The sequence below is a fragment of the Prionailurus bengalensis genome, chromosome X (genome assembly GCF_016509475.1).
Source record: "Prionailurus bengalensis isolate Pbe53 chromosome X, Fcat_Pben_1.1_paternal_pri, whole genome shotgun sequence".
NCBI classification, from domain to species: domain Eukaryota; kingdom Metazoa; phylum Chordata; class Mammalia; order Carnivora; family Felidae; genus Prionailurus; species Prionailurus bengalensis.
Genome location: NC_057361.1, coordinates 52,490,767 through 52,634,945, shown reverse-complemented (window position 1 = coordinate 52,634,945; position 144,179 = coordinate 52,490,767). Strand labels below are relative to the sequence as shown.

Here is a 144,179-nt window from a genome sequence, read left to right as displayed (position 1 = left end):
CACATCACTTCATTCAGCCTCATTGGTACCAGGTAAGGATAGAGGCCAGGATCTGCACTGGGCCCCTATTGCTTTTAAATTTAAAGTATTTCCTCATGGAGTTTCAATAAATATTCATCTACATTTTCTTCTAAATTGCATATTTTCATCTGAAACATTTAATGCCATAATCCACCTAGTTTGATGTAAGAAGTAGGGTTTAACATTAATTTCCTGTAAATAACTAATTAAACTAACACTATTTGTTGAAAACCCCTTGTTTTTCACAATATTTTGTCACAATAATTTGTGAAACATTTTCTTACAAACTTTTCACAAATCAAATACACATTTACTTAATTCATATAGTAAACATATATTTATTTTATATATCAAAGAAAAATGTATTTATGAATAACATATATGATACTAGAATGTAGGTTCAATGAGAGCGGGGATTTTGTTTTCCTCACTTCTGGGTCTCTAGTGTTTTAAATATTGGTTGCACTGAATAAATTTTTGGTGAATTGGTATACTACAATTTCTCCCTGGGCTAAATATCTTATCCATTGACAAGTCTGTAGGTTTTTACTATAGTATTGCATTATTTTTAGTAGTCTAGCTTTAAAAACCATTTCAATACCTGATAAGGAAAGCTCCCCTCATTACTCCTCTGTTCCAAATGTTCTTGGCTAATCATACATATTTACCCTTTCAAATATAATATTAGAACAATTTTTATCAAGTTTCAAAAATAATTTTAAGTACATCTTTAATTATTTATAGTTAAGGTATGTTAGGTATTTCAAAATAAGCATGGCCCTATCTATTAGGAGGTCATGTTTCAGGCAAGTGTAATCAAAGAGTAAAGAGAAAATAAGCTTCTAAGTCCCTAAAATAGCAACCTGACTAACAGAGCTTTGAAACAAAATCAAGTAATATGGTACAACAGTGAAAAGCTTAGACGTGTTCAATATTTATTAATCAGACATCTGTGATCACTATTAGAATTCATATTAGGGAACTCCTATAAATCAGCCATAAAATGAGGAACTGATAGAATAACTGGCAAATATGAATAGGTATTTCACAAAAGAAAAACTCACCCACACTAAAAGCATTTGAAAAGATGCCCAAACACATAAGCAATCTGAGGAATATTCCATAAAACAAAGATATCACTTTATAGTAATATGATTGGTAAAAATTGGAAAGATGATAGTGATAAATATTTCAGGGGAATTTGGGGAGATAGGGGCCCTAATTCACTGCTGGTGAAGTCATAGTGGAGAGAAATCTGGCACAACTTACTCAAATCAAATTAATATGTACCCTATGGACCCAGTAGTCCCATTCTGAGTTAGAGAAATTCTCACATAGTAGGGAGATATATATAAGGATGTTCATTGCAAAAGTGCTTGTGGTACAAAAAAATTCACAAGAACTCATACATAAAAATTAAAGAAGGATGTTAGAATGATATCCAATAGGAATTAGAGAATGCAGTAAAGAATGGACATGAAAGGGAAAAAGTAAACTTTTTTTTAAAGTAGCAGGAGTGACATCACCAAGACAGTGACATAAGTTGTTCCTGACTTACTTCACCCTCATAAAAACAACTACTAAAGAATAAGACACCACTAAGAGAGAATCCTAGAATACAGTGGTTAGGGTAAAGCACCCCCATGCAGAACAGAAACCATACAAGAATGTATTAAAACAGCAGAAGAAGCATCTACATGTTGATCACATTGCATCAACCCTAGGCCAGTGCAGCACCATGTAAAGAGACATCCTTGAGCCTCCTGTTTCTCCAGTGGGAAGAAGAAACCCAGTGGGGGACAACCAGCTTCCCCCAGCATGTGGATTGCTTTGCAAGAGATCCTGCTCTGATCTCAAGCAACAGGAATTTCAGGGGAATCTGAGGAGCTCAACCACTAAGAATGTGATGGTTAAAGAGAACATGAGAGGGACTTGCAACAACCAGCACATGCATCTTGGCAGACTGAGTTCATACCTGCAGTGCCCAAGTAGTAACCCAAACCAGCAGTTTTACTCATCTACAGAACAGAGTCACAGGCACACTCTGGCAAGGGAGTTATGCAGGGTACAGATGTGCCTGATTCAGATCCTCAAATGAATTTTGAAGGGGTCTAGAGCCCAGTTTGCACATACCCAGGCAAGAAGATGAATCACATCCCACCCAGTATGGACACTATCTTCCAGCACCATTTTACCAGAAAGGCTGGCAACAATGCCTGGAAGCAGTGCTTCCCAGTGGAGCTGAAGCCTAGAGGCAGGCAGAAAGAGGTGACTGTACCCACAGCAAAGCAAGTATTAGGTATGAAGCATTTCTTAATACACACAGGCAGAGGTATGAATTCGTAGCCAAGGTAGATGGTAACTCCCAGTTTCCCTCCACCAGAGAACCACTTTGGGAGATTGAGAGTAGCCTGGTGCAGCCGTACCCACTTTCACCCAGGCAAGGAGCTTAATCATAGCCCTGCCAGCTGTAGAAAATGTCATTTTGTTCCATTTGACCAAAAGGGCTAGAGAAAACTCTTGTAAGCCATGTAGCCCAGCAGTACTCAATCCAAAAAGTGGGCTTCTAGAGCTGATTTTTTTTTTTTCAGAACAAAGCTAGTTGGCCATCTTATGTCAGGAAACGTGGGGTGCAGGTCATCCTCAGTTAAGACAATGAAAATTTTACCAGCTTTAGAGAAGCTTCTCCCACTGCACCCAGACAGAGAATCTAATTTGTAGCCCTGCTTATTGCCAAATAAAGTCTTCAGCATATCAAACCAGGGAATCTAACCAGAGCAAACAGGAAGCTGCATAGCCCATTAAGTAGCCCTATGTATAATAGTACTTATCAGAAAGCACAACTCATGGTTTCTCATCTGGAGAGTAAAAAATATAGAGAGAGTTTTAAAAAACTGAGCAGAAAATTTAGTACAAACTTTGACCTTATTTTGGTCACCATTAAATGAGCTCTACAGTCCCTGGACTCCATGCTGCTGCCTTTCCAGGGTGAGGAAGCTAATTTATAGCCCCACCAGCTACTGAGTGTAGCACCCAGTCCCAACTATCCGATAAGTCTGACCAGAGAATCCAGACAACCATAGAGCCTACAGACTCACATAGGTAAAGAACCAAGCCAACAGTCTTATACAACAGTTCTCAGCTAGTGGCACACCACCTTGCCTGTCCTCAGAGGATAAACACTCACCCTGTCCCCAAATAGAAAATAATAGCAGGCGCCACCTGCTCAAAAACATTACCAGCAGACATGCCAAAAATCCCCAAATGAACAGAATAGATAATAACTATCTTGGCCTAAGGAAACCTATAAAGGCAATAAGTGGAGACTAATCATTAAAATGTGTATATACCAATGTAAGGAATCAATGTTCATGATAAATCAGGTAAATATGAAATCAAAGGAAACTAATAAAGCTCCATTAAGTGAATCTAAGGAAATGGAAAACTATGAACTGTGAGACAAAGTACTCAAAATAATCCTGTTAAAGTTTAGTGTACTACTAGAAATGCAGACAATTTAGTGAAATTAGGAAACCAAGGCCTGAATAAAACAAAAGTTTCAATAAGAAAATGGCATACATAAAAAAAAAACTAGAAAATTCTAGAGTTGAAGAATTCAATAACTTATCTGAAGAATTCAATAGAGAAAATCGAAAGTGGACTTGGACTTGAAGACAAAACAATCAACACCTCGAGGTTACAAGTTAACTAATTAACCGTTACAAGTTAACTAGTCAAAAAGGAAAAATGAAAAATAAATTAATAAAAAGAGTAAAGAAAGCCTATGAGAATTATGGAACACAAAGAAAAACCAATATTAATTTTTTTACATTTATTTAGTTTTGAGAGACATAGAGAAACAGAGCACAAGTGGGGGGAGGGGCAGAGAGAGAAGGAGACAGAGAATCCGAAGCAGGCTCCAGGCTCCGAGCTGACAGCACAGAGCCTGACACGGGACTCGAACTCACAAACCATGAGATCATGACCTAAGCCAAAGTCAGACGCTCAACTGACTGAGCCACCCAGGTGCCCCGAAAAACCAATATTTACATTATGGGAATTCCAGAAGGAGAAGGAAAAGGGACAAAATGTATATTAAAAGCAATAATGGCTGAAAATTTACTGATATAGAAGATAAAATGATGTCAAATAATGAAACTGAAAAGAAGAGGGAAAAGAAACTTAGAGCACTAGAGAGGAGACTTAGAGAATTTAGTGATACCATAAAACAAAACAATATCTGTATCATAGGAGTCACAGGTGAGTAAGAGCAGGAAAAAGGGCCATAAGTTTTGTTTGAACAAATTGTAACAGAGAACTTCCCTATTCTGGGAATCTCCCAAAAAACAAGAGTCCTGGTCCAGATGGCTTCCCAGGGGAATTCTACCAGAATTTAAAGAAGAGTTAAAAGTTATTCTACTAAAAATGTTCAACAAATGGAAAGAAGGCTTACAAACTCATTTTATGAAGTCAGCATTACCTTGATTCCAAAACCAGGCAAAGGCCCCACTAAAAAGGAGGATTATAGGGTAATATCCCTGATGAACCTGGATGCAAAAGTGCTCAACAATATACTGGCATATCAAAGTAAACATTACATTAAAAGAATTATTCATCATGATCAAGTGGGATTTATTCCTGAGCTAGAGAGCTGGTTCAATATTTGAAAATAAATCATTGTGACACATGACATTAATAAAAGAAAGGATAAGAGCCAGATAATACTGTCAATAGATGCATAAAAAACATTTGACAAAATACATCATCCTTTCTTGATAAACACCCTCAACAAACTAAGGATAGATGGAACATACATCAACATCATAAAGGCTGTATAGGAATAACCCACAGCTAATATCATCCTCAATTGTGAAGGGCTGAGAACATTTCCCCTGTGGTCAGGAAAAAAAAAAAACAAGGATGCCCATTCTCACCATTACTATTTAACATAGTACTGTAAGTCTTAACCTCAGCTATCAGAGAACAAAAAGAAAGGAAGGGCATACTGATTGGCAAGGAAGAAGTCAAACTTTTACTATTTGCAGATGACATGGTACTCTAAATTAGAAAATCTGAAAGACTTCATCAAAAAATGTGTAGAACCAATATGTGAATTCAGCAGTCACAGAACATAAAATCAATGTGCAGAAATCTGTTCCATTTCTATACACCAATAATGAAGCAGAAGAGAAAAAAAAGAAAAGAATTAATCCCACTTACAACTGCACCAAAAACAATAAGACATCTAAAAATAAACCTAAAAAAAGAGGCAAAAGATCTGTACTCTGGGAAATTGTATAACACTTATGAATGAGATTGAAAAGGATACAAGGAAATGGAAAAGCATTCCACACTCATGGATTGGAAGAACAAACATTGTTGAAATGTCTGTACTACCCAAAGTAATCTACACACTTAATGCAATCCCTATAAGATTGCCTCTCGCATTATTTGTACAGCTAGATAAAACAATCCCAACATTTGTATGGAGCCAGAAAAGACACTGAAAGGCCAAGGCAATCCTGAAAAAATAAAAACAAAACTGGACGTATCACGATTTAATATTTCAAGCTATATTACAAAGCTGTAGGCAATAACACAGGAAGGTGCTGGCACAAAAACAGACATATAGATCAATGGAACAGAATAGAAAATTCAGAAATGGACCCATAACTATATTGTAAAGTAATCTTTGACAAAGCAGGAAAGAATATCCAATGGCGGAAGGGGGACAATATCTTCAACAAATTGTGCTGGGAAAATTAGACAGCGACATGCAGGAGAATAAAACTGGGCCACTTTATTACACCATACACAAAAATAAATTCTAAATAGATTAAAGACCTAAAGGTGAGACAGAAAACCATCAAAATCCTACAGGAGAACACAGGCAGTAACCTCTACCTCAGCCGGAACAACTTTTTACTAGACATCTCAACAAAGGCAATGGAAATAAAACCAAACATGAACTCTTAGTACTTCATCCAGATAGAAAACATATGCACAGTGAAGGAAACAATCAATAAAATTACAAGGCAGCCTACATAATGGGAGAATATATTTTCAAATGACATATCAAATAAAGGGTTAGTATCCAAACTCTATTAAGAACTTATCAAACTCAACACCCAACAAACAAACCCAGTTAATAAATGGACGGAAGACATGAACAAACACTTTACCAAAGAAGACATCCAGATGGCTTACAGACAAATGAAAAAATTCTCAACATCACTCATCATCAGGGAAATATAAATCAAAACCACAATGAGATACAACTTCACACATATCAGAATGGCTAAAATTAACAACAAAAGAAATGACAGGTGTTAGGATGTAGGGAAAAGGGAACCCTCTTGCATTGCTGGTGGGAAAGAAAACTTGTAAAGCTACTCTGGAGAACAGTATGGAGATTCCTCAAAAAAAAACCCACTAAAAATAGATATACCCTATGATCTAGCAATTGTACTATTAGGTATTTACCCACAGGCTACAAAAATGCATATTTGAGGCGGTATATGCACCCAAATGTTTATAGCAGCATTATCAACAATAGCCAAACTATGGAGAGAGAACAAAAGTCAATTGACTGATGAATGGATAAAGAATGTGATACACACACACACACACACACACACACACACACACTGGAATATTACTCAGCCATCAAAAAGTATGAAATCTTGCCACTTGCAATAACACTGATGGAGGTAGGATATAAGCGAAATAAATCAGTCAGTGGATGATAAATATATGATTCCATTCATATGTGGAATTTAAGGAATAAAACAGATAAGGTGCACCTGGGTGGCTCAGTCACTAGGTGACCAACTTTGGGCTTAGGTCATGGCCTCATGGTTTGTGAGTTTGAGTCCCACATCGGGCTCTCTACTGACAGTTCAGGCCTACTTCAGATTCTGTGACTCCCTCTTTCTCTGACCCTCCCCCACTCGCACTCTGTCTCTCTCAAAAATAAATAAAAATTTAAAAATATAAAAAAAAATTAAAATAAGAAATAAAACAGATGAATGTATCGAAAGGGGGAGCAGAAGAAAGGGAAACAACCCACAAGACACTCTTAGTGATAGAGAACAAACTGAGGGTTGATGGAAGGAGGTGTGTGGGTGATGGGCTATACGGGTGATAAGTAATAAGGAGGGCACTTGTGATGACCACTAGGTGTTTTATGTAAGTGATAAATCATTGAATTCTACTCCTGAAAACAATATTACTGTGTGCTGGCTAAGTAAAATTTAAATAAAGAAAATGAGAACTATGGGCCAATGTCCCTGATGAACATGGATGCAAAACTTCTCAACATGACAATAGCAAATACAATATAACAGTACATTAAGATTAGCATTCACCATGATCAATTAGGATTTATTCCTGGGTTGAAAGGGTGGTTCAATATTCGCAAATCAATCAACATGATAAAACAAATTAATAAAAAAAGAGAACCATATGATCCTTTCAATAGATGCAGAAAAAGCATTTTACAAAGTGTATCTATTCATGATTAAAACCCTCCACAGATTGATAGAGAAGATAGTGGTGAAGGAGGACGCTGGGCTCACCTTGTCCTGCTGATGACTTAGACTCCACCCATATCTGCCTAAAGAACCCAGAAAACCACCAGAAGACTAGCAGAATGGACTCTCTGGGGCCAAGCTTAGACAAGACGCCCACAGAAGAGGGTAGGAAGGGCGGAGAGGCAGTGCATGCTATGTAGACTGGCAGGAGGGAGCAGGCGCGGTGGTGGGGCAACAAAGCAAGGCAGAGCCCCTGAAGTCTGGCTTCAAAAAGCAGAGGGGCCAGAAGCCATGAGTTCTGGAAGCCAGCGGGACTTAACATCTGGAATGTTAAAAGTCAACAGCTTTGCTCAGAAAGTGGGAGAGTGAGAGAACACCGGGAGGGAGAGTTGTTGAGCCCCAGAAGACAGACCTCAGCTAAGTGGGGAACAAAGGTGTTGGCAAGCACCATCTCCCTCTCCCATCCACCAGCTGAAATCCCAAAGAGAACCAGTGCCTATCACTGAACTTGCTTGCACCAAGCAAACACCCACTGCTGTGCTTCTGTGGATCCATCCTTCCACCTGGCCTAACTCCCTCCCTGTGTTGCAGGGCCCTCCCACAGGGGACCAGCTATGGCAAGACGAACTAAGCCTGCCCCTCCTGCCCCTGTGCACCTTGCAGATCCACCCCAGCTAATAAGCCAGATGCCATTGAAGCAGCACCACAAGCCTAGCAGTGTGCAAGTAGCCCAGACAGGGGACAAACCATTCCACAGTGAGTCCTAGACCTGGGAGAGGGGAAGATAAGGTACACACCAGTCGGACTGTGGCCCCAGCGGTGGGCTGGGGACAGATATCGGTCTGACAGCAGCCCTGCTCACCAACATAAGTTACTCCAGACAGCACAGGGGAAGTGCCCCGCAGTTTGGAGCCACCCCAGGGGCTACCCAAAATGACTAAATGGAAGAACTCTCCTCAAAAGAAACTGCAGGAAGTAGCAACAGATAACGAATTGATAAAAAATAATGTAAGCAATATAAAGGAACAAGAATTTAGAATACTAGTCATAAAGTTAATCGCTGGGGTGAAAAAAGCATAGAGGACAACAGAGAATCTATTGCTACAGAGATTAAGGGACTAAGAAATAGTCATAAGGAAATAAAAATGCTATAAATGAGGTGCAAAATAAAATGGAGGCAGCCATAGCATGGATTGAAGAGGCAGAGGAGAGAAAAGATGAATTAGAAGATAAAATTACAGAAAAAGAGGAAGCTGAGAAAAAGAGACATAAAAAAGTATAGAAGTATGAGGGGAGACTTAGAAAACTAAGTGATGCAATCAAACGGAACAATATCCATATAATAGGAATTACAGGAGAGGAAGAGAGAGAGAAAGGGGCTGAAGGTGTACTTGAACAAATCATAACTGAGAACTTCCCTGGTCTGGGGAAGGAAAAGGCACTGAAATCCAAGAGGCACAGAGAACTCCCATCAGATGTAACTTGAGTCGATCTTCTGCAGACATATCATACTGAAACTGGCAAAATACAAGGATACAGAGAAAATTCTGGAAGGAGCTAGGGATAAACAGGCTCTAACTTATAAAGGGAGGCCCATAAGACTAGTGGCAGAATTAGCTACTGAAACGTGGTAGGCCAGAAAGGAATGGCAGGAATCTTCAATGTGATGAACAGAAAAAATATGCAGCCAAGAATCCTTTATCCAGCATGTCTGTCATTCAGAATAGAAGGAGAGATAAAGGTCATCCCAAACAAACAAAAATTGAAGGAACACATCACCACTAAACCACTACAAGAGATCCTAAGGGGGATTCTGTGAGTGAAATGTTGCAAGGACCACCAAGTACCAGAGACATCAGTACAAGCATGATAGCTACAGACACCACAATGACTTCTAAACCCATATCTTTCAATAAAAACACTGAATGTAAATGGACAAAATGGGCCAACCAAAAGACATAGGGTATCAGAATGGATAAAAAAAAAAAAAGAGAGACCCATCTATTTGCTGTCTACAAGAGACTCACTTTAGACCTGAGGACACCTTCAGATTGAAAGGGAGGGGATGGAGAACCATCTATCATGCTACTGGGAGTCAAAAGAAATCTGGAGTAGCCATACTTATATCAGACAAACTAGACTTTAAATTAAAGGCTGTAACAAGAGATGAAGAAGGGCATTATATAATAATCACAGGGTCTATCCTTCAAGAAGAGCTAACAATTATAAATGTCTATGCGCTGAACATGTGAGCCCCCAAATATATAAAACAATTAATCCAAAAATAAGCAACCTTATTGATAAGAATATGGTAATCGCAGGGGACTTTAATACTCCACTTACAACAATGGACAGAACATCTAGACACAGGATCAATAAAGAAACAAGGGCCCTGAATGATACATTGGATCAGATGGACTTGACAGATATTTAGAACTCTGCAACCCAAAGCAGTAGAATATACTTTCTTCTCAAGTGAACATGGAACATTCTCCAAGATAGATCACATACTGGGTCACAAAACAGCCTTTCATAAGTATACAAGAATTGAGATCATACCATGCATACTTTCAGACCACAATGCTACGAAACTTGAAATCAACTGCAGGAAAAAGACTGGAAAACCTCCAAAAGCAGGGAGGTTAAAGAATACCCTACTAAAGAATGAGTGGGTCAACCAGGAAATTAGAGAAGAAATTAAAAAAAATATATGGAAACATATGAAAATGCAAATACAACAATCCAAATGCTTTGGGATGTAGCGAAGGCAGTCCTGAGAGGAAAATACATTGCAAACCAGGCCTATCTCAAGAAACAAGAAAAATCCCAAATACAAAATCTAACAGCACACATAAAGTAAATAGAGGCAGAACAGCAAAGACACCCCAAACCCATCAGAAGAAGAGAAATAATAAAGATCAGAGCAGAAATAAACAATACAGAATCTAAAAAAAAACTGTAGAGCAGATCAATGAAATCAAGAGTTGGTTTTTTGAAAAAAAAAATTGATAAACCTCTAGCCAGGCTTCTCAAAAAGAAAAGGTAGATGAACCAAATAGATAAAATCATGAATGAAAATGGAGCTATTACAACCAATTCCTCATAAACACAAGCAATTATTAGGAATACTAGGAAAAATTATATGCCAACAAACTGGACAACCTGGAAGAAATGGAAAACTTCCTAAGCACCCACAGACTTCAAACAATCAAACAGGAAGAAATAGAAAACTTGAACAGATCCATAACCAGTGAAGAAATTGAATCAGTTATCAAAAAGCTCCCAACAAATAAGAGTCCAGGACCATATGACTTCCCAGGGGAATTCTACCAGACATTTAAAGCAGAGATAATACCTATCCTTCTCAAGCTATTCCAAGAAATAGAAAGGGAAGGAAAACTTCCAGACTCACTCTATGAAGCCAGCATTACTTTGATTTCCAAAGCAGACAGAGACCCAGCAAAAAAAGAGAACTACAGGCCAATATCCCTGATGAATATGGATGCAAAAATTCTCAATAAGATACTAACAAATGGAATTCAACAGCATATAAAAAGAATTATTCACCATTTTCAAGTGGGATTCATTCCTGAAATGCAGGGCTGGTTAAACATCTGCAAAGCAATCAATGTGATACATTACATTAATAAAAGAAAAAGATAAGAACCACATGATCCTGTCAATCGATGCAGAAGAAGCATTTGATAAAATTCAGCATCTTTTCTTACTAAAAGCCCTCAAGAAAGTCAGGATCGAAGGAACATACTTAAACATCATAAAAGCCATTTATGAAAAGCCCACAGCTAATATCATCCTCAATGGGGAAAAACTGAGAGCTTTCTCCCTGAGATCAGGAACATGACACGGATGTCCACTCTCACCGTTGTTGTTTAACGTAGTGTTGGAGTTCTAGCATCAGCAATCAGACAACAAAAGGAAATCAAAGGCATCAAAATTGGCAAAGATGAAGTCAAGCTCTCACTTTTTGCAGATAACATGATACTATACATGGAAAACCCAAAAGACTCCACCAAAAGTCTGCTAGAACTGATACATGAATTCAGCAAAGTCGCAGGATACAAAATCAATGTACAGAAATCAGTTGCATTCTTATAATGAAGCAACAGAAAGACAAACAAAGAAACTGATCCCATTCATAATTGCACCAAGAAGCATAAAATACCTAGGAATAAACCTAACCAAAGATGTAAAAGATCTGTATGCTGAAAACTATAGAAAGCTGATGGAGGAAATTGAAGAAGATACAAAGAAATGGAAAAACATCTGTGCTCATGGATTGGAAGAATAAATATTGTTAAAATGTCAATACTGCCCAAAGCTATCTACACATTCAATGCAGTCCCAATCAAAATTACACCAGCATTCTTCTCGAAACTAGAACAAGCAATCCTCAAGTTCATATGGAACCACAAAAGGCCCCGAATAGCCAAATTAATTTTGAAGAAGAAGACCAAAGCAGGAGGCATCACAATCCCAGACTTTAGCCTCTACTACAAAGCTGTAATCATCAAGACAGCATGGTATTGGCACAAAAACAGACACATAGACCAATGGAATAGAATAGAAACCCCAGAACTAGACCCACAAATGTATGGCCAACTAATCTTTGACAAAGCAGGAAAGAACATCCAATGGAAAAAAGACAGTCTCTTTAACAAATGGTGCTGGGAGAACTGGACAGCAACATGCAGAAGAATGAAACTGGACCACTTTCTTACACCTTTCAGAAAAATAAACTCAAAATGGATAAAGGACCTGAATGTGAGACAGGAAACCATCAAAACCCTAGAGGAGAAAGCAGGAAAAATCCTCTCTGACTGCAGCCGCAGCAATTTCTTACTTGACACATCTCCAAAGGCAAGGCAATTAAAAGCAAAAATGAACTATTGGGACCTCATCAAGATAAAAATCTTCTGCACTGCAAAGGAAACAAGCAACAAAACTAAAAGGCAACCAACGGAATGGGAAAGGATATTTGCAAATGACATATCGGACAAAGGGCTAGTATCCAAAATCTATAAAGAAGTCACCAAACTCCACACCTGAAAAACAAATAACCCAGTGAAGAAATGGGCAGAAAACATGAATAAACACTTCTGTAAAGAAGACATCCAGATGGCCAACAGGCACATGAAAGATGCTCAACATCGCTCCTCATCAGGGAAATACAAATCAAAACCACACTCAGATACCAGTCAGAGTGGCTAAAATGAACAAATCAGGAGATTATAGATGCTGGCGAGGATGTGGAGAAAGAGGAATACTCTTGCACTTTTGGTGAGAATGCAAACTGGTGCAGTCGCTCTGGAAAACAGAGTGGAGGTTCCTCAATAAATTAAAAAAAAATCTACCCTATGATCCAGCAATAGCACTGCTAGGAATTTACCCAAGGGATACAGGAGTGTTGATGCATAGGGTCACTTGTACCCCAATGTTTATAGCAGCACTCTCTCAACAATAGCCAAATTATGGAAAGAGCCTAAATGTCCACCAACTGACGAATGGATCAAGAAATTGTGGTTTATATACACAATGGAATACTATGTGGCAATGAGAAAGAATGAAATATGGCCCTTTTTTTAACGTTTATTTAGTTTTGAGACAGAGAGAGACAGAGCATGAACAGGGGAGGAGCAGAGAGGGAGACACAGAATCTGAAACAGGCTCCAGGCTCTGAGCTGTCAGCACAGAGCCCAACGCAGAGCTCGAACTCACGGACTGTGAGATCATGACCTGAGCCGAAGTCGGACGCTTAACCGACCAAGGCACCCAGGCGCCCCAAAATGTCCTTTTGTAGCAACGTGGATGGAACTGGAGAGTGTTATGCTAAGTGAAATAAGTCATACAGAGAAAGACAGATACCATAGGTTTTCACTCTTATGTGGATCCCGAGAAAATTAACAGAAGACCATGGGGGAGTGGAAGGAAAAAAAAATAGAGAGATTGATTTTAAAACTTCCCTACCAACCACCCTCATTTTCACACATATTGTCTCTTTTTTCTACATGAAAAGATAATAGCATCAGGCGAAAGGTTTCTCAAATTCATTCCATTCTAGTTAACAACTTATCTATGAATATTCATCCATCCTTCCAAGTAAATGTGCCTTGATTTTATGCTACATCACAGTTCAGGCACTGAGCATTCAACAGTGAACAACAGGGACAAAATATTCATATATTCAAATGAGATAGATAATATACACATATATCTCTTACTGTAAAGATATATCTATTTTAAACACTTTCATTTCCATAAGAAAAAGATACTTATCTCTTTCTCAATAAAGATAACTTCTTCAAATGTGATCTTGATTCCACATCCATTAGACTGTTGCCAATGATTTACTCCCCCTAGTATCTTTCATTTTTCAGTCAACTAGCTTCTATTCTTCAGCTTGTAACATATTCAAGTCTTCCCATTTTAAAAGAAAAGTTTACCATTAATAATACCTCCTCCACATACTATTGTTCTACCTCCCTTCTATGACTTATCACAAACTTATTTGAAATAGTGTTCTATATTTACTGTATTGATTTTTTTCAGTTATTATTTTGTCTCAAACCACTCACTTTGGTTTCTATCATTTTTCCACTGATACTACTTTCATCAAGAATATCAAATTACTATTCTGTTGGGATCAAAATAATAAATAAGACAGATTGATAAATAGGTAGTATGTCAGATGGAGATCAGGATTAAGCGGATAGAGAATGCTAAAAAGGGTGGATTTGCAACTTTAAATAAGCACAGCTTTATAAAGTCCCCCAATATTTCTATATCAAGCCTATCCTTACCATCTTCTTTCCTATATGGAAGAAAGAGATGCCCCTTTTAATGTATAAGGCCCACAAATCTACTTCTCAATACACTGAATGCCATGTTTTCCAATATAGTTTAAAGACTTAGTTATTTCTACTTTTTATTTTTCCCCCATCTCTTCTCTATTTGGGAAGCAATATAGCTTAATGATTCTGAGTATAGGCTTAATAATCAGACTATTCAGGTTCAACTCCTAATTCTACTACTTACGAAACTCTATCACTTGTGCACCCTCAGAAATGTCACTTTACCTCTCTTGTATAAGGTTGTTGTAATTATTAAATGAGATAATATATGTCCAGAAACTAGTAGAGTTCCTGACACAGACTAAACATTCAATAATGTTAGCATTACTATTACTTTAATTACTGGATCCTACCTCTCACCATATAAAGATGACCAATTTTCTTCCATTTTAAAACAAAGCTGAGATACAGGGAAAAGGAAAACAAAGGTGCTTCTTTCTAGCCCTGGATCCTACCTACATCTATTATTCCACCACATACATAGCCATGTTTCTTCTTCACACTACTTCTTCATGTTTCTTCTTCAGTCTACTTTCACACTCTCTAGTTCCTAACCTCCCATTCATATTTCAAATGAAGACAAGCTGGGTCCTTCCCCCCCCCCCATCATTCCACTAAAAAGATCTTTCTAAGATCATCAAGGACTACTTATTTTCAAATCTAATAATTACTTTTCATACTTTACTTAATTTTTCATGGTAATGGATACTGTAGTTCCTCCTTACTCCTTGAAACTCTTTATACCCTTATCTTTAGGACTAGCCCTTTTAGTTCTCTTTCTACCTCTAGCAAATTCCTTTTCAGTCTCCATCATGAGATTCTCTTCTCCCTCCTCCATCTTAAGTGTTGGTATTCATGAAGTTCTGTCCTTAGTTCCCTTCTTGTCACTCTCTCTAAAACCTTTTCATAGGATATCTAATTCATACCTGTGACTTCCTATCTTACTCCTACTCTTCCAACTCTCAAATATTTCCCTTTCCTTATCTTTTTCTGAGTCCCAGATTCATATATCTAATTATTTGATGGAAAATTCCACCCAAGAAATGACAGATGAAATCTAAGTTTTTATCATTTAAGCCCCCACAAACCTTATCTCTTAATGTCTTAATCAGTTTGGGATTCTATAACTAACAGAGGCTGGGTGGCTTATAACAAGAAACTTTTATTTCTCACATTTCTGGGAAGTACAGGATAATAGTGCTGGCAGATTCAGTGTCTGGTGAGGGCCTGCTTCTTAGACAGTCATCTTTTCACTGTAACCTCATACTGCAAAAGAAGCGAACTAGCTCTCTGGGGTCACTTATAAAAGGTAACTAATCCCAATCATGAAGGCAAAAAAATGTCTGTCTCCATGATTTAACCACCTCCCAAAGGCCCTGCCTCCTAATGTAATTACCTAGGGGATTAGGATTTCAGTATATACGTTTGGAGGGACACAAATATTCAGACCATAGCACTTAGTAAGCTCTTCTGCTTTCTCTACCAAACTATTCTTACAATTCCCAATATATTTTGCTCAGTTTTACCCCATGTCTTTGTTCATGCTTCTTCCCAGATTACTCTCCTATTGCCTATCAAATCTACTGGGTCAGTTTATCAAACTTTAATGTGCATGTTAACCATCTAGGGATATTGTTAAAATGCAGATTCGGGAAGTTTAGGGTTGGGCCCAAATATCTGCATTTCTAACAAACTCATGAGTGAGGCTAATGCTGTTAGTCTGTGGACTACACTTTGTGCAGCAATAGTCATTCTAGAAAGAGCTCTATGAAGGCAAGGAACTCTGTCTGTTTTGCTTACTACCATACTCCAGTGCCTGGCATATAGTAATTGCCCAAACAACATTTGTGGAATAAATGAATGAAATAATAACTATGACTTCATCCAATACATGCTTTAGAACTCATCTCCTTCTAAAAATAATTTACACTCTGAGCTGACTGTATACTAATAAGTTCTTCATTTTTTATTCACTCACATATTACTTATTTATACCTCTATTAAGGACAACAGTGGTTTTCAATAATAGATTTTTTCATCACAAGTTTTGTTAACATGATTAGAAATAATATCAAGGGTTTAAGAATCTGTTTCCAACATGGTTCCTCACTGAGTGTTCTAGTGGCACTTTGGCTTTTTTCTTTTTCTGTTTCTTTGGTTCTGGGTTAAATGTTAAAAGTTATGGCATGGAAAAATGAGCAAAGAACACAAAAAATTGCAAAAGAGGAAGTAGAAATGGCTAATAAACATTTGAAAACTATTCAATCCTTAATAAATACACATATTGTTGATGGGAGTGTAAACTCAAAATATTTTGGAAAACAGTTCAGTGACATATAATCACAAACTGAGGTATACCCTTTGGAATCTCAAGAGATACCCAAATGCAAAGCTTTATGCCAAAAATTGTGTATCACAAACTTTATCTATAATGAAAAATAAAAAAAAAAACTTTGGCTTAAATGTCTAATAAGAAAATGATTATGTAAACCATAGTACAGCCATTAAATAGGTTATTATGCAGTCACAAAAAAAGTTTAAAAATAATTTTAATTACATGGGAGAAATGTTTAAATAAAAATAGTGTTCATAAAAATTGAAAATAAAGTTGTTTACCAGTATGGTCACAATTAATGTAGAGCAGTTTAGAAAGAAGGAAAGAAATTCACTCATATGATAACAAAGGTTATTTCAGGCATTGGGGAGGAGTTAGTGATGACTCATTGATTTTCTTCTTTGTATTTTTTGAAGTTTTCAAAAACAAATATATGTTATTTTATAATCAGAATAAAATTTTGTTTAAATAACTGCATTCCTTTTAATTAAAGCGTTGTTATGTTCTCTATATTTTCTTATTGTTTTCTCATCTCCTTCCTCAACTAACCTGTAAAAAGCATAAAGACAAATAATATTTGATTTTTTTATATATCTGACAAACTTTGGTATGAGATGCTTGCTCAAATTTTACTGGAAAACTTCCTAATCATGTGATATAATGTTTCTTAAACATACTTCAAACATAAATTTTCATGCCAGGCTATTTTTAAGGAGAAAGATGCTGGTACCTCTTTATCAGAAATATGTAACGCAGACAAAATCTGGAATCTCTTTATGATAGATGCCAATAGCTAGGTTTTTTAATGCAGGATAAATTTAATGTTCAAGTGAAATAAAATATTTGCAAGCATTTTAAATTTCTTTTCATAGTAAAAGGCATCCTATATTCTTCATATGTGTTTCTTAAGCCTGTTTATCATTTCCCACTTCCCTTGAATCTGACACAAGAAATTCATCACACAACCTATTTCAGTGGTGAAAAATCAAGAAAGAGAAGAAAAAGGGAAAATAGGAAAGTTTAGTATTTGTTTGTGATACTTGCGATTAAATGGCAATCTCCATTGTGCCTTTCTCCCAAAATTCTACTAGGTCTAAGGAGGATTAGATAGTAGTAGGAATTCAATATGCATTGTTCTCTTCTCTCCTGTTATGTTTTTATCTCACAGTTTAGGTGGAGAAGTTGGTGAGATAAATTTGTTCATCATTTTCTAAAAGTAAAGGAGAACCAGGAATGAAATTTACAATAATAGAAACACAGTCAAGGGATAGCATTTCTTATAGGTGATAGTTTTAGAGCTATATTTGTGTGAAATATAAGTATTATACTATAAAATTAAATACTTCAGATATTTTATATCTTTATAGATATATATTAAAGCATAATAATGCTTTTATTAAAATGTAAATAATTTATTCAGCTTTTAAAAATTCAATATCAAACTCCCAGTAAATAAGATGGAAATAATTAAATTTAATACTAATGGGAAGGTATTACAAGGGAAATGCCTTCTGGTTCTGTTTTTTTAAAAAAGTGTACTGGTTAAGTAAGTAATACAGTAATTTTTGGTTCAACCATAAGAATAAATGTTTTTTATACATTGGTTATATAAAACATAGTCTCTCTTTTTATACTTTTTAAAAATAGTTAATTCGATTCTATTTGAGTTTACTTTAGAAAAGTAATTTTCTGATTCTGGGGAGAGTATTTAGAAGAAGCTTCCCATGAACCCTTTCTACTTACCAAGTTATTAAGTATACATATAGTATACATATTAATTACTTATAAAATATCAGAGGTAAAGGAAAATACTTTGTCTTGACTTATACCACACATTTCTGAGAAGCAAATGTGCTAATTACATGAAATTTCATATAATTTTCTTAATAGTAGCTTCAAATGTAATATTTATAAGAGTTAACATTTAACTTATAATAGTGAACTATGGGAATTTATAGGTAAATAATCTTCAAAATGACAAAAGAAACAAATCTGCAATAAAATCAGTCATAGTTTATCCCTTTATTAAATATTTTTGATGCTTGAGAAAATAATCTAATGTGAGAAAACACTCAGAAAGTAGCAATTCTGGGCAAGGCAAGTAGCAGTTCTGCCGGACAGAGGCCTCAGGAGATGGATATCAGCCCAGACAGATGACCTTAAAGTTGGAGAAAATACCTATTTGAAACTAAGATATTTTTCTCAGTGTGCTACTTGGGTTCCCAATCTTGGAAGCTCTGTGAAAAAGGAGCCAGTGTGCCCTTGCTACACAGTCAGGTCTGAGGATAGCTAAATGGGATATTTAATGAAATACATGGTAAGAAATATAAGTAGAAAGCAAAAATCAGGCTAAGCATTATGCTACTATGTTAAAGTGAAGTGGGAACCACAGAGGGACCATGGTTATTAGAATTTTACTAGATTATATAAACTTTGTAACATTATCCACTATACAGTGATCTACTGAAGATCTATAATGTTCCTCTACCATGCTGTGATATATTAAATATCTTACCCATCTTTTATCCCAAGAACAAACACAATGTCTGATTAGATATAAACATCCAATAACAAAATGCTTGCAGAAATAAGCTAAATTGTTCATACATTTTTTTCCAATTCTCTGCCCTCAAAAGTGATTAGAATAAAACTTCATAATATTAAGGGATTATAAATAGCCAAAGCAATATTGAGGGAGAAGAACACAGCTGTAGATATCTCAATTCCAGATTTTAAAATATAATGCAAAGATATGGTAATCAAAACAGTGTTGGACTGGCAAAAACAAAAAAATGCAGTTCATGGAACAGAATAGAGAGCCCAGAAATAAATCCAATTTATATGATCAAATAATCTGTCACAAAGGAGAAAGAATGTACAGTGGTAATAAAACAGTTTCTTCAATAAATGGTGCTAGGAAAACTGGATAGCAACATGCAAAAGAATGAACTTGGGCCACTTTCTTACACTATACACAAAAATTTAAAATAGATTAAAGACCTAAATGTGAGATCTGAAACCTTAAAACTCCTAGAAGAAAACACAGGCAGTAATCTCTTTGACATTGGCCTACGCTACATTTTTCTAAATATGTCTCTTCAGGCAAGGAAAACAAAAGCAAATATAAACCATTAGGACTATGCCAAAAAAAAATTATTGCACAGTGAAGGAAATCATGAACAAATTTAAAAAGAAACCTACTGAATGGGAGAAGATATTCACAAATGATATATCTGATAAGTGATTACTATCTAAACTATACAAAGACCTTATACAACTCAACACCAAGAAACCAAATAATCTGAATAGCCAGAAAACCTGAATAGACAGTTTTCCAAAGAAGACATACAGATGGCTAATAGACAAATAAAAAGTTGCTAAACATTATTAATCATCAGGGAAATGAAAATCAAAACCACAATGAGGTATTACCACACATCAATCAGAAAGCTATTATCAAAAATTCAACAAACAGCAAGTGAGGATGTGAAGAAAAGGGAACCCCCATGCATTGTTGGTGGGAATGTGCAGCCATTATGGAAATCAGTGTGGAAGTTCATCAAAAACATTAAAAATAGAAATATCATATGATCTCATAATTCCACTGCTGGGTATTTACACAAAGAAAATACAAACACTAGTCCAAAAAAGCCACATGCACCCCTGTGTTTATTGTAGCTTTATTTACAATATCAAAATATGGAAGTAATCTAACTGTCCATTGATAGGTGAATGGATAAAAACGTTACACACACACACACACACACACACACACACACATACACACGACTATTTTTCAGGCATAAAAAAATAATAAAATGTTACCATTCATGACAAAATGGATTAACCAAAAGGTATTATGCTAAGTGAAATAACTCAGAGAAAGAGAAATACATATGATTTCACTTATATGCAGAAATTAAAAAACAAAACAAATGAACAACAACAACAAAAAAAAACCTGAAACAGTGTCATACAGAAAACTGGAGGTTGCCATAAGGGAGGTAGGTGGGAGGATAGGCAAAATAGATAAAGGTGACTAAAAAGTACAAATATTTAGTTATAAAATAAATAAGTCAAAGAGATCAAGAGTACAGAGAATATAGTCAATAATATTGTAAAAACTTTGATGACACATGGTAACTAAATTTACTGTTGTGAGTAATGTATACATCTGTCAAATCACTATGTTGTACATCTGAAACAAACATAACATTGTGTGCCAACAATACTTAAATTTTTAAAAATTAAAAGAATAAAAGGTGTGCTTATCTTTGGAAGTAGCTAGAATGAAATTCAGGGGAGATTACATGGCCATTCTTCAGCAAAGTTTTATGGAGAATAGAACCCCAAGAGACAGAATAAGAAGTGACAGGTTTCAATGGAAAAGGAAAGCAAGTAGAGTCTCATCCTCAAAGAAAGGGTAGTAAGGAAGGTGAGAAAAATGGTTTTGGATTGTAAAAACAGAAAAGCTTGTATAGTTTTATTGTTACCAATTACATTTTAAAAAATAAATATTCAGTCTTGTTCTCAGCAAATGGGAAGGTCTACTTAAATCATTTTATGTAAGTGCTAAAAATATTCATTTGTAACCCTAAATGAGTACTATCCATTATGCCTTATGAAATCTCCTTGAAGATTCCTGTCACCCTTCTGCTCACTAGCCATAGTTGAGGGAGGAAATAATGAAGACCTATAGAATTGTGGCAATGGGAAAGGAATAGAAAACAGATATAGCACTTAAAGTGAAGAATTCAAAATATTTCTCAACTGATTAGATGTGGTGGGAAAAACAAAAATACATGACATTTGGGGGTTTTAATGAAAAAAATAATGCTTTCATAGATATTTAGCTTTTTATATTCATGATTTTAATGAACTCAGGTGCTTAAGGAATTCTATGAGTTCACTGGCTGTTAACTTTTGCTTGGAAAATGTATGATGTATTTCTTAAGTGGTGTTATTCTTAAGACCTGAAAGTATTATAGAGGAGTAGTTACTAGAGATTACCATGTCATAATGCCTTATATTTTTTTGAAGAGCTTTTATCTTGAAGGAATATTAAATATTAAATAACTATCCAGTAAGTCACTTTATTCTCATAACAACATCAATACCTAGTCGACTGCCCTTCTTCTTCTTCTTCTTCTTCTTCTTCTCATTTTTTGTTGACAAAGAAACTTGGGAACACAAAAGTCAAGTAACTCAAGTTCATACATTCTTAGAGGCAGAGGTCAGGCTAGGACACAGCCCAGCTGGTGCTTAGGAGAGCCGTTGCTAAGCTAAATAAGTAATAGAAAGACAAATACCACATGAGTTCACTCAGATGTGGAATTTAAGAAACAAACCATAAGAAAATATGGGAGGGGTGAAAAAGAGAGAGGGGAACAAACCATAAGAGACTCAACCATAGAGAACAAACAGGGTTGATGGAGGGAGGTGGGGGGGTGGGCTAGATGGGGGATAGGCATTAAGGAGGGCACTTGTTATGATGAGCACTGGGTGTTGTATGTAAGTGATGAATCACTAAATTCTCCTGAAACCAATATTACACTCTATGATAACTAATTAGAATTTAAATAAAAATTTGAAAAGAAAAAAACCTATTTGTTTTGTTTACATTTAAAAATAACTTCTAAATACACCTTTAAAATATATTAGTAGTAAGTATAATTACATAAAATTGTGCTAAATTTGGAATAATCTTTAAGTGGAAATAATCTAAATACTTAATATTGAAAAGTTGTTTTAATCAATTGTATTGCCTTAATGTAGCTTCTTAAGTAGCACGTTTTTCCTGAATGAATTGGTAAAATAACAGATCTGAAGCTATGAAAAGATGAACTTTAGATTTTGTAATATCATAGAACATTAAGGATAGAATGAATTTTAAATCATGTGTTATATTTTCTGCTTCTGGGTAGATGGAAAAGACATCTTTTTCCTATTTATCCTACTCAGTATAATGAAAAACCCTGAACATTATATATAAAACAAAGATAAGAAGACACTGAAAGGTAAAGAGAAGACAGAAGAGGTAGGGACCTTGGGTGGTAAAGAAGAACATAGCAGTGAGTTCCCTGGGTTTTAATTTGGTCTCATATATCCCAGACTTGATCTGAATAAAGTAGCATTCCAGAAATGCCAATGCATACAGACAATAAAAACCCAAACAAAAGCCTGTTCTCTCTAAACAAAGGATAAGGAAGGGATTGCCTAGCAAGATAGTAATACTTTTAAGAAACAACAGCTTTATTCCAGCCAAAACACTATGGGGCCACTCCAACTCATGCAAGCAAAGGCCAAGTGGGGAGCTTAAACTTCCACTCTTGCAAGGCTGTAACTGGACACCCTAACATCTCTACCAATTAGGCATCAAAGAAGGCCAAACAGGGAGCCAGGCCTTTATTCACAACATCCAATAACAAACCCCATCCTTCAACCACTGTGTTACTACTAGAAACCTTGTAGGGAGCCAGAACTGTAGAGAGCCAGAACTCCCACCCCTGCCCAGCAGTAATGGGAGAGCCCTCCCCATTTAGTGTCAACAGAAGCTGAGACTGGAACCTGGGCTTCTACAATAGGGAAAGATAGGGTAAAACTGGCAGAGAGGGAAAGGTTAGGACCTGAGGTCCCTAGGTGGGGAAAAACACATATTTGAAAACAATGGTGGGAGTGTCTGACCAGGAGCAAACTCCTTCAGGTGTCAAGTTTCTCTTAAAAATGTACCAGATACCACTTGCTCCCCTTCAGGTTCCTCTCAGGAATTTGACAATCAAAATACCTAACTGAAACAAGTAAACCATAAAACTTATGTTATATGAGGGACAGTAGGACCATAGTGTAACTCCTCACACAATGGAATCAATATAATCAGGAATTAACAACCCAGCACCTACAGTTATCAAGCCAATAAGGGTAGAACCTGAGAAGAAACAAGGGGAAAGGGATGGGGGGAGCACCATAACCTTATAAAACAAAGTCCCTTGTCTATAGTCGGGGTTATTTACTTTCAAATGCCTCCTTTCTGTAAAGAGAGTTTTCATACTAGTCTTAACTTTATGATCTTACTCTAATAAACATTTGCCTGCTGCTCATTTTATTCTGTTTCCACCTCTTCATCCTTCGAGGCAGTGAGAGAGAAAACGAACCCCAGGCATTGAGGTAAAAAAAAAATCCTGCAACATTTCTTTGGGAATTCCTTGGGGATCCCAACGTCTTCTAAGTAAAGAGCATCTGGCATCCCTTCTTTCTTTCCTAAATAAAACTCTCAAACCAAAAAATGGGCACCCATCAGCCAGTTAGAGTCAATGGCACAACTGCCATTCTCAAGCCTAGGGTGATAGGCTCCTTCGGTCTCCTCCCATCTGATTCCCCAACATAGTTGGGAACATTAGTGTGGTGGAGCCCCAATTTCCTTTCAAGAAAACCTCCAGGGTTGCCTGGGTGGCTCAGTTGGTTAAGCATCTGAGTTTAGCTTAGGTCATGATTTCGTGGTCTGTGCCAACAGCTCAGAGACTGGAGCCTGCTTTGGATTCTATTTCTCCCTCTCTTTCTGCCCCTCCCCTGCTCACACTCTGTCTGTCTCTCTCTCAAAAATAAATATTAAAGTTTTTTTTTTTAAAGAAAAACCTCCAGATGCATGAGATTCAAGGGAGGCTGAACAGCAACTGATGGGTTGGCTGTTAGCAGAACCTGATCCCTGACCGTCCATTTGGTTATCCAGTGGTATTCTCCTCTGTCTTGGCCAGCCTCTCCCCCTTTGGGAAATGAGTGGAAAAGTCCAGGACTGAACCCTGGAATATCCTCCTAGGAGTGATCCAGATGACTTCCAAGGGGTACTAGTGGAAGGTGGCCCTCTAGTTGCTTCCACTTCTGGCACTCTGGCATGACTCACCTCTCTGGTCCCCCCCCCTTTTTTTTTTAACCTTTCTGTTTCAAACATCTCTTGCATAGTGGATAACAGGACTTACTTCAATGCCTTCTTGACTCCCCACCCTCCTCCTGCTCCTGATGCACATGGGGGGATGGGAGAGAAGACATTTGGCAGGATCCCGCAAGATGCACATGACAATTAGAGCCAACTGTTTCTGATTAGTCTAACTAGGGACAGGGACTTTAAGGAATATTCACAAGCAGCTGCCAAAACTCCATTTGTTTAGGAGAACTTCCCTGTCTTCTCCTGCTTGACATAGACTGCCCATTTCCATTTGGTGGGGGAAAAAATCTGCATCTGCTCATCTGTCTGAGCTGACAGGTTTTAGGACCAGGAGAACTTTCTCTGCCCTCTTGGCTTTTATTGGCCTCCAGGCTTCTAGGCAATACCTAAGCCTTTTTGCTTTCTCCTCCCCCTCCTCCTGTTTCTGCACCACCTTGGGTGCTGCCTGCATAACTGGATCCTATACCATCTGGGCACCAGGGCACCCTGGGCTCCTCCTCCTCCCCTCACTGTCAATGAGCTAAGTACACCCCCTTAGATTTACACAACCCACTTCAGATTTACTCACTGGTGCCCCAGGTAAAAATTGAAAATGGTAAACAAATTGATTGACTTTTAATGGACACAGATGGAACATATTCAATATTTAAACTAATTTAAGTTTGTTGGTTTAATTAAGAGAAACGTGTGTTTGGAGTTATCAGCATTAAATATATGAAACTTTTCCTATCTAGATTTACTGAAGGACAAATAAGCTCATGTTATCTCTGTTGTAATTTGTCAGCAAAAACATTAATTAAAATGATGGTTACTTTTGTCTGTCTCAAATTTTGTCAGCAAAAAGCAATTTGTCAGCAAAAAGATGACTTAAAATGATGGTTAATTTTTTCTGTCTCAAATTTTGTCTGTTTTCATGGGTAATTCGTAAGATAGCTATTAGGGTCTTTGGTAACCTGAAACTTTAAAGCTGTGCTTGGATGATAAACTAGATTATATTCATTAGACACTTAGGCCTTTTCCAAATTGGATGGAATGCTGAAGCATAGGTTTGTGCTTTTGGCTTCTTACTGCAGAAAAATTAAGGCTACTTAAATCTGTTTTAAAAAACATGCTTTGTACTTAATTGATTCATAAGTTTTCCATCTAAGGAATTCTGATGTAACACAGTTCACAATTGGTTACTACTTAAGTTTTCACTGGAGACTAAGGTTTCTAAGACTTAAAATTCTGCTAAATGTAATTAAAACTGATGGAGATAAGAAAATCAACTCTGTATATATAAAAACAGGAAATATAGAAGAAAGATCTAAAAGACGGGAATACTTTTTGTTAATGGCAAAGGAAAATAATTCTGTCCTAAATGAGACTGGTTGTTTGGAGAAAAAGGGGTTAGATGAAAATGTGAAAGCAAAAGAAAGTTGTAAAAGGCTTGTAAAAGGAAAGCTTTAAGGGAAAAATTTTATATGTGGTCAAAACTAAGGTTAAAATCAATTAATTTTTAAAAGTACACTGGTATAAGATTAACATTATGTTTCACTTTCTGTTAAAAAGACAAAGTTTTCTTGGATTGTTGGTCTGCTTTTGATTTAAAAAAATGTAAACAAAGTTTTTGTTTTGTTTTGTTTTTTCTTTTTTCTGCCTGGAAAATGGAAAGGACTATGATTTTAACTAAAAGGGCAAGACAACAGGCCCTCTTGAGTTGTTTTACTCAAGCTCTGATTGAAATTGCCCATTCTTTAATCCAAAGGCAGGGAAAATGGTGGCAATTCCCTTGCTGCCAGCCTCCAAATGCCCCACATTTATGTTGTTTCTGTTTAGCAGAGGAATGGGTGCCATATGAGGATGGATAACTTTGGTATTTTGATGGGACTTTACCGGGATACAGGGGAGATATTTTGTTCCACTTAACCCAGTGAATGCTGATTTGTACCAATATAGAGACTTTAAAACAGACACCCACATGGCCGAAACAAAAATAAAACACATTTTTAACATTGCAAAAAAAGGCAGGGAAATAGACCTCGACTCTGGCCTTTTAAGCTCCCCCAATGGTTGATTTTATCCTTGCCAAAAAAAAAAAAAAAAAAGGTTTTCACCAGTCTTTTAAAATATATTTGTAAACAGGAGCAATTTTATTATCATCATTATGCTAATTACTGTTGGGCCATAATAAAATTAGTGCATCCTTCTACAACCAAGGGAGTCTTAGTTGGTCACAGTCGATATGCCCAAAGTCCTGCAGAGGAGAAACGGAGGGGTAGGAGAAATTGGGAAAGACAAGGTCAGTTCTTGGAAACAGGGCCCACCCTGAGCAAGAGTGACTACTCCCAGCACTTTGCAAGACTGATAAGACTTCTGACGGCCAGTTGCATAGCCAGACAAAACTCGGGGCCAGGAGATGAGACTTCTTCTGGCCAACTCTCCAGACAAAGAGATGAGGTCTCTCCTGGCCAGCTATAGGAAACTGAAATAAGGGACACCTATTCCTCTTTTTCTATAGATGGGCAATTCATCAACCAAAGCCAATACTCCTTCAGGATGCATTCTAAAAAACTGTCATGATTTTGATACACAAACCTTGAAGAAAAAGTGACTCATTTTCTTTTGCACCAAGGCTTGGCTCCAATACAAATTGGAGGAGGAAATCTGGCCACCAGAAGGAAGTATCAATTATAATACTATCCTACAATTGGACTTATTTTGCAAACGTTGTGGGAAAATGGGGAGAAAATCAAGAGATATGTATAAGCAATGTAAGGTTGATCCTGGCCTATTGGCAACCATTTCCAAGGGTTCACAACCAAGAAGGGAGGAAACTAAGGGCCCCTTGCCTATACCCAAAGCAAACCCAGAGGAGGAAGGGAAACCTTTTACCTCAAACTCCTCCTCCTCGGGCCCTGGATCTACATATCTGGTTTTAAAATGGGCACTCCTATTCCCAGCTGCCCACTTTATCCAGGTCCTCCTGGAAACATGGCAGTCATGTTTCCTCTACAGGAAGCTAGAGTGCCAGGAGGAGGGACACAGGGAGGGACCACTATGGTAAGAATACAAGTACCCTTTTCATTGCAAGATTTAAAACAGATAAAAGGAGAGCCAGGTAAATTGTCTGATGATCTGAATAAATATATAGAGGCTTTTTCAGAATATTACATATGTTTTTAAATTAACCTGGAAAGATATAATGCTTTTGTTAAATCAGACTCTTAATGAGACAGAGAAGCATGGGGTTCTTGCAGGGGCCAAGAGATAGGGGATGAGCAGCTTATTAATTATCATGGGACTGGAGGTCCAATGGGAAACTTTCCGTTTTCTACTGGAGCCCTGGCAGTCACCCCAAGATCCTAAGTGGGACTATGATCATCCCATTGGGAAATGGTATCGCCACCATTTCCAAGCCTATGTCTTGGAGAAATTAAGGAGGTCCAAAGTTAAACCTTTAAATTATGCTAAATTAGCTACTATTATGCAGACATAGGATGAGAGCCCATGGCCTTCCTAGAGAGTTTGAGATGCTCTCTTTAAACATATATGGCTATCTCCCCTGATACCCACAAAGCTGAGACAATTTTAAAGGACAAATATGTCACTCAATGGCCCCAGACTTTGGAGGAAGCTGCAAAAATTGGCTGTTGGCCCAGAAGGGACTCCTGAGGAGCTCTTATGAGCTGCCCATTCGGTATATTACAATTGAGATCAAGAGTAAAACAGAAAACAGGAAAGGAGGCTTAAAAAATCTGAGGCCTTAGGTGTAGTCTTACATACTATGTTAGAATAGACTTCCCAAGGTCCTGGCACCAAGTGCCATTTAGGTGGCTGTTCAGGGCACTGAAAAATGAGAATGTCTTCAGAGTGGACAACTTAAATTGAAACCCCATAAGTGTGCCCCTTATGTGGAGACAATTAGTAAAAATCTGAATGCCCTCAGGGACCTCTATCTGCAAGGGCTCAGATAACCAATGTCCCTGAAAGGGACTAATGGGGCCTGGGGCCCTTCACAATGACTCCTCAAAACCAACTGTCTTTTAGAAACCCAGAACCTCAGGTAACTTGACAGAGAAAGAAAATGGTTGATTTCCTTCTTAACACCAGAGACACTTTTTCTGTCTTCCTTTCCTCCTGGCCAATTATCCAAATGCAGTGTAATAATTAGAGGTGTCTCCAGAAAACTTATGACTTAAATTTCTCTCTCAGCCACCAGGATACATATGGGGAGACTTGATTTTTTCACATTCTTTGTTAATAATGCCAGAGAGCCACACTCCCTTGCTAGGAAGGGATATTATGATTAAATTAGGGACTATAGTGCTATTGGCTCCAGGCCAGATAAACAATTGCCTTCCCCTGGTAGAAATTGATATTGATTCACAAATATGGGTATACAGGGAGAAGTAGGCTTAGCCTTGACTTCAAAAACATAAAATGAAGCCCCAGGTTATGGAATATTAATAATGGGAGCTGTAACTTGAGGCATTGCATTTTAAGGGCCACGTGCTTCAGATAGACAATGCTAATTCACATCCAGTAGTTCAGCTTGGGGACATAAGGACTATATTAAATCAGACAAGAGTCCTACCTCACTCAGCTATTATGCCAAATGAGTCAGCCTGAGTTCCCATCTCTCAGATTGCAAGGAAAGAAGTAAGATATGGTTATGTCCTCAGAAAAAATGGAACTCTGATTTTTCTCAGGTCTGGCCACTTATTTCTACCCTAATGACTTGGTACATAGGTAAAAAAAAATCCTGGGGAAGTAAACAAGGACAAATATCTGACACAGAGCATTTTACTTGTGAGCATATATACCATGTACTAAATCATATTGGGGTATGGTGTAACACAAGAACTGCTGGTCAGGGGGCGCCTGGGTGGCGCAGTCGGTTAAGCGTCCGACTTCAGCCAGGTAACGATCTCACGGTAGGTGGGTTCGAGCCCCGCGTCAGGCTCTGGGCTGATGGCTCAGAGCCTGGAGCCTGTTTCCGATTCTGTGTCTCCCTCTCTCTCTGCCCCTCCCCCGTTCATGCTCTGTCTCTCTCTGTCCCAAAAATAAAAAAAATAAAAAAATAAAAAAAACGTTGAAAAAAAAATAAAAAAAAAACTGCTGGTCAGATACATCTAAAAAAGCTAATAGGACCTATAGTAATCTGGATATTGAGGACCAATCTTTTCTTGAGATAAAATTAAAAATACCTCATGAGCTTATTCTAATGGAAACTGGATGGCCAAAAAAAAAAAAAAGAGTGAAGATTTGAGGACCAAGAATTAACTAAAGTACTTAATTACTCAAACTAATGACATCATAAAATACAGGTAAATATGGAAGAGGAAGGAAATCTATAGTTAATTAATAAAAAAAATATATGAACAGACACGTCAGGGATTTTTTTGGTGGCTACAGTGTGTCTTTCCTTCCTATGGTGTGGTCTCCTCCCTGGAGGCATTGCATTCGGAATATAAATGCTTGTTGGCCTAATATTTATTTTGTATGATTTGTAGATGCCATTCCATATGCCAGAAAAATAAGACATCCAAGAAAATGTTGTGTCCAGAAGTTCCAAATACCTTCCCATTATATTGGACCTCTGAATCAACCTCTGGACTTGCCCTGTCATCCCCTTTGTCACCACCCCTCATCAGCAGAAAGCAGTTAGTCCCAATTACTAACAACAGTTAGAAGTCACATGTTCAGAGAGGGGAATATGATAGGGAAAGATCGGATAAAATTGGCAGAGAGGGAAAGGTTAGGACCCAGGGCCCCTGTGTGGGGACAAACACATATTTTAAAACAATGCTGGGAGTGTCTGACCAGGAGCAAACTCCCTCAGGTGTCAGGTTTCTCTTAAAAATGTACCAGAGGGCGCCTGGGTGGCGCAGTCGGTTAAGCGTTCGACTTCAGCCAGGTCACGATCTCGCGGTCCGTGAGTTCGAGCCCCGTGTCAGGCTCTGGGCTGATGGCTCAGAGCCTGGAGCCTGATTCCGATTCTGCGTCTCCCTCTCTCTCTGCCCCTCCCCCGTTCATGCTCTGTCTCTCTCTGTCCCAAAAATAAATAAACGTTGAAAAAAAAATTAAAAAAAAATGTACCAGATACCACTTGCTCCCCCTCAGGTTCCCCTCAGGAATTTGACAATCATAATACCTAACTAAAATAAGTAAACGATAAAACTTATGTTATATAAGTTTATATATAAGTTATATATATTCCTCACACAATGGAATCAATCTAATCAGGAATGAACAACTCAGCACCTACAGTTATCAAGCCAATAAGGGAGAAGAAAAAAAGGGGGAAGGAGAGGGGGAGCACCAAAACTTTATAAAACAAAGTTCCTTGCCTATAGTCAGTTATTCGCTTTCGAATGCCCCCTCTCTGTAAAGAGAGTTTTCATACTATTCTTAGTTTCTGATCTTATACTCTAATAAACTTTTGCTTGCTATTCATTTTATTGTGTCTACCTCTTTATTCTTTGATATGGCGAGACAACAAACCCCAGGCACTGAGGTAAAAAAAATCTTGTAACACTTCTACCGTCACCTAGATGTGATGAGATAGTTCCCTAATTATCTGCTAGAGCAGTGTCAAAAAAAGTTAAAACAGAAGGTTTAACTAAGATCCAAAGTCTTATAACATAATACAAAAATGTCAAAGTTACAATTGAAAATGACTCATCATAACAAGAATCAACCAGAATTAAAAAAAAAACAGTAGATAACAGTAAGAAGAAAGAGAAATCAGAAGGATCTGATAAATATTTTAAAGCAGATATGATATAAATGCTTCATTAAAAAATTATGAATACACTTGAAACAAGTGAAAATAGTCTCATCAAAGTAATACAGTCTCAGGAAAGAAATATAAGACATAAAGGATAATCAAATGGAAATCTTAGAAGTGGAAAATAAAATAACTGAAATAAAAAGCTCACTGGATGGGCTCAATAACATAATAAAGAGGAAAGAATGAAATAAAATCTGGATGACAGACCATTAGAAACTATTCAATCTAAACAAAAGAGAGAAAATAAACAACTACAAAAAAGAATAGAGCCTCAGAGACATGAAGGATTATAACAAAAGTTCTACCATTTGTGTGGACTAGAATCCAAAAAGTTCTAATCCAAAAGGACAGAATTAAATATGGGGCTGAAAACATGCTCAAAGGATAATTGATTCTTCTAAAAGGGCTGTAATCTAAAATGAAACCAGAGAATATTAAAAGGAGAATGTCATGCATGTCCCTTCAAAAAATTGGAACGTAAGAACTAATATGCTAATTTCTGTTAAATGCCTAACTTTAGAAGACCAAGGCTTATCTCCTGACCAGTGAACATCCACCAAAAATCTCTCCCAATCCTCCAGCCAGTTAATTTACTGCCTGGAATCTGGCTGAACTTGCCCTCTTTGCTCTCCTTGTCCATAAATACAGTGTGCCCCAAACCCTCAACAAATTCGCCTATACTTGCTACAGCATACATTTCTCAAATTTCAAACCCTCTGCTATGCCTGAGCTCAATTTCTTATAATCTGAGCTTGCCTCAGTTTACCTGTTTATTTAGGTTGAAATTTCATGGGTGTCAGAAACAGGATCAGAAGGATAAGACCCCTGGAATGATGACAACCCTTGTAATTGAGTAAGGTACTTGGCAGTGAGCCCCTTGTGCTCAGGCATATGTGAGTGGCCTTCTATTTCTGGCTCGGTGAGACTCCTCTCAGACTTTGAGCTCTCTCCTTTTGGTTGAGCTCTCTGACTTTATTCAAGATTTAGACAAGGACAGATTGTCTTTCTGGTGAGTACTCTTTTGGTTTCTGAATTAGAATGTGTTTGGTTGCTGAATTAGAATGCACTTAGCTTCTGAATTAGAATGTGCTTGGTTTCTGAGTTAAAATGGCTTAATTTAGATTTAAACTTGTGTATTTTTCCTGAGAGCAACCTAAAAGTAAAATCGGTGGGCCTGGGTTGAGCACCTAAATGCTGTTGAATGCTCACCACCTTTACATGAGACAACTATCTCTGAAGCACAAAACTCTCATGTAAGAATAACATGGTCACAGATGAGCAAATTTCACAATAGACTGTTCACCAACCACAAGAAAATTTCATGTGACACCTGGTCACATGTTGGACAAATAGGGCAAAGACTATCAGCCAGGAAAAAGAAGTATCCCATGAAAGTCACACTGTCAAACAATATCCAAGTCCAAACCCTAAAAACACCCCTTACACTATCTAGGATTTTCTTCTTTTCTATCATGAAAACTCCAAAAATGGGGTCCTAGTCATCTATATGCCCTTTTAGAAACTACACTTGTTTTATGTTAAAAAAATTGCGATCTCTTCTCACATGCAAAAACCAATCTTATTACAGACAACCTAGAATTACACTAGCCATTATGAGGAATTTACAATTAGATAAGATTATTAAGAATTTTTTTCTTAATGTTTATTTATTTTTGGGAGAGAGACAGAGTGTGAGTGGGGGAGGAACAGAGAGAGAGGGAGACACAGAATCTGAAGCAGGCTCTAGGCTCTGAGCTGTCAGCACAGAGCCCAATGCGGGGCTTGAACTCATGAACTGTGAGATCATGACCTGAGCTGAAGTTGGACACTTACCGACTGAGCCACCCAGGCACCCCAAGATTATTAAGAATTTTAAGTCAAGGGGCAGCTGAATGGCTCAGTCAGTTAAATGTCCAACTTCAGCTCAGGTAATGATCTCAGGTTTGAGGCCCGCGTCAGGCTCTGCACCAACAGCTCAGAGCCCAGAGCCTGCTACGGATTCTGTGTCTCCCTCTCTGCCCCTCACCCACTCATGATCTGTCTCTCTCTGTCTCTTGAAAATAAATAAATGTTAAAAAAAAATTTTTAAGAACTGTTAAGTCAAATAAACTGAATGGAATACCTATTTTAATTGGCATGCATGAACCTCCAAAAGCCTTCAACATTCCCAAATAGTTTCATTGAAAGATTCATTGCAAAAGACTAATGAAGAATTAAAGATTCAAGAGGTACCCAAACCAAAAAAACTGTAAGACTGATGTAACTCCTACTGTTCTCATCTATCCTATTTATTTGAGTACTCATTCTACTAATCCTTTGTCTGAATTGCCTTCCACTCTGAAAAGACTTTTTTTTTTGTAAACAAAAGTCTGTAAACTTAATGGCTTTATAGACACCCCTATATGTACCCTCAAAGGAGTGCCCCCATATAATCCCATCCCATGGTTGATAGGACTATGAGGGATTTTCCATAACTTCTAACAGTTATTCCCTTAAATAGCCATGGGAGAAACTAAAGCTAAAATTAATGTAAACCTTGCCAGACTTTGGTAGATACCAGAGCTACACTCTACTTTAAACCTTACTTGCTACAGAGCCTGGGAAAAGTGGGAGAACTTAGCAAAGGTTCTGAGAGTTCTTACCAAAGTTAGCTGTCACAATTTGCTGAATGAAAGGACCAGTAGAGAGAGAAAGATAAAATTTCATATAATCCCTTCTTTAACAAATCCAGATGAACTGGTTATTGATCCTTTCTCTCCCAGTGACAACTGGTGTGTGCTGAGAACGTGGCTTGCCAACCATCAGGTTGGGAGCCCAAAATATGGCTGCATAGAAATGACAGTTGCATCCCACTTTTGGCTTGATATGGTTGTACAGAAAAAGTGGAACTCCATTGCAGCTATTATTGCCAATTATTGGCAGCCCTCAGGGGAACTGTGTAAGTCTTTCTTTTAGTAATCTTGGTAGTGGCTCTTGATCTTGGGATGGTGGCATCCTTTGCACCACCTTTGGGGAATTTTCTTGACTCTACCGGGTTCTATAGTACTACTAGGAATACTTACTAGTTGGCTAAAACATGACAAGATATTTGGAAGGATTGTTTTAAGCAACACTATGGTCAGAAATTAACTAAATCGGAAACTGATATTCAGAGACTTATGGGGACATTTTTAGGCTCTCCCACCTAAGCCAAAATAAAAATATGCACTCAGAAGGAAAGGCAAAATATTCTGAAGCCTTTTGTGGAAGGATTTACTAAAACATTCCAAATACAAAGCTCTAAATCTACAACATAGGAATTTTTTTGTTTTTCTATTAGTTGAATATGTTCTCTCAGATCGACAGAAGCAAACTGAAGATAATATAGTTATATTGATAGATCAATCAATTCCTTGAGGAATTAAAAACAACTGTACTTATTTTGCAAATTGAGTATTTATAAGAACTGAAATGCAACTCTCAAAGCAATTCAAAGCCCACCTGTCTTTTTTCAGCAACCCCCAAATACCCCCCAAACTCATCTCAAAAGGCTTACAGATATAGTAAAACACCTGGATTTAGGAAACAACAGCCCTTCTTTAAGGAACTTGTTTTTTTTTCCTTTTCCTAGAAAATATAAATGCTCTACCAGCTTTTCTCTAGGAATATCTGTCTCAGCCATCTCTTCAAAATGCAAACTTCAAGGAACTAATTCGCATCAGAAAAAACGGGGTGAAGGTTATTTGGAAATTAGGTGAATTAAAAATCTTCAGTGTCTTCTCCACAAACATTAATAAAAATTTTTAGCCATCTGGGAGATAACCTCAATTTGTTCCAACTTATAGAAGCATAATTTATATCCAACACTTATTTCATGAACTACTGAGTTTTGCATTATTATATCTCCCTCATGAGTAAATTCTAAAATGAAAGCTAAAAGATCTCTGTTTGTATCTATATATGTCTATGCATGTACATAACTTGTAAAATGTGTTATATTTTTCTACCTCCAGATGGTATTGCCAAAATAATTTGTAAAATGGCTCTATTTAGTTATCTTAAAGAAAAATAAGAACTTATCAAATTAACTACTGTAAAACTCTCAGAAATATAAAAAAAAACTAATCCAAATGTTTTTCAAGTTCATGGGATCTAGGATACATCCTTAATAAATAAAAGGTACTTTAAGTTTGTTGGTTTAATTAAAACAGGTATGTCTTCAATACATCCTGACAGAGAGGAAGATGGCAGCAAAGTGTGGGGATCCTAGCCTCACCTCGTTCCATGAGCGCAACTAGAAAACTATCAAATGATTCTAAATACCCAAGAAATAGATCTGATGACTGAGAACAAACTCCATAACTAAAGAGATAGAAGAGGCCATGTTGAAGAAGGTAGGAGGTACAGAGATATGGTTTAGGGGGAAATGAATTATAGGTGCTGCAGAAGGGAGGGAGCTGTGGTCTTGGAGAAGGGCAAGAGAAGGAAGAACACATAGGGGAATGCACAGGGAGAACATTCTCTCAAAGTCACTGGCTTGGAAAATGAGAAGGGCTAAATTTCATGACTTCTTGCAACCAACAGGGCTTAAAGCCTGGAGTCTGAAAGTTCAACAAGCTTGGCAGGGATAGAGCCCAAAGGGCACTGTGCTGCTCCTATACAGAAGGCAGACAAACAACCTGAGGGTAAACACTGTGGAAACATCAATAGGGAGAGTGCCTAAGGCACACAGTGGGGAGATGATTCACTCATCTCAGAGCTCATCTCCAAGGAGGAGGGTTTACAGAGACACCTCTCCAGGAACAAGGGAGTAAAGTGACACTATTTCTTTCCTCCACCCCTCAGCATAAAAACAGAGCCACCTGCAAGAAGCAGCACAGTGCTGACACTGGCTACCTAACTGGCATACACCAGATCTCACAACCCTGTGCTCTGGTGAGACTACACTTCTCAGTCAAGCTTACCTCAGTCTCAGTGTGACAGGTACCTCTCCTACAAGACCAGCACAAAACACAGCCCACACCAAGTATCCAGACCAGAGAGTTCTGCAGGTCCTCAGTTCCACTGGGAGTAACAACAGGTTGCATTCCACAAGCAGACCAGAGCATACCTAGTTAAAACTTGCTACATTCAGGACAGGGACCAAACACTGCCCAACACAGGCAAAGAGAGCCTCTGCACACTGCTAGCTGGAAGAAGGAAGCAGGCAAAATGACAGCAGAAAACACACAAAACACACTGCAGACACTCCCTGAACTTCCAGGTGCTGGGCACTACATGATCTCTTCAACATAAGACCATGACTTTCGGGAGCATAAACTTTTGTAACACACAGAGGAAGGCAGAGAGACTTAGACAAAATGCCAAGATAGAGGAATTTATCCCAAATGAAAGAAGAAAATAAAGCCATGGACAGAGATCTAAGCAAAACAGATAAAAGTAACATGCCTGATGGAGAACTTAAATCAACAGTCATAAGGATACTCACTGGGTTTGAGAAAAGAATAGAAGACATCAGGAAGACCCTTACCATAGAGATAAAAGAGTTAAAAAAGAATGAATCAGAGCTGAAGGGAAAATAAACAAAATTAGAAACATACTTGATACAATAAACAACAGGCTGGAAGAGGCAGATGAATAAATTAGTGACCAGAAAACAAAATAATGCAAAGTAATGAAGCTGAACAAAAGAGAGAAAGAAAAAATCTGTAACACAACAACAGACTTAGGGAACTTAGTGAGTCCATCAAATGTAATAGCATTTGTATTATAGGAGTCAGTAGAAGAAGAGCCAAAAAAAGTGACAGAAAATATACTTGAATAAATAATACCTGAACATTTCCCTAATATGGGGAAGGAAATAGACATCTATATCCAGGAGGCACAGAAACTCCCATCAAAATCAACAAAATCAGGCCAATATGAAGACATATTGTAAATAAATTTACAAAATATAGACATAAAAATCTTACATCAGCAAGACAAAAGAAGTACTTAACTTACAATGAAAGACCCATAAGGCTAGCAGGAGATTTCTCAAAAGAAACACAGAAAGCCAGAAGGGAGTGGCATAATATATTCTACATGCTGAATGGGAAAAATCTGCAGCCAAGAATACTCTATCCAGCAATGCTATAATTCAGAATAAAAGGAAAGGTAAAGAATTTTCTGAGGGGATCCTGGGAAGATGGCAGCATAGGAGGACGCTGGTCTCACTGCACATCCTGCTGATCACTTAGATTCCACCTACACCTGCCTAAATAACCCAGAAAACTGCCAGAAGACTAGCAAAATGGAGTCTCTGGAGCCAAGCGCAGGCAAGAGGCCCACAGAAGAGGGTAGGAAGGGCAGCGAGGCAGCGTGTGCTACGTGGCCTGGCAAGAGGGAGCCAGGGCAGAGGGGCAGCCTGCAGGCCAAGCAGAGCCCCCCAGTCTAGCTGGCAAAAGTGGAGGGGCTGGACGCAGTGTGTTCCAACAGCAAGAGGGACTTGACATGAGGAAGGTTATAAGCTAACAGCTCTGCTCGGAGAACGGAGGGCTGGAGGACAACGGGAGGGAGAGTTGTTGAGCCCTGGATGACAGAGCTCAGCTTGACTGGGAACAAAGGTGCTCAACAGAGCCATCTCCCTTGCCCTTCCCCAAGCCAAAATCCCAAAGGGAACCAATTTGTTTCAGGGAACTTGCTTGCAGCATGCAAACACCCTACGCTGTGTTTCTGTGGATCAATCACTCCTGCGGGTCTGACTCCCTCCCTGTGCCACAGGGTCCCTCCCGAAGTGGATCTCCGAAGGAAAAGCGAGCTGGGCCTGCCCCTCATGCCCCTGTGCACGTTGCCAATCCACCCCAGCTAATATGCCAGATCCCCAGCATCACAAGCCTGGCAGTGTGCAAGTAGCCCAGACGGGCCACGCCACCCCACAGTGAATCCCGCCCCTAGGAGAGAGGAAGAGAAGGCACACAGCAGTCTGACTGTGGCTCCAGCGGTGGGCTGGGGGCAGACATCAGGTATGACTCTGGCCCCGCCCACCAACGTAAGTTATTCAAGACGCACAGGGGAAGTGCCCTGCAGTTCCGCACCAACCCAGGGACTATCCAAAATGACTACACGGAAGAATTCCCCTCAAAAAAACATCCAGGAAATAACAACAGCTAACGAACTGATCAAAAGGATTTAAACAATATAACAGAAAGTGAATTTAGAATAATAGTCATAAAATTAACCGCTGGGCTTGAAAACAGCATAAAGGACAGCAGAGAATCTCTTGCTACAGAGATCAAGGGACTAAGAAACAGCCAGGAGGAGCTAAAAAATGCTATCAATGAGCAGCAACATAAAATGGAGACAACCACAGCTCAGATTAAAGAGGCAGAGGAGAGAATAGGTGAACTAGAAGATAAAATTATGGGAAAAAAACAAGCTGAGAAAAAGAGAGATAAAAAAATCCAGAAGTATGAGGGGAAAATTAGAGAACTAAGTGATGCACTAAAGAGAAATAATCTACGCATAATTGGTATCCCAGAGAAGGAAGAGAGAGGGAAAGGTGTTGAAGGTGTACTTGAAGAAATCATAGCTGAGAACTTCCTGGATCTGGGGAAGGAAAAAGGCATTGAAATCCAAGAGGCACAGAAAACTCCCTTCAGACGGAACTTGAATCGATCTTCTGCACGACATATCATAGTGAAACTGGCAAAATACAAGGATAAAGAGAAAATTCTGAAAGCAGCTAGAGTTAAAGGTGCTGTAACATATAAACAGAGATCTATAAGACTCATGACGGATTTGTCTACTGAAACTTGGCAGGCCAGAAAGGAATGGCAGGAGATCTTCAATGCGATGAACAGAAAAAATATGCAGCCAAGAATCCTTTATCCAGCAAGCCTGTCATTTAGAATAGAAGGAGAGATAAAGGTCTTCCCAAACAAACAAAAACTGAAGGAATTCGTCACCACTAAACCAGCCCTACAAGAGTTCCTACGAGGGATCCTGTGAGACAAAGTACCAGAGACATCGCTCCAAGCATGGAACCTACGGACAATCACAATGACTCTAAACCCATATCTTTCTATAATAACACTGAATGTAAATGGACTAAATGAGCCAACCAAAAGACATAGGGTATCAGAATGGATAAAAAAACAAGACCCATCTATTTGCTGTCTACAAAGACTCATTTTAGACCTGAGGACACCTTCAGATTGAGAGTGAGGGGATGGACAACTATTTATCAGGCCACTGGAAGTCAAAAGAAAGCTGGAGTAACCATACTTCTATCAGACAAACTAGACTTTAAATTCAAGGCTGTAACAAGAGATGAAGAAGGGCATTACATAATAATCACAGGGTCTTATCCATCAGGAAGAGCTAACAATTATAAATGTCTATGTGCGGAATACAGGAGTCCCCAAATATATAAAACAATTCATCACAAACATAAGCAACCTTATTGATAAGAATGTGATAATTGCACGGGACTTTAACACTCCACTTACAGAAAAGGATAGATCATCTAGACACGTGGCCAATAAAGAAACAAGGGCCCTGAATGATACATTGGATCAGATGGGCTTGACAGATCTATTTAGAACTCTGCATCCCAAAGCAACAGAGTATACTTTCTTCTCGAATGCACATGGAACAGTCTCCAAGATAGATCACATACTGGGTCACAAAACAGCCCTTCATAGGTATACAAGAATTGAAACCATACCATGCATACTTTCAGAACACAATGCTATGAAGCTTGAAATCAACCACAGGAAAAAGTCTGGAAAACCTCCAAAAGCATGGAGGTTAAAGAACACCCTACTAAAGAATGAATGGGTCAACCAGGCAATTAGAGAAGAAATTAAAAAATATATGGAAACAAACGAAAATGAAAATACAACAATCCAAACGCTCTGGATGCAGCAAAGGCAGTCATGAGAGGAAATTACAATCAATGCAGGCCTATCTCAAGAAACAAGAAAAATCCTAAATACAAAACTAACAGCACACCTAAAGGAAATAGAAGCAGAACAGCAAAGACAGCCTAAATCCAGCAGAAGAAGAGAAATAATAAAGATCAGAGAAGAAATAAACAATATACAATCTAAAATCAACTGTAGAGCAGATCAACAAAACAAAGAGTTGGTTTTTTGAAAAAATAAACAAAATTGATAAACCTCTAGCCAGGCTTCTCAAAAAGAAAAGGGAGATGACCCAAATAGATAAAATCATGAATGAAAATGGAATTATTACAACCAATCCCTCAGAGATACAAGCAATTATCAGGGAATACTATGAAAAATTGTATTCCAACACACTGGACAACCTGGAAGAAATGGACAAATTCCTAAACACCCATATGCTTCCAAAACTCAATCAGGAGGAAACAGAAAGCTTGAACAGACCCATAACCAGTGACAAAATTGAATTAGTCATCAAAAATCTCCCAACAAATAAGAGTCCAGGACCAGATGGCTTCCCAGGGGAGTTCTACCAGACATCTAAAGCAGAGATAATACCTATCCTTCTCAAGCAATACAAAAAAATAGAAAGGGAAGGAAAACTTCCAGACTCATTCTATGAAGCCAGTATTATTTTGATTCCTAAACCAGACAGAGACCCAGCAAAAAAAGAGAACAACAGGCCAATATCCCTGATGAATATGGATACAAAAATTCTCAATAAGATACTAGCAAATCGAATTCAACAGCTTATAAAAAAATTATTCACCATGATCAAGTGGGATTCATTCCTGGGATGCAGGGCTGGTTCAACATTCGCAAATCAATCAAAGTGATACAACACATTAATAAAAGAAAAGATAAGAACCATATGATCCTGTGAATTGATGTAGAAAGCATTTGACAAAATTCAGCATCCTTTCTTAATAAAAACCCTCGAGAAAGTCGGGATAGAAGGAACATACTTAAACATCATAAAAGCCATGTATGAAAAGCCCACAGCTAATATCATCCTCAATGGGGAAAAGCTGAGAGCTTCCCCCCTGAGATAAGAAACACGACAGGGATGTCCACTCTCACCGCTGCTGTTTAACATAGTGTTGGAAGTGCTAACATCAAAAATCAGACAACAAAAGGAAATCAAAGGCATCAAAGTTGGCAAAGATGAAATCAAGCTTTCACTTTTTGCAGGTGACATGATATTATACATGGAAAACCCGATAGATTCCACCACCATCTGCTAGAACTGATACATGAATTTACCAAAGTCGCAGGATACAAAATCAATGTACAGAAATCAGTTGCATTCTTACACACTAATAAATGAAGCAACAGAAAGACTAATAAAAAACTGATCCCATTCACAATTGCACCAAGAAGCATAAAATACCTAGGAATAAACCTAACCAAAGATGTAAAAGATCTATACGCTGAAAACAATAGAAAGCTTATGAAGGAAATTGAAGAAGATATAAAGAAATGGAAAAACATTCTGTGCTCATGGATTGGAAGAATAAATATTGTCAAAATGTCAATACTCCCCAAAGCTATCTACACATTCAATGCAATCCCAATCAAAATTGCACCAGCATTCTTCTCGAAACTAGAACAAGCAATCCTAAAATTCATATGGAACCACAAAAGGCCCCGAATAGCCAAAGGAATTTTGAGGAAGAAGACCAAAGCAGGAGGCATCACAATCCCAGACTTTAGCCTCTACTCCAAAGTTGTAACCATCAAGACAGCATGGTATTGGCACAAAAACAGACACATAGACCAATGGAAGAGAATAGAAACCCCAGAACTAGACCCACAAACGTATGGCCAACTCATCTTTGACAAAGCAGGAAAGAACATCCAATAGAAAAAAGACAGTCTCTTTAACAAATGGTGCTGGGAGAACTGGACAGCAACATGCAGAAGGTTGAAACTAGACCACTTTCTCACACCATTCACAAAAATAAACTCAAAATGGATAAAGGACCTGAATGTGAGACAGGAAACCATCAAAACCCTAGAGGAGAAAACAGGAAAAGACCTCTCTGACCTCAGCCATAGCAATTTCTTACTTGTCACATCCCAAAGGAAGGGAATTAAAAGCAAAAATGAACTACTGGGACCTTATGAAGATAAAAAGTTTCTGCACAGCAAAGGAAACAACCAAGAAAACTAAAAGGCAACCAACGAATGGGAAAAGATATTTGCAAATGACATATCGGACAAAGGGCTAGTATCCAAAGTCTATAAAGAGCTCACCAAACTCCACACCCGAAAAACAAATAACCCAGTGAAGAAATGGGCAGAAAACATGAATAGACACATCTCTAAAGAAGACATCCAGATGGCCAACACGCACATGAAAAGATGCTCAACCTCGTTCCTCATCAGGGAAATACAAATCAAAACCACACTCAGATTTTACCTCACACCTATCAGAGTGGCCAAAATGAACAAATCAGGAGACTATAGATGCTGGCGAGGATGTGGAGAAACAGGAACCCTCTTGCACTGTTGGTGGGAATGTGAATTGGTGCAGCCACTCTGGAAAACAGTGTGGAGGTTCCTCAAAAAATTAAAAATAGACCTACCCTATGACCCAGCAATAGCACTGCTAGGAATTTACCCAAGTGATACAGGAGTACTGATGCATAGGGGCACTTGTACCCCAATGTTTATAGCAGCACTCTCAACAATAGCCAAATTATGGAAAGAGCCTAAATGTCCATCAACTGATGAATGGATAAAAAAATTGTGGTTTATATACACAATGGAGTACTACATGGCAATGAGAAAGAATGAAATATGGCCCTTTGTAGCCACATGGATTGAACTGGAGAGTGTTATGCTAGGTGAAATAAGCCATACAGAGAAAGACAGATACCATATATTTTCACTCTTATGTGGATCCTGAGAAACTTAACAGAAACTCATGGGGGAGGGGAAAGAAAAAAAAAAGGAGGTTAGAGTGGGAGAGAGACAAAGCATAAGAGACTGTTAAAAACTGAGAACAAACTGAGGGTTGATGGGGGGTGTGAGGAAGGGGAGGGTGGGTGATGGGTATTGAGGAGGGCACCTTTTGGGATGAGCACTGGGTGTTGTATGGAAACCAATTTGACAATAAACTTCATATATTGAAAGAAATAAAAATAAAAAAACAAAATAAAGAAAATAAATAATGAATAAAAATAATGTTTAAACAAAAGAAAAAGAAAGAATTTCCTAGAGAAAAAAAAAAAAACCAAAAAAACTAAAGGAGTTTGTGAACATCACACCAGCCTACAAGATATATTAAAGGGGACTCTTTGAGTACAAATGAGAGAGCAAAAAGTGACAAAGAGTAGAAAAGATCAGGGAAAATCTTCTGAGACAATGACAAAAGAAGTGATAAAATGTCAATACATACCTATCAATAATTACTTTGAATGTAAATAAACTAAATGCTCCAATCAAAAGACATAAAATGTCAGATAGATAAAAAAAAAGACCCACTGATATGCTGACTAAAAGAGACTCATTTTAGATCTAAAGACACTTGCAGATTGAAGTGAGGGGATAGAAACATATCTACCATGCAAATGTATGTCAAAGGAATGCCAGAGTAACAAAACTTATATTGGAAAACTTACACTTTAAATCAAAGGTAGTGAAAAGAGACAAAGGACATTGTATAATCATAAAGGGGACATTCCAACAAAAACATATTTATGCATCCAAGATGGGAGCACAAAAATATATCAAACAATAAGAAGCATAAAGGAACTCATTGATTACAATACAACAATAGTAGGGGACTTTAACATCCCACTTATATCAATGGACAGACCACGTAAATAGAAAATCAACAAGTGAACAATGGCTTTGAATGACACATTGGGCCATGTGGACTTAATATATTCACAGCATTCCATCCTAAAACAGCAAAATACACATTCCTTTAAAGTGCACATGGAACATTCTCCAGAATATATCATATATTAGGTCACAAAAGAGGCCTCAACCAATAAAAAATCTTGAAGTCGTACCATGCACCTTATGACCACAATGCTATGAAACTAGAAGTCAGCCGCAAAGAAAAATCTGCAACCACCTCCCCCAAAAGGACGTTACACAACATGCTACAAAACAATGGAGGGGTCAACAGGAAAATCAAAGAAAAAGTAAAAAAATACATGGGACAGATAAAAATAAAAACACAATATTCCAAAATGTTTGGAATGAAGCAAAAGCAGTCCTAAATGGGAAGAATATAGAAATACAGGCCTACCTCAAGAAATAAGAAAAATCTAAAATAAACAACCTAAACTTACACCTAAAATAAGCTAGAAAAAGAACAACAAAAAAAAATCCTAAATGCAGTAGAAGAGGGGAAATAATAAAGATTAGAGCATAAATAAATGATATAAAAACAAACAAACAAACAAACAAGAAAAACCAATAGAACAGATCAATGAAATCAGGAGATGTTTCTTTGAAATAATTAATAAAATTGATAAACGTGTAGCCAGAACTTATCAAACAGAAAAGAGAAAGGAGTAAATAAATAAAATAGAGACAAGAAAAGAGAAACAGGCAACAAAACAGAAATACAAACAATTATGAGAATTTTATGAAAAACCCTATTCTAACAAATAGACAACCTGCAAGAAATGGAGAAATTCCTAGAATAATATAAACTGCCTAAACTGAAACAGGAAGAAATAGAAAACTTCAACAGACTGATAACCAGCAAAGAAATTGAATCAGTAATCAAAGATCTCCCAACAAATGAAAGTCCAGGGCCAGATGGCTTTGCAGGTGAATTCTTACAAACACTTAAAGAAGAATTAATACCTATTCTTCTCAAACTATTAAAAAAAATAGAAAAGAAAGAAACGTCCAAACTCATTCTACAAGGCCAGGATTATCCTGATACAAAAACCACATAATGACTCCACTGAAAAAAAGAACTACAGGACAATATGCCTGGTGAATATGGGCGCAAAAATTCTTTATAAAAAATTAGCAAACCAAATCCAACAGGACGTTAAAAAACAAATTCACCACAATCATGCAGGATTCATTCCTGTGTTGCAAGCGTGGTTCAATATTCACAAATCAATCAAAACAATACACCACATTAATAAAAGAAAGGATGAGAACCAAATGATCCCCTCAATAGATGTAGAAAAAGCATTTGACAGAATATAGCACCCATTTTTTATAAAAACCTTCAACAAACTAGAGATGGAACATACCTCAACATCATACAGGTCATATACAAAAGATCAACAGCTAATATCATTCTCAATGGGGAAAAACTGAGATTTTTTTCCCTCTATGGTCAGGAATGTCCACTCTCACCATTGTTACTTAACTTAATATTAGAAGTCCTAGCTTCAGCATTCAGACAACAAAAAGAAATAAAAAGTATCCAAATTGGCAATGAAGTCAGACTTTCACTATTTGCAGAAGACATGATACTCTATGTAGAAATGAAAGACTCCACCAAAAAATTGCTACAACTAATACATGAGTTCAGTAAAGTCATGGGAAACAAAATCAATGTAGTGAAATCTGTTGAATTTATATACATCAATAATGAAGCAGCATAAAGAGAAATCAATGAATCAATCCCACTTACAATTGCACCAAAACCCATAAGATACCTAGGAATAAACCTAACCAAAGAGGTGGAAAACCTATACTCTGAAAACCATAAAACACTTATGAAAGAAATTGAAGAAGACACAAAAATGGGAAAACATTCCATGCTGACTGATTGAAAGAACAAATATGTTTAAAATATCTATTACTACCTGAAGCAATCTACACATTTAATGCAATTACTATCAAAATACCACCGGCATTTTTCACAGAACTAGAACAAACAATCCTAAAATTTGTATGGGACCACAAAAGATCCTGAAAAGCCAACACAATCTGAGAAAAGAGGAGCAAAGCTGGAGACATCACAATTCTGAACTTTAAATTATATTACAAAGCTGTAGTGATCAAAACAGTATGATAATGGCACAAAAACAGACACACAAATCAATGAAACAGAATACAAAACCCAGAAATGAACCCAAGGTGATTGACTGATATAGCCAATCAGTCTTCAACAAAGCAGGAAAGAATATCCAATGGACAAAAGACAGGGTATTTTAAAAATGGTGTTGAGAAAACTGGACAGCAACATGCAGAAGAATAAAACTGGACTACTTTCTTACTCCATACACAGAAATAAATTCAAAATAGATGAAAGACCTAAATATGAGACTGGTAACCATTAAAATCCTAGAGGAGAACATAGAAAGTAACGTCTTTGACATTGGCTGTAGCAACTTCTTACTAGATATGTCTCCCGACGCACAGGAAACAAAATAACAATAAACTATTGGGACTTCATCAAGATCAAAATCTTCTGCACAGCAAAGTAAACAATCAGCAAAACTAAAAGGCAACCTACAGCATAGAGAAGATATTTGCAAGTCACATATCTGATAGCAGGTTAGTATCGAAACTCAAGAAATAACTTATCAAACTCAACACTCCAAAAAACAAATAATCCAAGTCAAAAATTGGCAAGAAGATATAAATAGACATTTTTCTAAAGAAGACATGTGGATGGCTAACAGACACATGAAAAGATGGTCAACACCACTTATCATCAGGGAAATACAAATTAAAACTATAGTGAAATAACACCTCACACCAGTCAGAGTGGCTAAAATGAACAATACTGGAAACAACAAGTGTTTGTAAGGATGTGGAGAAAGGGGAACCCTCTCACACTGTTGGTGGGAATGCAAAATGGTGCAGCCACTCTGGAAAACAGTATAGAGGTTCCTCAAAAAGTTAAAAATAAAACTACCCTATGATCCAGCAATTGCACTACTAGGCATTATATCCAAAAGATATAAATATTCTGATTTGAAGCGATACAGGCCCCCTAATGTTTACACCAGCATTATCTACAATAGCCAAATTACAGAAACCTCAAGCCTCCATCTAATGAATACACAAAGTAAATGTGGTACACACACACACACACACACACACACACACACACACAAAATGGAGTATTACTTAGCCATAAAGAGAGAATGAAATCCTGCCATTTGCAATGATGTGGGTGGAGCTTGAGAGTATGATGCTAAGCACAATAAATCAGTCAGAGAAAGACAAATATCATATGATTTCACTCCATTTGTGGAATACAAGAAACAAAACAAGCAAACAAAGGTGGGGGGGAGAGTGATGGAGTCAAACCAAGAAACACTTGTCAGTATAGAAAACATACTTATGGTTATCAGAGGGGAGCTGACTGGGGGTAATGGTAAAATACGTGATGGCAATTAAGAAGTGTAGTTGCTATAAATGAGCACCAGGTGTTTCATGGAAGTGTTGAATCACTGCATTGTACACCTGGAACTAATATTACACTGTATATTAACTACCTGGAATTTAATAAAAACTTAATAAAAAACTCAATGAAGGATTAAAAAATAATAATTTGTGGGAATATTGTATTCATATCTTTGTTAAGAGCTAGACATTTGAGAGAAATAATGTGATGAAATATTTTCTTATAAACAAATCTACAAATAATCTGATTTTTTTTATAATTCATGGAGTCAATATTTTATTTGTAATAATATAATCACTGCAAAATTTTATCTCCTTAATTAATAATAATAGTTTTTAATATCTTTTGAAATTATAAAGATCATTGTTAGAATTTCTATTCTTTTAAGTTTTTAAGATATGCTCATCTAATTTTTTTTAATAAATTTGCTTTATTTTAGTATTATTAACAATCTTCACCCTACATTTTCATTCTTTGTCTTGTGATGTTCTAGAATGATGGTTCTTCCCTTGTTTTTTAAGAAATTGAAAATATTAAAAGTGACAAAAAGCAAAAGAAACTAATCAAGGAAATACAACTCTGACCAAGTCATGACTGTATTTACAACTCTGCAATAGCAATCTATTACCTACATACTGAGGACCTTAGTTCCAAGAGCGATGCCCATAACATCTTTATCTACTTATCTAATTCATTAACATCTACTAACATATGTATGTATCTAATTTCTACTTTTCAAAGCTACTAGTGATTAGTGAATGCCTATAAAACTTACTGTAATATTTGTGTATCCCTTAGTCTATATTACCTTACATTTCATTTCTTTATATAAATATCCTTTTCTTTATGAAAATACTCATTTCTTTATGAAAATGTCCCTTATTTAAATATTGCCCCAATTAGATTTTATGCTCCTCAAAGTCATAGATGATAGCTTATGTATTTTTATATCCTCTAACTCATGAATTTTTAAAGTACAGATCACAACAAATGAAATAAATTTAGTGGGCTGCAATTAGCGTTTTTTTTAAAGAATCAAATAGAGTAGGAAATATCAGAAAACATTGCAAATAGTAAGGGTAAAGTACCGGTTATTAATTCATAGCCTTCAACTTCAATTGCTCTTCTCAGTTGGCTCCTCCAAAACATGGTGACAAGCAGTATGCTGCATCTTCCCATGAAAGCTTCCTCCTGGCACCACCTTTGGTGTGGAATACCACCACTGTGGCTCTTCCCTGTAAAAAGCTCCCCTAACACTCCAGTTTCCCAACAAGTGTTGCTGGCATGGCACTTCCCTATGAATGGAAACTCAGACAGCTTTGCCATGAATTTCAAGGTACTCCTTGAAATTCTCTGGAATTACATTCCAGAGAAAAATTTCCTCAGCTTCCCTATGAGTCACTCTAGTGTGGCACCTCAGCTAAGTCCATCATCCAGTGAGCTACTGCTGTGTCCTTTCTAAAAAGGTCTGGATCTCTTCCCAGAAACAGGGGGAAAGACAGTCTTCCAGATTTGTTACTTCCTTGTATGCTCCATCACAGCTCTAAGGTTAGTAGCTGCTCCCTATATGTTTTTTTATATATTCCTAAGTTCTCTTTATCACTTACTAGCAAATTATCCACTACTCCAATCCCTTGTTATAATCAATAACTTTTTATGCTAACTTTCCCTTCTCAAGTTTGTTTTTTGTCTCTTGATAGGGTTCTGACTGACACAAAAAGTATTGTTCTGTGAAACTTTAGTTTCGGTTTGTATGTACTATCCATTTTGAAAGTTCTACTTCATTTATAACGGGAACTCAACAAACAAAGTGAAAACAGGCTCTAAAAGGCATTTCTTTGGGTGCCTGGGTGGCTCAGTTGGTTAAGCATTCAACTCTTGGTTTCAGTTTGGGTCATGATCTCATGATCTCACAGTTTGTGTGTTTGAGCCCCACATCAGGCTTTGTGCTGACAGTGTGGAGCCTGCTTGGGATTCTCTCTCTCCATCTCTCTCTGCCCCTCCCCACTCACTGTCTCTCTCTCAAAAATAAACTTAACAAAATTTACTTAAAAATTAAAAAAGAAAGGCATTTCTCAAAAACAAAATTTTGACAAAATAATTTAAAAGGATCCTTATAAGGAAGAAAAAGTATGTTTAAATAAGCCATTATGACTGAGCAATAGCCTTTTCACTCTTTAATGAAATCACATTTTTGAAAATGTATAAAGCATGGAAGAGGGAGCATTTGACAGATTACGAGAATACAAAAAAAAAAAAAACAACACAGCACAATAACTCTAAGAATTGTATTAAAAAGACTAAAGTCCAGAGTGAAATAAGGTAACGAAAATTGCTAATGATACAAAATGGCTTATTAAAGGTAGGACCAAAATCAGAAAACCATATAAATAATGGGTTCAGTCTTTAGGGATACAAAATCATATTATCAGATAGAAATACAGAACTAGTGAATTATTTTTTTCCCATTTTATCTTTGAAGAGGACTGATTATCGAAGTAGACAGAGTAGAAAAACATGGTTATGAGAGAATCAAATGGTGAAAGTAAGAGAAAAACTAGCTGTTCTAAAATAAATCAGGGGCGCCTGGGTGGTTCAGTATGTTAAGCGTCTGACTTCGGCTCAGGTCATGATCTCGCGGTCCTTGAGTTCAAGCCCCATGTCGGGCTCTGTGCTGACAGCTCAGAGCTTGGAGCCAGTTTCAGATTCTGTGTCTCCCTCTCTCTCTGACCCTCCCCCATTCATGTTCTGTCTCTCTCTGTCTCAAAAATAAACATTAAAAAAATTAAAATAAATCAAACTTCCCAAACCGGATACATTATAAGCTGGGACACTAAAAGAAACTGTTACTAGTTTGAAAATAAGAGAGATACAGGAACACTGGATATAAGGTTTCTTAAAAAGAAGAAAGGTAAAAACTAAAAACTATATAACTAGAATGGTAAACGCAGTATAAAGTCCCAGAAAAATTCTAGAATGAATTGCTAAATAGATGGTTCATGAATAACCTAGAAAAGAAATTGGTGTTTAATAGTAGCCAACATGAATCCAATACAAGCGGTATTGCCAATTTCAACTCTATTGGTTGGGTTATTATCCTGAAAGATAAAATGAATACCATAAATACAATGTAGCTTGCTCATTTAATTATTTGACAAATTTCTGATGATACCCCAAACTTAGATCAGTTAGGTAGATTTGTAACTGATAAAATTCAAATAAAAATAGGATTGATTAATTAATTAATTAGTTAATTAATTAATTAATATATATTTGGGAAAAGTATCTAGGAACACTCCAGTAAGGGCTCCATTCTTGGTCTTTTTTCTTCAATAATTTTAACAATTTATGGACAAAGAAGGGATGCTTACGAAATCTGGGCTGGATGGCTAGAAAGATATATAAAGCAACATGATATTGTACAATGGTTCCCGATATTTTTGGTCTCAGGACTCCTTTATGTTCTTTAAAAGTTTAGAGAGTCTTATCACTTCTGTTTAGGTGGATTATTTTAATATTAACCATATTAAGACTTACTTTTTAATATTTTAATATATTTAAAATAATCCCATTACATGCTAATACGTTTTTATAAAAATAGCTACCTTAAAACAATTTTTTAAACGTTTATTTACTTTTGAGACAGAGAGAGACAGAGCATGAATGGGGGAGGGTCAGAGAAAGAGGGAGACACAGAATCTGAAACAGGCTCCAGGCTCTGAGCTATCAGCACAGAGCCCAACATGGGGCTTGAACTCACGGACTGCGAGATCATGACCTGAGCTGCAGTCGGACGCTTAACCGACTGAGCCACCCAGGTGCCCCCAAAGTAGCTACCTTTAAAAATAACTATCTTTTAAAAAACAAAGGAAATAATGAGAAAAGCAGCACTATTTTACACTTTTGCAAACCTCTTTAATGTATGGCTAAATAGAAGACAGCTAAATTCTCATATCCATTTCTGCATTCAGATTTGCTGCAAAATGTTGCTTGAGTTGAAGTTTATGAAGAAAATTCAAGTTTCACACAGATATGTAAATGGAATGATTACATATCTATAATAATAGTATTTTAATATCCCTTTCAGATAGTTCTGGGTATTCTTTGATTTATACAAAAATTCAACAAATGAAAGTTTCTTAAAGGTTGATTGCAATGTGAAATATTAACTACATCAACTACCTTTCTTTTTGAAATGTTAAAAAATTTTATTTAGAAAGGCTTAAATAATCATATGACAATTTGAACTGCTAGGTTGTACAAAAAATAACTTGAAAATTTCCTTTTGATGTCCTCCAAGAGTTGGATTCCATTATATGTGCCTTGTTCTTTCTTCAGACCTGGAAAAAATATACAACTGATTATTGCACTTTGCCTCATGTATTTTGAAGCTCTGTTGTTATGCACATACACATTAAGGATTGTTATGCCTTCTTAGAGAACTGATCCCTTTATCATTATCCTCTTTATCTCTGGTAATTTTCCTGCCCTGAAGCCTGCTCTGTCTGAAATTAATAGAGCTACTCAAGCTTTCTTTTGATTAGTGTTAGCATAGCATATCTTTCTCCTTTACTTGACATTTAATCTATATATGTATTATGATTCTATTTTCTCTCCTTTCTCTAACATTAGTGGTTGCCCTAGAGTTTGGAATGCATCTTTATAATTAATCCAACTCCACTTCAAATAACATTACATGGCATCACAGGTAGTACAAGTGCCTTATAATAACAAAGTATTCCTAATTCCTCCTTCTCATCCCTCATATCATTGCTGCCATTCATTTTGCTTAAACATAAGCTATATTTATTTAATACATCATTGATGCTGTTATTTTGAACAAGCTGGTATCTGTTAAATCAACTGAATATAACAAAAAACAAAAGATTTTATTTTACCTTTGTTTATTCCTTCTCCAATACTTTTATTATCTTTATATAGATCTGAGTTTATGACCTATATTATTTTCCTTCTCTCTGAAGAACTTTTAACATATCTTACAAGGCAGAGTTAATGACAACAAAGTTCTTCAATTTTTGTTTATCTGAGAAAGTCTTTATTACTTTTTTAATGTTTATTTACTTTTGAGATAGAGAGACAGAGCATGAGCAGGGAAGAGGCAGAGACAGAAGGAGACATAGAATCCTAAGCAGGCTCCAGACTCCAAGCTGTCAGCACAGAGCCCAACATGGGGCTCAAACTCACAAAACATAAGATAATGACCTGAGCTTAAGTCGGACATTTAACTAACTGAGCCACTCAGTCGCCCCAAGTCTTTATTACTTTTAAAGAAGAATTTTGTAGGGTACAGAATTCTAGGTTGGTGGGTTTTTCTCTTCTCTCAACACTCTAAGTATTTTAAACCACTCTTTTCTTGCTTGCATAGCTTCTGATTAGAATTATTATCCTTTGTTCAGGTGTTTTTTCCTCTGGATTTTTTCTTTCTTTTTGATTTTCCTCAGTTTGAGTATAATATGCCTAAGTGTAGTGGGTTTTACATTTTAATTTAATTTGGCGTGGAACCTGCTTTGATGTTCTCCGAGACTCCTGGATCTATGGTTTGGTGTCTGACATTAATCTGGGGATATTCTCAGTAATTATTGCTATAAATATGTCTTCTGTTCTTTTATTTCTTCTCCTTCTGGTATTACCATTCTGTATATTATACACCTTTTGTAGTTGTTCCATAGTTTTTACATATTCTGTTTTTTATTATTATTTTCAGGTTTCTTTCTTTGCTTTTTGGTTTTGGAAGTTTCTAGTGACATATCCACAAGCTCAGAGAGTATTTCCTCAGTTGTATGTAATTTACTAATAAGCCCAACAAAGCCATTCATTTCTGTTACAGTGTTTATTTTTTTTAACTCAAGCATTTCTTTTTGATTCTTTTTAGAATTCCCTTCTCTCTGCTTACATTACCCATCTACTCTTGCATGTCATCTACTTTTACACTATTGGATTTTTAGCATATTAATCATAATAATTATTTTAAATTGTTGGTCTAATAATTCCAGCATTCTTACCATATCTGTCTCTGGTTCTAATGTTTGCTCTGTCTCTTCAATTGCTATGGGTTTTTTTACCTTTAGTATTCCTCATCATTTTTTGTTGAAAGTTGGACATTATACAACATTTAAAACAATCACTTCATTTAATATCACCAATGATCTAATCAAAAAGTCTTCAAATACTGGAAAGCTGTCAAGCTCATGGTCAAGGACATATTTTTTTCCAAAACTCTAATTTTCATTTGAAAGCCCAAACTTTATCATTTTGTAACAAATACTCCCAGTTGTTTGCCTTGAAATGACAGATCCACTTCATCCATTATTGAGAAGATGTCTGCAAAATACATTGGAATAACACTGAAATAACCGTAGATTCTATTGCCTATTGACCCTCAGGCAAAAATGGTATTCTATGAGAAAAACTGCTACATTCGCTCAAAATTCAACCATGCATATGCTTTTCTTAAAGGCAGCCATCCAACTATTTTATGTAGCAAAAATGTTTTATGTGTACTTCCTATTCTGTCACAAAGAATACTAAATGATACATACTCAGGGTCGAGATTCCAAAAAATTTTTTAATTATTTTTTTCATCAAAGAAATTTTTAAGTGAAGGTGATTTTTCTTGTGGTGTGTAGTAGTAAATAATACAGTAACCACTAGTACAGTTTGGTAGCACTTCCTTGATTTATGTGTGCTAAAATGCCATTGCTTTTATCCCATTAGTGGGAATATCAACACAGTACAAAAAAAAGCAAAATAACATAATAGCACTATTTTGAAAATAATTTTAATCTGACAGAACCCCTAGAAGAGTCTCATGGACCCATGGGGGTCCTTGGACCATACTATAAGGAACACTGGTATAGTGTAAAGGATAACGGGTTTTTCAAACCATACAGACTTGCATTCAAATTCTGGTTCATCAACAGGTTTTGCAGTTGGAAAAATCTGGTTTTGTCTGTCTCCTTGGCTTTATGCTTAATTTTTAAATTAATAAATTGTATTTTTAAAGCAATTTTACATTCACACTAAAATTGCGCAGGAAGTACAGAGAGTTCCTATATACTCCTTGTGCTCAAACAAGCACAGCTTCATCATTCAAAACCTATATTTAAAGACTACTAAGACATTCATTGTATGATCTTCTGCAAATCACATTATCACTCTGAGCCTCAGTTTTCTCATCTATATAAAGGGATTAATAATGTTTATATAAAGTATCATTAAAAAATTAAATACTCTTAGCAACATTACCTTGTATTATACCTTGTGCACAGAACTCAACATCTAAAAAATAAAAAGCTGAGGAGGGTTAAAGATGATGGTATAAAAGGATCCTGAACTTACCTCCTTCCACAGCAAACAAATATACAACACCATATGGAATAACTGACTCAGAAAAAAGCCCTTAAAAGTAAATGAACAGAGCTTCCACAATGAGAGACAAAGGGGCAGCATCAAGATGTGTAGGAGTTGGCAGAGACAAGTCTCACTGAAAAAGAAAAAAAAAAATACACCCCAAGAGTGGCAATCCACAATTGGGAGGGATCTCAAAAACACACAAATTCTCCTTGAGGAGCAAGGAGTTGAAGCTCAATATCATGCACTCTAACCCTTACATCCCACACAGGAGACAAGCTCCCCAAAAACCTAGGCTCTGAAAACTAACAAGGATTATGTCCAGGAAAATCACAGAGCTATAGGGAAAAGAGAAACCACTCTAAAAGGACTTGTATGTAGTCTCATTCACCTTGGGACTCAGCAATAAAAAACCAGGTGGGAAAGTTCCTATAACACAGGTGAAGGAGACCCACTTATTGGTCCTGCAGTATTTGCTAGAGAGATAGGAAACTTCTGAGACACTCTGGGGAGTGAGACACAGTTGGGCACAATTTGTATGATTAAGTTCTATCTTGTTAATACCAGTGCTGGTGAACAACATCTTGGGACTCCCACTGTAACCTGATAACACTTCTAGGCATGCATGCTGAGAGCCACATACAACACCATGGTCACAGCAGCAGGAAGGCAACATCACCAGCTGGTACAGGGTAAGTCTCCACCCACCTGCCACCACAGCCCCAGCCATTTGGGCTGGGGGAGAGCCCCAACCACTGGAGGAGCTGCATTGTCCCAGACAGCTAGAGGGGGGTAGCCCTGCCGAATGTCATAGCCACAGCAGGAACCATAGCACCCCAAGCAGCTGGGGTGGTAGGGATGATCCCACCACTCATGTAGCCACAGAGGTAGCCATAGTGTGCCAGCAAGCTTGCCAGGGGATAGTTTTGCCCACGATCACAGCCCAAACCAGCCAGGCTGCAGGCAGGACCCAAGACAGCTATGCATTTGAAGCCACAGCCATAAATCCTGAGCCATATTGGCAGGTGTGGGGAATAGCCCTGCCCACAACCATGCCACAATGGCTGTTGCACAACAAGTGGGCAAACAAAGCTCAACAGGGGGTGCCACTTGAGGACCTGGCTCTGGTGAACAAAGCGGATTACACTTATGGACACCATGGGACAATTCCTACACAAGATCACTCCTTCAAAACTGGGAGAGGTAGCTGATCGGCCTAACACATAGAAAAAAGAAAAAAAAAATGAGGATAGAGAGAAACACATTCCAAATGAAAGAATAAGATAAAACCTCAGAAAAGGACCCTAACAAAAGAGAAATAAGTAATCTACCTGATAAAGAATTTGAAGTAATAAAGATACACAACAAACTCAGGAGATGAATGAACACAGTAAGATTAAAAAAAGACAAAATGTAAGAAAGTACCAATCAGAGGAAGAATACAATAAGTGAAATGAAAAATACTCTAGAGAGAATCAACAGCAGGTTAGATGATACAAAAGGATGAATCAGAGAAACACAAGGTAGTAGAAATCATCCAATCCACACAACAAAAAGAAAAAATAATTTTTAAAAATGAGAATAGTTTGGGGGCAGAGCACTCTATAAGTGAATGTATACTCCACAGGGACACATGCTCTGGGCCACAGCAACTCACTCCAAGTTCCCTTCCTCATAACCCGCAAAACCTGCCTGAGCCCTCTGATTAAATGCAGAGAAAACTATAACTGTGGCTGCCAGCCAGGCCCTCCATGGCCTCACTTCCCAGGCCCCCTTGGCTAACCCAGTCAGCTCTCTATACATGGTTGTGCCTACATGGCACAAGGACTCAGCAGCCTCAGTGACCCTTATGGTCTATAATTGGTCCATCGACAGTGCTGGTGGACTAGACCCATTTCTGGCAACCTGACCTTCTTTCCCTTAGACCCAGGAGCTTGTCACTTGGCTGGGGTGCACCACCTGGGGCTGGGGAGTGCAGTTGAGGTGCAGTGATCAGAATGTGCTAGCCTAAAAGGGAATGTGCCCAGTGAAGTTTTCCCGAGGAAGGTCAGATCTGAGCTGAGTCACATCTATCTACCTAAGGAAAGAAATTTCCAGCTGGACATCCAGAGCACCTACCTGTTCTTTCTGTGTCTTGAATTGAAACTTAACAGGACTCTCTAAGGTATGAAAGGGAAATAAAAGGCCATTTTTACTCTACTCTTTTTATACCTTTACTATGTCTCCTCCTTTATTTTCCTTTATCTCTCTCTGGATTCAGCCTTACAGTTTTTTTGTTTGTTTGTTTTGTTTTGTTTTTGTTTTTGTTTGATTCTCTGCTAGGTTTTTATTTTGCTCCTTTCATTTTTGTGTTTGTATGTGATCAGGCTCCACCCCTTTCCTTTTTTTCCAGAATTACATCAAAGAACAAATAAAAGCACACCTGGTGGAAGGTCCAAACACTCCATAGCTACAAGCAAGGAGGAGTTTTGCAGACAACTAACCAGTAGGATAGAGTAGATAAAAGGCAACAACAGAGTATGCACTACACATTCCAAAAACACTTCCTGAAATGCCAGGCCCTGGATAGTGTATGACACCTTCTTAATATAGTAGTACTCACAGATGCAGGACACATAACAAACTATTAAACCATGTAAAAGACAGGAGTACCTGGGTGGCTCAGTTGGTTAAGTCCAACTTCAGCTCAGGTCATAATATCATGCTTCATGAATTCAAACCCTGCATGGGGCTCTGTGCAGACAGCACAGAGCCTGGAGCCTGCTTCGAATTCTGTGTCTCCCACTCTCTCTACACCTCCCCTGCTTGCACTCTATCTCTCTCTTTCTCAAAAATATAAAATAAATATTAAAAAACATTCAAAACATATAAAAGACAGAAACATAGCCAAAATGACAAAGCAGAAGAATTCTCCTCAAAAGAAAATCCAGGAAGAAATGACAGCCAGGGAACTGCTCAAAACACATATAAACAATATATGTGAATAAGAATTTAGAGTAACAGTCATCAGACTAATAGCTGGGCTTGAAAAAAAACCATAGAAGGCAGCAGAGACTCATTTGCTGCAGAGATCAAACCTAAGAACTAGTTAGGATGAATTAAGAAATGCTATAAATGAGATACAGCATAAACTAGATACAGTGACAGAAAGGATGGAATAAGCAGAGGAGAGAAAAGCTAAAATAGAAGATAAAATTATGGAAAATGATGAAGTTGGAAAAAGAGAGATAGGAAATTATTAGACCACAAGGGGATAATTAGCTAAGTGATTCTATGAAACCAAATAAAAATCCAAATCATAGGAGTTACAGAAGAAGAGTGAAAACAAAGTGCAAAAGGTTTATTTGAACAAATTATAGTCGAGAACTTCCCTAATATGGGAACAGAAACAGACATCCAAGTCCAAGAGGCACAGAGAACTCCCTTCAAAATCAACAAAAACAGATCAACACCATGACATATCATAGTGAAACTGGCAAAATACAAAGATAAGGAGATAATTCTGAAAGCAGCTAGGGACAAATGGGCCTTAACCTACAAGGGTAGACACATAAGGGTAGTAGCAGATATGTACACTGAAAGTTGGCCAGGATGGAGTGGCAGGAAATATTCAATGTGCTGAATATGAAAAATATGTAGTGAAGAATCCTTTATCCAGCAAGGCTGCCATTCAACATAGAAGGAAAGATAAAGACTTTCCCAGACAAAAACTAAAGCAGTTCATGACACTAAACCAGCCCTGCAGGAGATCTTAAGGGGGACTCTGTGAGTGGAAAGTAGCAAAGACTCCAAAGGACCAAAGACATCACCACAAATACAAAAACTACAGATAACACAATGGCATTAAATCCATATCTTTCAATAATTACTCTGAATGTAAATGGATTAATGCCTCAATCAAAAGACATAGGGTATAAGAATGTATCAAAAAACAAGATCCATCTACATGCTGCCTACAAGAGACTCATTTTAGACCTGAGGACACCTGCAAATTGAAAGTGAGGGTATGGAGAACCATCTATCATGTTAATGGACATCAAAAGAAAGCCAGAGTAAAGAGATTGTCTTTTTTCCATTGGATGTTCTTTCCTGCTTTGTCAAAGATTAGTTGGCCATACCTTTGTGGGTCTAGTTCTGGGGTTTCTATTCTATTCCATTGGTCTATGTGTCTGTTTTTGTGCCAATACCATGCTGTCTTGATGATTACAGCTTTGTAGTAGAGGCTAAAGTCTGGGATTGTGATGCCTCCTGCTTTGGGCTTCTTCTTCAAAATTACTTTGGCTATTCGGGGCCTTTTGTGGTTCCATATGAACTTGAGGATTGCTTGTTCTAGCTTCGAGAAGAATGCTGGTGCAATTTTGATTGGGATTGCATTGAATGTGTAGATAGCTTTGGGTAGTATTGACATTTTGACAATATTTATTCTTCCAATCCATGAGCAGGGAATGTCTTTCCATTTCTTTATATCTTCTTCAATTACCTTCATAAGCTTTCTATAGTTTTCAGCATACAGATCTTTTACATCTTTGGTTAGATTTATTCCTAGGTATTTTATGCTTCTTGGTGCAATTGTGAATGGGATCATTGTCTTTATTTGTCTTTCTGTTGCTTCATTGTTAGTGTATAAGAATGCAACTGATTTCTGTACATTGATTTTGTATCCTGCAACTTTGCTGAATTCATGTATCAGTTCTAGCAGAAATTGTGGTTTATATACCCAATGGAGTACTACATGGCAATGAGAAAGAACGAAATATGGCCCTTTGTAGCAACATGGATGGAACTGGAGAGTGTGATGCTAAGTGAAATAAGCCATACAGAGAAAGACAGATACCATATGGTTTCACTCTTATGTGGATCCTGAGAAACTTAACAGAAACCCATGGGGGAGGGGAAGGAAAAAAAAAGAGGTTAGAGTGGGAGAGAGCCAAAGCATAAGAGACTCTTAAAAACTGAGAACAAACTGAGGGTTGATGGGGGGGTGAGAGGGAGGGGAGGGTGGGTGATGGGTATTGAGGAGGGCACCTTTTGGGATGAGCACTGGGTGTTGTATGGAAACCAATTTGACAATAAATTTCATATATTGAAAAAAAAATTTAAATAAATAAATAAATAAATAAATAAATGAAAGCCAGAGTAGCCATACTTATATCAGACAAACTAGATTTTAAGACAAAGACTGTAACAAGAGATGAATAAGGGAACTATATAATAATTAAGGGGTTTAGGGGCACCCAGGTGGTTCAGTCAATTAAACATCCGACTTCAGCTCAGGTCATGTTCTCATGGTTTGTGGGACCGAGCCCCACATCAGGCTCTATGCTGACAGCTCAGAGCCTGGAGCCTGCTTCAGATTCTGTCTCCCTCTCTATCTGCCCCTCCCTGCTTGTAGTCTGTGTGTGTCTCTCTCAAAAATAAATAAATGTTAAATTATTTTAATTAAAAAATAATTGAGGAATGTATTCATCAAGAAGGGCAAACAATTGTAAATATGTCCCCAATGTGGAACACCAAAATATATAAATCACTTAGTCACAAACATAAACAAATGTATAGATAAGAATACCATGATTATAGGGGATTTTAATATTCCACTTACAACAATGGACAGATCACCTGGGCAGAAAAACAATAAGGAAACAATGGCTCTCAATGACACATTGGACCAGATGGACTTAACAGATTTATTCAGAACTTTTCATCCTAAAGCAGAATACACATTCTTCTCAATAGCTCATGGAACACTCTCCAAATTAGATCATATACTGGGTCACAAACAGCCCTCAACAAGTACAAAATGATTGATATCATACCATGCATATCTCCAGAACACAATGCTATGAAACTTGAAATCAACCACAAGAAAAAATTTGGAAAGCCCCCATATATATATGCAGGTTAAAGAACATCTTACTAAAGAACTAATGGGTCAACCAGGAAATTAAAGAAGATATTAAAAAATATATGGAAGTAAACGAAAATTAAAACATGCCAGTCCAAACCCTTTGGGATGCATAAAAGGCAGTTCTAAGAGGAAAACACATTGCAATTCAGGCTTATCTCAAGAAGCTAGAATGATCCCAATGCACAATTGAACCCTACACCTAAAGGACCTAGAAAGGCAGCAAAAAAGAAAGCCCAAAGTCAGCAGAAGGAGAGAAATAATGTAGATTAGAGCAGATAAACAATATTGAATAAAAAACAGTATATCAGATCAATGAATCTAAAAGATTTTTTTTTCAAAAAGAAAAGAGAGATGACGTAAATAGATAAAATCATAAACAAAAGAGGAGACTTCACAACCAACACAACAGAAAACCAAACAAATATGTGAATACTATGAAAAATTATATACCAAACAACTGGACAATCTGGAAGAAATGGACAAATTCCTAGACACACACTACCAAAACTCAATCAGGAAGAAATAGAAAATCTGAACAGACTCAGAGCCAGTGAGGAAATTGAATCGGTTATCAAAAATCTCCCAACTAATAAGAGTCCTGGGCCAGATGGCTTCCCAGGGGAATTCTACCAGACAATTAAAGCAGAGTTAATCCCTATCCTTCTCAAACTGTTCCAAAAAAATAGAAACAGAAGGAAAGTTCCAAGACTCATGCTATGAAGTCAGCATTACCTTGATTCCAAAACCAAAGACCCAACTAAAAAGGAGAATTATAGTCCAATATCCCTGTTGAACACGGATGCAAAAATTCTCAACAAGACTCTAGCAAATCAAATTTAACAGTACATTAAAAGAATTATTTACCATGATAAGTGGGATTCATTCCTGGGCTGCAGAGCTGGTTCAATATTCACAAATCAATCAGCATGATATATCACACTAATAGAAGGAAGGATAAGAACCATATTATCTTGCCAATAGATACAGAAAAAAACATGTGATAAATATAGCATCCTTTCTTAATAAAAACTGTTGAGAAAGTCGGATAGAAGGAACACACCTTAACATCATAAAAGCCATATATGAAAGGCCTACAGCTAATATCATCTTCAATGGGGAAAAAGTGAGAGCTTTCCCCCTGAGATCAGGAACACAACAGGGATGTCCACTCTTGTCACTATTGTTTAACATAATGTTGGAAGTCCTAGCCTCAGCAATCAGACAACAAAATGAAATAAAAGGCACCCAAATTGACAAAGAAGTCAAGCTTTAACTCCTCAGAGATGACATGATACTCTTGTTGGAAAACTCGAGACTCCACCAAAAACCTGCTAGAGCTGATAACAGGAATTCAGCAAAGTCGCAGGATATAAAATCAATGTACAGAAAGAGATATCAGGGAATTAACCCCACTCACAATTTCATCAAAAACCAAAAAATGCCTAGGAATAAACCTAACCAAAAAGGTAAAAGTTCTGTACACTGAAAACTATAGAAAACTTATGAAAGAAATTAAAGAAGACACAAAGAACTGGAAAAATATTCCATGCTCATGGATTGGAAGAACAATATTTGTTAAAATGTCGATACCACACAAAGCAATCTACACATTCAGTGCAATCCCAATCAAAATAGCACCAGCCTTCTTCACAGAGCTAGAACAAATAATCCTAAAATTTGGAACCACAAAAGACCTTAAATAGCCAAAGTAATGTTGAAAAAGAAAAGCAAAGCTGGAGGTGCCACAATCCCGACTTTGGCCTATATTACAAAGCTGTAATCATCAAGACAGTATGATACTCACACAAAAACAGACCCATAGCCCAATGGAATAGAAAAGAGAACCCAGAAATGGACCTACAAACATATGGCCAACTAATCTTCGACAAAGCAGGAAAGAGTATCCAGTGGAAAAAAGTCTCTTTAGCAAAACAGGGCTGGGAGAACTAGACAGCAACATGCAGAAGAATTAAACTGGACTTTATTACACCACACAAAAATAAATTCAAAATGGATGGAAGACCTAAACATGAGACAGAAAGCCATAAAATCCTACAGGAGAAAACAGGCAGCAACCTCTTTGACCTTGGCTGCAGCAACATGTTACTTGACATATGTCTCTGAAGTCATGGGAAATAAAAGCAAAAATGTATTATTGGGACCTCATCAAGATAACAAGCTTCTGCTCAGCAAAGGAAACAATCAGCAAAACTAAAAGGCAATCAATAGAATGGGTGAAGATATTTACAAGTGACATATCAGATAAAGGGTTAGTATCAAAAATCTATAAAGAACTTACAAAACTCTACACCCAAAGAACCAATAATCCAGTGAGGAAATGGGCAGAATACATGAATAGAAGACATCCAGATGGCTAATAGACACAAGAACAGATGCTCAACATTGCTCATCATCAGGGAAATACAAATCAAAACCACATTGAGATACCACCTCATACCAGTCAGAGAGGCTACAATTAACAACTCAGGAAACAATGGATGTTGGCGAGGATATGGAGAAAGGGGAACCCTCTTGCACTGTGGTGGGAATGCAAACTGGTGCAGCCACTCTTGGAAAACAGTGTGACGTTTCCTTCAAAAATTATAAATAGAATTACCCTACATCCCAGCAATTGTACTACTAGGAATTTATTCACAGGATACAAAAATGCTTATCTGAAGTGGCACATGCACCCCAATGTTTCTAGCAGCACTATCAACCATAGCCAAATTATGAAAAGAGCCCAAATGTCCATAGACTGATGAATAGATGAAGAAGATGTGGTATATGTATACAATGGAATGCTGCTTGGCGATGAAAAACAATGAAATCCTGCCATTTGCAACAATGTGGGTGGAACAACTGGAGGGTATTATGCTAAGCAAAAGAAGTCAGTCAGAGAAAGACAGATATATGATTTCATTCATGTGTGTAATTTGAGAAACTCAACATTTGAACATAGGGGAAAGGAAGTAAAAATAAGGTAAAAATAAAGAGGGGGGCAAACCATAAGAAAACCTTAAATACAGAGAACAAACAGGGTTGATGGGGTTGGAGGGAGGGGGAGGGAGGAAAATGGGCAATGGGCATTAAGGAGGGAACTTGTCGGGATGAGCCCTGGGTATTATATGTAAGTTATGAATCACTGAAATCTATTCCTGAAGCTGAGACTACACTGCACATTAGCTAACTTGAGAATAAATAAAATAAAACAAACAAACATAAAAGCCCATTCTGAGCCTGGGAACCAGTCAGTGAACATCTGTTTTCACAAAAGTATAAAAACAATGGTTTTGCAAATATTCAGTGTGGAGTTCTCACAACATAGTTCACTAATAAAACTCTAAATAAACTGAAACTATAGAGCTTTCGTACCATGAAAAGTAGAATTTCATGTTTTGTGACCAAAAGTTGCAATGCAACTAAAGTAAAAAGGGCATGGTGATCTGTGGGTTAGCAGTGGAATCAGAGATGTTGAGATACTGAGGTTTTTATTTTATTTATTTATTTTTTTTTTTTTAATTTTTTTTTCAACGTTTATTTATTTTTGGGACAGAGAGACAGAGCATGAACGGGGGAGGGGCAGAGAGAGAGGGAGACACAGAATCGGAAACAGGCTCCAGGCTCCGAGCCATCAGCCCAGAGCCCGACGCGGGGCTCGAACTCCCGGACCGCGAGATCGTGACCTGGCTGAAGTCGGACGCTTAACCGACTGCGCCACCCAGGCGCCCCAAGATACTGAGGTTTTTAAATGAAACTTACATCATAAATCACTTGCTCATTACATAAATATTTATTGCTTAAAAAATGAGAATAGCTTAAGGGACCTCAGGGACAGCATCAAGCATATTAACATTCTCATTATAAAGGTTGTAGAAGGAGAGAGAGAGAAAATTTACAGAAAACTTATGTGAGGAAATAATGACTAAAAACTTTTCTGAACTACAGAAGGAAACAGACATCTAGGTCCAGGAAACACAAAAGTCCCAAACAAGATGAACCCAAAAAGATCCACATCAAGACATATTATACTTAAATTTTAAAAATCTTTAAAAAGTTAAACAAAGAATCTTAAAATAATCCAGAGAAAATAGCTAGTTCTATATAAGGGAATCATCATAACACTACTAGGTAAAATTTCAGCAGAAACTTTGCAGCCCAGAAAGGTAATGGCAAGATATACTCAAAGTACTGAAGGAAAGAAAAAAATTTACAACCAAGAATATTCTAGCTGGCAAGGTTATCATTCATAATTTGAGAAAAAAAAATGTCTTAGTAAAGCAAAAGGTAACGAAGTCCATCACCAGCAAACCAATTTTACAATAAATATTAAATGGACTTAATTGAAAAAGTAAGACCATAAATAAATAACATATGAAAGAAAAGTCTCAATGGTAAAGGCAATTGTTACTTTATTATAATAAAAGTAGTGGATATGCCACTTATAAAGCTAGTATGAAAGTTAAAAAACTAAAGTACTAAAATCAATTATAACTATAATAATTAGTTAAGAGATACACAAAAAAAGATGTAAAATATAACGTCAAAACCATAAAATGTAAAGAGGGAGTAATAATGTGTTTTTAGAATAACTTCAAACTTAAGTGAACATCAACTTAAAATAGACTGCTTTATAAATATGTTGCTATAAATGAACCTCATGGTAGCCACAAATAAAAAACATATAATAGAGACACACACACAAAGGTGAAAGGAATCCTACCAGCACACTACAGAAAGTCATTAGCCCATAAGGGAAAAGAGCAGGAAAAGAAGAAAGAAAAGGAAAAGAAATATAAAAACAACCAGAAAACAATTAACAAAATTGCAATAGATATGTATCAATAATTACTTTAAATTTTTTTAAATGTTTATTCATCCTTAAGAGAAAGAGAGTGTGTGTGTGAGTAGGTAAGGGGCAGGAAGAAAGGGAGACACAGAATCTGAAGCAGGATCCAGGTGCCGAGCTGTCAGCACAGAGCCAGATGCGGGGCTCAAACCCATGAGCCGCAAGATTATGACCCAAGCTGAAGTTGGACGCTTAACTGATTGAGCCACCCAGACACCTCAATAATTACTTTAAATGTAAATGTAATAAATCCCTCTACCAAAAGGCACAGGGTGAAAGAACAGATTTATTTAAAAAGACCCTTCTGCATGCTTCTTACAAGAGACTCACTTCAGACCAAAAGTTAAAGACTAAAAGAGAAGGGATGGAAAAACATATCCCATGCAAATGGAAATAAAAAGATAGTAGGGTACCAATATTTTATCAGAAAAAAAGCCTTTAAACACAGACTGTAACAAAATGCAAAGAAAAGCATTATATAATGATGAAGAATTTCATACAACAAGAAGATATAACATTTGAAAATGCTTATACATCTAACATATAAGCACCTAAATAAATAAAGTATATATTAAGAGACATAATGGGAGAAGTAGACAGGCAGACAATGATAGTGGGGGACCTTTATACCCCACTTACATAACTGGATAGTTCATTACAATAGAAAATCAACTAGGAAACACTAGCCTTAAATGACACAATCGACCACACAAATTTAATGGTTATATATAGAACAATCCATCCAAAAACAGCAAAATTCACATTCTTCTCAAGTGCAAATGGAACATTCACCAAGGCAGATCATATGTTAGACCACAAATCAATAAATTTAAAAAGACTGAAATCATATCAAGTATCTTTCTTGACTACAACACTATGAAACTAGAAATCAACTACAAGATAATTGAAAAAAAAATAAACGTGTGGAGGCTAAACAACATGATATTAAACAACCAATGGTTAAACACAGAAATCAAAGAAAAAAATAAATAAGATAAATAAAAATGGAAATGCAGCTTTCCAAAATCTATGGGATGCACAAAAAGCAGTTATAAGAGGGAAATTCATGGCAATATAGTCTTACCTCAAAAAAAAAAAAAAAGTAAAATCTCAAACAATCTAACATCTAAAAAGTACTAAAAACAAAAATAAGCACAGCCCACAAACAGTATAAGGAAGGAAATAGGAAATAATATCAAAGTGAAAATAAACTACATAGAGTATAAAAACAACAGAAAAATCAATTAATTAAGAACTAGTTCTTGTAAAAGATAAATTAATAAATCTTTGGGTAGATGCATCAGAGACAGAGAGACAGAGAGAGAGAGAGACAGAGAGAGAGAGAGAGAGAGTCAGGGGAAATGGAATAGGAGAATCCTGAGCTTATCTTGACCCACAGATACATCAAGATAACGGTAAAATCTATGCAACTAACTCTGAAAACAACATGAAGACTGGCAGAACAGACTTACCACAGTTAATTGTAGAGAAGAGGCCACATCCAAAAGGGTAGGAGGGGCAGACATGAGGTTGGGAACCAAACTCCCAGCAAGACTAATCACAAACGAGAAGAACACCATAAGCACAGAGAAATGAAAGTATCAGATCCCACACCAGGAATCCTTGGCACTGGGAAGATAAGCTTAAAAGCAGCAAGACAAAAGAAAACAGTTACATACATACAAAAGGAACCCCATAAGCCTATCAGCTGATTTTTCAGGAGAAACTTAGTAGGGCAGAATGGAGTGGCATGATATAACCTAAAGTACTGAAAGGAAAAAAAAAAACTACAACCAAGAACTCTACAAAATCAGTCAAGAGAGAGGCTGGGAAGATGGTGAAGAAGGAGATTTTCAACTCATCACACAGACACACCAAGATAATAGGCACATCAGTGCAGCTAACTCAAAAAGCAACCCAAAGACTGGCAGAACAGACTCTTCACAGTTAATCATAAGAAGGACAAATCAAAAAGGGCAAGAGGGACAGAGATGAGTTGAGAACCAAACCTGCAACGAGACTAACCACAAAGGGGAGGGACACCACACGCATGGAAAAGCAAGAGGATCAGACCTCACCAGGCACTGACGCACAGGAGACGAACTGGGAAGATGAGTCCCTGTAACATTTGGTTTTGAAAATGAGTGGGGAATAACTTCATCAGTTTTTACAATCAGGGGAAATTACCTCTTGGCACTTTAAAAAAACTAGTGGGATTAGCTAGGAGAGCCATGGGTGATAGGAAACTGGACCCCTGCCATTAAAGAGACAGCATAACAAACAATCCAGAATAGATACAACATAGAAGCAACAGTTTGAAAAGTGCCTGGGATATGTGTGAAAAATATTTATTTACTAATCTCAGAACATGTGCTGGAAGTCCAGAAATCCTTAAAAGACTTTGGAAGAACAAAAGAGTTCTCCTACTCCATTACTCTCCCTTCCTCTGATAATTAGATAAAAGGACACTTTAGGAAATCAGCACTTTCTACCTATCTTACTAATACTGAGTGCCCTGCCCACATGTTCCTCTGTGGATCCCTTCCCATCCAAACCACACCACTCAGCAGACATTCTTCCAAAGAGACTCCTGCCATTGGGGAGTATGTGGACCTAATGAACAGCGACATTGCACAGTTGGGCATAAGAGACCTCTCTTCATAAGGCCACTGTTTTCAAGATCAGGAAATATGGCTGACTTTCCTAATACATAGAAACAAACACAGAGAGTTAAACAAAACGAGAAGGCAAAGAAATACGTCCCAAATGAAAGAATAAGACAACCATAGCAAAAGAGCTAAATGAAATGGAGGTAAGTGACATGTCTGAAGAAAAATTCAAAGTAATAATGATAAGGATACTTCCTGGACTTGAAAAAGATAAGAAATGTCAGTAAGACATTTAAAAAATAGAAAGTACAAAACAGAACCAATCAAAGATGAAAGACATAATAACTGATATAAAAAATATACTAGAGAGAATTAATAGATTAGAGGAGACAAAAGAATGGATAAGCTACCTGAAATACAGTGTAATGGAAAGCACCAAACTGAATGGCAAAAGCAAGAAAGAATAAAAAAATTAAAATATGTTAATGGACCTCAGTGACATCATCAAGCATGATAACATTAACATTTTAGGGATCCCAGAAAAAGAAGAGAGACAGAGACAAAGGGGCAGAAAATTTATTTGAAGAAATTATAGCTGAAAATCTCCCTTATCTGAGGAAGGACACAAATACACAGATGTGAGAAACACAGAGAGCACCCAAGAAAAATGAAGCAAAGGAGGTCTATACCAAGAAACATAATTAAAATGGCAAAAAATAATGATAAAGAGAGATTCTTAAAAGCAGTAAGATGAAAGATAGTTATATTGAAGAGAAACTCCATAAAGTTATCAGCTAAATTTTTTTAGCAGATTTTTGCAGATCAGAAGAGAGTGGCATGATATAATCAAAGAACTGAAAAAAGAAAAAAAAACAACAACCTGCAACCAAGGATACACTACCCAGCAAGGTTATCATTCAGAACAAAAGGAGAGATAAACAGTTTCCCATACAAACAAAAATTAAAGGTGTTCATCACCACTAAGCCAGCCTTACAGGAAATGTAACAGAATTCTTTGAGTTGAAAGAAAAGGCCATAATTAGGAGAAAGAAAATTATGAAAGGAAAACATTTGACAGGTAAATGAAAACATATAATAAAAGTAGTAGATTAATCATTTATAAAAATAGTATGTAGGTTAAAGCACAAAAACAGAAAAATAAATTATAACTATGAACATCAGTCAAAGAATTCACAAAAAAAAGGATGTGAAGTGTGATATAATATACAAAAAGCACGGGGGAGAGTAAAAGTTAATGCTTTAGAGTGAGTTAAAACTTAAACAACCATCAATTTAATATAGACTGCTATATGCATAAGCAATTATATATGACCCTAATGATAACAACAAATCAAAAACGTGATACACAAAAAATAAAAAGAAAATAATCTAAGCATAGTACTAATGAAAGCCATCAAACAGAAGGGAAAAGAGCAACAGAAGAAAAAAAGGAACAAAGAAATACAAAAACTACCAGAAAACAAATAACAACAACAAAAAAAGAGAATATACCTCTCAATAGTTACTTTAAGTGTGAATGGAGTAAATGCTCCAATTAAAAGACATGGGGTGATGGAATAGATAAAAAACAAGAACCATGTATATGTAGTCTATAAGAGATAAGACCTAAAGACATGCAGATTGAAAGGGAAGGGACAGAAACACATCTACCATGCAAACAGAAGTAAAAACAGATGGCAGGGAAGTAGGGGTACCCTGGGCTTTTCTCATTCCTCAAACACAGCTAGATCAACATCAAATCATTTTGAACACCTCAGAAGTCAATTTGAGGATTAAGAGAACAATTTGCATAATTTAAGGGAGAGAAGTGGGAGGTACACAAGTGCGGAGAGGGGAATTGGAGGAGGAAAAGCCATGGTACCACAGAAGGTGGGAGCCCATTTCACAGAGAGGAGAAAGAGGTGGGGGATGAGAGAGGAGCATGTTGGGCTTGCACAAGAAAAGCACACCCACAAAACCATTGATGGGAGAATCATGAGGAACTGATTACTGCAAGCTTTTGAAAATGGTGGAGCTGAAATTCTGAGTTTTTGGAAGTCTGTGCCATTTGCTGGAGTAGATCCAGGAGGGTGGTGGTGCCACTGGGGAGAAAGAGGGAAGGCCTGGGAGCAGAGAGCAGACAGCAAACAGTGCGGTGTGGGGATCCCCTGAGTTGTACTGGAAGACAAATTTCCCCTTCCTGGAATGCATTTGGAAGAGGGTATATTGCCTCTCCAAGGACAAAAAAACCCAGCTGGCATCTTTGAGCAGCCATTTAACAGCAGAGGCACAAAGGGCAGAAAAAGGGGTCACAGCTTTTTTCTGTGCTTCACCATAAACCCCAGACACCTGTATGGACATGCAACTGCTTTTCTGGGACAGAACAGAACCAGCTGCAGCGCTGAGAGGCTTTCCTCTGGAGGACGGCAGTGGGTCCCTGCCTTGCCAGGTCCTTTAAGATTTGGAGTTTTGAACCCCAGTCTCACACCAGAGATAAAACACAGGAGAGCTGTACTGCCAACTGTGTCAGTAGCCTGGGCACAGAAGGGTTGAGGACAGGGATCTGAAAGAGGCCTGGGACACAGGAAGTGAGATTGTTCACTTGTCTGTGAAGGTTACCTGAACAGAGGTAGGAGCCAGATATCTTATCCAGGGATGAGAGAGCGGGGTGATATCTTCACCCACCCACTAGCATGGTCAGACTTCAGGGAGTAACACAACACCCTCAAAGGGGGCTGGAGCCACTTACATCAAATCCCACCCCCCATGCACCCTACAGGTACATCTTTACAAAAGCAGGTCTGATTGTGGAGCCAGCCCAGGGGGCTTCTCCCCCAGAGGACCAACAAAGGCACCCCTGCATGCATCAAGTATAGTGATTATAAGGTGTTCCAGAGTGTCAGCTTCAGTTCTGGTGGAAATAGGACCAGGCTTTTGTTTTTGTTTTTGTTTTGAATCAGACATAGTTTTTTGTATGTTTGTTTCTTTGGTTTTTTGTTTCCTTTTCTTCTATTTTGGATCAGGCTTCTTTAAAATTGTTTTTTTTTTTCTTTTTTGCTTTCTTTCACTTTGTAATGTGGCTTACAAATTTTTGTCTATTACTTTGGGAGTTATTATGTTCCTTTTACTTTTCTCTCTCTCTCTCTCTCTCTCTCTCTCTCTCTCTCTCTCTCTCTCTTTGGAACAGGCCTTTCTTCTTTTTCTTAAATCAGGCATATACAAACAAATCAAAGCACACATAGTTAAAGGTCCAAATACTCCCCACTGCAAGCAAGGAGGAATTCTACAGAGGACTGACCTGGGGGAAACAGCAGCCAAATCACAACAGGACAGGGCACACAGCATACACCAAAAACACTTCCTGAAGCACCAGGCATGGAGAGTATATAACCGCTTCTTAAAATAGCATAACTCTCAGGAGCAGGAAACATAACAAGCTTTCATAACATGCAAAAGACATAAATTGACAAGATGGAGGAATTCTCCCCCAAGAAAAGATCAAGAAGAAACCACACCCAGGGATTTGCTCACAACAGATATAAATAATGTATCTGAACAAGAATTTAAAACAACAGTCATAAGAATAATAGCTGGGTTTTAAAGAGCATAGAAGACACCAGAGAAACCCCTGATACAGAGAGAAAAGACCTAAAAGCTAGACAGGCCCAAATAAAAAAATGCTATAACTGAAATGCAAATTTATTGTATGTAATCATAATATTAATTAAAGGAGCAGAGAGTAGAATGGTGATATAGAAGATAAAATTATGGAAAATAATTCAGCTGAAAATTAGAGGGTAAGAATATTACTAGATCACAAACACAGAATTAAGGAAATCAATGTTTCTATAAAGCACATAATATATATATATATCATAGGAGTCCCAGCAGGAGGAGTGAGAAAAAGGGACAAATTATAGCTGAGATGTCCTTAATCTAGGAAGGAAACAGGCATTCAAGTCCAAGAAGCACAGAGAATTCCCCTCAAAATCAACAAAAACAGTAAACATCAAGACATATCATAGTGAAACTTATAAAATACAACAATAAAGAGATAATTCTAAAAGCATCTAGGGAAAAGACCTTAAACTACAAGAGAAGTCACATAAGGTTAGCAGTAGACCTGTCCACAAAACCATGGCAGGCCAGAAGGGAGTGGCATGATATATTCAATGTGTTCAAAGGGAAAAATATAAAGCCAAGAATTCTTTTTCCAGCAAGGCTGTCATTCAGAATAGAAAGAGAGGTAAACAGTTTATAAGGCAAACAAAAACTAAAGGAGCATGGGAACACTAAATCAGCTCTAAAAAATTATTAAAGTGAAACCTTTTACTGGGAAAAAGAGACCAAAAGAAACAAAGATTAGTAAGGAACAGAGACAACCTAAGGAACAGCGACTTTACAGGTAATACAATGGCACTAAATTCATATATATCAATAATTTCTCTGAAATTAAGTGGGATAAAATCTTCAATTAAAAGGCATATGGTATCAGATTGGATGGAAAAAAAGACCTATCAATACACTGCTTATAAGAGACTCATTTTGGACTCAAACACACCTACAAATTGTAAGTGAGGGGATAGAGAACCATTTACCATACTAATGGACATCAAAAGAAAGCTAGAGTAGACATACTTATATAGGACAAACTAGATTTTATTTATTTATTTATTTTTTTATTTTTGAGAGAGCGAGAGAGAGAGAGAGAGAATGAGTGGGGAAGGGGCAGAGAGAGGGGGGAGACAGAGATCCAAAGTGGGCTCTTTGCTGATGGAAGCATGCCCAATCTAGGGACTCAGACTCATGAGCCCCAAGACCATGACCTGAGCCAAAGTCAGACGCTCAACTGACTGAGCCATCCAGGTGCTCCAACACAATATAGATTTTAAAACAAAGACTGTAATAAAAGATGAAGAAGGGCATTTTATCATAATAAAGGGGTCTATCAATCAAGAGGATCTAATAATTGTAAATACTGATGCCCCCAATTGGGAGAAGCCAAATATATAAATCAATTAATTACAAATGTAAAGAAACTCATTAATAATAATAAAATTAAAGGAGGGGACTTTAAGATCCCACTTACATCAATGGACAGATCATCTAAGCAGAAATCAATAAGGAAACAATGGCACTGAATGACACACTGGATCAGATGGACTTAACAAGTACATTCAGAGCATTTCACCACAAAGCAACCAAAATACACATTTCTTAGTACACATGGAACATTCTACAGAATAGATCACATACTGGGTCACAAATCATGCCTGAACCAGTACAAAAAGATTGTGATCATAATACGCATATTTTCAGACCACAACGCTATGAAACTTGAAGTTCAGCACAAGAAAAAATTTGGAAAGACCATGAATATATAGAGGTTAAATAGCATCCTATCACAGAATGAATGAGTTAACCAGAAAATTAAAGGTGAAATAAAAAAAAATAATGAAAGCCAGTGACAATGGAAACATGACACTCCAATATATTTGGGATACAGCAAAGGAGGTCATAAGAAGGAAGTATGTAACAATACAGACCTTTCTCAAGAAGGAAGAAAAGTCTCAATTACACGATCTAACCTTATACCTAAAGGTATTGGAAAAAGAACAGCAAATAAAGCCCAAAACCAAAATAAAGGGATAATAAATATTAGAGCAGAAATAAATGATACAGAAGTTTTTAAAAAATGGTAGAAAAACAAAACTAAGAGCTGATTCGTTGAAAGAATTAACAAAATGTATAAACCCTTAGCCAGACTTATCCAAAAGAAGAGAAAAAACCCAAATAAATAAAATCATGAATGAAAAGGGAGAGATCACAACTAACACCACAGAAATACAAACAATTACTAGAGAATATTATGAAAAATTATGTGCCGAAGAATTGGGCAATCTATAAGAAATTGATAATTCCTAGAAACAAACTACCAAAACAGAAATAGAAAGAAATAGAAAATTTGAACAGACCCATAAACAGTAAAAAACTGAAGGAGTAACCAAAAATCTCCCAACAAACAACAGTCCAGGGACAGATGGCTTCCCAGGTTTAAATGTTCTACCAAACATTTAAAGAAGAGTTAATACCTAGTCTTTTGTAACTATTCCAAAAAATAGAAATGCAAGGAAAATTTCCAAATGCATTCTATGAGCGCAGCATTATCTTGTTTCCAAAACCAAAGACCCCACAAAAAGAATTACATACCAATATTTCCAATGAATTCAATGCAAAAATTCTCAACAAGATACTAGCAAATCAAATTCAACAGTACAAGAATTACTCATCATGATCAGCTGGGATTAATTCCTGGGCGCAGGTCCACAGGGGTGGACCAATTCTACAAATCAATCAACATGATACACCACAGTAATGAAAAAAAAAGGATAAGAACAACATCTTTCTATCAATAGCATCTAATAAAATACAGCATTGTTTCTTGATAAAAGCCTTCAGCAAAGCAGGAATAGAAGGAACATACCACAACATCATAAAGGCCATATATGAAAGACCCAGAGCTAATATTATCCTCAATGGGCAAAAACTGAGAGCTTTTCCCCTAAGGTCTGTAACTGTATCTCTATAGTTATAGAAAGCTTATGAAAGAAATTGAAGAAGACACAAAGAAATGGAATAACATTCCATGCTCATGGATTGGAAGAACAAATATTGTTAAAATGTCAATACTACCCAAAGCAATCTAAACATTCGATGCAATGCCTATCAAAATAACACGAGCATTCTTCAGAGAACTAGAACAAACAATTCGGACATTTGTATGGAACCAGAAAAGATGCTGAATAACCAAAGTAAGGTTGATAAGGAAAGCAAAGTGGGAGGTATCACAATTCCAAACTTCAAGCTGTATTACAAAGCTGTAATCATCAAGACAGTATGGTACTGGCACAAAAACAGACACATAGATCAATGGAATAGAATGGAGGACTCAGAAATGGGCCCACAAATATATGTATGGCCAACTAATCTTTGACAAAGCAGGAAAGAATATCCAATGGAAAAACGTCTCTTCAGCAAATGGTACTGGGAAAACTGGACAGTGACACACAGAAGAATGAAACTGAACCATGTTCTTACACCATACATAAAAATAAATTCAAAATGGATGAAAGATCTAAGTGTTAGACAGGAAACATCAAAATCCTAGAGGATAACACAGGCAGCAATCTCTTTGACCTTGGTTGGAGAAACTTCTTACTCTAGACAGGTCTCCAGAGGCAGGGAAAACAAAATCAAACATGAACTAGGGACTTCATCAAGATAAAATCTGAACATCAAAGGAAACAACAGAAGTAAAAGGCAACTGATGGAATGGGGAGAGATATTTACAAATGACATATCAGATAAAGGGTTAGCATGCAAAGTCTTTAAAGAACTTATCAAACTCAACACCCCAAACACAAATAATCCAGTTAAGAAATGGGCAGAAGTCATGAAAGACAGTTCTCCAAAGAAGACATAAAAAATTGCCTAAATTTACATGAAAAAAACTCAACATCACTCATTATAAGGCTAATACAAATCAAAACCACAATGAGATACCACCTCACACCTGTCAGAATGGCTAAATGAACATCTTAGGAAACAAAGTTGTTGGTGAGGATGCAGAGAAAGAGGAACCCTCTTACAGTGTTGGTGGCAATGCAAAATGGTGCCATAAGTATGGAAAACAGTGTGGAGTTTCCTCAAAAAGTTAAAAATGGAACTACCGTATCACCCAGCAATTGCACTACTAGATCTTTACCCAAAGGATAAAATAATACTGATTCCTAGGGGGTACATGCACCCCAATGTTGATAGCAGCACTATCAACAATAGGCAAATTATGGAAAGAGTCCAAGTGTCCATCCACTGATGGATGGATAAAGATGATGTGGTATACAATGGAATATTACTCAGCCATCAAAAATACTGAAATCTTGCCATTTATAATGATGTGGATGGAACTAAAATGTATTTTGGTAAGTGCAAAAGTCAGAGAAAGACAAATATATGATTTAATTCATATGTGAAATTTAAGAAACAAAACAGATGAACATATGGAAAGGGAAGAAAAGAGGGAGAGGTGGAAACAAACCAAAAGAGTCTCCTTAATAACAGAGAACAAACTGAGAGTTGATGGAGGGAGGTGGTTGGGAAATGGGTAGTTGGGTGATAGGGATTAAGGATGGCACTTACTGTGATGACTACTCGGTGTTATATATAAATGATGAATCACTGAATTCTAATGCTGTAACAAGTATTGCACTTCATGCCAGCTAACTCTAATTTAAATTAGAAAAAAAATAAAATTTAAAGTAACCAATCACTACTAATGAAATTGACTCAGTGATTAAATAATTCCCAACAGACAAAAGCCCAGGACCACATGGATTCACAAGTTAATTCTACCAAATTTTTAAAGTAGAGTTAATACCAGTTACTTTGGTGGAATTTAGGAAGATGGTAGGGGAGTAAGAGGGCCTTAGGCTCATCTCATCCCATGAATACAAGAGATAACAAATCATCCTAAATACCCCCAGAAACTGACATGAACCCTGGCAAAACAAATTCCACAACTAAACATAGAAAAGAGACCATGTTGAAGAAGTTAGAAGTGCAAAGATGAACTTTGGGAGACAAATAGATCTTGGCCACTGTGGTGGGGGAGACAGCCTTGGTAAAAGGACAAGAGACAGACTAGAACAAGGAAGTGCACAGGGGAAATAATCCCCATAGCAATTGCCTTGGAAAGTGAGAGGGACCAAATTTCAAATGTTGTGAGTTCCTACAACTAGCTAGGCTTAAAGTCTGGAGTTTTAAAGGTCAGTGGAAATCATGGAATAGAGTGTGGAGGGCACTGTACTGCTTTTGGAGAGAAGAGAGGCAAACAACCTGTGGACATACAGCATGGAAACAGCGATCTGATGAGTGCCTGGTGCACAGTGGGGAGTTTATTCTTTCATTTCAGTGCATGACCCAGAGAAGCAGATTCACGGAGAGACCCCTCCAGAAAAAAGGAACTGGCAGGCACCATTTCCTTCCCCAACCCTCATCAAAAGCACAGGCCACCTGCAGAAACTGGGACAGTGCAGACACTTGCTACCTGACTTGCTTACACCAAGCCCCACCTCCTGTGCTCTGGTAGAACTGCCCTTCCCAGTCATGCTTGCCCCAGATCTAGGAGAGCAGGCACCCTCCTCTGTAAGGTTGGCCCAAAACCCTGGTCTCACTGTGTCTCCTGACATGGGATTTTGCAGTGCCTCGGTTCTGCTGGCAGTGACAACAGGTCTCAATTCACAAACAGATCAGAGCACACCTAGTTATAATATACCTCATTCAGGCTGGGGACCAAACACTGCCCAAAAACATTCAGAGAGATACTCTGAAGACTACTGACCTGGAAGATAAAGAAACCAATACAAAATGTCAGACCACATGCAGCACACATTGGAGACACCACTGAATGTCTCAGGCCTTGGAGAACAGAGGACATCACATGGCAGGGCACTATAGGACCTCTTCTTCATAAGGCCATTACCCTCAAGAATAGGAAACAAAACTGACTTTCCTAACACACAGAAACAGGCACAGAGACTTATACAAAATGAGAAGATAGAGAAATGTATCCCAACAGAAAGAACAGGACAAGCCCACAGCCAGAGATCTAAAAGAAACAGATTTAAGTAACATACCTGATTGATAATTTAAAGTAATGATTATAAAGATACTCATTGGATTTGAAACAGTGAAAGACATGAGTGAGACCATTAACACTGAGAAAAAGCATAACACAGCAGAGATAAAGGGCTAAATAAATGAAACAAAAAACATGTCTGATGGAAGGAACAGCAGGCTGAAGAAACAGGGAATTAATGACCTAGAAGACAGAGTAATGGAAAGTAATAAAGCTGAACAAAAGGGAGACAAAATAATTATGCAAAATGAGAATAGACTAAGGAACTGAGTGACTCCATCAAACATAACAAAATTTGTATTGTAGGGATCCCAGAAGAAGATAGAGAAAAGGGGCCAGAAAATTTATTTGAAGAAACAGTATCTGAAAACTTCCTTTAATCTAGGGAAGGAAAGAAATATCCAGGACCAGGAGGCATACAGAACCCCCATCAAAATTAACAAAAGCAAATCTACACCAAGATTTATTGTAATTCAATTGGCAAAATGTAGTGATAAAAGAAAAAAAAATAAAGTAGCGAGACAAAAGAATACAGTAACTTACAAGGGAAAACCCATAATGATAGCAGGGGATCTGTCAGTAAAAACTATCCATCTCAGAAGGGAGTGGCATGATATATTAAAATCTGCAGCTGAAAATACTCTATCTATTAAGGCTATCATTCAGAATACAAGGAGAGATAAAGGGCCTCCAGACAAACAAAATTAAAGTAGCTCATGACCACTAAACCAGCCCTGAAAGAAATATTAAAGGGGACTCTCTGAGTCAAAAGGAAAGACCAAAAGGGACAGTATAAAGGAAGGAAACATAGAAGCAGTAAAAATGAATATTTCTGTAAAAAAGCCAGTGAAGGAACTCACAAAATAAAAGGATGTAAAATAGGACAATACATACCTAAAAGGTGGGGAGGAGAGAAAAGTAGAAAATGGATTTAAATGTAAATGACCATCAATTTAATATACACTACTATATTCAGAAGAGGTTATATACAAACCTAATGATAGCCATATATCAAAAACCATCAATAAATATGCAAAGAATAAAGAGAAAAAATCCAAACATATCACTAAATAAAATCAGCCAACCATGAAAGACTAGAAATCATCAGAGAAAATCTCCAGAAACAACTACAAAACAAAAATAATAACCAGAAATACATATCTTTCAACAATTACTTTGAATGTAAATGGACTAAATATTCCCATCAAAAGATAGAATGGGTAAAAAAAAAAAATAAGACCCATCTATATGCTTTCTACAAGAGACTGATTTTAGACCTAGAGATAGCTGCAGATTGAAAATGAGGGATGCCTGGGTGGTTCAGTCAGTTAAGTGTCAGACTTCAGCTCAGGTCATGATCTTAAGGCTTGTGAGTCTGAGCTCCACATCAGGCTCTGTGCTGACAGCTCAGAGTCTGGAGCTTGCTTTGAATTCTGTGTCTCCCTCTCTCTCTCTGCCCCTCCCGCTCCCCAGTTCACACCTTCCTCTCTCTCTCTCTCTCTCTCTCTCTCTCTCTCTCTCTCTCTCCTCCCTCTCAAAATAAATAAACATTAAAAAAAAAAACAAAAAGAAAATGAGAGGATGAAGAAACATCTACTTTGCAAATGGATGTCAAAAGAAAGCCAGAGTAGCAATACTTATATTGGACAAAATAGACTTTAGAACTAAGACTGTACCAAGAGACAAAGAAAGACACTATGTAATAATAAAGGAGACAATCTAACAAGAAGACATAACAATTGTTAATATTGATGCATTCAACATAGCAGTACCCAAACATATAAAACAATTAATAACAAACATAAAGGAACTATTTGGTAATAATACAATCATAGTAGGTTACTTAATACCCCACTTACATCAATGGACAAATCATCTAAACAGAGAATCACTGAGGAAAAATGTCTTTGAATTACACACTGGAACAGATGGATTCAACACATATATTCAGAACATTCCATGCTAAAACAGCCGAATATACACTCTTTCCAAGTGCAAATGGAATATTCTCTAGAGTAGATCACATATTAGCCCACAAAACCAGTTTCATCAAATTCAAGAAGATCCAGCTCATACCTCGCAACTTTCCAGACCACAACGCTATGATACAAGAAGTCAATGACAAGAATAAATCTTGAAAGACCACAAATATATGGAGGTCAAATAATATGCCACTAAACAATGAATCAGCCAACCAGGAAATAAAAGAAGAAATGAAAAAGTACATGGAAATACATGAAAACGAAAACACAATGGTCCAAAACCTCTGGGATACAGAAAAAGTGGTTCCAAAAGAGAAGTTTATAGCAAGACAGGCTTACTTAAAGAAGCAAGAAAAATCTCAAATAAACAACCTAACCTTACACCTAAAAGAGCTAGAAAAAGAACAACAGACAAAACCTAAAACCAGCAGAATAAAGCAAATAATAAAGCAAATAATAAAGATTAGACAGAAATAAATGAAATAGAAATGAAAAAATAGGAAAGATCACTTAACCCAGGAGATGGTTCTTTGAAAAAAAATAATAAAAACTATAAATGTCTAGCCAGACTTATTAAGAAAAAAGAGAAAGAAATCAAATTAATAAAATCACAAATGAGAGGAGAAATAACAACTGAACCACAGAAGTACAATTATGATAAAATTAAAAACTATATGCCAACAAATGGATCAACCTAGAAGAAATGGATTAATTCTTAGAAACACATAAACTAACAAACTTGAATCAGGAAGAAATAGAAAATTTGAACACACTGATAACAAGCAAAGAAATTGAATCAGTAATCAAAAAAAACCCAGCAAACAAAGTCCAGGGCCAAATGGCTTCACAGACGAATTTTTCCAAACATTTAAAGATGAATTAACACCTGTGCTTCTAAAACTATTTAAAAAAATAGAACTTACCAATTCATTCTATGAGGCCATCATTACCCTAATACCAAAACCAGATAAAGATGCCACTAAAAAAGAGAACTACAGGCCAATATCCCTAACGAAAATTGAAGCAAAAATACTCAACAAAATACTTGCAAACAGAATCTAACAATACATTAAAAAATAATTCATGGGAATAGTGGTATTTATTCCTATGTTGCAAGGGTGGTTCCATATTCACAAATCAATCAGTGTGATACATCACCTCATAAGAGAAAGGATAAAAATTATATGATCATTTCAATATATGCAGAAAAAAGTATTTGACAAAGTACAACATCCATTCCTGAATAGATTTAGAGGGAACATACTTCAACCTAATAAACACCATATATGAAAACCCCACAGCTAACATCATCCTAAATAGGGAAAAACTGAAAGCTTTTCTTCTAGTCAGGAACAAGACAAGTATGTCCAGTCTCGCCACTTGTATTCAACATAGTACTGGAAATCTTAGCCACAGCAATCAGACAACAAAAGAAATAAAAGGTATCCAAATCAGTAAGAAGAAATAAAACTCACTATTTACAGATAACATGGTACCGTATATAGAAAAACCAACAGACCACCAAAAAACTGCTAGAACTGATAAATGAATTCGGTAAAATGGCATGATACAAAAATAATACCCAGAAGTCTGTTTTACCTCTCTACACTAATAATTAGATAGCAGAAAAGAGAAATTAAGAAAACAGTCCCATTTACAACTGCATCCTCCAAAAAAAAAATATCTAAGAATAAACATAACTAAGTAGGTGAAAGACCTGTACTCTGAAAACTATAAAACACAGATGAAAGAAATTAAAAACACAAACAGAAAGATAGCCCATACTCATGGATTAAGAATTAATATTGTTAAAATGGCCACACCACCAAAGCAATCTACAGGTTCAACGCAATCCTTATCAAAATACCAACAGGATTTTCCACAAAACTACAAAAAATAATATTACAATTGGCATAGAACCACAAAAGACCCTGAATGGCCGGCCAATGAGATCTTGAAATAAAAGAACAATGCTGGATGTATCATAATCCCAGATTTCAAGATATACCACAAAGCTGTAGTAATCAAAACAGTATGATAGAGGTACAAAAATAGACACATCACTGGAAGAAATAAGACAGTCTAGAAATAAACCAATGCTTATATAGTTAATTAATCTAAGACAAAGGAGGGAAGAATATATAAGGCTAAAAAGAGAGTCTTATTCAACAAATGGTCTTGGGAACACTAGACAGCTGAATTTAAAAGAATGACAATGGGGGCACCTGGGTGGCTCAGTCGGTTGGGCATCCGACTTCGGCTCAGGTCATGATCTCACGGTTCGTGGGTTCGAGCCCCGCATCGGGCTCTGTGCTGACAGCTCAGAGCCTGGAGCCTGCTTCAGATTCTGTGTCTCCCTCTCTCTCTGACCCTCCCCCATTCATGCTCTGTCTCAAAAATAAATAAACATTAAAAAAAAATTTTTAAAAAAAGAATGACAATGGACCTATTTTTTACATAATACATAAATACAAATCAAATATTGTTAAACACCTAAATGTGAGCCCTGAAAGAATAAAAGTCCTAGTAGAAAACATAGACAGTAATCTCTTTGACTTTGGCCATAAAAAACATTTTTCTAGAGTTCACTTCTGGCAAGGGAAAAGCAAAATTAAACTATTGGGACTACACCAAAATAAAAAAACTAAGGATATCATCAACAAACAAGAAGACAATGTACTGAGTGGGAGATGATATTTGCAATGATATATTCAATGAGTTAATATCCAAAATACATAATGAACTTATAAAAAAAAATGAACTTATAAAAAAAACAATTTAATTCAAAAACAGGCAGAAACCCTGAAAAGACATTTTTCCAAAGAAGACACAGAGATGACCAACAAACACATGAAAAAGTGCTCAACATCACTAATAATTAATTAAATGTGAACAAAACCATAATGAGATTACCACCTTACACCTGCCAGAATGGCTAAAATCAAAAACACAAGAAGCAGCAAGTGTTGGTAAAGATTTTGAGAAAAAATAACCCTCACACACAACTGTTGATAATTTAAATTTGTGAGACACTGTTGAAAACAGTATGGATGTTCCTCAAAAAGTTATAAATAAAATTACTATATGATCAATTAATTCCACTACTGGGTATTTATCCAAAGAAAACAAAAAGACTAATTCAAAAAGGTATACGCACCCCTATGTTTATTGCAACGTTATTTACAATAACCAAGATATGGAAGAAACCCAAGTGTCCATCTACAAATGAATGGGTAAAGATGTGATATACATATACAATGGAATATTACTCAGCCATAAGAAAATGAGATCTTGCTATTTGCAACAACATGATGTACCTAGAGGGTATAATGCTATGTGAAATAAGTCAGTCCAAGAAAGACAAATATATGATATTTGATACATGATATATGATTTCACTCACATGTAAAATTTAAGAAACAAAACAAATTAACAAGCAAAGAAAAAAGATACCAAAAAAACCCAAAAACAAAACAAAAAACAAAAAAACAGACACTTAAATACATAGAACAAACTGGTGTTTTGCAGAAGGGAGGTGGGTAGAGGAATGGGTGAAATAGTGAAGGAGGTTAAGCGTATACTTATCATGATGAGTACTTAGAAATGTATGCAATTGTTAAGCATTATATTGTACACCTGAAACTAATACTGTATGTTAATTATCCTTTAATAAAAAAAATTAACTTTAAATGGACTAAAAACTTAAACATAGACTTGATCCTATAAAATTCCTAGGGGAAGGGGCGCCTGGGTGGTTAAGCGTCCGACCTCAGCTCAGGTCATGATCTCACGGTTCCTGAGTTAGATCCCACATCGGGCTCTGTGCTGACAGCTTGGAGTCTGGAGCCTGCTTCAGATTCTGTCTCCTTCTCTGTCTCTGTCCCTCCACCACTTGCGCTCTCTCTCTCTCCCTCAAATATAAATAAACTTTTATTTTTTAAAAATTAAAAAATATAAACAATGAAAAAAATGAAACTGCAGCCTATGGGATGGTAGAAAATATTTGCAAACCATATATCAGACAAGGAGTTAACAACCAAAATATATAAAATACTAATCCAATTCATAACAGAAAAACAAATAATTCAATTTAAAAATGGCCAGAGAGGGGCTCAGTCAGTTGAGCGTCCAACTTCGGCTTAAGTCATGAACTCTCAGTCTATGAGTTCAAGCCCTGCATCAGGCTCGGTGCTGACAGCTCAGAGCCTGGAGCCTGCTTCAGATTCTCTGTCTCCTTCTCTCTCTGCCCCTCCCCTGCTCATGCTCTGTCTCTCAAAAATAAATAAACATTAAAAAAATTATTTTTAAAATAAAAATTGCCAGAGAAGTTAAATAGATCTCCAAAAAAGACATCCAAATGGCCAACAGGTTTATGAAAAGATGCTCAACATCACGAATCATCAGAAAAATGCAAATCACAACCAACACAAGTCATCACCTCACATCTGATAGAATGGCCACCATCAAGAAGACAAGAGATGAAAAGTGTTAGTGAAGATATAGAAAAAAGGGAACACTTTTACAGTATAGATGGGAATGTAAGTTGGTTCAGCCACTATAGAAAATAGTATGAAGCTTCCCCAAAAAAGTAAAAATAGAACTACCATACAATCCAGTAATTTTACTCTGGGTAAACATCCAAAGAATATGAAAATGGGAGTCTGAAAAGATACACACACACACACATATGCACACACACACTCCTATGTTTTTTCAATATTATTCACAATAGCCAAGATATGGAAACAACCTAAGTTCCTGTCAGTAAATGAATAGATATGAACATATATGAATACTAATCAACCATGAGAAGGAAGGAGAGAGTTCCATTTGTGACAAGATGAATGGACCTTGAGGACATTATGCTGAGATATGTCAGACAAAAAGACAAATACTGTATGGTATCATGTATATTTGAAATCTAAAAAAAAGCTTAACTCAAGGAAATAGAGTAAAATAATGGTTACCAGAGGCTAGGGGAATTTGGGATAAATTGTTTAAGGGTAAACACTGGAAACTAGTAGATAAATCCTGGTGAAGCTAATACACAGCATAGTGATTATAGTCAATGACATTGCATTATAAGTTTCAAAGTTGCTAACAGACTAGATCTAAATTATTCCCACCACCAAAAAAATAATTATAAAACATGATGAAGGTGTTAAATAACTCTATGGTAGTAATCATTGCAACATAACAAATATATCAAGTCAATATGTTGAAATGCTGAAACATACACAGTGTTATATACCTATTTTATTTCAATAACAATATTTGATAAAGACTATTATAAGAATGAAAAAGGAGAATAAGAAAATAGCTTGAGATAAATAAAAATGAAAATGCAACATATCAAAACATGTAAAATGTAGCAAACACCATACTAAGTGTATAGTAGTACACACCTACATTTAAAAAGAAGAACGATTTCAAATAATCAGCATAATTTTACATCTCAAGGAAATAGGAAAAGAACAAACCATATCCAAAGTTAGCAGAAGGAAATAATAAATATTAGAGCAGTAATAAATGAAATAGAAAATTCTAAAAAGTCGAGTTGCTTCTTTTAAAATGAAAACAAAATTGAAAAATAATCAGCTAGATTAAGGAAAATAGAAAGAAGACTCAAATAAATAAAATAAAAGAAATTCAAGAGAAGATATTAACAACTGTTGTCACGTAAAGGATTATAAGATACTACTATGAGTAATTACATGCCAACAAATTGGATAATCTAGAAGAAATGGATAAATTCCTAGAAAGATACAACCTACCAAAAACGGAATAAGGAATAAATAAAATACTAAACAGATTTATAACTAGTAAGGAGACAAAATAAGTAATCAAAAATGTTCCAACAAAAAAAAAGCTCAGAACCAGATGGTTTCATGGATGAGTTCTACCAACCAGTAAAGAACTAACACCAACCCGTTTCAAACTGTTCCAAAAAATTAGAAGAGGAAAGACTTCCAAACTCACTTTATGAGGGCAACATTACCCTGATGCCAAAGCCAGAAAAAAAATGCTAGAAGAAAGAAAATTACAGAAAGAAGATCCCTGATGAATACAGATTTAAAATTTCTTAACAAAGTACCAGCAAACCAAACTCAGTAGTACTTTAAAAGGACCACACACCATGAAAAAGTGGAATTTATCCCTGAGATTCAAAGATAGATCAAGAGATAAAAATCAATCAATGTGATACCTCACGTCAGAACAAAGGAAAAAATATATGATTAACTCAATAGATGTAGAAAAAGCATTTGACAAATTTTAACACCATTTTATGAAAAATAACACTCAATGAATTAGGAATGGAAAGAAATTACCTTAACACAAAAAAGGCCATTTATGAAGAGCCTATGGTTAACATAATACTCAATAAAAATTTTGAAACCTTTTCTTCTAAGATCAGAACAAGGCAAGGATACCCACTCACACCACTTTTATTCAAGATAGTACTGAATTTTGGGACTTTTTCTTTACTTCTGAAAAAAAAAAGCATTGGGATTTTGATAGGGATTGCACTGAATCTGTAGCTTGCTTTTGGTAGCAAGGACATTTGAACAATATTAAGTATTCCAATCCAAAAACATGGTATGTCTTTCCAATTATTTATGCCATCTTTAATTTCTACCTAGAACAATTAGGCATGTAAAGTAAATTTAAAAGACATGCAAAGCTAAACATAAGTGAAATAAATTATCTCTGCTCACAAGTGACATGATTTTATGTGTATAAAATTGTAAAGATCACACACACACACACACACACACACACACACACACACACACACACATGCTCTCGCTCTCTCGCTCTCTCGCTCTCTCTCTTAAAATTCAACTGGAATAAAAAAGGACCCTAAATAATACTGAGCTAAAAGAACAAAGCTGGGGCCCTTACACTTCCTGTTTTCAAAACATACTACAAAGCTACAGTATACTGCTAGCATAAAGACGTACATATAGACCTATGGAAAAGACTAGAGAGAGAGCAGGAATAAACCCATGCATCTACAGTCAACTGATATTCAACAAAATGTTAATAATACACAATGGGGAAAGAACACTCTCTTCAATAAACAGTGTTGGAAAACAATATCCACATCCAAAGGAATGAAATTTGACCCTTGTTTTACACATACACAAAAATCAAATCAAAATGGATTAAAAATGTAAATGTACGACCTGAAACCATATAACTCCTAGAAGAAAACATTAAAAACCAAAGCTTATTGACATTGATATTAGCAAGCATTTCCTTGATGGGACACCAAAAATGCAGGAAACAATAGCAAAAAAAGATAAAGGGAATAAGTATATAAAACTAAAAAGCATCCTCACAAAAAATAAATCAAGAGTGAAAAGGCAACCCATTGGGGGGGGCACGCCTGGGTGGCTCATTTGGTTGGGTGTCCAACTCTTGATTTCAGCTTAGATCATATTCTCACAGTTCATGAGATCAAGCCCCACACTGGGCTCTGCACTGACAGCATGGATCCTGTTTGGGACTCTCTCTTTTTCTCTGTCCCATTCTCTCTCTCTCTCTCTGTCTCTCTGTCTCCCTCCATCCCTCCCTCAAAACAAATGAATAAACATTTTTTTTTAAAAAGTGAAAAGGCAACCTATGGAATGGGGGAAATATTTGCAAACTATATTTCTGATAAAGGGTTAATTTCAAAAGTATGTAAGGAACTTATACAATGCAATAGTAAAACAAACAAAAAAAAACATAAATTAAAAAAACAAGAAAGGGTACCTGGATGGACCAGTCGGTTAAGTGGCTGACTTCAGCTCAGGTCATTATCTCGTGGTTCATGGGTTCTAGCCCCAGGTCAGGCTCTGTGCTGACAGCCCAGAGCCTGGAGCCTGCTTCAGATTCTGTGCCTATCTCTCTCTCTTCCCGTCCCATGCTCATGCTCATGCTCATGCTCATGCTCTGTCTCTCTCTCTCTCTCTGTCTCTCTCTGTCTCTTTCAAAAAATGAATAAATGTTAAAAATTAAAAACAACAAGGAAATTATGAACACTTTTCCAAAGAAGACATAGAAATCGCCAACAGGTATATTAAAAGATATGGTTAACATCAATAATTATCATGGAAATGCAAACAAAAAACCACAAGGAGATATTACTTCACACCAGTTAGGATGGCCAGTATTAAAAGAACAAAACAAATTGAAAAACAGAAAATAAATATTTGTGAGAATGTTTAGAAACTAGAACCCTTGTGCCATGTTGGTGGAAATGTAAAATGGTGTAGGTGGTATGGAAAATTGCATGGAAGTTCCACAAAACTTTTTTTAAACTACCCTGTGACACTAAAAAACAAATAACCCAGATAAAAAATTGGCAGCAGTCATGAATAGATATTTTTCCAAAGAAGACATACAGAAGGTTAACAGACACATAAAAAGAAAATGAAACAGACACATTCAAATGAAAACCATGATAAGATACAACTTCACACCTGTCAGAGTGACTAAAATTAACAACACAGGAAATAACAGGTGTTGGCAAGGATGAAGAGAAAAGGGAATCCTTTTACACTCTTGATGGGAATGCAAACTGGTGCAGCCACTCTGGAAAAGAGTATGTAAGTTCCTCAAAAAGTTAAAAATCAAATCGAACTACCCTATGATCCAGGAAATGCACTACAAGGTATTTACCCCAAGGATACAAAAATACTGATTCAAAGGAATACATGCACCCTAATGTTTACAGCAGCATTATCAACAATAGGCAAATTATGGAAAGAGCCCAAATGTCCATTAACTGATGAATGGATAAAGAAGGTGTGATATATATATATAGATATAGATATATATAGATATATAGATAGATAGATACATAGATATAGAGAGATAGATATAGATATATGGATATATATATATATGGATATATATGGATACATATATATGGATACATATATATGTGTATATATATGGATATGGAATAATATGAAATATTATTCTGCCATCAAAAAGAACAAAATCTTGTCATTTGCAACAATGTGGATGGAGCTATAACATACTATGCTAAGCAAAATAAGCCAGAGACAGACAAATACCATATAATTTCACTCATATGTGGAATTTAAGAAAAAAAACAGATGGATATATGAAAAGGGGAGGGAAGAAGAGAGGGAAACAAAGCATAAGAGACTCTTAACTATGGGTCGATGGAGGGAAGTGGGTGGGAGATGGGCTACCTGGGTGATGAGCACTGGATGTTGGATGTAGGTGATGAGTCACTGAATTCTACTCTGAAAACCAATATTGCACTGTATGTTAACTAATATTTAAAATTTTTAAAAGTTTCCATATAAATTTTAGGATTATTTGTTCTAGCTCTGGAAAAAAAATGCTGGTGGTATTTTGAGAGAGATTGAATTAAATGTGTAGATTGCTTTCAGTGGTATAAACAATTAACAATATTTATTCTTCCAATCATGAGAATGGAATTATTCTCCATTTCTTAGTATCTTCTTCAATCTCTTTCATAAGCTTTCTATAGTCTTCAGCATGCAGATATAACCTCTTTGGATAGGTTTATTTCTAGGTATTTTATGGTTTTGGTGCATTTGTAAATGGGGTTGATTCATTTATTTCTCTTTTGGCTGATTCATTTATTTCTCTTTTGGCTGATTCATTATTGGTGTACAGAAATGCAACCAATTTGTGTGCATTGATTTTATGTCTTGTAACTTTGCTGAATTCACATATCAGTTCTAGCAGTTTTTTTGGTGGAGTCTTTTGGGTTTTCCATGCCAAAGTAATGTTGAAAAAGAAAACCAAAGCTGGAAGCATATAATTCCAGACTTTAAACTGTATTACAAAGGTGTAATCATCAAGACAGTACAGTACTGGAACAAAAACAGACCCATAGATTCATGGAACAGAATTGAGAACCCAGAAATTTACCTTCAAATGTATGGCAAACTAATCTTCGACAAAGCAGGAGAGAATGTCCAATGGATAAAAAGACAGTCTCTTCAGCAAATGGTGCTGGGAAAACTGGACAGCAACATGCAGAAGAATGAAATTGGACCATGTTCTTACACCATACACAAAAATAAAGTCAAAATGAATGAAAGACCTAAATGTGAGACAGGAAACCATCAAAATCCTATGGGAGAATACAGGCAGCAACCTCTTTGACCTTGGCTGCAGCAACTTCTTACTTGCCATGTCTCCAGAGGCAAGGAAAATAAAAGCAAAAACAAACTATTGGGACCTCATCAAGATAAAAAGGTTCTGCACAGCAAAGAAAACAATCAGAAAAACTAAAAGGCAACCAATGGAATGGGAGAAGATATTTGCAAATGACATATCAAATAAAGGATTAGCATCAAAAATGTGTAAAGAACTTACCAAATTCAGCACCCCAAAAATAAATAATCCATGAAGAAATGGGCAGAAGACATCAACAGACACTTTAGCAAAGAAGACGTCCGGATGGCTAACAGACACATAAAAAAGAGATGCTCAACACTGCTCATCATTAGAGAAATACCACAATGAGATATCACCTCACACCGGTCAGAATGGCTAAAATTAACAACTTCAGTAACAACAGATATTGGAGAGGATGCAGAGAAAGGGGAACCCTTTTGCACTGTTGGTGGGAATGCAAACTGGTGCAGACACTCTAGAAAACAGTATGGAGGTTCCTGCAATTGCACTACTGGGTATTTAGCTAAAGGATACAAAAATGCTCATTTAAAGGGGCATATCCACCCGTATGTTTATAGGATAACTATCAACAATAACCAATTTATGAAAAGAGTCCAAATGTCCATCAATTGATGAATGGATAAATACACACACACACACACACACACACACACACACACACACAATGGAATATTACCTGGTGATCAGAAAGAAAGAAATAGTGACATCTGCAACAACGTGGATGGAACTAGAGGTTATTATGCTAAGTGAAATGAGTAAGTCATTTCACTCATATGTGGAACTTAAGAAACAGAGCAGATGAAGAAGGGGGAGGGAAGGAAAACGAAGATAAAAACAGCAAGGGAGGCAAACCATAAGAGACTCTTAAATACAGAGAACAAAGTGAGAGTCGCTGGATGGGAGGTGGGTGGGGGGATGGGCTGAATGGGTGATGGGCATTAAAGAGGGCACTTGTTGGGATGAGCACTGGATGTTATATGTAAGTGGTAAATCACTGGGCTCTACTGAAACCAATGCTACACTGCATGTTAACTAACTTGAATTTAAATAAATTAATTTTTTAAAGATGTGGTATTTATATACAATAGAATATTACTCAGCCATAAAATAGAATGAAATCTTGCATTTTGCAATGACATGGATGGAGCTAGAGAGTATTATGCCAAGTGAAATAATTCAGTCAGTGAAACATAAATACCATATGATTTCACTCATATTTGGAATTTAAGAAACAAAACAGATGGGGGCGCCCATGTGGCTCAGTAGGCTAAGTGGCCAACTCTTGATTCAGCTCTGTTTGTTCTTGACAGGGAGCCTAGCATTGGGCTCTGGGCTGACAGCAAGGAGCCTGCTTTAGATTTTCTCTCTCCCTTTCTCTCTGCCACTGCCCTGCTCTCTCGCTCTCTCTCTCTCTCAAAATAAAAAAACTTAAAAAAAAATAAACAAAACAGATGAACATGGGGGAAAATAAGAGAGACAAACCAGGAAACAGACTCTTAACTATAGAGAACAAACTGAGGGTTACTGGAGGGGAGGTGGGTGGTGGATGGGTTAATAGGTGATGGGAATTAAGGAGGGCACTTGTGATGAGCACCTGGTGTTGTACGTAATTGCTGAATCACTAAATTCTAAACCTGAAACTATTATTACACTGTATGTTAAGTAACTGGAACTTAAATAAAAACTTGGGGCAGGTGCCTGGGTGACTCAGTTGGTTGAGCACCTAACTCTTAATTTCGGCTCAGGTCATGATTTCACAGTTCCTGGTATTGAATCCCCACATGGGCTCTGCTGACAGCAGAGAGCCTGCCTGGGATTCTCTCTCTCCTCTTTCCCTGCCCCTCCCCTGATTTCTCTCTCTTAAAAAATTAAAAATAAACATTAAAAAATCATTATAAAAAACTTGGGGGAAAAAAGTATTTAGAGCCCCCCAAAAAATAAAAAAATAAACTACCACATGATCCAACAACCTCACTTCTGGGTATTTATCGAAAAGTATTGAAAATAGGATATCCAAGAAATATTTGTACTCCCACGTTCACTGCAGCATTATTTACAATAGATAAAGTGTGGAAACAACCTAAATGTCCATTGACAGATGAGTGGATAAAGACAATGTGATAGAAATATGCAACTGTATATCATTCAGCCTTAAAAAAGAAGGAAATGTTATTACATGCACAACAACATATATACCTTGAGGACATTGCATTAAGTGAAAGGAGTCAGTCACAGAAGGACAAATACTGAATAACTCCCCTTATATGAGATATCTAAAGTAGTCAGGCTTATAGAAACAGAAAGTTGAATAGTATTTGCCAAAGGCTTGGGGCGAGAGAAATGGGGAATTACTATTCAATGGGTATAGAGTTTGTCACACAAGATGAAAAAGTTCTGGAGAACTCTCGTGGAACAACACTCTACTGAACACTTAAATTTATGTTAAGAAGGTAGGTCTCAGGGCACCTGGGTGGCTCAGTTGTTTGTGCGTCTGACTTCAGCTCAGATTATGATCTCAGGGTTCATAAGTTGGTGCCCTGCACCAGGTTTGCTGATGTCAGCACAGAGCCTGCTTCTGATTCTCAGTCACCCTCTCTCTCTTCCCCTCCCCCACTAGAGCTCTCTCGCTCAAGAATAAATTTTAAAAAAAGGTAGGTTTCATATGTTTTTACCACAATAAAAAAAAATTGGAGGGGTGCCTGGGTGGCTCAGTCGCTTTAACAACCAACTCTTGGTTTCGGCTCAGGTCATGATCTCACAACTCATGAGTTAGAGCCCTGCATCAGGCTCTGTGCTGACTGAGTGGAGCCTGCTTGGGATTTTCTGTCTCCCTCTCTCTCTGCTTCTCTCTCTTTCTCTCTCTCAAAAATAAATAAATAAACTTAAAAAAAAACTTTTAAAAATTTGGAAGACAGCCCTAACATATCAATAATTATTCTAATATGTAAATAGTCCAAATCCACCAATTAAAAGAGATTGGCATGGTGGATAAAACCAATATGGTCCAGTATATGCTGTCTACAAGAAATTTACTTCAAACATAAAGACATGTGTAGACTAAAAGCAAATGGATAGGAAAAAAAAAAAGATGTACATAGATATACATAGATTTTTTTAAAAATTACTTTCCCACAGGGGCGCCTGGGTGGCTCGGTCAGTTAAGCGTCTGACTTCAGCCCAGGTCATGATCTCACGGTCTGTGAGTTCGAGCCCCGCGTCGGGCTCTGTGCTGACAGCTCAGAGCCTGGAGCCTGTTTCAGATTCTCTGTCTCCCTCTCTCTCTGCCTCTCCCCTGTTCATGCTCTGTCTCTCTCTGTCTCAAAAATAAATAAACGTTAAAAAAAATTTTTTTTTAAATTACTTTCCCACAAAGATATTTGCAAATGACATATCGGACAAAGGGCTAGTATCCAAAATCTATAAAGAGCTCACCAAACTCCACACCCCCCCAAAAAAAAAAATAACCCAGTGAAGAAATGGGCAGAAAACATGAATAGACACTTCTCTAAAGAAGATATCCGGATGGCCAACAGGCACATGAAAAGATGTTCAACGTCGCTCCTCATCAGGGAAATACAAATCAAAACTACACTCAGATATCACCTCATGCCAAAGTGGCCAAAATGAACAAATCAGGAGACTATAGATGCTGGAGAGGATGTGGAGAAACGGGAACCCTCTTGCACTGTTGGTGGGAATGCAAATTGGTGCAGCCGCTCTGGAAAACAGTGTGGAGGTTCCTCAAAAAATTAAAAATAGACCTACCCTATGACCCAGCAATAGCACTGCTAGGAATTTACCCAAGGAATACAGGAGTACTGATGCATAGGGGCACTTGTACCCCAATGTTTATAGCAGCACTCTCAACAATAGCCAAATTATGGAAAGAGCCTAAATGTCCATCAACTGATGAATGGATAAAAAAATTGTGGTTTATATACACAATGGAGTACTACGTGGCAATGAGAAAGAATGAAATATGGCCCTTTGTAGCAACATGGATGGAACTGGAGAGTGTGATGCTAAGTGAAATAAGCCATACAGAGAAAGACAGATATCATATGTTTTCACTCTTATGTGGATCCTGAGAAACTTAACAGAAACCCATGGGGGAGGGGAAGAAAAAAAAAAGAGGTTAGAGTGGAAGATAGCCAAAGCATAAGAGACTCTTAAAACTGAGAACAAACTGAGGGTTGATGGGGGGTGGGAGGGAGGGGAGGGTGAGTGATGGGTATTGAGGAGGGCACCTTTTGGGATGAGCACTGGGTGTTGTATGGAAACCAATTTGACAATAAACTTCATATATTGAAAAATAAATAAATAAATAAATTACTTTCCCATAAAAAAGAGAGAGAGAGAAGCAAACCATAAGAGACTCTTAACTATAAAGAACAAACTGAGGATTGATGGAGGGAGGTCAGTGGGGAATGAGGGATGGGTAGTAAGGAGGGCACTTGTTATGATGAGCACTGGGTATTATATGTAAGTGATGAATCACTAAATTCTACTCTTGAAATGAATATTACACTATATGCTAACTAACTAGAATTTAAATAAAACTTTGGAGGAAAAAAAATCACTTTCCCATAAAGTACATTTCAGAGCAAAGAAAATTACAAGGGATAAAGAGGAACATTACACAACATTCATGAAATAACATATAGAGACAGAGAACAGATTAGAGGTAAGAGGTAAGGGAAGAGGACAAAGGAGGTGAGTATGGCTTTATAAGTAGAATGAGAGAGCCTTGTGATGGTACAGTGAAGTATCTTGATGTGGTGGTGATTACATCAAAGTAGATATACACATACATACATAACTATTTATATAAGTGGGAAATCTAAGTAAGATCAATGTCAATTATCTGGGTTTTGATATTGTACTATAGTTATGTACCATAACATTGAGGGAAGCCAGGTGAAAGTTATACAGGCTCTCTTGTACATTTATTGCAACTTCCTATGAATCTAAAATTATTTCAAAAATCATACATATGTATTTATGTACATGTATGTGTGCCTTCAGAATATAACTACTTTTTACTTCCCTCACTACTACCACCTTAACTCAAGCATTTTCTTGCCTGGGTTACTATAACGTTCTCTTCCCTGGTCTCCCTGCTTCTTCTCTTTTCCTCTTGAAGTTTATTCTCCACACAATGGCCAGAATATTCTCTACATATAAATCAAATCAAGTTCTTATTCTCCAAACCTCCCAATGCCTTTGCAATACAAAGAGTAAAATCCAAAACTCCTATTTTGTCCTAAAAGGCCTACATGATTTGGTTTCTGAATACATCTCTGACATTTTCTACCACTGTCTCCCTTGCTCTATAAATTGGCCTCCTTATTGTTTCATAAATAGGCCAAGCAGATTCCCACCTCAAGGCCTTTACATTTGCTATTCTCTCTGCCTCAAATACTCTTCTACTGGATATTCCGATACCCTGTTCCCTTGTTTCATTCCAATCTCTGTTCAATGTCACCTCATCAGAGACACCTTCCTTGACCACTGTTACCTAAAGTAGCACCACTTATAATTCTTTATCCCATTATCTTGGTTTATTAGACTTATAGCCCTTATCACTATTTGACATTATATGTTCTTTACTATTTTGTTGTTCATTGCCTGCATTGGTCTCTACAGTGCAAACTCCCTGAGTGCAGGAACTTTGTTCTGTTCATCACTGTATCCTCAGTGCCTAAAATAGGGCTCAGCACATAGCAGACATTCAATAAATAAAAACTGAATGAATGCACAGGTCAAAAGGGGAAGACAGATTCAGTTTATAATCTGTGTTTCCCAGTAGCCAAAATATCATATTTACATGACTCCTTCTTTAAGCCTAGCAACATTAAGTCATATAGACCAATTATTTGTTCTTCAAAATCACCCTCTGTTTTTATGTTTTTATATTCTTTTAAAAATTTACTTTTGAGGGGCGCCTGGGTGGCTCCGTCGGTTGAGTGTCTGACTTCAGCTCAGGTCACGATCTCGCTGTCCGTGAGTTCGAGCCCCGCGTGGGGCTCTGGGCTGATGGCTCAGAGCCTGGAGCCTGCTTGCGATTCTGTGTCTCCCTCTCTCTCTGCCCCTCCCCCGTTCATGCTCTCTCTCTCTCTCTCTCTCTCTCTCTCTCTCTCTGTCTCAAAAATAAATAAACGTAAAATTTTTTTTTTAATTTACTTTTGAAAATAATGGCCATTATCCACAGACCTCTGCTTCGTTGTAATAACATGGGAAAATGATGTTGCTTTTCCTCTATATTTACTCTGCTTAGGCAAAAATATTCATCAAGATTACTTTATATTTTATGAGATCTCTTTTAAAGTATGTTAACATTTTATTAGATATTCTGCTTACTTGGTTATTAGCAGTTAGGAAGACTAGAAACCACAAGGTTAGGATTCCAGTAACAGTTTTTCATGTGACCCTCAATAATTTTTAAAATATCTCTGGGCCTTAGGTTGATAGTCCTTAATATAAAACTAGATAATATGCAATCTGACATTCATTCTTGTTTAATGCATGAAGATAAGCAGAGAGGCACAGGCAAATGTGCTCTATTTCTGATTATACTTAATGGCAGACAGCATTTGATGTTCTTTTCATCCCACCACCTCCCTTTCTGTAAGAACTTTATGTCCCCTCACTTAGGTTTGGGGCCTAATAACCATATTTATACCACATGATCTTTCGAACCCAGCCATAGATAATCAAATCCTGGGCTGACATCTGGTCCAAACTGGGTCAATCAGAATTGGAAATTGGGGATTCAGAAATGCAGTCTTTGCTGGTTGCCTGAATTTAGAATGTAAAACTTGGGAGCTCTTGGGTAGAAAGAAACAAAGAAAAACAAGAGACCCAAAGGCCCCAGGGATGGGAAAGGAGGAGAGAAAGAAAGAGGAAAGCTCCCTTAGCCATTGACGGCTTCTCATTCCTAGTTACACTTTCTCATGTGCCTGGATTATACTTTCTGCCCTTGGGTTCCTTGAGAATCGCTCATATCTTTAATATAAAGTCCTGTTTTGTTCTCATTTAGTTTGAATTAGACCTTTATTATTTGCAACAAAAAAACTTAATTAAAACAGACACAATTGGGTCAGTGGTCAACAACAACAAAAAACTGTACACAAAGTTCGAGACATCTTATGCAAAGCATCCTTGCCTCAGTTTCATTGCATACTTAGATTAATCATTAATTAGAAAATTCATTAAACAAGATATTTCATTCAATAGCCTTTAGTTAACTGAGTCTCTGGGACTACCTAGATTAGAAACATTCATATTCAAATGCAAACATAAAAATTTCCTTCCTAAATCAATTGATTTTAAATATTTTCTAAGTTTCAGCTCCCCTCTGTTAGCAAAGACTAAGAATTAAGAGTTCACTAATTCCTATTTTGCATTGTACGTTTAGCTATGAGAAAAGTGTTACATAAATAGTCTCTTTTCCTCTCATCTATAATAGCAAAGGGGGTGGGAGATGGAGAGTTCTAATTAGTTAAAACTTCCGGGGAGCTAAATTTTTATTCAAGTTGATCTAATAACCTCTGTGTTATTGCTTCCTTTGCTCTTACTCCTAAAATCTATCAGTGGAGAGCAATGAGTTGCACAGTAGAGGCAAATTATCATTACTGTAAAAGGCATGAAACAAAGAACTAGTTTTTCCCCTCCCCAAAGACCATCAGTAGTAAATAACAAGCCTCTAGCAACCCTATCATCAGGTGTAGTTGTGCTCTGTCTTGGTTAACTTTCACTTTTATTTTGGTTTCTTGTTAGAAGAATTTCATCCCATGATATCAGTAATGCTGGTTTTTACAACTTTTTGTATCATCACATAAATGGAACAAAGCTATATCAATATGCATGCATGCATTATATGATTATTAATTCAAAACTAGAGAAAAGGAGGTCCTAAAGTTTTACTACTTTCAGAGCTGTTGGAACACCATTAACATATTAAGACTACTGAGTGTAACTTTAAATGCACACTTACTTCACTTTCTTACTCTGAAGAAATGATAAGAATTTAAGTGCACAGAATTTATATGCAAATAATATCGCTACTACAGTTTTTAAAACATTTGAGAGCAGTTCATCATAACTATTGTCGCAATTTTGCTTACACTATTAACTGATGTTCAAACTCTTTTCTTGTCAACAGCCCAATGTAATTAATAAACAAATCCTCATATGCTCAACACAGCACTTAGTAGACAGTGTTTTTTCTTTTTTTTATTTTGGGGGCACAGAGACAAAGGGAGAGAGAGAGGGAGAGAGGGAGAGAGAGAGAGAGAGAGAGAGAGAGAGAGAGAGAGAGAGAGAGAATGAATATTAAGCAGGCTTCATGGTCAACACAGAGCCTGATGTGGGGCTTGATCCCACAACCCTGGGATCACGACCTGAGCTGAAATCAAGAGTAGGCTTCTCAACCAACTGGCAGCCACCCAGGCACCCCAAGAGACATTTTTAAATACATAAAATTTAGTGGTTCCTACCTTAATTCACTTATTTTAATTCAATAAAAATAATTCAAACTGCTTTTGTTAGCGGCGATTAGGTTCAAACAGGAGGCCTGGAGGCCAGCAAAGAGGAAGCCACGGCCAGCTATCTGGAAAGTCAGAGGACTATTCTGGCAGCACTCCAAAACAAAGCCACAAGAAGCTGGATCAAACCAGACAGGCCCAAGATGGCTGACAAGTAGACCCACTCCTAACCAAATAAGAAAAGCCCTGAAACCCTGCTTCCAAGAAAAATCCCCTCCCCAAGTAATGAATATTCCACTACCTTGTTAACAACTGCAGAAAAGATGGAAACCTAAACCTCAAGTTGCAGTTCTCATCCTCTCTCGAGCTCACCCACTCTCACATACTGAGAGTGCACTTTTCCTTTAATAAACTTTCCCACCTGTGTCCATCATCCACTATGTTGTGTCTGTCCTTGAATTCTTTCTCCTGACAAGACCAAGAGCCTTTGGCACCATCTTTAGAACAGGCTAGATCAAGGCCTCAGGGCCTGGGGTCTCCCCAGTTCACCTGGCAACACTTTCACAGCCAGCAAAGAAGCTCTGACATTTCCTAACCTCTGGTAGGGCTCTGCCTGCTTCTCCCATGGAGAACACCAGCATGGGTTTGGCACTCTACAGCAATATATTTTTTAGCATAATTATTATATCCAGGCTGTAACAAATTTTGATTAGTCGAGCCTGAATTAAGGAAATTTTGTTGTACTATCATTGGACCCCACTGATCTAAAATTTGAGATAATTCAAACAGGGGCTGATATTAAATTGACCTTAGTATTACTTATTAACAAAGAGTTTGCTAAGCAAATTAATAGTGTAAACAAGATAGTAGAGAAAATACGTGCTTCCAGGCACATTTTAATACCTTAGAAATATTTCTTTACATATAATTCATAGATATACTAACTAAAAATCATTCTCATATATTTATTAAAGCAAGATCCTTAAGAGTTATTTTTTTATACTTTGTTAACCTAGTTCTGATTACAACATATACAAGGAAGTCATAAAAACTGCAGTACATAAAAAATATTCTAAAATACAAAACTTCAACCATTTTTTGTTTATTTTTATTTACTTTGAGAGAGAGGGTGAGCTGAGGAGGGGCAGAGAGGGAGGGAGAGGGAGGGAGGGAGGGAGGGAGGGGGGGGAGAGAGAGAGAGAGAGAGAGAGAGAGAGAGAGAGAGAGAGAGAATCCCAAGCAGGCTCCACACTGCCATAGCAGAGGCAATGTGGGGCTCAAATTCACAAACTGTGAGATCATGACCTCAACCAAAATCTAGAGTCAGGCACTTAACCAACTAAGCCACCCAGGTGCCTCAAAACTTCAACAATTTTATACCTATCCTACTGAAGTTATTGCAAATTAAGAAAAAAATTAAATATGTAAATCTAATATCCATTTTTCTTATACCCCTACTTTTCCTCTTGTTCTATGGAATCACAGGTATCTAAACTAATTTGGCAGCAAAACCAGTACAATCCATGATAATTAAGTCTATTGATAATAAGCAAAAACACCTGGTCAGTAATTATAGCCTTGAAAGTACACAGGAAGAGAAAAGGAATATAAGGACCTGTGTGCACATTTAGAAATTAAACTCAACAAGAACAATTAAATGCCCATCAAAGGTCAAGGAGCAACTAATAAGTAATAAGAATGGCTTATATATGATCTCTGGAATTAAACTTACTACTTATGTCACACCTATCAACTGATTTTCAATTTGAAAGAAAAACAGAAATTATTTTTGAATCTAGTAATTAAAAAAATTGCCTAACTTAGACACAGTATTTTCAAAGAATTTGCTTTAGTCATCTTCTTGTCACTACTTCCAGTCAAATCACCCAGTTTCAAATGCAGTTTATCTGGTATGGATTCAGCTTCTTGACTATGACAGGAAATCTTTCCTAAATAACTATATATATATATTATTTTAAGAGAGCACAAGCACAGGAGGGGCAGAGAGGGGGTGGACAGAGGATCTGAAGCAGGCTCTGTGCTGATAGCGACAAACCTGATGTGGGGCTTGAACTCACAGACCGCAAGATCTTGACCTGAGCTGAAGTTGGATGCTCAACTGACTGAGTCACCCAGGTGCTCCTCTTAAATAACTTTTTTAACAATATAAATGTATTTTGTAAAATTCATTTAGGGGGTCACAGAAGTAGCTCAAAAGTACCAGTGAGAACAAACCAATATCCATATTTGTTAGGAAAAGTGGAAATGAGGTACAGAAAGTGAACATAATGAGCCAACTATATAATTTAGGGATTTGAAAGGTTATGGAGATACTAACAACTTAATGTACAATAGCTTTAGTGAAGACTGTTTAAAAATATCCATTTTCCTCATTATGAATCATTTCAAAATTCAACTTCAGGTTTTCAGTTAATATATATCGCATTTTAAAAGCTACTACAAAAAGTTTGCATTTCAGTAATGAAATCTCACCATCAAATACCTGAGATGCATTTGTTATTAAGAAAAAAGGAATGAATCAGACCACAGGGGAACTTTTGGGTGCCAACAGTCCAAAGACAGTTAACAATTTATAATATATGATGTGATATTAAGAAAACAATAATTGTGTGTAAGTTCTTGTGAATATTACTTTAGAACTTATATATGAATGTTTTGTTTTATTTTGTTTGTAGGTACCATTCTTTAAGAAAGAATTCTACTCTCCACTTTTCTTCCTGCATTGAATTGGCTGTTAGTATTTTTCACTTTGTGGAAAAGATTCCCATAAGCTTCCATGATAAAATCTAGAGATGTGCTCATCTGGGAAATTTTTCAATCCATTGACATAATAAATATCATACTTAAGAATATAATAACACTTTTGGGGTGCCTGGGTGGCTCAGTTGGTTAAGCATCCAACTTCGGCTTAGGTCATGATCTCCAGGTTCGTGAGTTTGAGCCCTGCATCAGGCTCTGTGCTGACAGCTCCAAGCCTGGAGCCTGCTTCAGATTCTGTGTCTCCCCCTCTCTCTCTGCTCCTCCCCCACTCATGCTCTTTCTCTCTCTCAATCTGAAAAATAAATAAACATTTAAAAATATGAAAAAGGGGTGCCTGGGTGGCTCAGTCAGTTAGGCATCCGACTTCGGCTCAGGTCATGTTCTCACCATGCATGGGTTTGAGCCCTGTGTCAGGCTCTGTGCTGACAGCTCAGAGCCTGGAGCCTGCTTCAGATTCTGTGTCTCCCTCGCCCTCTGCCCCTCCCTTGCTTGCACTCTCTTTCTTTCTTTTTTTTTTTTTCCTTTTTATTTTTTTATTTTTTTATTTTTTTAATATATGAAATTTATTGTCAAATTGGTTTCCATACAACACCCAGTGCTCATCCCAAAAGGTGCCCTCCTCAATACCCATCACCCACCCTCTCCTCCCTCCCACTCCCCATCTACCCTCAGTTTGTTCTCAGTTTTTAACAGTCTCTTATGCTTTGGCTCTCTCCCACTCTAACCTCTTTTTTTTTTCTTTTTTCCTCCCCCTCCCCCATGGGTTCCTGTTAAGTTTCTCAGGGTCCACATAAGAGTGAAACCATATGGTATCTGTCTTTCTCTGTATGGCTTATTTCACTTAGCATCACACCCTCCAGTTCCATCCACGTTGCTACAAAAGGCCATATTTCATTTTTTCTCATTGCCACGTAGTATTCCATTGTGTATATAAACCACAATTTCTTTCTCCATTCATCAGTTGATGGACATTTAGGCTCTTTCCATAATTTGGCTATTGTTGAGAGTGCTGCTATGAACATTGGGGTACAAGTGCCCCTATGCATCAGTACTCCTGTATCCCTTGGATAAATTCCTAGCAGTGCTATTGCTGGGTCATAGGGTAGGTCTATTTTTAATTTTCTGAGGAACCTCCACACTGCTGTCCAGAGCGGCTGCACCAATTTGCATTCCCACCAACAGGCTTGCACTCTCTTTCAAAAATAAATATTGAAAAAATATTTGAAAAAATATGACACTTTTAAAACTACATATTTAAAGAAAATTATAACTTATGGATACATCTTTGCTACTCAGTGTAATGCTGCTCTACCTCCAGACTTAAATATGACACATATATTGAGAGATTTCTAGTATATAGTAATAGAAACTGACAATTCTTTACCCTATTTCACATGCAGCCACCACTGAGATTTAGCAGTTTACCTAAGATGTTTACCTGCCTTAAATCATCATAGTACATAGAACACGACATACAAACTAATTTTAATTTTTGCAGCAGTTTCCCCAACATTTAAATTCACCAGTTTTCTTTCCAAAAAATTACCCTATTGATACCAACCTAATCAACTAAGGACAGAAATGAGCAACACTTGCTTAGCAAAGGAGACTAATCAACTAGTTAATTTCCAATGATCCAATATTCATTTGGTATGTCTGTGCGGACTATTCTGTTCTCAAATAATTTATTTATTTAGCTAATAGCTGACATTCTAAGCAGAGGATGCTCAAAACAACAATTATATTTGTCAAAACTATTATCTACTGTGAATTAACATTCATTAGTAATAACTATAATCAAAGAAGACTTGCTAGCAGCAAAGATACTACATGAAAGGTATAAGGTGGTATATAGAAGTCTCAAACATTTTTCAAGTTTTGGAATATTGTTCCCTAGGGTAAATCTGTAAATTAACTCAAAAATTCTTTGGCTTTCTGTTGGGGGGCATACTCTCTTTTGACATAATAATTATAGCACACTTTCTTATTGTTATTTTTCTATATACAAACAGCAACTTACAGTGGTTGACTAAAACCAAGAACTCATGTAACTAATTCTCAACACAGTAGAAAGTTGTTAGAAAAGCACTAAAATAAGTTTTATAAAGGTTTGTAATTCCAGTTTAAACACTGAGGCTAGTTGCCAATTATTAACACAATTATTAACACAATGCTATTAGTAGCATTATATTAGAACTTTGACAGATATCAATTTGTAGGACTCTGGCATATCTCCCTTTGTTTTCAGAAAATAATAGAAATAGCAATACTAGTTAGCAGTACTAAAAACTAAGCTATCATATACTTCATAGACCAAAATTAATGTTGCTTAAAGAATTTCCCAATTTACCTAATTAAGAAATAGTCTTTGGAAAATACTATTAATCTAAAGTTGTAATAATAATATAAGTCTTATAAAAATACTTAGATTATAACTGCTTTAGGAGATAGTGAAAACATACAGGTGATAATATGTGAACTTAACACTCTATCTATATCTGCTTAGAAAAAATTTTCACTTGCCCAAAGAAATAGAATGTTTATTTGAAGTCTGACTTCTATAATGAACATTTGACAAATTATTTAATATTAATTTATTGATTTAATATATAATTTATCATTAAACACTATGCCCACTACAAAGGAGTTAATTGCCACTGATAGTGCCCTTTAGGCTTATCCATGAGAGGAATATTTAGGAAGATTAGAAAATCAAGTGCCTCAGTTCATTCTATGCTGACTCTGCCACCTTCCAACAAAATCTATAATTCTATAAAGAATCAATAAAGTTTGACTTTCTCTACAAAGCCTTCTTAGACAAATGCCAGCCTCCAAAGCTCTTATTTTACCCTATAATTATTTTATTTCTTATTCTGTACTACAGTGTGTTCCAACTGTTGACCATGACCACATACATATTTTTTTCTTTCAGCAACAGGTAAGCAACTTTTCTCCTGGGGCCTATTACTCTACTATTCTCCACAGTAACTAGTATAGTAATGGACACTCAGTGAAGCTAGGGAAAAAGAAAACATGTTGAAAATCAATTAATTAAAAAAAATACCTAATTCTTTCCAGAGTTCACTGGCTAAGTGCTTTGTTGTACTTGTAAAATTAACTATTAATATTATCTTATAATGTGTTTATGACACTCTAGGTAAATGCTCTTGAGTATGTGGCAGCATTACAACCATATTCACTAAAATCAAATTCTAAATTGGATCCAAATTACTGCTTGGTTCTAAAAGTGTGTGAAATGAACAGCAAGTATCCACATAGTACATTTTATTTCATAGTTCAGACTTGACTTGATCAAGAGCTTTTCCAAAACATAACATCTCTAACTTTGGAATCTAGCAACTAGAAGCATGACAATTGACAATTCACCACCACCACCACCACCACCAACAACAACAACAACAACATAAAATACTCCCTGAGCCCCAAGATTACTTTGTAGTGATACTAGAATTATACTGTGCTTTAAACCATATCCAAAGAACCTCAAACAACATGAAAGCTACATTTTACCCAAAACTATCAAGTCTTGACTGATTCCCTAGCTAAAGTTATTTAATCACAAATGGCATGTATATCCTTTTTAAAACCTTTTAGCCTAAAAGCATTTGCCCAAAACTGAATTTTGTTTTTTTAATACTGCACTTTTTTTAATTCTTTCTTCTTTTTTTAATAAAAGAAACATGAAATAACTTAAAAACTGGTAGGGAGGGAAGAGAGCCAAATAAAACAAGGAACCCATCTTTCATTGTGCATGAAAGTACCTTAAAATCAAAATTACTAGTTGATCTAAATTCATTCCACTTTTAGAAAGGGTCAAGTGTGAACTCTGATTTTTTTCAGCCATTTGCTTTTAAAGAAATAACTTCACTACTCAAAGATAATATTGCTAATTTTAAAAAAGCATCTTACAACTTTAGATCCTCATCTAATCATCCTGTCCAAAACACCACTTCAGGTCCCTCATGGCCATGTTTTTGGGAAGCAACTATTCTCAATTGCAGGAAAGCCCAGGAAGAACAGATAGATCGTAACACATCCTTGCTTTTACTAGGGACATTTTAGGTTTCATCACATTTACTAAAAAGGAAGTTATGTCATTCTGAATGAAGAGTAGTTATTTCATAAAACCTGTTTCCCTGTTATCAATCAGTCACTGTCTACTTCTCTTCAAATTTGATGCCACTTTGGAAGTCAAGTGGTGTGTGTGTGTTTGCTAGTTTTATTATTATTATTTAATGTAAGTACTGACTTCTAACTCTTTATACGTCACGAGTCAGAAGCCAGGAACTTTCAGAAGCTGTCAGCACAGCAGTATCAAGAAAACTAAAAAGGGGCCAGGCCATCTGCCATTCAAGCTTTGAGGCATGGAGAGACAGCAGTCTGAGAAATGCCTCTTAAGAAGCCTCCGGTCTGACTGAGCTTTTGGAGAGCAAGAGCGAGGGAAAAGGTGAGAACGGTATTGGGAAAGTCTGTCCCGGAATCAGAGACCAAGCTGCGTGATTGTACGTAGAATTATAAGCATTTATAGCAACTAGGAAGCAAAGCTAGGCCTAAGACACTCATTTCTGGATGCCGAGGTTGAGACCAGAGAGTGGTGATTTTTAGAAGGAAAACTACCTCGAAGGAAATAGGGAGCGGCGAGCAGATGTAAGAGAGGCGTTAGAAGCTTCTGCAGGAGAAAGCAGCGCGTTGGTCGTCTCCCAGAGCCCCGGAGGCCAGAAAGGCGTCCCAGCACCTGGCGAGTGCGGTGCCACTACTCACCCCTACTCTCCTATGGTCCCCGTCGTCGCCCTGCTGGACAAAGCCCCTGCAAGGGAGCCCCTCCCCCGCCCGCCGCCAGGGGTGGGCTCAGCGGGCGAGAGGAGATGGCGGCGCAGGTGTCCGTGAGCCGGGGCCAGAGATGCGCCCCAGGAGGAGCTGGGTGCAAAGGAGGCAGCCTGGTGCCTTGCGCTCCCTGGCGCCAACTTCACCACCATCGACGTGGAGGAGCCAGAGGAGGCACTGGGGAAGAGGCCCTCGCCCAGCGGCCAGTACCTTCCTGGGATACTAGGCCAGAGCTCAGGCGGGACCGCCGCCCCCGGCCCCCTCAGAGACCCGACCCCCAGGCCTGATTCCCGTCCCTCAGCCCCCGCGGCCACAGAGCAGCGGCGGCTCCCTCTCCGGGCCGCGGTCGCAGCTGCATCCTTGTGCTCCTCCTCCTCTGGCGCCGCTGCCTACACACACAACCCCAGCGCCTTTAGAGCAACTGCGCCCAGGCTGCCGTCGCCTAGCAACCGCGCGCATGCGCCCCACCCCCGCCGGCGACTGCCGCCACCGCTGGCGCTTCTGTCCTGGCTCAGTCCACGACCTACAAAAAGTACGTAAAATCCCACTTCCTAGAGCGCACTTCCTAGATACTGGATAGAGCGACGTCAAGGTGAGGTGAGGAGAGGTGCAGATGCTCTGCAAATGGAAGAGGCTAGAAGACTTAGGGTGCCACAATTTCCCGACTCCTCGACAGTAATCTCGGTGGCTGAGAGTGACAGTCAAACGACCTCCTAACTTATTATTTAGTCTTGCCTTCTCGAATCCATTCTTAACAGGAATTCCAGAGGAATTGTCTAAATAACCTCTCCGACCGTGTCACTCATCTGCATAACTCTGGTGGTTAAGGAACAGCCACCTTAATAGGGCCTAACAGTTCTAGAGTACTGCAACAGCATTGTCTTTGGTCTCCTCACCTTTAGACTTGTCTTTCTACAGTCCGTTCACATACTTCCATCACAGTGATCTTTGTAAAACATAAATCTACTCTCACTTCCCTCTGGTTTAGAGAAGGGCTTTGGAGTTAGAGCCAGTTTTGAATTTCTGCCCCAACACTGGATATCTATGTTTCCTAGAGCCAGGATGCTTAACCTCTCTGAATCTGTTTCCTCATCTGTAAAATGGGGATTGTTATAATACCTACAGAGTAGTTATGAGGATTAAATGAGAGACTGCATGTAAAGCATTTAACATACACAACTTACTCTGGCACCAGAATAAGCAGTAAAAATTGGAGCTATTTTAAGTTAATCACGTTGCCTATAATAAAGGTTGAAGCATAAACTCCCTAACTTAGTATTCAGGGTCCCCTGAGATCTTGCCTCTACTTTTCTAGCTCTAGTTCTTTTCCACTCCCCTTTGGGCACCTAGCCCCAAATCAGTCCTTGCAATTTTGGGGATACATCTAGATCTATAAAGTTCTTAGATATATTTTCCCCAGGTTCATCTGGGAAAGAATTCTATGAAATACCTCCAATTAATAAATGTGTAAGTGATCTTTCCCAAAATACACATGCTAATTTTTAAATATTGACACTGAGAATTGACACATAGATACTGATTGTTTACAAATTTGTGTGGTTTTTCTGGAGGCTTATTTACTCAATTTTTTGAAATTAGGCTTAGAGTTTCTATAATGTATAGTGACAAAAATATGTCACCAATTTTGAACTTAATACAATGCATGAATGTATTTACAAACATCATGGGCCCTGCTGTATGTTTATTTAATAAAAGGTTTAAACATTTTAGGAAGTGTAAAAATAGCTGTACCATGTGTAGGAAGTCTGAGAGGCCCTAGAACTGCTACAGAAACATCAGTGAAAAGTTCAAATGGAATATAAAACTAAAATGAGGGGCGCCTGGTGCTTTGTGGTTAAGCGTCCAGCTTCGGCTCAGGTCATGATCTCAAGGCTTGTAAGTTCAAGCCCTGTTGGGCTCCATGCTGACAGCTCAGAGCCTGGAGTCTGCCTTGGATTCTTTGTCTCCCTCTCTGCCCCTCCCCACTCATGCTCTGTCTCTCTCCCTCTCTCAAAAATAAATAAACATTAAAAAAATTAAAATGAAACTTTGAGAACCAGGCTGCCAGAAAATATTGAAAAAGGAGAAGAACAATTGGAAAGGTGAAAAAGAGTGAATCACTCTAAGACTAATTAAATAGAAGTACCAGATGAAAATAATCAACAAACTGTAATCAACAGGGAAGATCACAACATAGGGGATATGTATTACAACTGTGAATATGGCAGTGAGCTTGGATAGACTTCATACCTTTCCTTCCATAAGATACAAATATGCCTTTCAAGTTCAAAGTAAAACAATTTATTGGTGTTCAGCCTTTTCCAAGGACCATCAGCAACTCAAAGGGACAGACTTTTAAAACAATTTGCTTAGATCTTCTAAAATCTGTACTTAGTCATATAAAACCTGTATTTTCTTTTTTTTTACCTACACAAAAGGGTTTCTTTATTTTTTTATTTTAATATGAAATTTATTGTCAAATTGGTTTCCAGTGCTCATCCCAACAGGTGCCCTCCTTGATACCCATCACCCACCCTACGTGGCAGTGAGAAAGAATGAAATATGGCCTTTTGTAGCAACATGGATGGAACTGGAGAGTGTTATGCTAAGTGAAATAACCTGTATTTTCTGTTCACTTATTGAGCTCATTACATTCTATAGTGAGACAGAGGAATAAATACATAAAATTCTACTAGTCACTAATTCTTCCTTTTTTACATATAGAACTGTGTCACTGCTGCACTTAAACTCCTTCAATATTTTTCCTTGGGTTTCAATATAAAATCTGAGCTCATTTGCACACATCAGTGTATCTGCCTCTACTATGTTAGCAAAGTAGAAACACCTATCAACAAAGAGAGACCTATCCACATCAATATGGAAAGAAAAAAAAAACATTTATTATTGAGTAAGCACAGCACAGTGCATGCATATAAATAGACTTAGAGAGATTATAAAGTCGGTATAAAATTCCACACAATTTATAGAGAAAAGCAAATACAAAGTTCACTTGAAAATTGTAGTGGCTATGTGTTTAGTTAATTGACTTCCTCCAAAAGAGTAACAAAACATCTATTTCCCCGAAAGACACTTTGAATCTTCCTGGAAGTCAAATGGTTACATCTGGAGATGGGCTCCCACATTATCTCTGTAGATATGTCTTTACATTTCAGAGGGGAATATGGCTCATGAACTTAAAAAAACGTCTACGTTCTAAAACTGGAGACTGAGCCTTTCTAGTACCTGGAGAGATTTATCTGCATTCCAAAAATTAGAGAAAGGATACACACCCACTGTGTCCCCACCAAAGAGATGCATTAAGTGGAATGGAAGAAATAGTTTTTCTGTTTACTCACCTTTATTTACCTTTATAATTTAGTGAGTTGTTCTAAAACAGAACTCTGTGCTCACACAGTAGATGGCTTCTAGTAAATCATGAGGAGGTCTTTCTTAAAAAAAGTCATAGAAGAGGTGGCATTGCTCTGGCTGTTGACAGATGAGTAGGAATTTTCCAGAATGAAATAGAATATTTCAAGTGAATAAAAAAGTCTGTTCAAAGGCCCAGAAAATTTTAAAGCCCATGGTATGTTCAGTGAAAGTAGAAAAGTTGGATTTACCCATACTATATCTGTATTTAGGGGCTGAGCAGTCTAAGGGTGCAATGGAGTATAGAGACACAGATTGGTGAAAGATTGAGAAATACCTTTGATACCATGCCAGAGTTTGGAAAAGGTCTATATCTAATAACTAAAATAGGATAGCATACTCATACTTGTTTGGGGGTCTGGCACAAATATTAAACAGTGCCCCAACCCCAAAGAGCTTACAATTGATTGGATGTAAAAGTCAAGATAATAATTAACATAAATGAAATACCATAAGTTGACAGGTATATTTGAAGTGTATTTGAGGGGACAGATATAGTATTGTGGATAGACTTTGGATAAAGTTTCTGAGAAAGCTCCTTGGATAATTTCATCTTGACTTATAATGTAAAGGGTGTCCATAATTGGAGTAGCTCCTGGAATTTCAAATGATTGAACCCTGTGTGTCTATATGCTGTAGTTCTCACCCTCTTTGTTCCCTGTTTCCATTCTGGCTCTGCTAAAGAAAATCACTCTGACCTTTCAATGCAAATTGACCTTACCACAGATTTAATTTCTCATCTTACCACTTGGCACAATATGGCAATCTTTTAACTTTTTCTTGGTCAGTCCCTCTCCAATTCTCCTCAGCTATTATTCCAAATGTTAACCATTCTCCACTATTACTGATGACTTCATCACTCAACCACCAAACCTACCATCCAACTGATTACTTCATCACCTGCCTTGCTTAAAAAAAATTGAAGTTATCAGGCTTTCTTCTCACAATCTTTATCTGCTCCCATACTATACTTTGATTCCTTCACCCTTACATAGACTGTGTAAAACTAAATTTTCCATCTGAGCTCCTGAACCTTGTCTCACCCAGCCTTTCAGAGATCTTGCTTTATTAGGTTTTCTGTCTTTAATATCTTACACCTCTCACCCTCACACACTGCCCCATTCCTCACAGCCTATAAACATACTCAAGTATTTTCCATCCTTAAAAGAAACACTTCCCTTTATCCTGGAGCCTCCTCTAGTTTCCTTGAAGTGTCCACTGTTATCACCTTTCCTTTTCACACACAGGTGTCAAAAGTGGATATCTACATTTACTGCTTTTATCACTTCCCATTCACCTTTCAACCACTGTAATAAGGTTTTTACCTACACTTCTCCATGAAAACCTCATTTGTTAAGAACACCATTTACTGCCAAACTTCTCTTTTTAATGGGCACTTTTAAGCCCCTTTCTTATTGGATCTTACTGCCACATATAATAGTGTTGATTACTGCACTTTGCTTAAAATTCTCTGCTCAGTTGACCTTTAGACATACATTCTCCTTGTTCTTTTCCTTACTCTTTAGATTTTACATTTGTGTAACTTTCATGGATTCCTATTCTTCTACTTACCTCTTAAATATTTATATTTTCCAATGGCTGTGTCCATGGCCTATGTCCATACTCTATTACCTACACATGGATGACTTTCAAACCTATGTAGACAGTTCAGACCTGCCTCCTGATATGTAGATAAGTAGATCCAACTGTCTAATAGACATCCTTATCTGGATGACCCAAAACAATTTAAATTTATTTTGTCCACAACTGAACTCACCATCTTCCCATGCTAATGTGTTCTTTTTCCTTGTTAAGGAAGAATCTGCCTCAAAAAAATTAACCAAAGGGAGACCTTGTCATCATCACACATTTCACAGAAACAGATGAAATGACTAGAATATGACATTTTATGAGTTATGTCAAGACTACTGTGTCTTTTACTGAAAAATAGACTGTATATATGCATTGAGGAAGAATAAGTTGTATTGCTTGAATGGAAGCTCAACGAGGACAGAGATTTTTGTCTGTTTTGTTTACTGTTGTGTCTCCAGGTGCTTAGAGTAGTACCTGGCACATAGAAAGTCCTCAATAAATGAATTAATCTGCATATCCCTTGATTAAAGAGACTTTGTTTAGGAATTCTACTAGGGTATATGTATATGTATATCTACATCTATATCTATCTATATTCGTGTGTGTGTCTATAACCTATCCATATATTAGCGAGAAATGTGTCTTTTTCTATCTTAAATAAGGAAAAATGAAATTATATCTGCACTTCATTCAGATTTCTGCCCATTGGAAGTAAAGGAAAAGGACCAGTGGCAGGTGAGATAAAATACTCCCTCTATCACTTGGAAATTTCAATTGGCAGTTACTTCTTCCAGGGGCTCAGATGCCTGCTTATGGGCAAGATTTCTCCAAGGTTTACTTCCAGGGCCTGAATGATCAATGCTAGCTCTACTTCAAGAAGGTTGGAAGGACTGTGGGTAATATCTGGATCTTTTTTGTATTCAGTAGTAAATAAAGAACAAAAGTTTATTTCACCCACCCCATCTAATTAAGTTAATACACCCTGTTAATTCTAGTTCCTAAATATTTCACATATCTATATTTCCTTTATACTTCCTCTGCCACCAATTTTGACCCTCATCATTTATTTTAGGACTATTTCAACAACTTTCTAATTGGGCTCCTGCCTTCATTCTTAACTCTCCTCCAAACTATCTTCAACACTGCTCCTTTAATGAATTACCTAAAATGCAAATCTTAACAAATTCCTCCCTGATTAAAAACATTTCAAGTACTCCACAGTGCCTGCTGAATTCACTTCAAGCTATATAATACTCTTTATAACTTGTCTCTTCTCTAGCCTTATCTCCTACCATTGCCTGCCTTCTATATTATGTTCTGAAATTCATTGTTTGCAATTCTCCTTTGATAAACATACCCCTTCTTCTGGGAGTTTCACTTGCCACAAACTCCATCCCAATATTACTGTAGAACTTTTCATGTTATGTGACCCCTTGGCCACAGTTGACCAATCTAGGTCTATTGTAGCCCTTCCTCAGAAATTTGGATTCTAGACTGAGATTTCAGCCCACTTTGGCTATTTTCTTATGCTAAGTAGTGTACCTTTCAGAGCTGTTGGCAGCGGCCATTTTTATGCCATATGGTCTGGGAAAGAGGAAAAGGTGGTCTGCTATGAAAGATGAAGCATATATACAAAGAGATGCAGAGATGAGAAAGAGAGGCCCAGAAAACAATTGAGTCCTTAGCTCCAGGTTATTCTTTTAAGCTCATCTGCCTTATTCTTGGGTTCCATAAAACACTCATGCTAAATTTATTTTATTACTCAAGCTAGTTTGAGTTGAATTTCTCTTTCTTGAAAGAAAAAATACTGTTCTCCCATATCATGTTCTTTAACACTCATGTCTTTGTTTATTCTTTTCCCTTTAACTGGAAAACTGTACTTCCCCTCACAAACATTTTGCCTGAATAATTCTTATCTTTACAGAGAAAGTAGTCCTCAGACCCTCTACCTGTACCAGGAAGGTATCTGCCTTTCTACTCTACCCTTTCCTCATTCCTTCTCAAGAAAAGGGAATACTGATATTATACGTCAGATGACATAACCATGATTGGATCAGACTTAATAGTAGGTGGGGTAATTGTCTGCAAATAAGTCCCATGCTCATGCAAAGTTCTTCTTTTCCTATTCTTACCATATCTTTGTTGTGGATATTGTAAGACAGCCAGAGCCTACTTTATTTATTTATTTATTTATTTATTTATTTATTTATTTATTTAAATTCAAGTTAGTTAACATACACTGTAGTATTGGTTTCAGGAGTAGAACCCAGTGATTCATCACTTACATGTAATACCCAGTGCTCATCCCAAGAAGTACCCTCCTTAATGCCCATCACCCATTTATCCCTTCCCTTCCCCCCCCAACACACACCTCCACTCCAGCAACCCATAGTTGCTGTTCTCTGTATTTGAGTCTCTTATGGTTTGCCTCCCTCTGTTTTTATCTTATTTTTCCTTCCCCTTCCCCCATGTTCATCTGTTGTGTTTCTTAAATTCCACATATGAGTGAAATCATATGATATTTGTCTTTCTCTGACTGACTTATTTCATTTAGCATCATAAATTCTAGTTCCATCCAAGTTATTGCAAATGGCAATATTTCATTCTTTTTGATCACCGAGAAATATTATACTGTGTGTGTGTGTATATATATATATATGTATATATATATATATATATATGCCACATCTTCTTTATCCATTCATCAGTCAGTGGACATTTAGGCTCTTTCCATAATTTGCCTATTGTTGATAGCACTGCTATAAACTTTGGAGTGCATGTGCCCCTTAGAATGAGCATTTTTGCATACTTTCAATGAGTACCTAGTAGTGCAATTTTTAACTTTTTGATGAACCTCTATACTGTTTTCCTGAGTAGCTGCTTCAGTTTGCAGAGCCTACTCTATAGCAGGTCCAGCTGTGCACTTTCTCTCTCTCTCTCTCTCTCTCTCTGTCTCTGTCTCTGTCTCTCTCTCTCCTTCCTGGCATTAATTAATATTCCTGCGACTTGTGGCTGGCCAAAGAATACTAACATTTTGATTTGAACTTGGGAACAAAAGTGCCATTAGGGAACCTGACATAGGTTTTAAATGAGCCACATTTTAACCATGCTTTCCCATCAATCTACACCGGTAAATATTTTGTGCAGCCCCCTGTATTTAGTAATCACAGTTGCAACTCATATTAGGATGAAAAGAGATTCTGTCATAAAGTAGGACATCTTTTGGGGAACATAGACTGAAGAGACAGCTGCACTTCTGCTGAAGCTACATTAGAAAGCAGAGTCCCGGGGCGCCTGGGTGGCTCAGTGGATTAAGTGTCTGACTTCAGCTCAGATCATGATCTCATGGTTTGTGAATTGAAGCCCCACATTGGGCTCTGTGCTGACAGCTCAGAGCCTAGATCCTGCTTCATATTCTGTGTCTCCTTCTCTCTCTGTCCCTCCCCTGCCCACACTCTGTCTCTGTCTCTCAAAAATAAATAAACATTGAAAAAAAATTTAAAAAAAGAAAGCAGAGTCCCTCACAGAGAAAGGAAAGTTCTCCTTATGGCTAGCTAGCAAAGGACCCTTTACATAGAAAAACATTTTTGTGCACATGCTTTTAGGCATTGATTGGAGAGGTAGTACCTTGCTCTCCTCACCTCCCATGACAACATGTCTCTCACTCACTTGGAGCTAAATAATGGTATATTTCTCCAAAACAAGTCACATCCTACCATGGTATGAAAAAAGTACTAGAAGAAATTTTGTGTTTCTATTTAGGTAACCAAAGCTTGGGAAATTCAAAAGCTGAGGTAAAACAATACTGACATAGATCCATGCTTGATAGTGCCAAGAGAGATTACACAAGGATTTTAGAAAATAAATATGGAAGCTCACTTGTTTTCTTGACGGACAATTTCTCGGAGGATATTTTTAGTTAATAGTTATAGACAATGCACTATTAGCACAAATTGGCAGGCACATGGATAAAGTTTAAAGCAAAATTTTTGGTTTTTATCTGTTCACCCTCTGTTCTCATTCTCCAAGCAACAGGACTGTTAATAGTAAATGGGAATGCACTTTTGCTTAGGATTTTCACTGGTCAAGATTGTAATTGGTTATACATTTTGTGAGTATGGGACTGAAATTTGAGAAAAGGGAAACTCAAAGGAGACTTGGAGTTGTATCAATCCAACTTCAAAAGTGTTAGAAAAGTTACAAGCCCAGTGAAATGGAGCCAAGTCTGTAGCTGCTGAAGGAAGCCAGACTCCAACCAGGCATCTGGATGACACCTCCTTTGGCTGAGATAAGGAAAAATTAAATATTGGGGAGAAGATAATTTTTGGCTTTAATTTCTTTTGGAAATTAATTTCTACAAAGGAAGTAGTTTTCCATGTGGGATTCTATGTGAAAACTTTAACTTTGAGGAGTTTTATATTGTTCAAATGTAGAATATTATATTGCTGGGCTAGTGCTGCATTATCTGGGCTTTGCTACCATGTAATACTCATTGATCCATGTTGGAAAACTGTAGATAAGCATAATTTGAAGTGGGAGATAAAATAATGGATAAAAATTTGTCCTGCTATGGAACTATGGTCCTGGGAGTATAAAATAAAAGAATGATGAATGTCAGGGAGATGGTGAACTCCCTGACAAAAAGAGAAGCAGAACTTCCCTGATATTCCATGGGTCTTCTCCCACAGGGGTCTATTACCATTCTGTTGACCATCATCTTGGCTTAAGCCCAAAGGATTAAAAGAGAATCTAATGTAGAGGAATATAAGGGGAGAGGAGCTCCCATTCCTTTTCCTCACACCAGAAAAATCTCTAACAGATGGTTTCCGCACTTTTTCCTACTATTTTCTTCCCTCCTAAGCAGAAGGGAATGCCAAACTGATAGATCATATATCAATACACTGCCTGGGTCACATTTACTTGTGAGTTGAGGAATGGGGTCACTAGACTAAAGACCAGGCAGCTAGGCATGGCCTTGTTGTCAGCTGCTCCTCCTTTAATTCTGCTGGCATTGTCAAAGTTTTTTCTCTTCATCTAAAGTTCTTGTGCCCTGCGTAATAAAATAATTGTAGTATTTTTATTCATGCTGAGTTGAGGAGGTAGCAGGCTATCTTAGGCCTCAAGCTTATGCCATGCACTTCCAATTAGGTTTACCAGAATTCTTTATTGGACATATTAGGCCCTGGTATGATTAATAATAACATGGTGCTCTGTTTACAAGTTTTTATTGTTCTTTCCTTGGTGAGCAATTGAGGAATAAAAGTAAGGCAGAATTGGGGCAGTCTTGAGTATTCTAGCCAATACCAAAAAGCCTCTTCCCAATATATCTTTTATCTTTGTTGTAACAGGTACCTCTGTAATTATCTATCCAGAAATTATCTCTAGGAATTCTGTTCCCCTTATCTTGTTCCTCCACTCCAACATCTACATGGTTGTAATAAAAGCTGTCATAATATTACAACATAATCATATCCCTTAACCATCATTGATTGGATGGGCGTGAGTGGTGAGCACATTATTTCAGGTGGCTCTTTTCCCTAGGGTAAGAAGGCAGCACCAGCTGTCCATGTTCTTTTTATTAAAAGAGCAAAAACTTTCACTGGAGCCCCTAAGCTGATTCCTCCTTATGATCATTGGTCAAAACTGGATGCATAGCCACTCTGTCTTTCAGGAAACCGGAAAAGTCAGTATCTTGCCTCAGCTAGTCACATTTAGCATTATGCTGGCAAGGAAAACGTGGGGCATGAATATTGGGGAACCAATTTACATGGTCTGCCACATTAATACATTCATGTATAGAATGTAATACAAAAAAACTACTAAATAGAAACCTAACTGCCTTATAAGGAAAACTATCCATTTATTTTTTTAATTTTAATTTTTTTATGTTTACTTTTGAGAGAGAGAGAGAGATTGAGAACATGAGCAGGGGAGGGAGAGAGAGAGGGACATACAGGATTTAAAGCAGGCTTCAGGTTCTGAGCTGTCAACACAGAGCCTGATGCAGGGCTGAAACTCATGATCTGTGAGATCGTGACCTGAGCCGAAGTCAGATGCTCAACCAACTGAGCCACCCAGCTACCCCTAAAAAACTATCCATTTAAGAAGGGGGATCTTTTTTTTGGCTGCATACCTTTTATGGGTTGGGGTAGGCAAGCTAATATGGAGAAGCTGGGGAAGAGAGAAAGCTGTGCATAACAGAGGAAGAAGTGTTTGGAACTATGTAAGCAATCTGGGATGGAATGGGATAAGAGAAGAGATAGGAGAAAATAGATGGTGGAAAGCCACATGGTTTGTGTTCTGAGCTTCGCCTATTACCTCCAAATCTTCAATAGAGTCTAGAACTCATGAGAAGATTGTTGTGAATAGATTTATTTGAAAGTTGGTGAAGGATTGAGCTCTATGTATAAATTGTGCTGGAGTAAAACACAGACAGCATGTGTAGATACAGGAGCAATAGGCCAGAGCCCGAGGAAAGCAAGAAGGTATAAGCCCCAACTGTGACAATAGAAATCATAAGGAGAGTCAAGAGTTCATATATCATCGAATGATAGAGGCCAAAACCAATTATTTCAAGATCCCTGAGAAGTATGGCAGGCCAAGCCAACATCTGAGTTACATATATTTCTTGTCCTCACTAAGTGGTGAGCTCCTTTAGGCCTAGAATAACACCATCAAAACCCTAGAGGAGAAAGCAGGAAAAGGACTAGAATAACAGTCATCAATGCATTCCAGCACTTAGCCAGATGCATGAAACATGATGGATAGTCTATAAATATTTCTTAAATTAAACTAACCTGCCCTATATTTTCATTCTCAATATACCTACCTTAACTCCCCTAAGTAAATTGAAATCTCCATTAAGAGTGTGTCTGATTGGGGCGCCTGGGTGGCGCAGTCGGTTGAGCGTCCGACTTCAGCCAGGTCACGATCTCGCGGTCCGTGAGTTCGAGCCCCGCGTCAGGCTCTGGGCTGATGGCTCGGAGCCTGGAGCCTGTTTCCGATTCTGTGTCTCCCTCTCTCTCTGCCCCTCCCCTGTTCATGCTCTGTCTCTCTCTGTCCCAAAAATAAATAAACGTTGAAAAAAAAATTAAAAAAAAAAAAGAGTGTGTCTGATTCATTTTTTATTAAATAAAATGCCTTTAACATGGTAGGTGCTTAAAGGGCCAATTTTCAGAACCCTGACTTAATGGAGAAGGATAAAGTCTTGGGTAATCTAAATCACATTTCTAGTGTGCTCTAGAATGTAGACTCTGATTTCTTGGCAGCTTGTTTTCCTTAGGCCGGTATGAAAATTAAATTTTATTCCCAGGCAAATATTAATTGATGTTAGGGGAAGGTAGCACAGACACCTGCTGTGTGGCAGAGGGAAAAGAGATTTTTATTTGTCACCAATGATCCGTAAAATAGATAGTCAAACAGATAAGCAAGAGTTGGAAGTATTAGAAATAAGAAATAAGAAATTGTAGTTAATTTATCATAAGTATAACTAGGTGTAGAAAAATACTGGAATGATAGAGATTATAATGTTGAGTATGAAAATCTTTATGAAGTGAAATTATGGGTGTTTTTTTTCTTTTCTATCCTTATATGCAAATTGTAAACTGTACAATATGTTCATGAACACTTTTATATTTTAATATAATTTTTTATCAAGTTGGCTAACATACAGTGTATACAGTATACTCTTGGCATAAACACTTTTAAAAATAAATTCAGTTTATTTTTTTCAATAAGAATAGAATTAACATTTATTAAATGCTTATTATATGTCAAGCACTATACAAGGCACTTTAAAAATGTAACATTATTTAATCTTTTGTGGTACCTTATTCAGCCATTTTTTCTTTTTTTATTAAGTCTTTTATCTAATTCCAGTATAGTTAACATCCAGTGTTATATTAGTTTCAACTGTACAATATAGTGATTCAATGATTCTATATATTACTTAGTGTTCATCATGATAAGTGTACTCTTTAATCCCCATAACCTATTTCACCCATTCCCCTGTCCCACCTCCCCTCTGATAACCATCAGTTTGTTCTCTATAACTGAGAGTCTTTCTTAGTTTGTCTCTCTTTTTTTCCTGTGCTCATTTGTTTTGTTTGTAATTTTCACATATGAATGGAATCATATGATATTTGTCTTTGTCTGACTGACTTATTTTGCTTAGCATTATACTCTCTAGCTCCATCCATGTTGTTGCAAATGGTAAGATTTCATTCTTCATATTATTCAGCCAATTTTATAGATGATGTAATTGAATCCCAATAAATGTTTTTCCCCAGAATACAGCTGGAAAGTTCAATTATAAAGATTTAAACCCAGTATTTTTTTTTTCTGGATGGTGTGGTAAAACACAAATTGCTGAGCCACATCCCAGATTTCTGATTAAGTAGATTTAGGGTGGGACTGAGAGTTTTCAGGTTATGCTCACCCTACTGTTATGGGGATTGCACCATGAAATCCATTACTCTGGAGAATCAAGCATTGTGAAAGCCTTAAGTAATCTAGGCTTGAGCTTCCAAATCAGTGGACTAAGGCACAGTGATATACCAGTAAAGAATGACAGGTATGTAGAAATGTATGTACCTGGTGTGTATTGAATCTCTTTTGCCCTTAGAATGGTTGGGGGGTACCTGGAATAACTGGTTTTCTTGGACCAAAAACATCCTTGTTGTTTATTCCTTATTTGTTTTTCTATAATGTAAAAGAGTTAGAAAGCACTAATATGGTCCAATCATTTATATGATGCCTGAATCTTTTTTTATACCTGTAACAGATGGTTATATAGCTTTTGCTTAAATACCTCTAGATGTGGGGAAACATTCACCCATTTTTTTAATTCAGTTTCATTTTAGACTTCTCTAACCTAAATATCAGATTTTTTTTTCTCTACACAAGCAGAAAGCTGGGGTAAGGGAGAGTAAAAGAGAAAATACCTGATTCATTAGGCAAAGTTTGATGTTTTGGATATGTCTGTCATTTCCTTCTGTATCATTTTTTTAAATTTATTTATTTATTTTGAGAGAGACAGAGACAGTGCGAGTGGGGGAGGGGTAGAGGGAGATGGAGAGACAGAATCCCAAGCAGGCTCCACCCTGTCAGCACAGAGTCCGATGAGGGGCTCAAACCCATGAACCATGAGATAATAACCTGAGCCAAACCAACAGTTGGGCACTTTAACTAACTGAGCCACTGAGGCCCCCACTTCTGTATCATTTTTTGCACTAAAACAACTTGCTCTCAAAATCTAGCAGCTTAAAACAACTCATATTTATTATCTCATGGTTTCTGTAGGTCAGGAATCCAGACACAGCTTGATTGGGTCTACCACTTCAGGGTCTCTCAAAGGCAATTATCAAGATATTGGATAGACTAGTTATCTCAGGGCTCAACTTTGGAAAAATCTACTTCCCAATTCACATCGTTGTTGTCAGGATTCAACCATGGATTTTGGGTTGGAGGGGGTGCCTCAGTTCCTGGCTAGCCCTTGGCCAGAGACTGCTCTAATTTCATTAACACATGAGTCTCTTCAACATAGACATATGTTTTATAAACGGTGTATGCTAAGAAGTTGATAGAGTTGGCTAGCAAGACAGAAGTCACAATATTTCGTAACATAATCTTGGAAGAGACATCGCATAACTTTAACCATATTCTATTCATCAGAAGCAAGTCACTTGACCAAGCCTACCCTCAAGTAGAGAGGATTTCACAAGGCATTGGATACCAGGAGGCAGGGGTTATTGGAAGTCCTTGTAGAAGTCTACCTACCACACAGATCCTTCTATATTCCTTCCTAGACAAGCTATCCTAACCACAGCCCCAACAAGACAGCCCTTATCACCATGTTCCCTCATTTCCCTGAGTTGGACAATGACTTAGATTAGGGTAAACAGAGACCAGGTTACTTGCTTCAGGGAACTGAGCTTGGCAGGTCATTGTAGCAGAGATCTTTAGCTGCCAATTTTATCCATTTTCATATTGTTTCTTGATAGCAGAACTGAGATTTTTCTCCAGGGAAACAGTGTGCCTAGCTCTTTTTCTCTGCCCCCTTTGTAACTTGGGGTGGCTATAAGACTTAGTTCTGGCCAGTAAAATGTAAGGAAAGACCTGGTAAGCATTTCTGGAAATACTTTCCTTTCCTGATAAACAGCAGTTCCTTTTATACCTTTCCTCCTTTTTCCCACCATGATCATGGCTATGATAGCTGGAATTCAAGCAGCCATCTTGCAACCATGTGAGGTAGAACCCTGAAATACTAGCTCTAACATCATTGAAGTAGTCTATTAACACCAATAACCCCCTATATCTAGGCTTATTTGTTTAATTCAGTTTACTTAAACAAAAACAAGAACAATTCACCCAGTTCCCCTACCCCATCACCCCCCACCTTTGGTATCCACTAAATCTGTTCTCTGTATCTTTAAGCTTTATTATTAATGTATTCACTTTTAGATTTCCACATATAAGAGAGATCATATGGTAATTGTCTTTCTCTGTCTTACTTATTTCACTTAGTATAATGCCCTTAAAATGTTGTAAACTCTAAATCTAAAGTTCTCTTTTGACCAGCAAAAGAGCTGACACAGGATTAAAATGAGAGATGGCTAATGTCCGGGAAAAAGACAAGAACCCTGAATAAGGGTCCTTGCCCTGTATTTATTCAGATCAGAAGGCTTGCAAACGTGATGGGTGTGTACAAAGAGACAAAGAAACTAGGCACATTAACTTGTGGATGTGAGGGGGAAAGGGTTATTTTGAAGATATACAGTGTTTGGGTTTTGGGTCAATATAAAACAAAATCCAGGCGCCGGGCAGATGGGTAGATGGTGGTTAACAGCAGACAGGAGGTGAAATGCCTGTTTATCTTTGCTAGCCTAGGGGATGAGACAGATAGGGGCATTAACCTCAGGGTTAATAAGACACCTTTTCTTTTTTTAACCATCTCGCTCTGGGCTGCTTTGCCTGCAGCGCATCGTTCCAAAGTCCAATTCACCAATTTACCTAACCTGGCCCTATTCTCCTATATTATTCTCCTATATTCTCCTATAGCGTTCTTCTATAGTACTAAATTTGTAGTGCTTTCACCGTGAATATCTAGTCTTGTTATTCCTATGTATTGGGCGCCTTTGTGCCATTTCTATTTCAGGCCTTTGCCACTCTCTCTCTATTTTGGGGGGCTCAGCACCCCCTCTCTATTTTGGGGTGCCTTTGCACCTCCCTATTCCTGGCACCTTTGTTGCTCTTATGCTTGGGGTGTCTTTGCACTCCCCTATTCTTGGAGTGCCAATCTGGTTTACCCAAACTTGGGTATGAGCATTTTATTGACTTTGTATTTCTTTGTGCCTTGTTAACCCATTGGTGTAAGCCTGGGGGATTCCTAAGCTTATCCCCCACATCAAAGTCCACCTATGTTGTACTAAATGGCAAGATTTAATTATTTTATGGCTGAATAATATTCCAGTGTATGTATGTATGTGTGTGTATCACAGTTTCTTTACCGATTCATCCATTGTTAGACTTATTATATGAAAAAAAAACTTATTTGTTTAAGTTACTATAGTTGTTCCTGTTTATTGTTGCTGAAAGCATACGTATCTTCTGCAGTCATACAGACTGGAGGGCTGAAACTTTCATGTTTGAATAGTCCTCGTTGGTTGTGGTAAATTTGTGATTGGTTCTGATAAATGAGAAGAGGACACTGGTTTGCAAGAATAGGATTGTTGAACAGATGTTTCAAAAAAAAAAAAGATAAGATATCATGCAGTCCAAGAGACTGAGTGAGAACAAAAGATAGAAAGGGTTTCCAGTCCCTTGAGACATGACTGAGTTCCTCTAACTGGGTTCCACAATATTGTCTACCATATCATTACAATAACATCCTTTTTACTTGTGTTAATTTCTGTAACTGGCAACCAAATATGCCTTGTGTGAACACTTGAGTTCATAATAAAAGACAAAAGGCAGGAGACTGAAACATTGCAATTAATCCAATGTACTAAATTTCCCATTGAATTTTATAGCTCTAGAGCCATCTTTGACTGGAGTTTATCAAAAAGGTGTATCACTACAAGCTTGTCAAAGATGGCATGCATTATCCCCTGCACCTAAATCTCACTTGCCCCAGTCACTACAAATAGACTCAATAGGCAACTTTTTAGCCCCCATAGAATACCTGGTTCCTTAATGTACATCTGTAGATCTCAGTTTGTGCCCTGATCTGTAGAGGTGTCACTTTTCTTGTTTACCACTCATAATCTGATTGTCACACAAAAGTCATACAAATTCTGGGAGAATACCTTCACTGGCTCACACCTTATATAAATAATAGGGCTATGTCCCTAGACCTCTTCCTCTCCCAGGGCCTCTCTAAATCCATGTGATTCTCTCACAGTCCACTGGGCCAAGAATCAGATCAGAAGAACTGAACTAAGAAAGGATAGAGCAAAGAAGTAACATGTAACACAGTGGAGAAACAGCATGAACTTTAGAGTCTGACAGACTCGAATCCAGGCTCAGCCATTTCTTAGCTGAGTGATTCTAAATAAGTAGCTCATCTATTTGAGCCTCAGATTCCTCAGCAGTAATATAGGAATTACCTATGTATATAGGTATTCCTATATATAGTATATAAGAATATATATAGGAGTATATATATTATACTCCTATATATATAGGAGTATATAGTATATATATACATCTACCTATGTATATATAGTATATAGGAATTCCTAATATAGGAAATACCTAGTGAGGTAATAATAGTGAGGATTAAAACTACCAAAGTTGAGGCTTGATTTAAAATTGCAGAGAAATAGGAGGACCCTGGGCTTCCCAGGTCCCTCAAATTCAGCTTTATTGAGGTAAGATTACTTTGAACACCCAGGAAATTAAAATGCAGAGTGGCAGGAGGATCTCTTCAGTTGGAGGGAGACAGATTTACTGGTGTGAGGTGTGTGCATGCAAGTTGGGGAAGAGAAAACAGCAGAGCAACATGGAGAGATAAAAGGGAGAGAAATAAAGAGGGGTTGAGATGATGGGGCATCGAGTTATCACAAGAGGAAACCCTCACTGGACCATGGACTGGGGAGCAGGAAGTACTGAATGTCCCAGTTCTTTTATGCAAACAACTTCTGGAGCTCAAACTCGCAGGTTTGGAACTGCACGACTTTCTCTGGAGGAGAGCTGTGAGCTTGCTTCTGCAAAGGAGGGAGCTGTCTCCAAAGTGCCTAGCATGCTATAGTGATCCCTTGGGTGCACTGGGAAGGAACATTCCCATTTCTGGAGTAGTTTTGGAAGATGGTTTATTGCTTTCACAAGGACAAAACACTCTGAAGGTGCTAGTCAAAATCCTTCCATCAGCAGGTTGGAGAGGCTCTACTCTGGAGCAGGGCAGCAGAGCTGCACTGTGCCAGGTCCTTTAAGCCTTTGGTTTTTGAATCCCAGCTGAGCACCAAGAAGACACAGTTGAGGCACAGGGTGAGCTACTGCCCTTGCAATTCTATGAGCACTGCCTGAACAGTGGAGATAGAGATACCTGGTCTGGGGATGAGAAATTGGGGTGACTCAATTTTCCTCCCAATACCAACACTGTGAAACTTCAGAGAACAACACAGCAGCCCCCCATGGAGGCAGGACCTGATTACACAAAACCCCGCCTCTCGTACCTGGCAACTGCTGGTTTATTGCAGCAATACTGAATATGACCAAAAGCAGCTGGCTTTCCTTGAGACCGGCACAGCTACCACCCCCCAGGCACCGACAGTCAGCTCTTTTTTTCCTCCCTATTCTTTTTTTTTTGCTTTTGGAATCAGGCTTATAGTTTCTGATATGTTTTTTTGTCATATAATTTTATCTTTTTTTATTCTTTTTGGTCAGGTTTTTTTTTTTTTAAACTTTTTTTTCAACGTTTACTTATTTTTGGGACAGAGAGAGACAGAGCATGAACGGGGGAGGGGCAGAGAGAGAGGGAGACACAGAATCAGAAACAGGCTCCAGGCTCTGAGCCATCAGCCCAGAGCCCGGCGCGGGGCTCGAACTCACGGACCGCGAGATCGTGACCTGGCTGAAGTCGGACGCTTAACCGACTGCGCCACCCAGGCGCCCCGGTCAGGTTTTTTTTTTAATATATTAAATTTATTGTCAAATTGGTTTCCATATAACACCCAGTGCTCATCCCAACAGGTGCCCTCCTCAATACCCATCACCACCCTCCCCTCCCTCCCACCCCCCATCAGCCCTCAGTTTGTTTTCAGTTTTAAGAGTCTCTTATGCTTTGGTCAGTTTTTTTTATTCTTTTCTTTTTTCTTCCTTTCTCCTTCTAATTTTTTTCTTCTTCTGTTTCTTTCTCTTTTCTTGGAATCCCTTATAGTTTTTTTTTTCCTGTTTGGTTTCCTTTTATCCCCTTTCCTTTTTCTCTTTTTATGGGATCAAGCTTCCCCCCCCACCCTTTTCTCCCCAAGACAACCTCAACAAATAAATCAAAGCACACCTACTTAAAGGTCTAAACACTCCACCACTGAAAGAAAGGAGGGGGTCTGCAGAGTATTGACCATTGGGAAAGACCAGCCAAAACACAACAGTAGAGTGCACACAGCATACACCAGAACCACTTTATGAAGTGCCAGGCCCTAGACAATATATGACCTTATTTTAATATAGTAGTACTCTCAAGTGCAAGACAGATAAGCTGTTAAAACTTGCAAAGACAGAAACTTAGCCAAAATGTCAAGACACAGGAATTCTTCCCAAAAGAAAGGTCGAAAAGAAATCACAGCCAGATACATGCTCAAAACACAAATAATATATCTGAACAAGAATTAAGAATAACAGTCATAAGACTACTAGCTGGGCTTCATAAAAGTATAGAGAACACCAAAGAAGACCTTGCTGCACAGATCAAAAACCAAAGAACTAGCCAGGATGACATAAAAAATTCCCTAACTGAGATGCAAAATAAGCTAGATACAGTGACAGTGAAGAGTGAAGAAGCATAGGAGAGAATAGGTAAAATAGAAGATAATATTATTGGGGCGCCTGGGTGGTTCAGTCGGTTGAACGTTTGACTTCGGCTCAGGTCATGATCTCACAGTTAGTGGGTTCGAGCCCTGCATCGAGCTCTGTGCTGACTGCTCAGAGCCTGGAGCCTGCTTTTGATTCTGTCCCCTTCTCTCTCTGCCCCTCCCCACTTGTTCTCTCACTGTCTCTCAAAAATAAATAAATGAAAACAAATAAAAAAGAAAAGAAGATAAAATTATCAAAATTAATTAAGCTGGAAAAAGGAGGACAAGGAAGTTACTAGATCATGAGGGGAGACTTAGAGAACACAGTGATTCCATGAAATGAAACAATATCCATATTATAGGAGTCCCAAAAGAAAAATAGCAAGAAAAAGTGGCAGAAGGTTAACTTGAACAAATTATAGTTGAAAACTTCCCTGATCTGGGGAAGGAAACAGGCATCCAAGTTCAAGAAGCACAGAGAACTCCCTTCAAAATCAACAAAAACCAGTCAAAACCAAACATATCATTGTGAAACTTGAAAAATACAAAGACAGAGAATTCTGAAAGCAGGTAGGGACAAAAGGTCCTTACACTATAAGGGTAGACATACAAGATTAGTAGCAGATGCATCCACTGAAAGTTGGCAGGACAGAGAGAGTGGCAAGAAATATTCAATGTGCTGAATAGGAAAAGTATGCAGCCAAGACTTCTTTATCCAGCAAGGCTGTTATTCAGAATAGAAGGAGAAATAAAGACTTTCCAAGCAAACAAAAACTAAAGAAGTTCATGACTACTAAAGCAGCCCTGCAAAAATTCTAAAGAGAACTCTCTGAGTGGATAAAAAAAAAGAGCAGCAAAGACTACAAAGGACCAGAGAACAACAGAAAAAAGGAATCTATAGAAAAGACAATGGCACTAAATTCATATATTTCAATGATCACTCTTGAATATATATGGACTAAATGTCCCAATCAAAAAACATAGGGTATCAGAATGGATTAAAAAAAAAAAACAACAGATCCATCTATATGATGCCTGCAAGATACTCATTTCAGACCATGGGACACCTGCAGATTGAAGGTGAGGGATGGAGAATCATCTATCATTCTAATGGATGTCAAAAGAAAGCCAGGGGAGCCATACGTATATCAGTCATACTAGATTTTAAAACACAGACTGTAACAAGAGATGAAGAAGGGCATTAGATCATAATTAAGGAGTCTATCCATAAAGAAGAGCTAACAATTGCAAATGTTTATGCCCCCAACTTGAGCCCAAATTTATAAATCAATTAATCATGACTATAAACAAACTCATTAATAATAATACCATTATAGTATACTTTATTACTCCACTTAGAGCACTGGACAAATCATGTAAGCAGAAAATCAACAAGGAAACAATAGCTTTAAATGACACACTGGACCAGATGGACTTAACAGACATATTCAAAACAGTCCATCCTAAAGCAGCAGAATACACATTCTTCTTGAGGGCATGTGGAAAATTCTACATAATAGACCACATATTGGGACACAAATCAGCCCTCAACAAGTACAATATTGGGATCATACCATGTATATTTTCAGATAAAAATACATATTTCAGTTGAAACTTAAAATCAATGACAAGAAAAAATTTGGAAAGCCCTCAAATACATCGAGGTTAAAGAACATCCTACTAAAGAATGCATGGATTAACCAGGAAATTAAAGAAAAAATTATAAAATACATGGAAGCCAATGAAAATGAAAACACAACAGCCCAAACACTTTGGGATGTTGCAGAGGCAGCCATAAGAGGAAAATACATTGCAATTCAGGCCTATGTAAATAAGCAAGAAAGGTCCCAAATACAAAACCCAACCTTACACTGAAAGGAGCTAGAAAACAAGCAACAAATAAATCCCAGAGTCAGCAGAAGAAGGAAAATAATATAGAGCAGAAATAAACGATATATAACAATAATAATAATAATAATAATAATAAATTAGAACTGATCAATGAAACTAAGAGATGGTTTAATTGAAAGAATAAACAAAATTGATAACCCCCTAGCCAGACTTCTCAAAAAGAAAACAGAGAGGGCCCAAATAGATAAAATCACAAATGAAAGAGGCGAGATCACAACCAACATCACAGAAACACAAACAATAAGAGAATACTATGAAAAAATTATATGCCAACAAACTGGACAATCGGGAAGAAATTGAATAATTCTTAGACACTCACACACTTCCAAAACTCAAACAGGAAGAAATAGAAAATTTGAAAAGCCCATAACCAGCAAAGAAACTGAATATGTTATCAAAAATCTCCCAAGAAATAAGAGTCCTGGGCCAGATAGCTTCCCAGGGGAATTCTACGATTTAATTTTTTTTAATGTTTATTTTTGAGAGAGAGAGAGAGTCAGAGATAGAGGAAAACAGAGAATCCAAAGCAGGCTCCAGTCTCTGAGCTGTCAACACAGAGCCTCATGTGCGTCTCCAACTCATGAACCATGAGATCACGACCTGAGCTGAAGTCGGACGCTTAACCGATTGAGCCACCCAGGTGATCCAATTCTACCAGACATTTCAAGAAGAGTTAATACCTATTCTTCTCAAACTGTTCCAAAAAAAAAATAGAAATTTAAGGAAAGCTTCTGAACCCATTCTATGGAGCCAGCATTAGCTTGATTCCAAAATCATACAAAGACCCACTAAAAAGGACAATTACAGGCCAATATCCCTGATGTGCCTGGGTGAAAAAATTCCCAACAAAATACTAGCAAATCAAATTCAACAGTACATCAAAAGAATTATTCACCACAATCAAGTGGGATTTATTCCTGAACTGCAAGGCTGATTCAGTATTCACAAATCAATCAACATGATACACCACATTAATAAAAGAAAGGATAAGAAACATATGATCTTCTCAATAAATGCAGAAAAATATTTGAAAAAAATACAGCATCCTTTCTTGATAAAAACCCTCAAGAAGGTAAGGATAGAAGGAGCATATCTCGACATCATAAAAGCCCTATGTTTAATGCCCACAGCTAATATGATCTTCAATGGGGAAAAACAGAGCTTTCCCCCTAAGATGAGTGACACGACAGCGATGTCCACTCTCACCACAGTTATTCAACATACTGCTGGAAGTCCTAGCCTCCGCAATCAGACAACACAAAGAAATAAAACGTATCCAAATTGGCAAGGAAGAAGTGAAACTGTCAGTCTTTGTAGATGACTTGATACTCTACTTGGAAAACCCAAAAGACACCACCAAAAAACAGTTGGTGATGATACATGAATTCAACAAAGTCACAGGATATAAAATCAGTGTACAGAAATCGGTTACCTTTCTATACACCAGTAATGAAGTAAAGAGATATCAAGGAATCAATCCCATTTACAATTGCACCCAAACCCATAAGATACCTAGGAATACACTTAACAGAAGAAGTAAAAGATTTGTATGCTGGAAACTATATAAAGCTTAGAAAAGAAATTGAAGACACAACAAAATGGAAAAACATTCCATGCTCATGGATTGGAAGAACAAATAATTGTTAGAATGTTGACAGTCCCCAAAGCAATCCATGCATTCAATGCAATCCCTATAAAAATAACATCAGCATTCTTCAACAATCTCAAAATTTGTATGGAAATAGAAAAGACCCCCAAATAGCCAAAATAATGCTGAAAAGAAAACCAAACCTGGAAACATCACAATTCCAGACTTGAAGCTATATTACAAAGCTGTAATCATCAAGACAGTATGGTACTGGGGAAAAAAAAAACAGACACATAAGTCAATTGAATAGAGTAGTTAACCCATAAATGGCCCCACTTATGTATGGCTAAGTAATCTTCTACAAAGCAGGAAAGAGTATCCAAAGGAAAAAGACAGTCTCTTCAGCAAATGGTGCTGGGAAAACTGGACAGTAACATGCTGAAGAATGAAACTGGACCACTTTCTTACACCATACACAAAACTAAATTCAAAATGGATGAAAGACCTAAATGTAAGACAGGAAACCATCAAACTCCTACTAGAGAAAACAGGCAGCAAACTTTTTGACCTCAGCTGCAGCAACTACTTACTTGACATGACTCCAGAGGCAAGGGAAATAGAAGTAATAATGAACTATCAGGACCCCACGAAGATAAAAATCTTCTGCACGGCAAAGGAAACCACCAACTAAACTAAAAGACAGCCAAGAAATATGGAGAATAAATTTGCAAATGACAGATAAATGATTAGTATCTGAAATTTATAAAGTATTTACCAAAATTAACAGCCAGAAAAACAAATTATCCAGTGAAGAAATGGGCAGAAGACATAAATAGACACTTTTCCACAGAAGACATCCAGATGGATAAAAGACACATGAAAAGATGTTCAACATTACTCATCATCAGGGAAATGCAAATCAAAACCACAATGAAATACCACCTCACACCTATCAGAATGGCTGAAATGAACAACTCAGGAATCAGCAGATGTTGACAAGGATGGAGAGAAAAGAGAACCATCTTGCACTGTTGGTGGGAATTCAAACTGGTGCAGCCACTCTGGGCAACAGTATGGAGTTTTCTCAAAAATTAATAATTGAACTACCCACAACCTAATAACTGCTAATTTGAAGAGGCACACACACCCCAGTTTTTGTAGCAGTGTATCAACAATAGGCAAATTATAGAAAGACCCCAAATGTCCACTGACTGATGAGTGGATAAAGAAGATGTGGTATATACATACAACAGAATACTACTAGGCATTGATAAAGAATGAAATCTTGCTATTTTCAACAACGTGGATGGAACAAGAGGGCATTATGCTAAGTGAAATGTCAGCCAGAGAAATACAAATGTATGTTTTCACTAATTGGAAATTAAGAAACACCACAGATATATATAGGGTAAGGGAAGGAAAACCATGATGAAAACAGAGAGGGAGGCAAACCATAAGAGACTCTTAAATACAGAGAATAAACAGGGTTGCTTGGGGCAGGAGATGGGTAGGAGGATGGGTTAAATGAGTGATGGGTATTAAGGAGGGCACTTGTTGGAATGAGCTCTGGATGTCATATGTAAGAGATGAATCACTGGGTTGTAGTCCTGAAACTAAGACAACACTGTATGTTAACTAACTGGAATTTAAAAAAAATAGCAATGTTTATAACAGTACTTTGCCTTATCTTATGCTTGGCATGATTAGGTGTTCTTTTAGTGAAAAAAATATGTAAAGCTTATGCTGTTTTCTCTGCCTAGTGAAGTCTTATCCAACTCTCAAGACCTAACTCAAATTCCATTTATTTGGAAAACCTTGATATTGAAATTGAAGAAAAGAAAAAAAAAATAATTTTATAACAAGGTTACCCTTACCCAAACTATTGAAATGTTCTGATTTTATGTGATTGGACTAAATTCAATACTATTTTTAAGGATTTAGGAGGAGGGGTCAACATGGAAGAGAAATAGGGGGTTCTGAAGTTCCCTTCTTGTCATATACTCTGGATCTAAAGTTCTCTCTTGTCTAGCAAGAGAGCAGGATGCAGGATGAAAAGCAAGAGATGGCTAATGTCTGGAAAAGACAAGAGCCCTGAATTAGGGTCCTTGCCCTGTTTTTTTGTTTGTTTGTTTGTTTGTTTTTTGTGTTTTTTTTTTTATCAGAAGGCTTACCAACATGGTGGTGGACGTGCACAAAGAGACAATGAATCTGTGAACATTAACTTGTGGACATAAGGTAAAGGGGGTCTTGAAGATATTTGGGGTTTGGGGTTTGGGTTAATATAAAACAAAATCCTGGTGTTGGGTGGTTAGGTGGAAGGTTGTTTACAGTGGACATGGGGCACGACCTCTGTTCATCTTAGATAGCCTAGGGGATGAGACAGGTAGGGCACGTGACCTCAGAGTTAACAAGGCACCTTTCTTTTGTTAATCATCTCCTCTCTGGGCAACTTTGTCCTGCAGCACAGAGCAGCAGTCTATAGCCCAATTTACTGGTTTACCTAACTTGGTCCTTCCCTCTTGTGAAAGCAGCTTTCTGCTATAGTACTAAATTGGGGGGTGCTCCTGCCCTGAATACCTAGTCTTGTCTATTTCATACACCTATGTTCTATATTGGTGCCTTTGCACCTCCCTATTTTGGGCCTTTGCCCCTCCCTCTGTATTCTGGGGGCTCTGCACCCCTTCTCTATTGTGGATGCCTTTTTACCCCCCTTCTCTCTTGGAGTCATAATCTTGTTTATCCAAACTTGGGTGTGGGCATCTTATGGCTTTGTACTTATTTATGCCTTGTTAACCCACTGGTGTAAGCCCAGGGAATTTCTAGACTTACTCCCCACACCTCATCTCTCAAACAAAGCAGTGTTAGGCTCAATGACTTTGAACTCAGAGAGTCCAGGAGACAAAGAGACAGTGGCTTCCAGGGACCCAACTGGGACAAACTGACAGACCATAAGTGTGTGATAGCAAACTGGGAGAGATAAAACAAATGGAGGGGAGGGATCCTTTTCTGAGAAGAGACAAAGGGAAGGGAAAGAGAGGCTAGGGAAGCATAGGACTGTGTCTGGACAAGAGAAAATCCATGGACCAGGATGGAGAACAATGCAAACTTTAACTGCAGGGCTTTCTCTGGACTGAGGCAGGCTGTCCTGATCATACATCTAGGGAGGAGGGAAGCCAGCTCTGGCTCAGTGGCTAGGTCAGGGGCACAGCCCACAGTAGGAGAAAGTGATCCCTATCCTGGAGTGCTGTGAGACAAAACAAAGCCTGCCTGCATCCAGCAGCCAGAGACCACATATTGGGCAACCAGGAGTGGCACAGTACTGGGGCACATGGAGCGAGCGTTTGAATCCCAGCCAAGCACCAGGGAAAGAGAGTCAGTGGAGCCAGACAAACCACCTCATTTGCGCCCGTGGTACAGTGAGGACGGCTCAAACAGAGTAGTTTGGGATACTCGGTCCGTGGAGGAGAGACTGTGGTGTCGCCATTTGTCTCCCCATGGCCACCAAAGTGGGGTCTCAGGGAACAGGCAGTGGGGCCCACAGTGGAGGCAGGACCCGCCTACACCAAACCACTCTTCTCTAGGCCTGGAAACTGCATATCTAATGGAGCAGGATTGACACTTAATAACCAGACATCCATTCCTCCAGACCAGGTCTGTTGCATTGCCTGGTTTAATTCTCAGACAGTTCTTATTATATAGATATATTCTTCCTTCCTTCTCTCCTTCTTATCTCTTCCCTCCTCTAGTCTGGTTACTCTGGTTGTTGATTTGGTTTAATCAGACATAGTTAATCCATTCTCCTGATCCATGTTTCACACTTCCTTCTTTATCCTCCTTTCTCTCTCTCTGCATTAAGCCTTATAGTTTCTCTGTCTGGACAATGTTATTTTCTTTTCTTTTATTCAGCCCCCCTCTTTATTTTCTTTTCTCTCTCTGTGGATTAAACCATATAGTTTCTCTGTCTGGTCAATTTTTAATTTTTCTTTTTCCCTGCCCCTGTCATTTCTCTGGTTATATGTGATAAGGCCTCTTCCATCAACACTGCCTCCAGCCTATTATTTATTGTAGCTGGTGTTTCTGGTTTTTTTTTCCTTTTTGGGTTTTTTTTTATTTTGTTTGTGTGTTTGCATGTTTTTTGTTTTCTGTTTGTTTTCTGTTTATTTGTTTGTTTGTTTTCCTTTTCAGGGCTACTTCCAGGAACAAATAAAAGCACACCTGCTAGAGGGTCCAAAACATCATTAGGAGTAGAGAGATAAAGTAACCAAATAACAAGAACAGAGAGTAAGTAACACTATCCAGAAAAACACCTCCTGAAGGGCCAGGCCCTGTACAGTGTATGACCCCTCTTTAATATAGTATTGCTTGCAGGTGCAGGTCACATAACAAGCTTTTAAAACACATAAGGGACAGTAAATTAGCCAAAATGATGAAACAGAAGAATTATTCTCAGAAGAAATTCCAGGAAGAAATAACAGCTAAAGAATTACTCGAAACAGATATAAACAATATAACTGAACAAGAATTTAGAATAATAGTCATAAGATTAATAGCTATACTTGAAAAAAGCACACAAGACTGCAGAGAATCTATTTCTTCAGAGATCTAGGAACTAAAATATAATCATGATGAATTAAAAAATGATGTAAATGAGGTGAAAAATAAACTAGAGATGGTGACAGCAAGAATTGAAGAGGCAGAGGGGGAGAATAGGTGAAATAGAAGATAAAATTATGGAAAAAGATGAAGCTGAGAAAAAAGAGAAAAAAAATAATTCTGGATCATGAGGGGAAAATTAGAGAACTAAGTGATTCTATAAAATGAAACAATATCTGTATCATAGGAGTTCCAGAAAAGAGACAGAGACAAGGCCAAACGTGTGCTTGAACAAATCATAGCTGAGAACTTCCCCAATATGGGTAAGGAAACATACATTGAAATCCAGGAGGCACAGAGAATTCCCTTCAGAAATAACTTGAATTGATCTTCTGCATGATATATCATAGGGAAACTGGCAAAATACAAACATAAAAGCAACCAGGGATAAATGGGGCTTAACCTACCAGGGTAGACACATAATGGTAGTAGCAGACATATCTACTAAAACTTAGCAGGCCAGAAAGGAGTGGCAGGAAATTTTCAATATGCCGAATAGAAAAAAATATGCAGCCAAGAATCCTTTATCCAGCAAGCCTGTCATTCAGAATAGGAGAGATAAAGGTTTTCCCAAACGAACAAAAGCTTAAGGAATTCATCACAACTAAACCAGCCCTACAAGAGAGCTTAAGGAGGATTCTGTGAGTGTTCCAAGACCACAAAGGACCAAAGACATCACTACAAGCATGAAACCTACTGATAACACAATGACTCTAAACCCATAACTTTCAATAATAACACAGAATGTAAATGGATTAAATGCTCGAATCAAAAGACATAGGGTATCAAAATGGATTAAAAAAAACAAGACTAATCTATTTGCTGTCTACAAGAGATCCATTTTAGACCTGAGGACACCTTCAAATTGAAAGTGAGGGGATGCAGAACCATCTACCATGCCACTGGAAGTCAGAAGAAAGCTGGAGTAGCCATACTTATATCAGACAAACTATATTTTAAACTAAAGACTGTAACAAGATATCAAGAAGGGCATTGAGGTCTATCCATAAAGAAGAGCTAACAATTATGAATATTCATGCACCGAATATGGCAGCACCCAAATATAGAAAACAATCACAAACATAGGCACTCTTATTAGTAAGAATGTGGTAATTGCAGGGGACTTTAATACTCCACTTACAACAATTGACAGATCATCTAGACAGAAAATCAATAAAGAAATAATGGCCATGAATGATTCACTGGATCAGATGGACTTGACATATATATTTAGAACTTTTCATTCTAAAGCAAAAGAGTACACATTCTTTTTGAGTGCACATGGAACATTCTCCAAGATAGATCACATACTGGGTCACAAAACAGCCCTCAATAAGTATAAAAGAATTGAAATCATACCATGCACACTTTCAGATCACAATGCTATGAAACTTAAAATCAACCACAGGAAAAATCTGGAAAACATCTAAAAGCATGGAGCTTTTAAAGAAAATCCTACTAAAAAATGAATGGGTCAACCAGGCAATTTAAGCGTGCTGTTAGATTTTGTATTTGGGATTTTTCTTGTTTCTTGAGATAGGCCTGAATTACAATGTATTTTCCTCTTAGGACTTCCTTTGCTGCATCCCAAAGGGTTTGGACTGTTGTGTTTTCATTTTCATTTGTTTCCATATATTTTTAAATTTCTTCTTTAAGGAACTAGAAGCAGAACATCAGACACCCCAAAACCAGCAGAAGAAAAATAATAAAGATCAGAGAAGAAATAAACAATATAGTATCTACAAAAAAAAAACCCAGTAGAACAGATCAATGAAAGTGAGAATTTGTTTTTAGAAAAAATAAACAAAATAGATAACCCCCTACCCAGACTTCTCAAAATGAAAAGAGAGGGGACCCAAATAGATAAAATCACGAATGAAAATGGATTTATCACAACCAAGCCCTCAGCTACAAGCAATTATCAGAGAATACTATGAAAAACTATTTGCTGAAAAACAGGACAACCTGGAAGAAATGGACAATTTCCGAGGTACCCACATACTACCAAAACTCAAAGAAGAAATAGAAAATTTGAAAAGACCCATAACTAGTGATAAAATTGAATCAGTTATCAAAAATATCCCAACAAATAAGAGTCATGGACCATATGGTTTCCCTAGGGAATTCTACCAGACATTTGAAGGAGAGTTAATAACTATCCTTCTCAGGCTGTTTCAAAAAATAGAAATGAAGGAAAACTTCCAGGCTCATTGTATGAAGCCAGCCATTACCTTGATTCCTAAACCAGACAGAGACCCAGCAAAAAAGGAGAACTAGAGACCAATATCCCTGATTCACATGGATGCAAAATTTCTCACGAAGATACTAGCAAATCAATTTTAACAGCATATAAAAAGAATTATTCACCATGATCAAGTGTTCATTCCTGGGCTGCGGGGCTGGTTCAACATTCACAAATCAATCAATGTGATACATCACATTAATAAAAGAAAAGATAAGAACCAAGTGATCCTGTCAATTGATGCAGAAAAAGCCTTTGACAAAATTCAGCATTCTTTCTTAATAAAAACCCTCGAGAAAGTCGGGATGGAAGAAACATACTTAAACATCATAAAAGCCATATATGAAAAGCCTACAGCTAATATTGTCCTCAATGGGGAAAAACTGAGAGCTTTTCCCCTGAGATCAGGAACATGACAGGGATGTCCACTCTCACCACTGTTGCTTAACATAGTGTTGGAAGTCCTAGCATCAGCAATCAGAAAACTAAATTAAATAAAATTTATCAAAAGTGGAAAAGAAGAAATCAAACTTTCACTTTTCGCAGACGACATGATACTCTATATGGGAAACCCAAAAGACCCCAGTGAAAGACTCCTAGAACTAATAAATGAATTCAGCAACGTTGCAGGGTACAAAATCAATGTACAGAAATCAGTTGCATTTTTATACACCAATAACAAAGCAACAGAAAGAGAAATAAGGAAACTTATCCCATTCACAATTGCACCAAGAACCATAAATACCTAGGAATACACCTAACCAAAGATTTAAAAGACCTGTATGCTGAAAACTATAGAAAGCTTATGCATCAAATTAAAGAAGACAGAAATAAATGGAAAAATATTCCATGCTTATGGATTTGAAGAATAAATATTGTTAAAATGTTAATACTACCCAAAGCAATCTACACATTCAATGCAATCTCAATCAAAATTGCACTGGCATTCTTCTCAAAGATAGAACAAACAATTCTAAAATTTGTATAGAACCACAAAAGACCTTAAGTAGCCAGTAATATTGAAGAAGAAAACCAAAGTTGGAGGCATCACTATCCCAGACTTTAGCCTCTACTACAAAGTTGTAATCATCAAGACAGTATGGTATTGGCACAAAAGCAGACACATAGACAAATGGAATAGAATAGAGAACCCAGAATTGGACCCAAAAATGTATGGCCAACTAATCTTTGACAAAGCAGGAAAGACCACCCAATGGAAAAAAAAAAAAAAAGACAGTTTAGCAAATGGCACTGGGAGAACTGGACGCAACATGCAGAAGAATGAAACTAGACCACTTTCTTACACCATACACCAAAATAAACTCAAAATGGATGAAAGACCTGAATGTGAGACAGGAAACCACCAAAATCCTAGAGAAGAAAGCAGGTAACAATCTCTTTGACCTTAGCTGCAGCAATTTCTTACTTGACACATCTCCAAAGGCAAGGGAATTAAAAGCAAAAATGAACTATTAGGACCTCATCAAGATGAAAACCTTCTGCAATGCAAAGGAAACAATAAACAAAACTAAAAGGCAACTGACGGAATGGGAAAAGATATTTGCAAATGATATATCGGATAAAGGTCTAGTATCCAAAATCTATAAAAAACTTACCAAACTCAACACCAAACAAAAACAAATAATCCAGTGAAGGAGTTGGCAGATGACATGAATAGACACTTTTCCAAAGAAGACATACAGATGGCCAACTGACTCATGAAAATATGCTCAACATCTCTTCTCATCAGGGAAATACAAATCAAAGCCACACTGAGATACCTCCTCACACCTGTCAGAGTGGCTGAAGTGAATAAATCAGGAAACTACTGGTGGCAAGCATGTGGAGAAACAGGAACCCTCTTACACTGTTGGTGGGAATGCAAACTGGTGCAGCCACTCTGGAAAACAGTGCGGAGGCTCCTCAAAAAATTAAAAATAGAACTATCCTATTGACCCAGCAATAGCACTACTATTAACTTACCCAAGGGATACAGGAGTGCTGATGCATAGGGGCATGCATACCCCAAAATTTATGGCAGCACTTTCAACAATAGCCAAATTATGGAAAGAGCCTAAATGTCCATCAACTGATGAATAGGTAAAGAAGATGTGTTTTATATATAATTGACAATGAGAAAGAATGAAATCTGGCCATTTGCAGCAACGTGGATGGAACTGGAAGGTATCATGGTGAGTGACATAAGTCAGTCAGAGAAGGATAGATGTGGATCTTGAAAAACTTAACGGAAGCCCATGGGTGTAAGGGAAGGGGAAAAAAAGTACTTACAAACAGAGAGGGAGGGAGGCAAACCACAAGAGACCCTTAAATACAGAGAACAAACTAAGGGTGGATGGGGGCATGCGGGATAGGGGAAAATGGGTTATGGGCATTGAGGAGGGCCCTTGTTGGGATGAGCACTGGGTGTTGTATGTAAGCCAATTTGACAATAAATTATATTCATAAAAAAAAGAATTGAAAGGGGTTAAAGACTATAGGTAGTGCCCACTCACAGAGTGGAGGACCAGCAAAAACAAGAGGCATGCATTGTGATAATAAGTAACATCTATTTGAATTGGATAAAAAGGATTTAAATAGTAATTTGAAAATATTAACGATAGAAATAAATTCTATATTTATGTAATAATAAATAAATGAACTTGTTCAATAAATGAACTTGTGATCTTTCTCCTAAATTAAAATAAATTATCTATGTGGCTTAAATATAAATATTTTGGAAAAATTCTTGCTCAACCTACTTCCTTTAATAGACTAGAGATCCTCTGAGCTTCAGTAAGAGGAAGAGAGATTTGGAGAGGAAAACAAGCTAGTTCAAAGGCTGTCTTAAAAGGTAGTCCATACCCTATTCCTACCCTACTTCTACCAAGGAATGGCTTCAGTAAGACTTGAGCCTACAGAAAGATTGGGAATCAAGAGCAGAAAATACTCATCCTTGCTTTTTATCGGAAAAGTTGGAAGTTGAGGACATCCCTTCAAGAGTTTCTGTGACACTATGGTATGAAAGGTCAAAATAGAGAGGACTAAATAAGGTTACAGAAACAGATAGCCTGAAGCAAAGTAGCCCATAGACCTTGTGTGGTAGAAAGAGCACCTGAACTTTCCTGTACTCTTGAGAAGGATGTATAACTTAGTTGAGAAAAAGAACTGAAAGTGTCTTGCTTTCATAATAAGTGGTCTCCATGTGGAAATCAACATGGGCCTTATTGCTGGAGACCAGGGTAAATTGCCAAAGCATCAGAAGAATGCACTTTGGAGATATGACCATGCTCAAGGAAAAAAAAAAAGGCATATCTCTCAGCCGATGCCAGCACAGAACACCAGATGCCTTCCTAATGTTTTTCTTGGACCCTAAATCTAGCCCAAAGAAAAATGAAAAGGAAGATTAGAAAATCCCAAATTGTTTGAGTATAACTGGAAAAAAATCCTGATGTGACAACATAAGTTTGGTTGTGGAGCAATAAATTTATACTTTTTGCACATCTGAGTATACAGATTTAAAATATGTCTATTATACATATGAGCAGTGGTGTGAAATGATACTAAAGAGTTAAACAAAGCCAGCAAATTACTCTGAATTTTATCCTGAAAACTATAAGGACCCATAGATGGAATTTGATGGATGGGAGGAAAGAGATTAGCTAGAAGTAGGATTACAGGATTACCAGGGGCAAATGATAAGATTAAATTTAAAAAGGCCACTGGCAATTCTGTGAAGTAAGAATTGAAGGCAAGAAAAAGCAAGTAAACAAGACTGGAATCTGTTACATTAATCAGGATGTGAGATGACAGGGCTTAAACTAAAGTATTTGGAGTCAAAGTAGATAAAAGTGGGTGGATTCAAGACATTTGAAAAACAAGGCTTTCCTGAAAAGGTCATGAGGGCAAAGGAAAAGTCAGTCATGAGTCTTGGGTTTATTTTTGAGGTGACAAGTGGATTTTTGTGTCTTTTTTGTTACCCAGCATTCATTGCACCTTCATTAGATAGCATCAACCTGATTTTATTTGAAAAAATGAATTTTCTACACCATTGTGTGTAGACTTGGTAAGATCATCAATCCAAGAAGATGCCCTGCCCACTCTTGCTGAAGGGTAGGCTCATGACCAAATCTTGGCCAATTACAATGCCTTTTCTGAAACTGTAAAACTTCAATAAAGCAATCTGTAAAGAAAAATATTTAGAGTTGATTCACTCAAGTGATAGCACTCTGAGGAAACTGTCAGGTAGTTTCTGGTTATCTGACCTCCAGAGCTACCCTCATTCGCATGCTTTTCCAGCATTCCTCTTGATTCTGTAGCTCTCGGATAGCCTTACATTTCCTCTTTACTTAAATTAGCCAGAGGCATTTTCTGCTGCTTGCAACCAAAGAAACCTCCTTGATATAGGTGTCTTTGTGAAGGTCATTAATATGTGCCATGTTGGTTATTATCTCTCAACTACAAACCCAGCCTCATAAATTCTGCTTTATGTGCTGAAACACTACAAATCAAAATTTTCCTTTGCCAACTGGCTTTCTGTTAGGTTCTTCCAATAGGGATACTAGAAGGAGACTGCAGGGCAGGAAGGGGGAGAAGAAACATTTCCTTCTTGTCACAATTTCTGTTCTGGTCCATGTTGCTCCTGCCATGGCCTTTCAGTAGTCAGTGGCAGTTGGTTTTTTTTTGTTGTTGTTGTTTTGTTTTGTTTTGTTTTGTTTTCTTTTTTATTATTTTTATTTTTATTTTTTTTGGCAGTTGGTTTTAGTAGCAGTTTGTTCTAATTGCAGTTTCTACCACACTCCCAGAACTAGGACCAGGCTTGTCATGCTCTATCAGAGACCCCAGCACCATCAGAGCAAGGTACCCTTCTCAGGGAACTGGGTCTTAGCTCCCTACCACTCCTATTTTAAGGTTCTAATGTCTAATAACTCCAGGCTGTTGCCTTTATTTTCCCATCCTAGAGATGGTAGTTGCTTCCTGCAGCTAAATAATTTCATGATACCTCAGTGTCTCTGTTTTGCTTTTTCAAGCTCCAAAACAATTCTTTATATTATATATCTTGTAAAAATAACGGGTTTGCTCTCTGTTTCTTGACTGCACTTGGGTGTAGTCACTGAGTTTCATGAAAGGAAGAGGGGTAAATGTGTATGGAGGGAAGATAATTGGTGAATTTTGGATATGTTGAATGTGAGATGTCTATAGTATATTCAAGGGCAGATGGTCAACAAGCAGTTGGGGATATGAATCTGAAGTGGAGTTCTAAATTGGAGGTATGGACTTAGAGGTCATCAACACGCAAATAGTCATTATTTCATGGGCATGGATAAATCATTCGAATAGAGCATATAGAGCATGCACAGTAAATATTTGTTGACTAATTCAATGAACACCATGGCACAAGGTACTGTACTGTGGGATGTCTCTCAAGTCCTATGTTCTCAATTCAATCACTTAGGCTCATTTAAATATACTTTCAATTCTTATTGACTGATAAGAGACTGACTTTTCCTATTACACAAATAATAAGTCTTTATTGATTTGATCTGAGCTTCTTCTAATTCTGGGTTTTAATTCATGAAATAAAGATAGAAGAAAAATCTTTTTAAACTGTTTCAATTGCAGTAAAAAATATAAATATGCAATTTAGTCATTGTTTTTTTTTCTTTCTGAAATTTATTGACAAATTGGTTTCCATACAACACCCAGTGCTCATCCCAAAAGGTGCCCTCCTCAATACCCATCACCCACCCTCTTCTCCCTCCCACCCCCCATCAACCCTCAGTTTGTTCTCAGTTTTTAACAGTCTCTTATGCTTTGGCTCTCTCCCATTCTAACCTCTTTTTTTTTTTTTCCTTCCCCTCCCCCATGGGTTCCTGTTAAGTTTCTCAGGATCCACATAAGAGTGAAACCATATGGTATCTGTCTTTCTCTGTATGGCTTATTTCACTTAGCATCACACTCTCCAGTTCCATCCACGTTGCTACAAAAGGCCATATTTCATTTTTTCTCATTGCCACGTAATATTCCATTGTGTATATAAACCACAATTTCTTTCTCCATTCATCAGTTGATGGACATTTAGGCTCTTTCCATAATTTGGCTATTGTTGAGAGTGCTGCTATGAACATTGGGGTACAAGTGGCCCTATGCATCAGTGCTCTTGTATCCCTTGGATAAATTCCTAGCAGTGCTATTGCTGGGTCATAGGGTAGGTCTATTTTTAATTTTCTGAGGAACCTCCACACTGCTTTCCAGAGTGGCTGCACCAATTTGCATTCCCACCAACAGTGCAAGAGGGTTCCCGTTTCTCCACATCCTCTCCAGCATCTATAGTCTCCTGATTTGTTCATTTTGGCCACTCTGACTGGCGTGAGGTGATACCTGAGTGTGGTTTTGATTTGTATTTCCCTGATAAGGAGTGACGCTGAACATCTTTTCATGTGCCTGTTGGCCATCCAGATGTCTTCTTTAGAGAAGTGTCTATTCATGTTTTCTGCCCATTTCTTCACTGGGTTATTTGTTTTTCGGGTGTGGAGTTTGGTGAGCTCTTTATAGATTTTGGATACTAGCCCTTTGTCCGATATGTCATTTGCGAATATCTTTTCCCATTCCGTTGGTTGCCTTTTAGTTTTGTTGGTTGTTTCCTTTGCTGTGCAGAAGCTTTTTATCTTCATAAGGTCCCAGTAATTCACTTTTGCTTTTAATTCCCTTGCCTTTGGGGATGTGTCGAGTAAGAGATTGCTACGGCTGAGGTCAGAGAGGTCTTTTCCTGCTTTCTCCTCTAAGGTTTTGATGGTTTCCTGTCTCACATTTAGGTCCTTTATCCATTTTGAGTTTATTTTTGTGAATGGTGTGAGAAAGTGGTCTAGTTTCAACCTTCTGCATGTTGCTGTCCAGTTCTCCCAGCACCATTTGTTAAAGAGACTGTCTTATTTCCATTGGATGTTCTTTCCTGCTTTGTCAAAGATTAGTTGGCCATACGTTTGTGGGTCTAGTTCTGGGGTTTCTATTCTATTCCATTGGTCTATGTGTCTGTTTTGGTGCCAATACCATGCTGTCTTGATGATGACAGCTTTGTGGTAGAGGCTAAAGTCTGGGATTGTGATGCCTCCTGCTTTGGTCTTCTTCTTCAAAATTCCTTTGGCTATTTGGGGCCTTTTGTGGTTCCATATGAATTTTAGGATTGCTTGTTCTAGTTTCGAGAAGAATGCTGGTGCAATTTTGATTGGGATTGCATTGAATGTGTAGATAGCTTTGGGTAGTATTGACATTTTGACAATATTTATTTTTCCAATCCAT

At 37.4% G+C, this 144,179-nt stretch overlaps 1 protein-coding gene across 1 annotated transcript; it reads right to left on the bottom strand.

The window, feature by feature from the left end:
* Positions 1-51,571: 51,571 nt before the first annotated feature.
* On the bottom strand, positions 51,572-116,515 carry LOC122477072. The gene is made up of 4 exons (XM_043569983.1): positions 116,402-116,515; positions 107,036-107,212; positions 106,400-106,851; positions 51,572-52,083 (listed from the first exon to the last, which is right to left on the bottom strand). Exons 1-3 carry the CDS (start codon positions 116,513-116,515, stop codon positions 106,402-106,404), a joined length of 741 nt encoding a protein of 246 aa, XP_043425918.1. The 3' UTR covers positions 51,572-52,083; positions 106,400-106,401.
* Positions 116,516-144,179: the final 27,664 nt, after the last annotated feature.

Bases quoted from the DNA above. Each gene is read 5' to 3' on its own strand.
- LOC122477072 (XM_043569983.1), bottom strand. From the start codon at position 116,515: ATGAAGAGAAAAAACTTTGACAATGCCAGCAGAATTAAAGGAGGAGCA. The intron at 107,213-116,401 runs GTAAATGTGACC...ATTCCTGTTAAG, and splicing joins CCCCATTCCTCAACTCACAA to AATGGATTCGAGAAGGCAAG. The intron at 106,852-107,035 runs GTATCTAGGAAG...TTGTGTGTGTAG, and splicing joins CCTTGACGTCGCTCTATCCA to GCAGCGGCGCCAGAGGAGGA.